At 49.0% G+C, this 143,306-nt stretch overlaps 3 protein-coding genes and 1 long non-coding RNA gene across 14 annotated transcripts in view; 1 reads left to right on the top strand and 3 right to left on the bottom strand.

Annotated features, from left to right (window-relative positions):
• The window catches only part of LOC139240378 (uncharacterized), a 64,548-nt gene extending 47,936 nt beyond the window's left edge, over positions 1-16,612 (bottom strand). The window contains exons 1-3 of the long non-coding RNA XR_011588714.1: positions 16,487-16,612; positions 16,154-16,328; positions 14,988-15,130 (exon numbers count right to left, since the gene is read on the bottom strand). This is a non-coding gene — a long non-coding RNA (uncharacterized lncRNA). The remainder of the gene's footprint in view (positions 1-14,987; positions 15,131-16,153; positions 16,329-16,486) is intronic.
• An 11,079-nt stretch (positions 16,613-27,691) lies between these two features.
• Positions 27,692-48,861, top strand: LOC139240377 (phospholipase A2 inhibitor and Ly6/PLAUR domain-containing protein-like). 8 transcript variants are annotated; one of them, XM_070868855.1, is made up of 13 exons: positions 27,692-27,792; positions 31,466-31,587; positions 32,271-32,384; positions 32,701-32,838; positions 35,844-35,987; positions 36,872-37,027; positions 38,026-38,049; positions 41,472-41,567; positions 44,098-44,160; positions 44,492-44,554; positions 45,239-45,298; positions 45,731-45,793; positions 48,689-48,861. In XM_070868855.1, the coding sequence occupies exons 2-13, from the start codon at positions 31,515-31,517 to the stop codon at positions 48,742-48,744; spliced, it is 1,050 nt and encodes a 349-aa protein (XP_070724956.1). In that variant the 5' UTR covers positions 27,692-27,792; positions 31,466-31,514; the 3' UTR covers positions 48,745-48,861. The 8 variants fall into 8 exon arrangements, with proteins under 8 accessions (XP_070724956.1, XP_070724957.1, XP_070724958.1 ...); XM_070868856.1 differs by having other exon boundaries at positions 27,692-27,806; XM_070868857.1 differs by lacking the exon at positions 38,026-38,049.
• A 20,214-nt stretch (positions 48,862-69,075) lies between these two features.
• Positions 69,076-78,341, bottom strand: LOC139240324 (zinc finger CCCH domain-containing protein 13-like). The gene is made up of 2 exons (XM_070868798.1): positions 78,310-78,341; positions 69,076-70,378 (listed from the first exon to the last, which is right to left on the bottom strand). Exons 1-2 carry the CDS (start codon positions 78,339-78,341, stop codon positions 69,076-69,078), a joined length of 1,335 nt encoding a protein of 444 aa, XP_070724899.1.
• A 621-nt stretch (positions 78,342-78,962) lies between these two features.
• On the bottom strand, positions 78,963-133,014 carry LOC139240376 (phospholipase A2 inhibitor gamma subunit B-like). 4 transcript variants are annotated; one of them, XR_011588712.1, is made up of 12 exons: positions 132,984-133,014; positions 116,512-116,683; positions 115,910-116,031; positions 115,113-115,226; positions 114,598-114,735; positions 101,197-101,340; positions 99,855-100,019; positions 98,619-98,642; positions 92,604-92,699; positions 90,599-90,661; positions 83,451-83,507; positions 78,963-79,138 (listed from the first exon to the last, which is right to left on the bottom strand). XR_011588712.1 is itself a non-coding variant. In XM_070868854.1 (11 exons), exons 3-10 carry the CDS (start codon positions 115,980-115,982, stop codon positions 90,603-90,605), a joined length of 813 nt encoding a protein of 270 aa, XP_070724955.1. In that variant the 5' UTR covers positions 115,983-116,031; positions 116,512-116,683; positions 131,572-132,483; the 3' UTR covers positions 78,963-79,138; positions 90,599-90,602. The 4 variants fall into 4 exon arrangements, 1 of the variants encoding a protein (XP_070724955.1); XR_011588713.1 differs by lacking the exon at positions 132,984-133,014 and adding an exon at positions 131,572-132,485 and having other exon boundaries at positions 83,451-83,510; XR_011588711.1 differs by lacking the exon at positions 132,984-133,014 and adding an exon at positions 131,572-132,483.
• Positions 133,015-143,306: the final 10,292 nt, after the last annotated feature.

Below are 143,306 nucleotides of genomic sequence, written 5' to 3'. Positions count from 1 at the left end.
CACTGTTCAGGGGGAATGTTAAACCGAGGCCCCGTCTCCCTGTTCATGGGGAATGTTAAACCGAGGCCCCATCTCACTGTTGAGGGGAATGTTAAACCGAGGCCCCATCTCCCTGTTCAAGGGAATGTTAAACCGAGGCCCCGTCTCCCTGGTCAGGGGGAATGATAAACCGAGGCCCCGTCTCCCTGTTCAGGGGAATGTTAAACCGAGGCCTGGTCTCCCTGTTCAGGGGGATGTTAAACCGAGGCCCCATCTCCCTGTTCAGGGGAATGTTAAACCGAGGCCCCGTCTCCCTGTTCAGGGGAATGTTAAACCGAGGCCCCATCTCCCTGTTCAGGGGAATGTTAAACCGAGGCCCCGTCTCCCTGGTCAGGGGGAATGTTAAACCGAGGCCCGTCTCCATGTTCAGGGGGATGATAAACCGAGGCCCCGTCTCCCTGTTCAGGGGGATGTTAAACCGAGGCCCCGTCTCCCTGTTCAGGAGAATGTTAAACCGAGGCCCTGTCTCCCTGTTCAGGGGGAATGTTAAACCGAGGCCCCGTCTCCCAGTTCAGGGGGATGTTAAACCGAGGCCCCATCTCCCTGTTCAGGGGGAATGTTAATCCGAGGCCCCGTCTCCCTGTTCAGGGCGAATGTTAAACCGAGGCCCCGTCTCCCTGTTCAGGGAGATGTTAAACCGAGGCCCCGTCTCCCTGTTCAGGGGGAATGTTAAACCGAGGCCCCGTCTCCCTGTTCAGGGAGATGTTAAACCGAGGTCCCGTCTCCCTGTTCAGGGGGATGTTAAACCGAGGCCCCGTCTCCCTGTTCAGGGGGATGTTAAACCGAGGCCACGTCTCCCTGTTCAGGGGAATGTTAAACCGAGGCCCCGTCTCCCTGTTCAGGGGAATGTTAAACCGAGGCCCCGTCTCCCTGTTTAGGGGGATGTTAAACCGAGGCCCCGTCTCCCTGTTCAGGGGGATGTTAAACCGAGGCCCCGTCTCCCTGTTCAGGGGGATGTTAAACCGAGGCCCCGTCTCCCTGTTCAGGGGGATGTTAAACCGAGGCCCCGTCTCCCTGTTCAGGGGAATGTTAAACCGAGGCCCCGTCTCCCTGTTCAGGGGGATGTTAAACCGAGGCCCCGTCTCCCTGTTCAGGGGAATGCTAAACCGAGGCCCCGTCTCCCTGTTCAGTCGGGATGTTAAACCGAGGCCCCGTCTTCCTGTTCAGGGGGAATGTTAAACCGAGGCCCCGTCTCCCTGTTCAGGGGGAATGTTAAACCGAGGACCCGTCTCCCTGTTCAGGGGGAATGTTAAACCGAGGCCCCGTCTCCCTGTTCAGGGGGAATGTTAAACCGAGGCCCCGTCTCCCTGTTCAGGGGGGAATGTTAAACCGAGGCCCCGTCTCCCTGTTCAGGGGGAATGTTAAGCCGAGGCCCCGTCTCCCTGTTCAGGGGGAATGTTAAACCGAGGCCCCGTCTCCCTGTTCAGGGGGAAGGTTAAACCGAGGCCCCGTCTCCCTGTTCAGGGGAATGTTAAACCGAGGCCCCGTCTCCCTGTTCAGGGGGAAGGTTAAACCGAGGCCCCGTCTCCCTGTTCAGGGGAATGTTAAACCGAGGCCCCGTCTCCCTGTTCAGGGGGAAGGTTAAACCGAGGCCCCGTCTCCCTGTTCAGGGGGAATGTTAAACCGAGGCCCCGTCTCCCTGTTCAGGGGGAATGTTAAACCGAGGCCCCGTCTCCCTGTTCAGGGGGAATGTTAAACCGAGGCCCCGTCTCCCTGTTCAGGGGGATGTTAGACGGAGGCCCCGTCTCCCTGTTCAGGGGGATGTTAAACGGAGGCCCCGTCTCCCTGTTCAAGGGGATGTTAAACCGAGGCCCCGTCTCCCTGTTCAGGGGGAATGTTAAACCGAGGCCCCTTCTCCCTGTTCAGGGGAATGTTAAACCGAGGCCCCGTCTCCCTGTTCAGGGGAATGTTAAACCGAGGCCCCGTCTCCCTGTTCAGGGGGATGTTAAACCGAGGCCCCGTCTCCCTGTTCAGGGGAATGTTAAACCGAGGCCCCGTCTCCCTGTTCAGGGGAATGTTAAACCGAGGCCCCTTCTCCGTTGTTCAGGGGAATGTAAAACCGAGGCCCCGTCTCCCTGTTCAGGGGGAATGTTAAACCAAGGCCCCGTCTCCCTGTTCAGGGGAGAATGTTAAACTGAGGCCCGTCTCCCTGTTCAGGGGGAATGTTAAACCGAGGCCCCGTCTCCCTGTTCAGGGGGAATGTTAAACCGAGGCCCCGTCTCCCTGTTCAGGGGGAATGTTAAACCGAGGCCCCATCTCCCTGTTCAGGGGGAATGTTAAACCGAGGCCCCGTCTCCCTGTTCAGGGGGATGTTAAACCGAGGCCCTGTCTCCCTGTTCAGGGGGAATGTTAAACCGAGGCCCCGTCTCCCTGTTCAGGGGGAATGTTAAACCGAGGCCCCGTCTCCCTGTTCAGGGGGAATGTTAAACCGAGGCCCCGTCTCCCTGTTCAGGGGGATGTTAAACCGAGGCCCCGTCTCCCTGTTCAGGGCAATGTTAAACCGAGGCCCCGTCTCCCTGTTCAGGGGAATGTTAAACCGAGGCCCCGTCTCCCTGTTCAGGGGGATGTTAAACCGAGGCCCCGTCTCCCTGTTCAGGGGGATGTTAAACCGAGGCCCCGTCTCCCTGTTCAGGGGGATGTTAAACCGAGGCCCCGTCTCCCTGTAGGGGAATGATAAACAGAGGCCCATTTCAGAGAACACACAGCGCTCACACTCCCGAGTTCAGAGAACAAGCCGCGCTCCTACTCCCGAGTTCAGGGAACACACAGCGCTCACACCTCCGAGTTCAGAGAACTCACAGCTCTCACACTCCCGAGTTCAGAGAACACACAGCGCTCACACTCCCGAGTTCAGAGAACACACAGCGCTCACACTTCCGAGTTCAGAGAACACACAGCTCTCACACTCCCGAGTTCACACAACGCACAACGCTCACACTCCCCAGTTCAGAGAACACACAGTGCTCACACTCCCGAGTTCAGAGAACACTCAGCGCTCAGACTACGAATACAGGGAACACACAGTGCTCACACTCCCGAGTTTAGGGAACACACAGCACTCACACTCCCGAGTTCAGAGAACACACAACGCTCACACTCCCGAGTTCAAGGAACACACAGCGCTCACACTCCCGAGTTCAGAGAACACACAGCGCTCACACTCCCGAGTTCAGAGAACTCACAGCTCTCACACTCCCGAGTTCAGAGAACACACAGCGCTCACACTCCCGAGTTCAGGGAACATACAGCTCTCACACTCCCGAGTTCAGAGAACACATAGCGCTCACACTCCCGAGTTCAGGGAACACACAGCGCTCACACTCCCGAGTTTAGGGAACACACAGCACTCACACTCCCGAGTTCAGAGAACACACAACGCTCACACTCCCGAGTTCAGGGAACACACGGCGCTCACACTCCCGAGTTCAGAGAACACACAGCGCTCACACTCCCGAGTTCAGGGAACACACAGCGCTCACACTCCAGAGTTCAGAGCACTCACAGCGCTCACACTCCCGAGTTCACCCAACGCATGACGCTCACACTTCCCAGTTCAGAGAACACACAGTGCTCATACTGCCAAGTTCAGAGAGCGCACAGCGCTCACACTTCCGAATTCAGGGAACACAGTGCTCACACTCCCGAATTTAGAGAACACACAGCGCTCACACTCCCGAGTTTAGGAACACACAGCGCTCACACACCCAAGTTCAGCGAACACACGCCACTCAAACTAACGAGTTCAGAGAACACACAGCGCTCACACTCCTGAGTCTGGGGAACACACAACGCTCACACTCCCGAGTTCAGAGAACACACAGTGCTCACACTCCCGAGTTCAGAGAACACACAGTGCTCACACTCCCGAGTTCAGAGTACTCACAGCGCTCACACTCCCGAGTTCACCCAACGCATAACGCTCACACTTCCCAGTTCAGAGAACACACAGCGCTCACACTCCCGAGTTCAGGGAACATACAGCTCTCATACTCCCGAGTTCAGAGAACACACAGCGCTCAGAATACGAATACAGGGAACACACAGCGCTCACACTCCCGAGTTTAGGGAACACACAGCACTCACACTCCCGAGTTCAGAGAACACTCAGCGCTCAGAATACGAATACAGGGAACACACAGCGCTCACACTCCCGAGTTTAGGGAACACACAGCACTCACACTCCCGAGTTCAGAGAACACACAACGCTCACACTCCCGAGTTCAGGGAACACACAGCGCTCACACTCCCGAGTTCAGAGAACACACAGCGTTCACACTCCCGAGTTCAGGGAACACACACTCCCGAGTTCAGAGCACTCACAGCGCTCACACTCCCGAGTTCACCCAACGCATAACGCTCACACTTCCCAGTTCAGAGAACACACAGTGCTCACACTCCCGAGTTAAGAGAACGCACAGCGCTCACACTCCCAAGTTCAGGAAACACACAGTGCTCACACTCCCGAGTTCAGAGAACACACAGCGCTCACACTCCCGAATTCAGAAAACACACAGCGCTCACACTCCCAAGTTTAGGGAACACACAGCGCTCACACACCCGAGTTCAGCGAACACACAGCACTCACACTAACGGGTTCAGAGAACACACAGCGCTCACACTCCCGAGTTCAGAGAACACACATTGCTCACGCTCCCGAGTTCAGAGAACACACAGCGCTCACACTGCCGAGTTCAGAGCACTCACAGCGCTCACACTCCCGAGTTCACCCAACGCATAACGCTCACACTTCCCAGTTCAGAGAACACACAGTGCTCACACTCCCGAGTTCAGAAAACTCACAGCTCTCACACTCCCGAGTTCAGAGAACACACAGCGCTCACACTCCCGAGGTCAGAGAACACGCAGCGCTCAGACTCCCGAGTTCAGGGAACACACAGCGCTCACACTCCCGAGTTCAGAGAACACTCAGCGCTCAGACTACGAATACAGGGGACACACAGTGCTCACACTCCCGAGTTCAATGAACACACAGCGCTCACACTCCCGAGTTCAGAGAACACACAGCGCTCACACTCCCGAGTTCAGGGAACACACAGCGCTCACACTGCCTAGTTCAGAGCACTCACAGCGCTCACACTCCCGAGTTCACCCAACACATAACGCTCACACTTCCCAGGTCAGAGAACACACAGTGCTCACACTCCCGAGTTCAGAGAACTCACAGCTCTCACACTCCCGAGTTCAGGGAACATACAGCTCTCACAGTCCCGAGTTCAGAGAACACACAGCGCTCACACTCCCGTGTTCAGGGAACACACAGCGCTCACACTCCCGAGTTTAGGGAATACACAGCACTCACACTCCCGAGTTCAGAGAACACACAGCGCTCACACCCGAGGTCAGGGAACACACAGCGCTCACACTCCCGAGTTCAGAGCACTCACAGCGCTCACACTCCCGAGTTCACCCAACGCATAACGCTCACACTTCCCAGTTCAGAGAACACACAGTGCTTACACTCCCGAGTTCAGAGCACTCACAGCGCTCACACTCCCGAGTTCACCCAACGCATAACGCTCACACTTCCCAGTTCAGAGAACACACAGTGCTTACACTCCCGAGTTCAGAAAATGCACAGCGCTCACACTCCCGAGTTCAGAAAACGCACAGCGCTCACACTCCCGAGTTCAGAGAACACACAGCGCTCACACTCCCAAATTCAGAAAACACACAGCGCTCACACTCCCGAGTTCAGAGAACACACAGCGCTCACACTCCCAAGTTCAGGGAACACACAGTGCTCACACTCCCGAGTTCAGAGAACACACAGCGGTCACACTCCCGAGTTCAGTGCACTCACAGCGCACACACTCCCGAGTTCAGAAAACGCACAGCGCTCACACTCCCGAGTTCAGGAAACACACAGCGCTCACACTCCCGAGTTCAGAGAACACACAGCGCTCACACTCCCGAGTTCAGAGCACTCACAGCGCTCACACTCCCGTGTTCACCCAACGCATAACGCTCACACTTCCCAGTTCAGAGAACACACAGTGCTCACACTCCCGAGTTCAGAGAACTCACAGCTCTCACACTCCCGAGTTCAGGGAACACACAGCGCTCACACTGCCGAGTTCAGAGCACTCACAGCGCTCACACTCCCGAGTTCACCCAACGCATAACGCTCACACTTCCCAGTTCAGAGAACACACAGTGCTCACACTCCCGAGTTCAGAGAACTCACAGCTCTCACACTCCTGAGTTCAGAGAACACACAGCGCTCACAGTCCCGAGTTCAGGGAACATACAGCTCTCACACTCCCGAGTTCAGAGAACACACAGCTCTCACACTCCCGAGTTCAGAGAACACACAGCGCTCACACTCCCGAGTTCAGAGAACACACAGCACTCACACTAACGAGTTAAGAGAACACACAGTGCTCACACTCCCGAGTTCAGAGAACACACAGCGCTCACACTCCCGAGTTCAGAGCACTCACAGCGCTCACACTCCCGAGTTCACCCAACGCATAACGCTCACACTTCCCAGTTCAGAGAACACTCAGTGCTCACACTCCCGAGTTCAGAAAACGCACAGCGCTCACACTCCCGAGTTCAGAGAACACACAGCACTCACATTCCCGAATTCAGAAAACACACAGCGCTCACACACCCGAGTTCAGCGAACACACAGCACTCACACTAACGAGTTCAGAGAACACACAGTGCTCACACTCCCGAGTTCAGAGCACTCACAGCGCTCACACTCCCGAGTTCACCCAACGCATAACGCTCACACTTCCCAGTTCAGAGAACACACAGTGCTCACACTCCCGAGTTCAGAGAACTCACAGCGCTCACACTCCCGAGGTCAGAGAACACGCAGCGCTCAGACTCCCGAGTTCAGGGAACACACAGCTCTCACACTCCCGAGTTCAGAGAACACACAGCGCTCACACTCCCGAGTTCAGAGAACACACAGCGCTCACACTCCCGAGTTCAGGGAACACACAGCTCTCACACTCCCGAGTTCAGAGAACACACAGCGCTCACACTCCCGATTTCAGAGAACACACAGCTCTCACACTCCCGAGTTCAGAGAACACACAGCGCTCACACTCCCGAGGTCAGAGAACACGCAGCGCTCAGACTCCCGAGTTCAGGGAACACACAGCTCTCACACTCCCGAGTTCAGAGAACACACAGCGCTCACACTCCCGAGTTCAGAGAACACACAGCGCTCACACTCCCAAGTTCAGAGAACACACAGCGCTCACACTCCCGAGTTCAGAGAACACACAGCGCTCACACTCCTGAATCTGGGGAACACACAACGCTCACACTCCTGAGTTCAGAGAACACACAGTGCTCACACTCCCGAGTTCAGAGAACACACAGTGCTCACACTCCCGAGATCTCACAACGCACAGCGTTCACACTCTCTTGTTCAGAGAGCACACAGCGCTCACACTCCCGAGTTCACCCAACGCATAACGCTCACACTTCCCAGTTCAGAGAACACACAGCGCTCACACTCCCGAGTTCAGAGAACACACAAGGCTCACACTTCCCAGTTCAGAGAACACACAGCGCTCACACTCCCGAGTTTAGGGAACACACAGCGCTCACACTCCTGAGTTCAGAGAACACACAGCGCTCACACAAACGAGTTCAGAGAGCACACAGTGCTCACACTCCCGAGTTCAGAGAATGTACAGCGCTCACACTCACGAGATCTCACAACACACAGCGCTCACACTCCAGTGTTCAGAGAACACACAGCGCTCACACTCCTGAGTTCAGAGAACACACAGCGCTCACACTCGCGAGGTCAGGAAACACACAGCGCTCACACTCCTGAGTTCAGAGAACACACAGCGCTCACACTACCGAGTTCAGAGAACACACAGCGCTCACACTCCCGAGTTCACCCAACGCATAACGCTCACACTTCCCAGTTCAGTGAACACACAGTGCTCACACTCCCGAGTTCAGAGAATGCACAGTGCTCACACTCCCGAATTCAGGGAACACACAGGGCTCACACTACCGAGTTCAGAGAACACACAGCGCTCACACTCCCGAGTTCACCCAACGCATAACGCTCACACTTCCCAGTTCAGAGAACACACAGCGCTCACACTCCCGAGTTCAGGGAACACACAGCGCTCACACTGCCTAGTTCAGAGCACTCACAGCGCTCACACTCCCGAGTTCACCCAACACATAACGCTCACACTTCCCAGGTCAGAGAACACACAGTGCTCACACTCCCGAGTTCAGAGAACTCACAGCTCTCACACTCCCGAGTTCAGGGAACATACAGCTCTCACAGTCCCGAGTTCAGAGAACACACAGCGCTCACACTCCCGTGTTCAGGGAACACACAGCGCTCACACTCCCGAGTTTAGGGAATACACAGCACTCACACTCCCGAGTTCAGAGAACACACAGCGCTCACACCCGAGGTCAGGGAACACACAGCGCTCACACTCCCGAGTTCAGAGCACTCACAGCGCTCACACTCCCGAGTTCACCCAACGCATAACGCTCACACTTCCCAGTTCAGAGAACACACAGTGCTTACACTCCCGAGTTCAGAGCACTCACAGCGCTCACACTCCCGAGTTCACCCAACGCATAACGCTCACACTTCCCAGTTCAGAGAACACACAGTGCTTACACTCCCGAGTTCAGAAAATGCACAGCGCTCACACTCCCGAGTTCAGAAAACGCACAGCGCTCACACTCCCGAGTTCAGAGAACACACAGCGCTCACACTCCAAAATTCAGAAAACACACAGCGCTCACACTCCCGAGTTCAGAGAACACACAGCGCTCACACTCCCAAGTTCAGGGAACACACAGTGCTCACACTCCCGAGTTCAGAGAACACACAGCGGTCACACTCCCGAGTTCAGTGCACTCACAGCGCACACACTCCCGAGTTCAGAAAACGCACAGCGCTCACACTCCCGAGTTCAGGAAACACACAGCGCTCACACTCCCGAGTTCAGAGAACACACAGCGCTCACACTCCCGAGTTCAGAGCACTCACAGCGCTCACACTCCCGTGTTCACCCAACGCATAACGCTCACACTTCCCAGTTCAGAGAACACACAGTGCTCACACTCCCGAGTTCAGAGAACTCACAGCTCTCACACTCCAGAGTTCAGGGAACACACAGCGCTCACACTGCCGAGTTCAGAGCACTCACAGCGCTCACACTCCCGAGTTCACCCAACGCATAACGCTCACACTTCCCAGTTCAGAGAACACACAGTGCTCACACTCCCGAGTTCAGAGAACTCACAGCTCTCACACTCCTGAGTTCAGAGAACACACAGCGCTCACAGTCCCGAGTTCAGGGAACATACAGCTCTCACACTCCCAAGTTCAGAGAACACACAGCTCTCACACTCCCGAGTTCAGAGAACACACAGCGCTCACACTCCCGAGTTCAGAGAACACACAGCACTCACACTAACGAGTTAAGAGAACACACAGTGCTCACACTCCCGAGTTCAGAGAACACACAGCGCTCACACTCCCGAGTTCAGAGCACTCACAGCGCTCACACTCCCGAGTTCACCCAACGCATAACGCTCACACTTCCCAGTTCAGAGAACACTCAGTGCTCACACTCCCGAGTTCAGAAAACGCACAGCGCTCACACTCCCGAGTTCAGAGAACACACAGCACTCACATTCCCGAATTCAGAAAACACACAGCGCTCACACACCCGAGTTCAGCGAACACACAGCACTCACACTAACGAGTTCAGAGAACACACAGTGCTCACACTCCCGAGTTCAGAGCACTCACAGCGCTCACACTCCCGAGTTCACCCAACGCATAACGCTCACACTTCCCAGTTCAGAGAACTCACAGTGCTCACACTCCCGAGTTCAGAGAACTCACAGCGCTCACACTCCCGAGGTCAGAGAACACGCAGCGCTCAGACTCCCGAGTTCAGGGAACACACAGCTCTCACACTCCCGAGTTCAGAGAACACACAGCGCTCACACTCCCGAGTTCAGAGAACACACAGCGCTCACACTCCCGAGTTCAGGGAACACACAGCTCTCACACTCCCGAGTTCAGAGAACACACAGCGCTCACACTCCCGAGTTCAGAGAACACACAGCTCTCACACTCCCGAGTTCAGAGAACACACAGCGCTCACACTCCCGAGGTCAGAGAACACGCAGCGCTCAGACTCCCGAGTTCAGGGAACACACAGCTCTCACACTCCCGAGTTCAGAGAACACACAGCGCTCACACTCCCGAGTTCAGAGAACACACAGCGCTCACACTCCCGAGTTCAGGGAACACACAGCTCTCACACTCCCGAGTTCAGAGAACACACAGCGCTCACACTCCCAAGTTCAGAGAACACACAGCGCTCACACTCCCGAGTTCAGAGAACACACAGCGCTCACACTCCTGAATCTGGGGAACACACAACGCTCACACTCCTGAGTTCAGAGAACACACAGTGCTCACACTCCCGAGTTCAGAGAACACACAGTGCTCACACTCCCGAGATCTCACAACGCACAGCGTTCACACTCTCTTGTTCAGAGAGCACACAGCGCTCACACTCCCGAGTTCACCCAACGCATAACGCTCACACTTCCCAGTTCAGAGAACACACAGCGCTCACACTCCCGAGTTCAGAGAACACACAAGGCTCACACTTCCCAGTTCAGAGAACACACAGCGCTCACACTCCCGAGTTTAGGGAACACACAGCGCTCACACTCCTGAGTTCAGAGAACACACAGCGCTCACACAAACGAGTTCAGAGAGCACACAGTGCTCACACTCCCGAGTTCAGAGAATGTACAGCGCTCACACTCACGAGATCTCACAACACACAGCGCTCACACTCCAGTGTTCAGAGAACACACAGCGCTCACACTCCTGAGTTCAGAGAACACACAGCGCTCACACTCGCGAGGTCAGGAAACACACAGCGCTCACACTCCTGAGTTCAGAGAACACACAGCGCTCACACTACCGAGTTCAGAGAACACACAGCGCTCACACTCCCGAGTTCACCCAACGCATAACGCTCACACTTCCCAGTTCAGTGAACACACAGTGCTCACACTCCCGAGTTCAGAGAATGCACAGTGCTCACACTCCCGAATTCAGGGAACACACAGGGCTCACACTACCGAGTTCAGAGAACACACAGCGCTCACACTCCCGAGTTCACCCAACGCATAACGCTCACACTTCCCAGTTCAGAGAACACACAGCGCTCACACTCCCGAGTTCAGAGAATGTTCTTTGTCGGCCGGCACAAACATGATCTGCCAAAATGGTCTCCTTCTGCGCTACAGATTTTTTCTGTTTCCAGAATCCTTTTTGTCATTCGACTTTTTGCTCATCTAATAGCAGCCTTCGTTTTCTTTAGTTGTTCTTTGTATTCAACCCTATTTATTTGAGTGTTAAATTTGTTTAATTTATAGAAACATTTCTGTTTAAATCCTATTTACCTTTGTCATCATCATCATCATAGGCAGTCCCTCGAAGCATGAATAACTTGCTTCCACGACAAAAAGGGATGTGTTCACAGGTGTTTCGATGAAGGATCTAATATTCCAGGTCCCGAACTACATCTTGAAGGGTGGATGATGCCTGTGCGGAGATTTTTTTAACGTGCGGTGACCGTTGCATACCAACCACCACATGGGCTTGACAGAGCTCGGACTTGGTCCAGTGGCAAGGGTTAACCAGGACAACTGGAGACCAGCTCTGCTGCACGGACCTACTGCGCACACATATCGCAGTGTGGGCTGGGCCCGTGCTGCCCCTGGGCCCTCGCCTCTTCTGAGCCCCAGTCATACCCAGTCAGCCAGCTTGGCTTTTTTCTTACCACATTTCCTTCCTTTGATTTTGGGTACATGTTTGTTTTCCACATTTTTAAACTTATTCTTAAAAACTTTCCATTTATATTCAACATCGGTTGCATCACCACTGAGGAGGGTTAGCCAATTTACTCATTCCAAATCATCTGCCAGTTTGGAGAAATTTGTTCTTCTGAAATCCGATACGAGATTAGGTTCTCAGTACCTTTAGTTCTATTAGCTAATTGGAACCGTATAATGTTGTGATCTCTGTTGCCCAGATGTTCCCCCACATGGAGGCCTGATACAAGGTCAGGCTCACTACTAAACACCAGATCCAATATATAATTTTCCCGAGTTACTTCATTAACATGTTGAGTCAGGAAACAGTCTTGTCTATTTTCAATAAGTTTTTCAGTTGCATTTCCCACCACAACAGCAGGTAAACCATCATGCCACTGAATGCCAGGAAAATTAAAGTCAGCTTCCAAAAAAAGGTGTCATTTTATATTAAAAGCATCAGTGATCTGTTTCCATAATAACTCATTTTACTCAAGTGTCTGACCCGGGCCCTATAACAATTACTGATAATTAATCCCTGCCCGTGAGCTTGGTCCACTTGAACCCAGATAGCTTCAGCGGTACCCGATGAGGCAATATCAAGTCTCTCTCTAGCTGTTAGATTCTCACTGATAAACATAGCAACCCCACCCCCCCTTTGACCTACTCTATTCTTTCTTTGGGTGAATTTCTGTGACATCACTGTCATTCAGCCATGTATCAGAAATATACAATACGTCTAAATCCTCCAACATGAGAGTAAGCTTGCAGGGAATTTAAAAACTGACTGCAAAAGCTTCTATACATATGAGAAGAGAAAAAGATTAGTGAAGACAAATGTAGGTCCCTTGCAGTCAGAACCAGGTGAATTTATAATGGGGAACAAGGAAATGGCAAACCAATTGAACAAATACTTTGGTTCTGTCTTCACTAAGGAAGACACGAATAACATTCCGGAAAAACTAGGTGACCGAGGATCTAGCAAGAAGGAGGAACTGAGAGAAATCCTTATTAGTCAGGAAATGGTGTTAGGGAAATTGAAGGGACGGAAGGCTGATAAATCCCCAGGGCCCGATAGTCTGCATTCCAGAGTACTTAAGGAAGTGGCCCTAGAAATAGTGGATGCATTGGTGGTCATTTTCCAACATTCCATGGACTCTGGGTCAGTTCCTATGGATTGGAGGGTAGCTAATGTAACCCCACTTTTTAAAAAAGGAGGGAGAGAGAAAACTGAGAATTATAGACCGGTTAGCCTGACAACGGTCGTGGGGTAAATGCTGGAATCAATTATTAAAGATGTAATAGCAGCGCATTTGGAAAGCAGTGACAGGATCGGTCCAAGCCAGCATGGATTTATAAAAGGGAAATCATGCTTGACAAATCTAGAATTTTTGGGGGATGTAACTGGTAGAGTGGATAAGGGAGAACCAGTGGATGAGGTGCATTTGGACTTTCAAAAGGCTTTTGACAATGTCCCACACAAGAGATTAGTGTGCAATATTAAGGCACATGGTATTGGGGGTAATGTATTGACGTGGTTGGCAGACAGGAAGCAAAGAGTGGGAATAAACCGGTTCTTTTTCAGCATGGCAGGTAGTGACTAGTGGGGTATCGCAAGGTTTAGTACTGGGACTTCAGCTATTTACAATATAAATTAATGAGTTAGACAAAGGAATTGAATGTAATATCTCCAAGTTTGCAGATGACACTATGCTGGGTGGCAGTGTGAACTGTGAAGAGGATGCTAAGAGGCTGCATAGTGACTTGGGCAGGTTAGGTGAGTGGGCAAATGCATGCCAGATGCAGTATAATGTGGATAAATGTGAGGTTATCCACGTTGGGGGCAAAAACAGGAAGGCAGATTATTTTCTGAATGGTGATAGATTAGTAAAAGGGGAGGTGCAACGAGACCTGGGTGTCATGGTACATCAGTCATTGAAAGTAGGCATGCAGGTACAGCAGGCAGTAAAGAAAGCAAAAGGCATGTTGGCCTTCATAGCGAGAGGATTTGAGTATAGGAGCAAGGAGGTCTTGCTGCAGTTGTACAGGGCCTTGGTGAGACCGCACCTTGAGTATTGTGTGCAGTTTTAGTCTCCTAATCTGAGGAATGTACGATTCCAAAATTCGTGGAAACCCCCCAGTGTTTGGACTCACTGAAAAGGAAATTCGATTTGGGCCTCTTGAACAGAAAGTTTGGGATCCTAAAATGCATATTGAAGAAATCTACGAGTCTTAACCAAGTTTGGGATTTTAAAAGGCATGTTTGGGCCTGTGGGGACAACGCTGCAGAAAGAGAGGGGTGGGATCAACTTTTACCTTTAGAATTTGGATATTGTAGCTAATCGGTTTGTCTGGGGGAGCTGTTTAACCATAGTCAGGCTCCCAGAAAACATTATCATTTTAACAATCAACCATGGAAGGAACATTATCCACCCCATGCACAGAACCCAAATATTCCAACACCTTTTCGACATGCACAGAAATATCTGGCTCAGCCCAGACTTCCCGAAGCCAAAGCAGTGATATTACAATGGACAAGAGCTGATCAGCTCATAAATAAGGAGTACCGCAATCCAAAAGTCTATCAATGCCAGATTAAAACATTTAATCAAGTTTCAGTTAGCTAGCCCGCCAAAACTTAAACAAAGAAGACCACTTAAAATGAATGGGCAGCAAAACTCAAACAAAAAAAACGTTAGATTTGGCGCGAAGATTAAGCAACCTCTCAGAGTATAACTGAGGGCCTATTGTACCAAAAAAAACCATCACTTCGGAACAACAAGATCAAGATCGAGAGCACACGGCGAGAAAACACAGGAAGAAACATCGCGACATCGGAGAAAAGAACTTCAAAAACCAATCAGTGGAACATCAATACCATCTGACTTGGTAACAGCCATCAACCGGACCACCGCGACCGACGAAACCAACCAGGAAAATCAACCACCAAGAAAACCGGGGTCTACGCAGGTTTTCCACTCTACAATTTGTGTCTCGACTATCCAGCATGTAAAAATTACCGAAAGAACTGAAAACCCTATTGCTAACAAAGGAAATTGGGTACTCACCAGAGATTAATCCCAAATACGTCTCACCGCATCGGCGGACTCACTCCAACTGGCTTCAAAGCAGAGGTCTTCTACCACGTCCGGGGTATGGCAAGGCAAACCGGCTACAACCAAAGAACCCCAAAACCGCAAAACAGCCCTAGCTGTCAAAGGAAGGATCTGGTGAGCATAAATCCCTGGAGCCCTAGAGTTTGACCTAGTTAGAGAGTAAGTGGGAGGTGGGAGGGATTTCTGTTGTGTTTAATACCTGTAATAAAGTATTTCCCATTATTTAGAACCTTCTTGTAAGATTTCACAGTTTTATTGTAGTGTATTTGTGTTATTTGCTTTCTTGAATAAAACCCAAACCTTCTTTGTACAAAACAGTTGTCTGCTGTACTTTATCATACCCTCATTAATAAATCCAAGGTCGCAAACCAGGGAGTGGGAGCGACTCGAAACCGCTCTGGTCAGGAAGGCAAGCTGACAGACCCACCACCCCCTTACAGGAAGGACACTCTTGCTATTGAAGGAGTGCAGCGAAGGTTCACCAGACTGATTCCCGGGATGGCAGGACTGACATATGAAGAAAGACTGGATCGACTATTCTTATATTCACTGGAATTTAGAAGAATGAGAGGGGATCTCTTCGAAGCATATAAAATTTTGACGGAATTGGACAAGTTAGATGCAGGAAGAATGTTCCCGATGTTGGGGAAGTCCAGACCCAGGGGTCACAGTCGAAGGATAAGGGGTAAGCCATATTGGACTGAGATGAGGAGAAACTTTTTCACCCAGAGAATTGTGAACCTGTGGAATTCTCTACCACAGAAAGTTGTTGAGTCCAGTTCGTTGGATAGATTCAAAAGGGAGTTAGATGTGGCCCTTACGTCTAAAGGGATCAATGGGTATGGAGAGAGGCAGAAGTGGGATACTGAAGTTGCATGATCAGTCATGATCATATTGAATGGTGGTGCAGGCTCGAAGGGCTGAATGGCCTACTCCTGCACCTATTTTCTATGTTTCTAACACAGCATCTTATTGCAATTCTAACAATTTGCTTCTAATACTCTAGTTTCTTAAAGTTATTAATTCTTGTTTGCTTCCTACTTGGTTCATCTTCATGCTTAACAGCCCTTTAGCTTCCAGGAAGTTAGGATGGAGGCCGTCCCTCCTAAACAACTTACCTTGTCCGGCAAACGCCTCCCAATTATCGATGAAGTGAAACTTCTTCTTTTTGCAGAGGTCCCGAAGCCAGATGTTGAATCCCACGATTGGGCTATTCCTCTCCATCGATCTGGACATGATGGGAATAGCCCAGACCCTCTGCTGAAGGACATCAATGATGCTTTTGTAGGAATCCTGTAAACCAAATGGTCTTTTATCCATAATATCGTTTGTTCCAATATGAAAGCGTACAGTATCTTTACACTTACCTTTCATCAGTTTATCCACACCAACCTGGAGATCAGCTACCTTGGCCCCTGGAAAACAGAAAACTGCTCTCGACAGAGCCTTACCTGTACACAAGGTGCTGTCTGTGTGCCTGATGATGGAGTCCCCTGTGAGGATTGCCATTGCCTCTTGCTATTCCTTGGATGTTCAACCGATGTTCTCTTGGACTTTGCAGCTTCCCCTTACCTTTTCCAAGATGTTGATATGAGCAATGAGGTTCTGTGTCACTGGTAATGACCTCACTGCCTGTCGTGTTATCCAAAACACAAAGCAGAGCATATCTACTGGAAGTAATAAGAGAATCCAAAGTAGTATGAAATCTGGTGCTATCAATATTTGACAACAAAGACTCACTTTTCGTCTCAGACAGGAAGTCGTCAATTGCTCAATCTTCTCCTTTTGGGGAAATGATCTCATGCTGTAGAGATACATTTACTGCAAGTGAAGGTCCCACAATGCTTCACTTTGACACCATGGCTCTGTAAAGATACCTTAAGGGTGTACATGGTGCACAACTCACGCCTTTCAGCGTCTTTGCACCGCCATTCAATATGATTATGGCTGATCTTCTATCTCAACACCATATTCCTGCTTTTTCCCCAGATTCCTTGATGCCTTTTGTGTCTAGAAATCAATCTATCTCCATCTTAAACATATTCAGTGACTTGGCCTCCAAGGCGTTCAGTGGTAAAGAATTCCACAGGTTCACCACCCTCTGAATGAAGCAATTTCTCCTCATCTCGGCCCTAAATTTCCTACCCCGTATCCTGAGACTGTGACCCCCTTGTTCTGGACTTCCCAGCCCGGGGAAACATCCTCCCCACATCCAGTCTGTCTAACCCAGTCAGAATTTGATATGCTTCAATGAGATCTCCTCTCATTCTTCTAAACTGAATACAGGCCTCTCCTCATACAACAGTCTTGTCATCCCAGGAATCAGTCTGGTGAACCTTCACTGCACTCCCTCTATGGCAAGTATATTCTTTCTCAGGTAAGGAGACCAAAACGACACACAATACTCCAGGTGAGGTCTCACCAAGGCCCTGTATAACTGTAGTAAGACATCCTTGCTTCTGTACTCAAAACCTCTTGCAATGAAGGCCAACATACCATTTGCCTTCCGAACTGCTTGCTGCACCGGCATGTTTGCTTTCAATGACTTGTGTATAATGACACCCAGGTCCCTCTGTGCATCGACACTTCCCAAGCCATCACCATTTAAATAATACTTTGTCCTTATGTTTTTCCTACTAAAGTGGATACACTTACATTTATCCACGTTATACTGCATCTGCAATGTGTTTGCCCACTCACTCAACCTATCTAAATCGCCTTGCAGCGTCTTTGCATCCTCCTCACAACTCACAATCCCACCTAATTTTGCGTCGTCAGCAAATTTGGAAATATTACATTTGGTTCCCTCATCCAAATTATTTATATATTTTGTGAATAGCTGGGGCCCAAGCACTGATCCCTGTGGTACCCCACTAGTCACTGCCAGACACCCCGAAAAAGACCCGTTTATTCCTACTCTCTGTTTCCAGTCAGTTAAATCAATTTTCAATCCATACCAGTACATTATACCCAATCCTATGTGCTTTTATTTTCCACACTAACCTCTTAAGTGGGACTTGGGATCAAAGGCCTTCTGAAAATCCAAATACACAACATCTACTGGTTCTCCCTTATCTATTCTATCAGTTACATCCTCAAAAAACTCTAGTAGGTTTGTCAAACATGATTTTCCTTTCATAAATCCATGTTGACTTTGTCTAATCCCGTTGATATTATCTAAGTGTGCCATTATCACATCCTTTATAATAGACTCTAGCATTTTCCCTACTACTGATGTTAGGCTAACCGGTCTGTAGTTCCCTGTTTTCTCTCTCCCTCCTGTTTTAAATCGTGGGGTTACATTTGCCACCCTTCAATCGGCAGGACATGTTCCATAACCGACAGAATTTTGGAAGATGACAACCAATGCATCTACTATTTCCATGGCTACCTCTTTTCATACTCTGGGATGCAGATCATCAGGCCCTGGGGATTTATCGGCCTTCACTCCCATTAGTTTCTCCAGCACTATTTTCCAAGGAATCCACAACGAAAGCAGAAAAAAAAAGAAAAGCAGCAGAAGAAACAGTGAAAAAAGTAATCTTAACTCCTACAGCCCTAACACCCTCAGTCTCAACACTCAGTAAAAGATGACAACACTATGCTCAAGCCAAAATACGCTGAAATCATGCCAACATTCAGAGAACACACAGTGCTCACACTCCCGAATTCAGAGGATGCACAGGGCTCCCACTCCCAAGTTCAGAGGATACACAGGGCTCCCACTCCCGAGTTCAGAGAACACACAGGGCTCCCACTCCCGAGTTCAGAGAACACACAGCGCTCACACTCCCGAATTCAGAGGATACACTGCGCTCACACTCCCAAGTTCAGAGAACGCACAGTGATAGATCCTTACCATACAGTATAGATGCACATGAGGCCCATGCTTGAGAGAAGGTCAGTCTGTGACCTGTCCTTTATTTCTTAGCACTCAAGTGATGAAGGTGGGTGGAGCTTCCCCTTTTGTACCTGAAGGTCCAGGTTAGGAGTGTCTCCCACCGAGTGGTCATTGTTCTCACAATGTACAACTTAGGTCAGATTATACATGGGTTACAATGCTGGTTGAATACATGACATCACCTCCCCCCCCAAAGTCTTATTGAGATCACAGGTTTACGCTCTCTTGTAGAGCGCCTGAGTTGGGGCTCCGGTTGTTGGGCGCTGGCCTGAGTGTCTGCTGTTTGCGGTGTCTCAGGCCTATCCAGACTGCCCACAGTGATTGGGCTCTCCTCCCTTTGGTTCCGGTGTGCGGTCACCTGTGATGGAGTGAACTCTACATCGTGTTCTTCTTCTGCTTCTTCTATGGGGTTGCTGAACCTCCTTTTTGTTTGATCCACGTGTTTGCGGCAGATTTGTCCATTGGTAAATTTAACTACCAGAATCCTATTTCCCTCTTTGGCAATCACAGTGCCTATGGGCCATTTGGGCCCTGCAGTGTAGTTGAGGACAAAAACAGGATTATTTACATCAATACATCGCGCACTCGCATTCCTGTCATGGTAGTCATATTGTGGCTGGCGCCTACTCTCGACAATTTCTTTCATGGTGGGGTGTAGCGGGTACTGGTCTTGGAGTGACACTCGTTTGATGGTGTCCTTGTAATCACCACATATCCTGACCGACCCATCCGCCTTGAGCACCGGCACGATTGGGCTCTCCCAGTCTCTGAATTCGACTGGCGAGATGATGCCTTCCCTCAGCAGGCGGTCCAATTCGCCTTCTATCTTTTCCCGCATCATGTACGGCAGCTCTGGCCTTGTGGTGTACTTGCCTGGTGTCTGGGTTTATGTGAATCACTACCTTGGCCCCCATGAAAATGCCGATGCCGGGTTGAAATAATGAGTCAAATTTGTCCAGGATCTGTGAGCGTGATACTCGCTCCACAGAGGAAATTGCATTGACATTGCCCCATTTCCAGTTCATGACAGCAAGCCAACTCCTCCCCAGTAGTGCGGGACCGTTCCCTGGGACAATCCAGAGTGGCAACCTGTTCTCCGAATCTTTGTGGGTCACGACTACCGTGGCGCTGCCTAGCACCGGAATGATCTACTTTGTGTAAGTCCGTAGCTGTGCGTCAATCGCCGATAATTTTGGCCTCCTGGCCTTGAACGGCCACAACTTTTCGAACTGTTTGATACCCATCAGGGACTGGCTGGCCCCGTGTCTAGCTCCATTGATACTGGGATGCCATTGAGGAGCACTTTCATCATTATCGGTGGTGTCCTGGTGTACGAACTGTACACGTGCTCCACATGAACTCGCTGAACTTCAGCTTCCAGCGATTTCCCCCAGCGTTCATTTCTGCAATTTCTGCAGGTATTTTGCTTATCTCTACAAACTTCAGCTGAGTGTGTGCCTCCACGCCTCCAACATGAGTTGCTGTTGGAAACAAAAGGTCCCTTGCCAGTCGTTTGTCCCTGGCTGCCCCTTTGACTGTCCTTGAGTGCGCCATTAATAGGTGTTGATGGTCCCATTACTGGCCGCCTTGTCCCTTGCAATGGCGCGAATCGCTGTTCAACTTGCCATTGTCTCTGTCGAGCTCCCCCTCTGGGTTCGACTACATGTTGGGGCATGCCCGACTGCCCTTGTCTGCCTGGAGAACTGTGTGCTGCTTTAACAATGTTGAATCTCTGTCTCAACCATTCCTTAACACAGCACCTCTCGTCTGTTCTGCTAGTGGCCATGCTCGCGTGCATTAAATCCCAGTTTTTCGTCGCCATTGATAGGTCCTTACTCTACAGTATAAATGCACATGAGGCCCATGCTTGAGAGAAGGTCAGTCTGTGACCTGTCCTTTATTCCTTAGCACTCAAGAAATGAAGGTGGGTGGAGCTTCCCCTTTGATACCTGAAGGTCCAGGTTAGGAGTGTCTCCCACCTAGTGGTCATTGTTCTTACAGTGTACAACTTAGGTCAGATTATACATGGGTTACAATGCTGGTGGAATACATGACACACAGCGCTCACACTCCCGAGTTAAGGGAAAACACAGCGCTCACACTCCCGAGTTAAGGGAAAACACAGCGCTCACACTCCCGAGCTCAGAGAACACACACGCTCACACTCCCAAGTTCAGGGAACACACAGCGCTCACACTCTCGAGTTCAGAGAACACACAGCGCTCAGACTCCTGAGTTCAGGGAACACACAGCGCTCACACTCTCGAGTTCAGAGAACACACAGCGCTCAGACTCCTGAGTTCAGGGAACACACAGCGCTCACACTCCCGAGTTCAGGGAACACACAGCGCTCACACTCCCGAGTTCAGGGAACACACAGCGCTCACTCTCCCGAGTTCAGGGAACACACAGCGCTCACACTCCCGAGTTCAGGGAACACACAGGGCTCACACTCCCGAGTTCAGAGAACACACAGCGCTCGCACTCCCGAGTTCAGGGAACACATAGCGCTCACACTCCCGAGTTCAGGGAACACATAGCGCTCACACTCCCGAGTTCAGGGAGCACATAGCGCTCACACTCCCGAGTTCAGAGAACACACAGCGCTCACACTCCCTGTGGTCGCGAGTTCCACAGTCTCACCACTCTGCGGGTAAAGATGTTTCTCTGAATTCTCATTGGATTTATTAGTGACAATCTTATATTTATGGCCCCTCGTTCTGGTCTCGCCCACAAGTGCAAACATCTTCCCTACATCTACTCTATCCAAACTTTTGACAATCTTGAAGATCAGGACACCCCTCAGTCTTCTCTTTTCAAGAGAACGGAACCCCAGCCTGCCCAATCTTTCCTGATAGTTATAACCTCTCAGTTCTGGTATCATTCTAGTAAATCTTTCAAGCGCCTTCTCCCGTGCCTCGATATCCTTTTTATAATATGCAACCGGAACTGCTCACAGTGCTCCAAGTGTGGTCTAACCAAGGTTCTGTACAAGTTTAATATAACTTCTCTGCTTTTCAATTCTATCCCTCTAGAAATGAACCCCAGTACTTTGTTTGCTTTTTTTATGGCCTGATTAACCTGTGTTGCCACTTTTAGTGATGTCTCTATACCCCCAGATCCCTCTGTTCCTCTACCCCATTAAGACACTTATTTCCCAGGGAGTATGTGGCCTCCTTCTCCTTCCTACCAAAATGTATTACCTCGCACTTATCTATATTGGAACCCATTTTAGGTGATATTGCACTAGGCAGGGGCTGAAGAAACTTGCCCATACTGCTCAGTGTACCTTTAAATGTTAACCCCTCAGTCCCCGGAAAGGAGAAGCTCACTCTGCCTTCTCTAAACAAAACACAATACATGAATATTAACAGTATCAGCACTAAATCAAGTCCAATTGGAGTTTATAATTTACCATAACAACCTGCATTTAGATAGCGTCTTTACATAAGAACTTAAGAAATCGGAGCAGGAGTCGGCCACACGAGCCTGCTCCGCCATTCAATAAGATCATGGCTGATCTATGACCTCAACTCCACTTTCCCGCCTGATCTCCATATCCCTTGATTCTCTTTTAGTGTCAAAAAAGTAATAGTAAAACTTCCCAAGATGCTTCACAGGAACATAATCGGACAAAGAAATTGACACCGAGTCACATAAGGCGATTATTAGGTCAGGTGACCAAAACCTTGGTCAAAGTGGTAGGTGTCAAGGAGTGTCTTAAAGGAGGAGAGAGAGAGGTTTAGGCGGGGTAATTCCAGAGCATAGTACCTCTGCAGCTGAAGGCACGGCCGTCAATGGTGGGGTGAAGGAAGTGGGAGATGCACAAGGGGCCAGAATTAGAGGAGTGCAGAGATCTGGGAGGGTTGTAGGGCCGGAGAAGGTTTCAAAACTCTTTTCATTTTATATAAACGGGGTAGGGAGCAGCATTATGAAATTTGCAAATGATACAAAACTTGGCAAAGTAGGAGAGAGTGATGAGGATAGTTATTGGCTTCAGGATGACGTAGACAGGATGGTGAAATGGGCAGAAGCTCGGCAGATGGAGTTCGATGCGGAGAAGAGAGAAGTAATTCACTTTGGGGGGACTAATATGGAAAGACAGTATACTACAAATGGCACCATTTTGAAAAGTGTAAATGAGCAGAGAGACCTTGGGTGTCCATATACTCAATCTTTGAAAGTAACAGGGCAAACTGAGAAGATGATTAAAAAAGCATTTGGGTTACTTGGGTTTATAAATAGAGGAATAGAATATAAAAGCAAAGCGATCACTGGTTAGGCTCAGCTGGAAGAATGTGTCCAATTTTGGGCACCGCACTTCAGGAAAGGTGTAAAGGCCTCAGAAAGCGTACAGAGGAGGTTTACCAGATGTTACCAGGAATGAGGAACTTCAGTTGTGAGGAAAGGTTGGAAAAGTTTGGACAGTTCTCCTTGGAACAGAGAAGGTGACCCAATAGAGGTTTTCAGGATGATGAGAGGGTTTTGAAAGAGTAGATAGAGAAAAACTATTCCCTTTGGTGAGTGGGACAATAACCAGAGGTCATCAATTTAAAATAATGGGCAAAAGATCTCACGGGGGGATGGGGAGAAACTTTTTCACTCGGAGAGTTGTCGGGATTTGGAACGCTCTCACTGAAAAGGTGGTGGAAGCTGAGTCCATAAATAATTTTAAGAGGGAGTTGGACAGCTACTGGAGGATGAGGAAGTTACAGGGTTACAGACAAAAGGCGGAGGTGGGGGCACTAAGCACGATTCTGTTTCAAAGAGCCAGTACAGGCACGACAGGCCGAATGGCCTCCTTCTGTGCTGTGAGTTTTTCTGATTCTAATGTTACTTTTCTCAGATAATTTGGTGCAAAACACCACCATTAAAGGCTGTGCTTCTCGGGAGTATCTGCAAAAACCTGGACCTGCTTCACTCATACAACAGCAACCTAAAGCAAGAATTCTACAAGTGGGTACAACCGTGCGCGAGAGAGCGCCAACAACAGCCCGGCTGTTGAACTTGATCTACCGCTCCTTACACTGCTGTTCATTGCTCTGATACCGTGTCTGTTTTAACCAGGGCTCTGGGGGAATAAAAGTATTCATCTTCCTCTCGGGCCTCCTGGTTTCAGTTCCTCCTGGTTTCAGTTGATTGGAATCCCTCAATGAGATACAAGAACAACTTGTATTTGTATAGCGCCTTTAACGTAGTAAAACGTCCCAAGGTGCTTCTCAGGAGCATTATGAGACAGAAAATTTGACACCGAACCACATAAGGAGAAATTTGGACCAAAAGCTTGATCAGAGAGGTAGGTTTCACATAAGAAATAGGAGCAGGAGTAGGCTATTCAGCCCCTCAAGCCTACTTCACTATTCAATAAGATCATGGCTGATCTGCTCTTGGCCTCAACTCCACATCCATGCCTGCTCCCCATAACCCTGGGCTCCCCTGTAGTTCAAAAATCTGTCTAGCTCCGCCTTGAATATACTTAATGACCCAGCCTCCACAGCTCTCTGGGGTAGACAATTCCAAAGACTCACAACCCTCTTGAGAGAAGAAATTCCTCCTCATTTCCATCTTATACAGGCGACCCCTTATTCTGAAACGATGCCCCTTAGTTCTAGATTCCCCCACGAGGAGAAACATCCTCTCAGCATCTACCCTGTCCAGCCCCCACAGAATCTTATATGTTTCAGTAAGATCACCTCTCACTCTTCTAAACTCCAATGAGTATAGGCCCAACCTGCTCAACCTTTCTTCATAAGACAACCCCTTCATCTCAGGAATCAACCTAGTGAACCTTCTCTGAACTTCCTCCAATGCAAGTATATCCCTACTTAAATACAGTGACCAGAACTGTGCGCAGTACTCCAGGTGTGGTCTCACCACTGTCGTCTACAGTTGTAGCAGGACTTCCCTACTTTTATACTCTATCCCCCTTGCTATAAAGGCAAACATTCCATTTGCTTTCATAATTACTTGCTGTACCTGCATGCTAACTTTTTGTGTCTCATTTACGAGGACACCCAGATCCCTCTGTACTGCAGCATTTTGTAGTCACTCTTCATTTAAATAATATTTTGCTTTTCTATTCTTCCTACCAAAGTGGAATAACCTCACATTTCCCCATATTATACTCCATCTGCCAAATCTTTGCCCACTCACTTAACCTATCTATGTCCCTTTGCAGACTTGTTGCATCTTCCTCACATCTTGCTTTCCCACCTATCTTTGTATGCAGGGGTGAACGGGACATGGTGTGAGTTAGGACACGGGGCAACCGAGCTTTGGATGACCTCAAGTTTACGTAGGGTAGAATGTGGGAGGCTGGCCGGGAGTGTGTTGGAATAGTCCAATCCAGAGGTGACAAAGGCACAGGTGAGGGTTTCAGCAACGGATGAGCTGAGGCAGGGGCAGAGACGGGCGATGTTATGGAGGTGCAAATAGGCGGTCTTAGTGCTGTCGCGGATATGTGGTCGCAAGTCCTTTTCAGGGTCAAATATAACATGAAGTTTGTGAACAGTGTGGCTCAGCCTCAGACAGATGTTAGTGAGAGGGATGGAGTCAGTGGCTAGGGAACGGAGTTTGTGGCGGGGACTGAAATCAATGGCTTCGGTCTTCCCAATATTTAATTGGAGAAAATTTCTGCTCACCCAGAATTGAATGTCGGCCAAGCAGTCTGACAATGTAGAGACCGTGGAGGGGTCAAGAGAGGTGGTGGTGAGGTAGAGCTGGGTGTCGGCAGCGTACATGTCGAAACTGACGCTGTGTATTCGGATGATGTCACCAAGGGGCAGCATGTCGATGATAAATAGGAGGGGGGCAATGATAGATCCTTGGGGGACACCATTAGGTAACGTTAGGAGAGGTAAGATTGCACTGTACAGTCTCTGCGTCCTGTTACAGAATGTATGAATGAAGTTATTGGTTTGTACTTTGCCCAGCTGAGGAATCTTTCTCTTCCCCTTATGCCTTTTACACAGACATTCACTTGTGTTGGTTGTGGCTCAGTGGTAACATTCTCTTGAACCCCCAAATCTCCTCCTCCTCTCCTGAACCCCCCCAACCGTCCTCCCCTCTCCTCAAACCCCAACTCTTCTCCCCCTCTCCTCAACCCCCAAATCTCCTCCCCCTCTCCTCAACCCCAACTCTCCTCATCCCCCAACTCTCCTCCCCCTCTCTTCGTCTCCCTGTTCAGGGGGGGAATATTAAACCAAGGCACGTCTATAAGATAAAATTTACCTGCATGATGAGATAGTGTTTTAATAATGCTTTGTTTACCTGTTATATGATAAAAGTAAGTAAAATTTGTGTAAGCTGAGCTAACCATGGTATAAACGGAGAAGCAAAGCATCATGGTAAATTGAGCCATTATTATGTTAATCATTTTTGTAACTGCTGATAAAGCTTCATTTAGAACTAGAATGGCCAAGGCTAAAATATTAATCAATACGATAAAAGTATGCAGAATGTACCATTTCCTGTCATCATTTTGTAAAGCCAAGCTCAGTAAAGAATTCTGTGTGACATGGTCTGTATAATAGTTCTCAGAGAAGTGATTCCTGCTACAGAGAGGGAGGGGAGATAGAGATAACATAGAAGATCAAAGGCAGTAGGTTTTTGTAAGGCTGGAACAGCAGCAGATTCTCACAGCATTTGAATTGGAGGGAAAGGGTATAAAGTAACAGCTATTGAACTCTGGAGGCAGCGCGAACACAGAGGAAGACTGGAGGAGGACTAGTCAACAGAACATAGCAAGAGATAGCGCCGCGGTCACTCAGTGGGCTATCGTTGAGGTTTCAAGGAACAGACTGTCGACTACCGCCATGTTAAGTATTATTTCTTTGTACTAGAAGTAAACTACTTAATAAAATCTGTTGTACTTATTTACAATATATCTGTACCCAGCATGGTTTGTTGTGGTCACAGACATAAGTCTCTTCTGACAGATCGTGGCTGGCCAGGGAAAGTTAAGCCGCGGCCCCCTTCTCCCTATTCAGACGGGATTTTAAATTGAAGTTCATGTGAGGTGGATAATGTATGAGGATGCCAACATCTTGTATCCTCGCAGCCCTGCCACTGGCCAGGAGTTCAGCCATGCCCCTGCCAAGAATGGCCAGCAACGTCTCCTTCAAAGGGGTGAGGTGGAGCTAGGAATGGGAGGCGTGTCTCGTGTTTGGTACAGATTGTTGGTAGGTGAGTGAGGGTCAGGGTGGAGTCATGCATTAAGCAGTGTGTGAGGCTGATGTTGCAGTTGGTAGGAGACGGCTTTTGAAGATGCATTCACTGATTTTGACCAGTGGCCTGAGGTCATGAAGCTTCTCCGGCACTGGAGCCGTGTCGTGGAGGGCCACACTGCTGGCAGTGACAACCTCGGTGATGTGGTCCCACATCGTTCTTGCTGGAAGGCCTCCTGGCTCCTGTGGGTAGAGGACCTGTCTTGCAGTGCTGATCCCCTGAACAAAGCTGGAATGCTGCGTGCGAGACGCTGGGTGCCACTTCCCTGGCTAGCCGAGCCACTTGTGTTAGTGCTGAAGCATTTTTCCCATTGTTTCTTGGTGCGGAAGGTAATTCAGCTTTAAGAACTGAAGACCACCATTTGGGAATTCACCGCCATTTTTAACATCAATTTTCTTTTTGAAGAAGGCAGTTGAGCCGTAAGGTCTGAAAACTGCCTATTGTTACGTGATTTTCATATTGATCATTTCGGAAGGTGTTGCCCTTTTAAGAGAATGACAATGCATTGCCCTTTTAAGAAAGCCACATGTGCTTTGCAAAATCACAGCCTCGCTCCCGGAGGTTGTTCGAAGCTGCAACGCTGATTCTGGACACCACATTGGGGCCTGCCGTCGAGACCAACGCCAACTGGTCAGTGTTACACCGTGAGTTTAGCGCTAGGGTAAAAGTCATTAAACCCATAAGGTCGGTGGGATGTTAAACCGAGGCCCCGTCTCCCTGTTCAGGGGGAATGTTAAACCGAGGCCCCGTCTCCCTGTTCAGGGGGATGTTAAACTGAGGCCCCGTCTCCCTGTTCAGGGGGATGTTAAACCGAGGCCCCGTCTCCCTGTTCAGGGGGATGTTAATCCGAGGCCCCGTCTCCCTGTTCAGGGGGAATGTTAAACCGAGGCCCCGTCTCCATGTTCAGGGGGATGTTAAACCGAGGCCCCGTCTCCCTGTTCAGGGGGAATGTTAAACCGAGGCCCCGTCTCCCTGTTCAGGGGGATGTTAAACCGAGGCCCCGTCTCCATGTTCAGGGGGATGTTAAACCGAGGCCCCGTCTCCATGTTCAGGGGGATGTTAAACCGAGGCCCCGTCTCCATGTTCAGGGGGATGTTAAACCGAGGCCCCGTCTCCCTGTTCAGGGGGAATGTTAAACCGAGGCCCCGTCTCCCTGTTCAGGGGGAATGTTAAACCGAGGCCACGTCCCCTGTTCAGGGGGGATGTTAAACCGAGGCCCCGTCCCCTGTTCAGGGGGGATGTTAAACCGAGGCCCCGTCCCCTGTTCAGGGGGAATGTTAAACCGAGGCTACGTCTCCCTGTTCAGGGGGGAATGTTAAACCGAGGCCCCGTCTCCCTGTTCAGGGGGAATGTTAAATCGAGGCCCCATCTCCCTGTTCAGGGGGAATGTTAAACCGAGGCCCCGTCTCCCTGTTCAGGGGGATGTTAAACCGAGGCCCCGTCTCCCTGTTCAGGATGATGTTAAACCGAGGCCCCGTCTCCCTGTTCAGGGGAATGTTAAACCGAGGCCCCGTCTCCCTGTTCAGGGGAATGTTAAACCGAGGCCCCGTCTCCATGTTCAGGGGGGATATTAAACCGAGGCCCCATCTCCCTGTTCAGGGGGAATGTTAAACCGAGGCCCCGTCTCCCTGTTCAGGATGATGTTAAACTGAGGGCCCGTCTCCCTGTTCAGGGGAATGTTAAACCGAGGCCCCGTCTCCCTGTTCAGGGGAATGCTAAACCGAGGCCCCATCTCCCTGTTCAGGGGAATGTTAAATCGAGGCCCCGTCTCCCTGTTCAGGACGGATATTAAACCGAGGCCCCATCTCCCTGTTCAGGATGATGTTAAACCGAGGCCCCGTCCCCTGTTCAGGACGGATATTAAATCGAGGCTACGTCTCCCTGTTCAGGATGATGTTAAACCGAGGCCCCGTCTCCCTGTTCAGGGGGATGTTAAACCGAGGCCCCGTCCCCTGTTCAGGACGGATATTAAATCGAGGCTACGTCTCCCTGTTCAGGGGAATGTTAAACCGAGGTCCCGTCTCCCTGTTCAGGGGGATGTTAAACCGAGGCCCCGTCTCCCTGTTCAGGGGGAATGTTAAACCGAGGCCCCGTCTCCCTGTTCAGGGGGAATGTTAAACCGAGGCCCCGTCTCCCTGTTCAGGGGGATGTTAAACCGAGGCCCCGTCTCCCTGTTCAGGATGATGTTAAACCGAGGCCCCATCTCCCTGTTCAGGGGGGATGTTAAACCGAGGTCCCGTCTCCCTGTTCAGGGGGATGTTAAACCGAGGCCCCGTCTCCCTGTTCAGGGGGAATGTTAAACCGAGGCCCCGTCTCCCTGTTCAGGGGGAATGTTAAACCGAGGCCCCGTCTCCCTGTTCAGGGGGATGTTAAACCGAGGCCCCGACCCCTGTTCAGGACGGATATTAAATCGAGGCTACGTCTCCCTGTTCAGGATGATGTTAAACCGAGGCCCCGTCTCCCTGTTCAGGGGAATGTTAAACCGAGGTCCCGTCTCCCTGTTCAGGGGGATGTTAAACCGAGGTCCCGTCTCCCTGTTCAGGGGAATGTTAAACCGAGGTCCCGTCTCCCTGTTCAGGGGGATGTTAAACCGAGGCCCCGTCTCCCTGTTCAGGGGAATGTTAAACCGAGGCCCCGTCTCCCTGTTCAGGGGGAATGTTAAACCGAGGCTACGTCTCCCTGTTCAGGGGGAATGTTAAACCGAGGCCCCGTCTCCCTGTTCAGGGGGAATGTTAAACCGAGGCCCCGTCTCCCTGTTCAGGATGATGTTAAACCGAGGCCCCGTCTCCCTGTTCAGGATGATGTTAAACCGAGGCCCCGTCTCCCTGTTCAGGGGGAATGTTAAACCGAGGCTACGTCTCCCTGTTCAGGATGATGTTAAACCGAGGCCCCGTCTCCCTGTTCAGGATGATGTTAAACCGAGGCCCCGTCTCCCTGTTCAGGGGGAATGTTAAACCGAGGCCCCGTCCCCTGTTCAGGGGGAATGTTAAACCGAGGCCCCATCTCCCTGTTCAGGGGGAATGTTAAACCGAGGCCCCGTCTCCCTGTTCAGGATGATGTTAAACCGAGGCCCCGTCTCCCTGTTCAGGGGAATGTTAAACCGAGGCCCCGTCTCCCTGTTCAGGGGGCAGGTTAAACCGAGGCCCCGTCTCCCTGTTCAGGGGGAATGTTAAACCGAGGCCCCGTCTCCCTGTTCAGGGGGAATGTTAAACCGAGGCCCCGTCTCCCTGTTCAGGGGGAATGTTAAACCGAGTCCCCGTCCCCTGTTCAGGGGAATGTTAAACCGAGGCTACGTCTCCCTGTTCAGGGGGAATGTTAAACCGAGGCTACGTCTCCCTGTTCAGGATGATGTTAAACCGAGGCCCCGTCTCCCTGTTCAGGATGATGTTAAACCGAGGCTACGTCTCCCTGTTCAGGATGATGTTAAACCGAGGCCCCGTCTCCCTGTCCAGGATGATGTTAAACCGAGGCTACGTCTCCCTGTTCAGGATGATGTTAAACCGAGGACCAGTCTCCCTGTTCAGGGGGAATGTTAAACCGAGGCCACGTCTCCCTGTTCAGGGGATGTTAAACCTAGGCCCCATCTCCCTGTTCAGGGGGATGTTAAACCGAGGCCCCGTCTCCCTGTTCAGGGGGATGTTAAACCGAGGCCCCGTCTCCCTGTTCAGGATGATGTTAAACCGAGGCCCCGTCTCCCTGTTCAGGGGGAATGTTAAACCGAGGCTACGTCTCCCTGTTCAGGATGATGTTAAACCGAGGCCCCGTCTCCCTGTTCAGGGGGAATGTTAAACCGAGGCCCCGTCTCCCTGTTCAGGATGATGTTAAACCGAGGCCCCGTCTCCCTGTTCAGGGGAATGTTAAACCGAGGTCCCGTCTCCCTGTTCAGGGGGGAATGTTCAACTGAGGCCCCATTTCCCTGTTCAGGGGGATGTTAAACCGAGGCCCCGTCTCCCTGGTCAGGGGGATGTTAAACCGAGGCCCTGTCTCCCTGTTCAGGGGGAATGTTAAACCGAGGCCCCGTCTCCCTGTTCAGGGGGGATATTAAATCGAGGCCCCGTCTCCCTGTTCAGGATGATGTTAAACCGAGGCCCCGTCTCCCTGTTCAGGATGATATTAAATCGAGGCCCTGTCTCCCTGTTCAGGGGAATCTTAAATCAAGGCCAAATTCAGAGTACACACAGCGCTCACACTCCCGAGTTCAGAGAACACACAGAGCTCACTCTCCCGAGTTCAGGGAATACACAGCGCAAGTGCGATAATTCATAATGTTCCAGGTAACTTTGGGTTGTGTTTGTGTCCACAGGGAAGTGTCTCAGAGCACACAGTGAGAAGTTGCCTCATCGCCGAGGATTATGTCGTGGGGAAAGGAGGAAACGTTCTTCGCAATCTTCACAATCTTCACTTTCCGCATGGTGTTTGCTGAAGGTACGATTATCTGTTGTTCACAAACCTTTTATATCGCCAATCGGGAAAGTTAATTAGACACCGGCTGAACTCCTGTAACATTACACAACATTACAGAAGAGCGGGGGAATTCTCCCCTGAAGTCCTGGGCCAATATTTATGCCTCAAAGGAACATCACTAAAAACAGATTATCCGGTCGTTATCACCTTGTTGTTAGTGGGAGCTTGCTGTGCGCAATATGGCTGCCTCCTACATTTCAACAGTGATCACACTTCAAAAGTAGTCCATTGGCTGTGAGGTGCTTTGGGATATCCTAAGGTGGTGAAAGGCGCTATAGAAATGCAGGTCTTTCTCTCGTGCTTAACACAGAGTTTTACAGCACAGATACAGGCCACTCGGCCTGACTGGCCCCTGGCACTATTTATGCTCCACACGAGCCTCCTCCCGCCCAACTTCACTTCACCCTATCACCATTTCCTTCTATACCTTCCTCCCTCATGTGGCTCGCTGTGCGATTGGCCTCCTGTGTGGTATGAGCCTAGCCCACATGGGAGCAGGGATAGGAGAGTCAGCCCAAAAGTCTTGGGTTCTCCACATGTGGCCCGTGATCCTGGGGCGGGAGGCTGCACCGAGAGGCTTATGTTGCTGACCTCAGCTGAGAATTCTTAACGTGACTCAACGTGGTTCATTGTATTTCTCCCAGCAATGGGACCTCTGACCTGTTTCATTTGTGAATCGACCACCGGCGACTGTTCGCCCGCAGAAGACACCTGCCGATCCGACACCTGCCTCATCCTGACAGCCAGAGAAACTTATGGTAAGTGTTCCTCTTTTTTCTCCAACATTTTCTGTTGTTCTATCTTTCCCTCACTTTTTCTCTTTCTTTCACTCTTTTTGTCTTCCTCTGTCTTGCTCTTTTTCTCTCTATCTTTCTTTCTCTCATTCTTTCTTTCCTTCTCTTTCTTTTGGTCATTCTTTCTCACTATCTGGCATCCTATTGGTCATTCTTTCTTGCTATCTTTCTTTCTTTCTCTCTCCCTTTCTTTCCGTCTCTCTTTTTCTTTCTTCCCTATCTTCCTACTATAATGAGCAGAGTGTGTGAAATCCCAGCTCCGACCTGTGCTTGTTTTCAGACAATACGACCAGACTTCTGGTTAGTAAATCCTGTGGGTCATGCTCTGAGCCCCTATCGTTCAGCAGTGGAGTTGTGTCCATCTCCCAGACCAGCAGATGTTGTACATCTGATCTCTGCAATAGGTACATGACTGCAGGTAAGGTTACAGAGCCTGATAATCCAATTCAAATCCAATTGATTAGTTTGATAACGAGTCTGTCCCATTCAATTATAATGCAACTGAGCAAAATTTACCCTCTTTCTCGAGGATGACTTGCTTCCACATCAAAAAGCCTGACAATGATCCAAACAATCCTCTCGCAACACTATCACATAAAACATGCCCGGGGCAGGTACAGCACGGGGTTAAATACAGAATAAAGCTCCTTCTGCACTGTCCCATCAAACACTCCCAGGGCAGGTACAGCACTGGGTTAGATACAGAGTAAAGCTCCCTCTACACTGTCCCATCAAACACTCCCAGGGCAGGTACCGCACAGATTAGATACAGGGGGAAACCTTCCTTTACACTGTCCAATCAACACCCCAGGGCAGGTGCAACAAAGTTTAGATACAGAGTAAATCTCCCTCCACACTGTCCCATCAAACACTCCCAGGGCAGGGACAGCACAGGTTAGATACAGAGTAAAGCTCTTACTACACTGTCCCATTAAATACTCCCAGGGTAGGTACAACAAGGATTTAATAGAGTAAAGCTCCCTATACACTTTCCCATCAAACACTCCCAGGGCCAGTACAGCACAGGCTAGATGCAGGGGAAAACCTTCCTCTACTCTGCCCCATCAAACACCCCCAGGGCAGGTACGAGGTTGAGATACAGAGTAAAGCTCCATCTACACTGTCCCAACAAATACTCGCAGGATAGAGACAGCACGGGTTAGATACAGAGTAAAGCTCCCACTATGATATTTCCTTTGGTTCGAGAACAAGGGGATGATCAGATAATTGGAGTTGTCAAGACTGAGATCGACAGATTGTTGCTGGGTAAGGTTATCAAGGGATATAGAATTAAATATAGAATTACAGAAATTAACAGCGCAGAAGGAGGCCATTTCGGCCCATCGTGTCCGCGCCGGCCGTCAATGGGCCGCATGGCGCTTGGTCAGCAGTCCTGAAGTTTACATATAAACCTACGAACAATGAACAATGGTGGAAAGGTAAAGAGCACCCAGCCCAACCAGTCCACCGCACACAACTGCAACACCCCTTACACTGAAATATTGTACACTCCACCCCAACCGGAGCCATCAGGCCATCAGGCCGATAAATCCCCAGGGCCTGATGGACTGCATCCCAGAGTACTTAAGGAGGTGGCCTTGGAAATAGCGGATGCATTGACAGTCATTTTCCAACATTCCATAGACTCGGGATCAGTTCCTATGGAGTGGAGGGTAGCCAATGTAACCCCACTTTTTAAAAAAGGAGAGAGAATTATAGACCGGTCAGCCTGACATCGGTAGTGGGTAAAATGATGGAATCAATTATTAAGGACGTCATAGCAGCGCATTTGGAAAGAGGTGACATGATAGGTCCAAGTCAACATGGATATGTGAAAGGGAAATCATGCTTGACAAATCTTCTGGAATTTTTTGAGGATGTTTCCAGTAAAGTGGACAAAGGAGAACCAGTTGATGTGGTGTATTTGGACTTTCAGAAGGCCTTCGACAAGGTCCCACACAAGAGATTAATGTGCAAAGTTAAAGCACATGGGATTGGGGGTAGTGTGCTGACGTGGATTGAGAACTGGTTGGCAGACAGAAAGCAAAGAGTAGGAGTAAATGGGTACTTTTCAGAATGGCAGGCAGTGACTAGTGGGGTACCGCAAGGTTCTGTGCTGGGGCCCCAGCTGTTTACATTGTACATTAATGATTAAGACGAGGGGATTAAATGTAGTATCTCCAAATTTGCGGATGACACTAAGTTGGGTGGCAGTGTGAGCTGCGAGGAGGATGCTATGAGGCTGCAGAGTGACTTGGACAGGTTAGGTGAGTGTGTAAATGCATGGCAGATGAAGTATAATGTGGATAAATGTGAGGTTATCCACTTTGGTGGTAAAAACAGAGAGACAGACTATTATCTGAATGGTGACAGATTAGGAAAAGGGGAGGTGCAACGAGACCTGGGTGTCATGGTACATCAGTCATTGAAGGTTGGCATTCAGGTACAGCAGGCGGTTAAGAAAGCAAATGGCATGTTGGCCTTCATAGCGAGGGGATTTGAGTACAGGGGCAGGGAGGTGTTACTACAGTTGTACAGGGCCTTGGTGAGGCCACACCTGGAGTATTGTGTACAGTTTTGGTCTCCTAACTTGAGGAAGGACATTCTTGCTATTGAGGGAGTGCAGCGAAGGTTCACCAGACTGATTCCCGGGATGGCGGGACTGACATATCAAGAAAGACTGGATTAACTGGGCTTGTATTCACTGGAGTTCAGAAGAATGAGAGGGGATCTCATAGAAACGTTTAAAATTCTGACAGTTTTAGACAGGTTAGATGCAGGAAGAATGTTCCCAATGTTGGGGAAGTCCAGAACCAGGGGTCACAGTCTAAGGATAAGGGGTAAGCCATTTAGGACCAAGATGAGGAGAAACTTCTTCACCCAGAGAGTGGTGAACCTGTGGAATTCTCTACCACAGGAAGTTGTTGAGGCCAATTCACTAAATATATTCAAAAAGGAGTTAGATGTAGTCCTTACTACTAGGGGGATCAAGGGTTATGGCGAGAAAGCAGGAATGGGGTACTGAAGTTGCATGTTCAGCCATGAAGGCATTGAATGGCGGTGCAGGCTCGAAGGGCCGAATGGCCTACTCCTGCACCTATTTTCTATGTTTCTATGTGATCTCCGGGGAGAGACAAAAACCAGGTCAAAACCCAGGCCAATTTGGGGGGAAAAAAATCTGGAGAAATTCATCTCCGACCCATCCAGACGGGTTAAAATGGAATAGATCAGCCGTGAATTAATTGAATGGCGGAACAGGCTCGAGGGGCTGAATGGCCTCCTCCTGTAGCTATGCAGACAATCAAAGGTCATGTTGCAGAATGCAGGCTGGTTTCTAACCAAGACAATGAACTAATTCAAAAATACCCAGCCCGTGTTTCTCCTTAAGGTGAAAAGAATCTCGCTTTCTGTTTTCCATTTCAGAGCCGCCGAACACCACCCAGAATGGAATGGAATGCAGAGGGTGTTTTAACAGCTCGTCCGCTTCCTGTAGTGATAATGAACAAACAGTGAAGTGCGTTGGGTCGGAGACCCGCTGCATAAATTTCACAGGCTATCAGCACTTAGGTACGTTGAATCTTCTGCCATGGTTGTGAGACTTAAGTAATTCCACGCACCTGAGGTGTCAGCTGTGGCAGTGTGTAGCCCCCTTGCCTCTGAGTCAGTCGGTCGTGGGTTTCCATTTTATTCCAGAGACTTGAGCCCCGCAATCCAGGCCAACACAACCAGTGCAATGCTGAGGGAGCGCTGCACTGTCGGAGGGGCGGTGCTGAGGGAGCGGCGCACTGTCGGAGGGGCAGTGCTGAGGGAGCGCCGCACTGTCGGAGGGGCAGTGCTGAGGGAGCGGCGCACTGTCGGAGGGGCAGTGCTGAGGGAGCGCTGCACTGTCGGAGGGGCAGTGCTGAGGGAGCGGCGCACTGTCGGAGGGGCAGTGCTGAGGTAGCGCTGCACTGTCGGAGGAGCAGTGCTGAGGGAGCGCTGCACTATCGGAGGGGCAGTACTGAGGGAGCGCCGCAGTGTCAGAGGGGCAGTGCTGAGGGAGCACTGCACTGTCGGAGGGGCAGTGCTGAGGGAGTCCTGTCTTTCGGGATGAGACATTAAACCGCGGCCCCGTCTGCCCTCTCAGGTGAACATAAAAGATCCCATGGCCAGTATTTGAAGAAGAGCATGGGAGTTCTCCCTGGTGTCCTGCGGCCAATATTTATCCCTCGACCAACATCATTAAAACCAGATTATCTTTAAAATGCACCTTCACCTGTTCCTGTGTTGTAAAATGCATTGTGATTGCAGCAAGTGCGATACACAGGTATATAGACCAGTCGAGCACTGTCATAGTGCTGTCCCGTTAAACCACCCATCGCGTAAAGTGAGCCAATGTCGCAGACACAAACTCACCCGTTCTAACCAACTGTTGCATCAAACCCCTGGATATCTAACCTGTCTGTGTTTAGTGCCGATCGGGCCCACGTTCTTCGCCAGGGGCTGCGCCTCGGAGGATGCATGCCGACACACCTTCGCCTTTCAGCATTTCAGTATCATGGTCATTGAGCTTCCCGAGTGTTGTGCGGGATACCTCTGCAACACCAGGATTGCCGACACACAAATCGGTAAGAGCGGAGCATGACAGTTCAACGCCATAACGTGAGAGAGAGAAAGGGAGTGAGAGATAAAGAAAGAGAGAAAGAAAGAAGCTAATGGAAGAAGGGAAGAAAGAGAGAGAAAGAAAGAAAGAAAGAAAGAAAGAAAGAAAGAAAGAAAGAAAGAAAGAAAGAAAGAACAAAAGGAAGGAAGGAAAGGAAGGAAGGAAAGGGAAAGAAAAAAAGATAGAAAGTAGAGAAAGAAAGAAATGAAGGATGAAAGAAAGAAAGAAAGAAAGAAAGAAAGAAAGAAAGAAAAAGAAAGAAAGAAAGAAAGAAAGAAAGAAAGAAAGAAAGAAAGAAAGAAAGAAAGAAAGAAAGAAAGAAAGAAAGAAAGAAAGAAAGAAAGAAAGAAAGAAAGAAAGAAAGAAAGAAAGAAAGAAAGAAAGATGGAAAGAAAGAAATAGATGAAAGAAATAATGTAGAAATTTAATGTTAAATCAACTGAAACATCAGTTTCCACTGGCAGGAAGGTCGGTAACCAGATCATTGACAATAGAACCAGAGGGGAGAGGAGGAGTATTTTTTTTTTAAACAGTGAGTTGTTGCAATCTGGAATGCAATGCCGGAAAGGGTGGTGGAAGCAGATTCAATGGGATCTTTCAAAAGGTGAATTGGATAAATACTTGAAGGGAAAATTTGTCAGGGCTATGGGGAAAGTGAGGGGTGGGGTGGAAGCAGGGGGGAGGAGAGTGAGACTAACTGAAAAGCTCTTTCAGTTCGTCGGCACAGGTACGATGGGCCGAATGGCCTCCTTCTATGCTGTAGATTTTCTGATTCTAACACGGCCTACAAATTTGCGTGACCTAGGCTTATGATTGGAAAAGTTCTATACCAGATGGTAAATGTACTGGATTGAATCTCAGGAAGATTATTAAGTCAGGAGCGTGGAATGTGTAGTCTTTGGTTTAATGATCTCTTCATTTCTCTTCTCTGCCTCTGGATTTGGTGAATTGGATTGACGCCAGTGACCAGCAAGATCGTTTGCAAGGGTAGGATTCACATCCCATGTTATTCCAGAATAAATACACCAAAAGACCAACGCCTGCAATCTGTGGACCTGTAACAGCTCTCGTCCTGTTCCTATACATGAGGCAAGGGGTTGTATGTCCTCCAGTTCCTATAACAGGTTCGATGGGCTGAACAGACTCCTCCTATTCCTCTCTAACAGGCTTGAGGAGCTAAATGGCCTCCTCCTGTTCCTCTGCAAGAAGCCCTAGAAGCTGAACGGCCTCCTTCTAAAAATGTAAGAATTAGGAGCAGGAGTAGGCCATACTGCCCCTCGAGCCAGCTCCGCTATTTGATAAACTCATGGGACGATCTTCAACCTCGACTCCACCTTCCCACCCAATTCCCACCCTCGATTCCTCATGAGTCCAAAAATCTATCTGTCTCAGCTTTTAATATACTCAATGACTTAAGTCGACTCCGAAATTACAGTCAATTACATCGGTATGAGGGGTGAGCTGGCTAAGGTAAACTGGGAAATTAGATTAAAAGGTATCATGATAGTTAAGCAGTGGCAAACATTTAAAGAAATATTTCAAAATTTTCAGCCAATATATATTCCATTGACAAATAAAAATTCCGCGGGAAAAGTAATCCATCTGTGGCTAACTAAAGAAGTTAAGGATAGTATTAAATTAAACGAAGAGGCTTATAATGGTGCAAAGAATAGTATTAGTAAGCCTGATTGGGAGAGCTTCGGAAACCAGCAAAGGATGACCAAAAAATAGATAAAAAGGGCGAAAATAGAATATGAGAGTAAACTTGCAAGATATATAAAAACAGAGTGTAAAAAGTTCTGCAAGTGTGTAAAAAGGAAGAGAGTAGCAAAAGGAAACATTGGTCCCTTAGAGGCTGAGACAGGAGAAATTATTATGGGGAATAAGGAAATTGCAGAGACTTTAAACAAATATTTTGCATCTATCTTCACAGTAGAAGACACAAAAAGCATACCAAAAATAGTGACGAACCAAGGGATTAATAAGAGTGAGGGACTTAAAGTAATTAATATTAGTAGAGAAACTAATGGGACTAAAAGCGGACAAATCCCAATTGATTGTGATCTTCCAAAATTCCCTAGATTCTAGAATGGTCCCAGTGGATTGGAAGGTAGCAAATATAGTCCCGCTATTCAAGAAAAGAGGGAGAGAGGAAACAGGGAACTGCATGCCAGTTAGCCTGACATCAATAGTCGAGAAAATTCTGGAATCCATTATTAAGGAAGTGGTAACGGGGCACCGAGAAAATCATAATATGATTAGGCAGAATCAAAATGGTTTTATTCAATCCTGAGGGGGGATTGACAGGGGAGATGCTGAGAGGTTGTTTACCCTGGCTGTAGAGTCTAGAACAATGGGGCATAGTCTCAGGAAAAGGTGAAAAGACTGAGATGAGGAGGAAATTCTTCACTCAGGGATGGTGAATCTTTGGAATTCTCGACCCAAAGGCTGCAGATGCTGAATTGTTGAGTATAACAACATTATTAGAATTCTTTGAGGATGTAACTAGCAGGTTAGATAAAGAGAAAGTAGTGGACATAGTATATTTAGATTTCCAAAAGGTATTCAATAAGGTGCCACATAAAAGGCTGTTATGCAAGATAAGGGCTCATGGGATTGGGGGCAATGTATTAGCAGAGATAAAAGATTGGTTAACGGACAGAAAACAGAGAGTAGGGATAAAGGGGTCATTTTCAGATTGGCAGGCTGTTACTAGTGGGGTGCCACAAGGATCAGTGCTTGGGCCTCAACCATTTACAATCAATGTTCTTAACTTAGATGAAGGGACCGAGTGCAATGTATCCACGTTTGCTGATGATACAAAGCTAGGTGGGAAAGTAAGCTGTGAGGAGGACGCAAAGATCCTGCAAAAGGATCTAGACAGGGCAAGAAGCTAGCAGATGGAGTACAATGTGGGGAAATGTGAGGTTATTCACTGTGGTAGAAAAACAGAATATTCTGAAAATGTTGAGGAATTATTAAATATTGGTGTTCAGAGAGATTTAGGTGTCAACATACAAGAAATGCCGTGAATTAGCATGCAGGTACAGCAAGCAATTAGGAAGGCAAATGGCATGTTGGCCTTTATTGCAAGGGGGTTGGAGTACAAGAGTAAGGATGTCTTGCTATAATTGTACAGGGCCTGTGCAGTTTTGGTCTCCCTATATGAGGAAGATACAATAAAGGTTCACTACATTGATCTCTGGGAGGGGGGGGATGTCCTATGAGGACAGATTGAGTAGATTGGGCCTATTCTCCCTGGAGTTTAGAAGAATGAGAGGTGATCTAATTGAAACATATAAGACCCTGAGGGGGGACTGACAGGTCAGATGCTGAGAGGTTATTTCCCCTGGCTGTAGAGTCTAGAACAATGGGGCATAGTCTCAGGAAAAGGGCCATTTAAGACTGAGATGAGGAGGAAGTTCTTCACTTTGGGGGATTGTGAATCTTTGGAATTCTCTACCCAAAGGCTGTAGATGCTGAATCATTGAGTATATTTGGTGAATCAAGAGATATGGAGATCAGACGGGAAAGTGGAATTGAGGTAGATCAGCTGTGAACTTATTGAATGGTAGAGTAGCCTCGAGGAGCTGAATGGCCACTTCCTGTTCCTATGTAACAGGCCCGAGGGGCTGAACAGCCTCCTCCTGTTCCTATAAACAGGCTCAACGGGGCTGAACGGCCTCCTCCTGTTTGTAACAGGCTTGAGGGGCTGAATAGTCTCCTCCTGTTCCTATGTAAGAGGCTCGAGGGGCTGAACAGTCTACTCTTCTACTAGTATAACAGGCTGAACGGCTTCCTCCTGTTCCTATGTAATAGGCCCAACGGGGCTGAACGGCCTCCTCCCGTTTGTAACAGGCTTGAGGGGCTGAATGGTCTCCTTCTGTTCCTATGTAACAGGCTCGAGGGGCTGAACAGTCTACTCTTGTACCAGTGTAACAGGCTCGAGGGGCTGAACGGTCTCCTCCTGTTCCTATGTAAGAGACCCAAGGGGTTGAATGGGCCTCCTCCTGTTCCTGTGTAACAGGCTCGAGGGGCTGAACGGCCTCCTCCTGTTCCTATGTAAGAGACCCAAGGGGTTGAATGGGCCTCCTCCTGTTCCTGTGTAACAGGCTCGAGGGGCTGAACAGCCTCCTCCTGTTCCTGTGTAACAGGCTAGAGGGGCTGAACAGCCTCCTCCTGTTCCTGTGTAACAGGCTCAAGGGGATAAACGGCCTCCTCCTGTTCCTGTGTAACAGGCCCGAGGGGCTGAATGGTCTCCTGTTCCTATGTTCCTGCTTAAAAGGGAATGGATCAGATTGCAGAGAGGACAGTGCGTGGCCTACATTGAGCTCAGCACTGCAGAATGGGGCAGCCCAGCTCTGGTCAGTATTATTGCTTTTTAATCGCCATTCTTATTTCTCCTGCAGAAAACGCTAGATGTATCTTTGGAATAGTAATTGGAGTCCTAGGTGGAGTCCTGATATTGTTGAATATATATTGGTTTTTCTGCCAAAGGAAAAGTGGTCAGTATGACGGACTTCAACTTGCAATCATGAAATTATACAGCTCAGAATGAGGCCACTTGTCCCATCATGCCTGTGCCGGCCCTTTTAAAAGAGTATATCCAATTAGTCCCTCTCCCACCCTCCCCCGCCCCCCGATCTGCAAATTTATCCATTTCAAGAACATATAAAATTACCTGTTCTCCAAGTGTAGTCTGACCAGGACTCCCTATCTCTGTAACCTCCTCCAGCCCCTCCAAGATCTTGACGCTCCTCCAATTCTGGCAATTTGCAAATTCCCCGATTTCCATCCGACCACCACTGGCAGGCCGTGCCTTTAGCTGCCTGCGCACCGAGTTCTGGAATTCCCTCCCGAAACCTCTCCGCCACTCTCTCCTCCTTTAAGAGGCTCCTTCAAACTTACCTCTTCGACCAAGCTTTAGGACACCTGTCCTAATATCTCCTTATGTGGTTCAGTGTCAAATTTCTGTCCTCATCCTGTTCCTATGTAAAAGGCTCGAGAGGCTGAATGAACATAAGAACATAAGAATTAGGAACAGGAGTAGGCCATCTAGCCCCTCGAGCCTGCTCCGCCATTCAACAAGATCATGGCTGATCTGGCCGTGGACTCAGCTCCACTTACCCGCCCGCTCCCCGTAACCCTTAATTCCCTTATTGGTTAAAAATCTATCTATCTGTGACTTGAATACATTCAATGAGCTAGCCTCAACTGCTTCCTTGGGCAGAGAATTCCACAGATTCCCAACCCTCTGGGAGAAGAAATTCCTTCTCAACTCGGTTTTAAATTGGCTCCGCCGTATTTTGAGGCTGTGCCCCCTAGTTCTAGTCTCCCCGACCAGTGGAAACAACCTCTCTGCCTCTATCTTGTCTATCTCTTTCATTATTTTAAATGTTTCTATAAGATCACCCCTCATCCTTCTGAACTCCAACGAGTAAAGACCCAGTCTACTCAATCTATCATCATAAGGTAACCCCCTCATCTCCGGAATCAGCCTAGTGAATCGTCTCTGTACCCCCTCCAAAGCCAGTATATCCTTCCTTAAGTAAGGTGACCAAAACTGCACGCAGTACTCCAGGTGCGGCCTCGCCAATACCATGTACAGTTTCAGCAGGACCTCCCTGCTTTTGTACTCCATCCCTCTCGCAATGAAGGCCAACATTCCATTCGCCTTCCTGATTACCTGCTGCACCTGCAAACTAACTTTTTGGGATTCATGCACAAGGATCTCAAAAGAGTTTCACTCAAAAGAGTTTCATGCACAAGGACATCATCACGCCCGGCAACCAAATTTTAATTTGATTTTACGTTTTAAAGTTTAATTTGTTTTAATTGCCGGTGTTTTTAGTGTCCCCTTCCCTTTTAGAGGGGGCACCGGAAAAATTGTGATTTTAGTGCCCAAAAAAAAACCAAAATAAAGAAAAACACAAAAAAAAAAACTAAAAAAAGGAAAAAAAGGGCCTTGTAAATGTCTGGTGTGTCACCCAGGTCGGGTGGCACAGTTTAATGTTTATGTTTTGCAGGTAGACTCTAAAAGAGTTTCATGCACAAGGAGTGCCAAAAAAAAAAACACACAAAAAAAAAAGGAAAAAAAAGGGCCTTGTAAATGTCTGGTGTGTCACCCAGGTAGGGTGGCACGGTTTAATGTCTTTTGTTTTTACAGATAAACTCCAAAAAGAGTTTCATGCACAAGGACCCCCAGGTCCCTCTGCACCTCAGCATGTTGTAATTTCTCCCCATTCAAATAATATTCCCTTTTACTGTTTTTTTTTCCCAAGGTGGATGACCTCACATTTTCCGACATTGTATTCCATCTGCCAAACCTTAGCCCATTCGCTTAACTGATCTAAATCTCTTTGCAGCCTCTCTGTGTCCTCTACACAACCCGCTTTCCCACTAATCTTTGTGTCATCTGCAAATTTTGTTACACTACACTCTGTCCCCTCTTCCAGGTCATCTATGTATATTGTAAACAGTTGTGGTCCCAGCACCGATCCCTGTGGCACACCACTAACCACCGATTTCCAACCCGAAAAGGACCCATTTATCCCGACTCTCTGCTTTCTGTTAGCCAGCCAATTCTCGATCCATGCTAATACATTTCCTCTGACTCCGCGTACCTTTATCTTCTGCAGTAACCTTTTGTGTGGCACCTTATCGAATGCCTTTTGGAAATCTAAATACACCACATCCATCGGTACACCTCTATCCACCATGCTCGTTATATCCTCAAAGAATTCCAGTAAATTAGTTAAACATGATTTCCCCTTCATGAATCCATGTTGTGTCTGCTTGATTGCACTATTCCTATCTCGATGTCCCGCTATTTCTTCCTTAATGATAGCTTCAAGCATTTTCCCCACTACAGATGTTAAACTCACCGGCCTATTGAGCCCCCTGGGCTCCCCCTGTTCCTACGTAATGTGTTGGATTGAATCCCAGGAAGATTATTAAATTAGGAGCATGCAATGTCTAGTCTTTGGTTTAATGATCTCTTCATTTCTCCTCTCATCCCTGGATTTGCTGAATCAGGAGCCATATCGACAAGCCCAGAGATGCTAGCGACTAGTAGTGGAAGGCTGGCCATTAGCGACGGTAGGAATTCACCTCTCGTGTATTACCCAGAACATATACACCAAACGGCCAACGACTGCAATCTGTGGACCTGTAATAGGCCGCCTCCTGTTTCTAAACAGGCTCAAGGGACTGAATGGGCCTCCTCCTGTTCCTGTGTAACAGGCTCGAGTGGCTGAATGGCCTCCTCCTGTTCCTATGATGCAGGCTCGTGGGGCTGAATAGCCGCCTCCTGTTCCTATGTAATGTGTTGAATCCCAGGAAGATTATTATGTCAGGAACATGGAATGTATAGATTTTGGTTTAACGATCTCTTCATTTCTCCTCCCTTCCCCTGGATTTGGTGAATCAGGAGCCACATCAAAAGACCCAGTGACGCCATCAACTTCTAGCAGATGGCTGCACGAAAGCGATGGTAGGAATTAAAATCTCATGTTATTCCCAGAACAAATACACCAAACGCCCAACGACTACGATCTGTGAACCTGTAAGAGGCCTCCTCCTGTTCCTATATAGAGCAGGTTCGAGGTGCTGAATGCCCTTCTCCTGTTCCTATACAAGCGGCTCGAGGGCTGAACGGGCTTCTCCTTTTTAACAGGAGCGAGGGGCAACATATCCACCTCCTGTTCCGATAACAGGTCCGATGGGCTGAACAGACTCCTCCTGTTCCTATGTAACAGGCTCAAGGGGCCTCCTCCTGTTCCTGTGTAACAGGCTCAAGGGGCTGAATGGGCCTCCTGTTCTTGTGTAACAGGCTCGATGGGCAGTATGTCCTCCTCCTGTTCCAATAACAGGGCTGATGGGCTGAATGGGCCCCATCCTGTTCCTATGTAACAGGCTCGAGGGCTGAACGGGCCTATGTAACAGACTCGATGGGCAGTATGTCCTCCTCCTGTTCCAATAACAGGGCTGATGGGCTGAACGGGCCACCTTCAGTTCCTGTGTAACAGGCTCGAGGGGCTGAATGGGCTCCTCCTGTTGCTATGTAACGTGTTAGATTGAATCCATGGAAGATTATTAAGTCAGGAGATTGACTGTCTAGTCTTTGGTTTAATGATCTCTTCATTTCTCCTCTCTTCCCCTGGATTTGGTGACTCAGGAGCATCGAGGTACCCGGTGACGGCAGAGACTGGTGACAGATGGCTGATCGATAGCGAAGGTAGGAATTCACATCTTGTATTATTCCCCATCCAAATAAACCAAATGCCCAACAAATGTGATCTGTGGACCTGCTACAGGCCTCCTCCTGTTCTTATACAGGATGGACCTCCTGTTCCTATCTAAAGCAGGTTTGAGGTGCTGAATGACCCTTCTCTTACTATACAAGTGGCTCGAGGGGCTGAATGGGCTCCTCCTGATCCATTTTAACAGGGGTGAAGGGCTGTATAACCTCCTACTGTTCCTGTAAAGGTCCGATGGGCTGTATGGCCTCCTGTTCTTCTGTTACAGGCGTGAGGGGCTGAATGGGCCTCCTATGTAATGTGTTGGATTGAATCCCAGGAAGATTATTAAGTCAGGATTGTGGAATGTGTAGTCTTTGGTTTAATGATCTCTTCATTTCTCCTCTCCTCCCCTGGATTTTGTGAATCAGGAATCATATCAATGAGCCGAGAGACGCCAGCGACTAAGACTGGAAGGCTGGCCGATAGCAAGGGTAGGAATTCACCTCTCATGTATTTCCCAGAACAAATATACCAAACGCCCAATGACTAGGATCTGTGGACCTGTAGCAGGCCTCCTCCTGTTTCTACATAACAGGCTCAAGGGGCTGAATGGGCCTCTCCTGTTCCTGTGTAACAGGCTCAAGGGGCTGAATGGCCCTCCTTCTGTTTCTACATAACAGGCTCAAGGGGCTGAATGGGCCTCTCCTGTTCCTGTGTAACAGGCTCAAGGGGCTGAATGGGCCTCTCCTGTTCCTGTGTAACAGGCTCAAGGGGCTGAATGGGCCTCTCCTGTTCCTGTGTAACAGGCTCAAGGGGCTGAATGGGCCTCTCCTGTTCCTGTGTAACAGGCTCAAGGGGCTGAATGGGCCTCTCCTGTTCCTGTGTAACAGGCTCGAGGGGCTTAATGGGCCTCCTCCTGTTCCCATGTAACATGTTGGATTGAATCCCAGGAAGATTATTAAGTCAGGAGCATGCAATGTCTAGTTTTTGGTTTTATCATCTCTTCATTTCTCCTCTCATCCCTGGATTTGCTGAATCAGGAGCCATATCGACAAGCCCAGAGACGCTAGCGACTAGTAGTGGAAGGCTGGCCATTAGCGACGGTAGGAATTCACCTCTGGTGTATTTCCCAGAATATATACACCAAACGGCCAACGACTGCAATCTGCGGACCTGTAATAGGCCGCCTCCTCTTCCTACACAAGCAGCTCGAAGGGGTGAATGGGCCCTTCATGTTCCTTTTTAACATGGACGAGGGGCTGTATGGCCTCCTACTGTTTCTTTAACAGGTCCGATTGGCTGAACAGACTCCTCCTGTTCCTCTGTAACAGGCTTGAGGGTCTGATAGGAACAGGATGGGACCCATTGTACCGGGCATGAGGGGAAAATTGCCACCTACTGTTCCTATGCAACAGGACTGAGAGGCTGAATGGCCATCACCTCTTATTTAGCAGGTTCGAGTGACTGAACGCCTTCCTCCTATTCCTGTGTAACAGGTTTGAGAAGCTGAATGGGCTCCTCCTGTTGCTATGCAATAGGCTCGAGGGCTGAATGGCCTCCTCCTGTTCCTATGATGCAGTCTTGAGGGGCTGAATGGCCTCTTCCTGTTCCTGTGTAACTGGCTCGAGGGGCTGCCAGTGCCCTGCATCTGTTTAAATTTACAAATCATGGAATGGTCACAGCACAGAAGGCGGCCATTCAGCTCATCAAGCCCATGCTAGCTCTCTGAAAGAGCACTTCAACAAGTCCCACTCCCCCACCCTTTCCCCATAGTCCTGCAAAAAAATTTCCTTCAGGTACTTAACAATTCTCTTTTGAAAGCCACGATTTAATCTGCCTCCACCGCCCTTTCAGGCAGCACATTCCAGATCCTAACTGTGTAAACCTAATTTTTCCTCGTGTCACCTCTGGATTGTCTGCCAATCACCTTAAAAGTCCTCTGGTTCTCAACCCTTCCACCAATGGGAACAGTTTTGCTGTATCGACTCTGTCTGAATCCCTCATGATTTTGAACATCTCGATCAAATCTCCTCTGATCCTTCTCTGCACTAAGGAGAACAACCCCAGCTTCTCCAGACCATCCACTAAAGTCCCCTCATCCCTGGAATTATTCTCATAAATCTCCTCTGCAACTTCTCTAAGGCCTTCACATCTTTCTCAAAGTGCGATGCCCAGAATCGGACTCATTACTCCAGTTGGGGCCGAACCTGCGTTTTACTGGTTGGGAGGACATCTGCTGCGCAGTTCGCAATTTCCATCATCATCATAGGCAGTCCCTCGGAATCGAGGAAGACTTGCTTCCTCTCTAAAAGTGAGTCCTTAGGTGGCTGAACAGTCCAATATGAGAACCACAGTCCCTGTCACAGGTGGGACAGATAGTCGTTGAGAGAAAGGGAGGGTGGGACTGGTTTGTTGCACACTCTTTCTGCTGCCTGCGCTTGATTTCTGCACGCTCTCGGTGATGAGACTTGAGGTGCTCAGCGCCCTCCCGGATGCACTTTCTCCACTTAGGGCGGTCTTTGGCCAGGGACTCCCAGGTGTCGGTGGGGATGTTGCACTTTATCAGGGAGGCTTTGAGGGAGTCCTTGTAATGTTTCCTCTGCCCATCTTTGGCTTGCTTACCGTGAAGGAGTTCAGAGTAGAGCGCTTGCTTTGGGAGCCTCGTGTCTGACATGCGAACAATGTGGCCTGCCCAGCGGAGCTGATCAAGTGTGGTCAGTGCTTCAATGCTGGGGATGTTGGCCTGGTCGAGGACACTAACGTTGGTGCGTCTGTCCTCCCAGGGGATTTGTAGGATCTTGGAGACATCGTTGGTGGTATTTCTCCAGCGACTTGAGGTGTCTTCTGTATATGGTCCAAGTCTCTGAGCCGTACAGGAGGGCGGGTATTACTACAGTCCTGCTGACCATGAGCTTGTTGGTGGATATGAGGGCCTGGTCTTTTGATCAGTGGCCGAAGGTTGCGCTGGCGCACTGGAGGCGATGTTGAATCTCGTCGTCAATGTCTGCTCTTGTTGATAAGAGGCTCCTGCGTATGGGAAATGGTCTATGTTGTCTAGGGCCGCGCCTTGGATCTTGATGACTGGGGGAGGGGGCACGGGAGAGTGCTGTACGGCGAGGACAGGCTGGTGGAGGACCTTTGTCTTGCGGATATTTAGCGTAAGGCCTATGCTTTTATACGCCTCAGTAAATACGATGACTATGACTTGGAGTTCAGCCTCTGTATGTGCGCAGACGCAGGTATCGCTCGTAGAGTAGCTGTTGACGGTTTCAGTTAATCGCAGCTTGCACTATTTGTTTTACGAGAACAGCAGGTAAAAGTTTGCTGTTCATTCTGGATCGAAAAGTGGTTCCACTTATTCACGGTTGTTTGCTTTTCATCCTCAGATGTGGTCACCGATGGAAATCATGACAATAGATTGATAACTGTATCTTCATCATAATCGGGTACTTTAGCCGGAAGGAGCAGTCCCAACACCTGAGTAATTTTGTCTGTTCCTGTTATTGGTAATTTTTTCAGTTGTTTTTGGACAGCTGCCGAATAAACATTTCTGACAATACAGAGCCTCTGAAGTGTCGCCTTGTCCAAATCTCCACTGGTGGAAATAAACTTTAGCTTTTAACGCCACGCTTGCTCTCAAGTCCTCCCCAGCCTCGCCTTGTCCACGGCTCCCGGCCTCATCCCCCGCTCCCGAGTCCTGGCCCACCAAGAAGTGAGTTCTCATGAGAAATCGCAAATCGGCATGACACCGCGACAGTTGGCAAATGTTCCACAGACAAAATGCCCCGAGACAAATTTGCAGACTGCACGACTGTAAGTCAAGTTGATTTTTAAAAATCCATTCCTGGGATGTGGGCATTGCTGGTTATTTCGGCATTTACTTCCCATCTCTCACTGACATGGAGATGGTGGTGGTGAATACATGTGTCAGGTGTTCCATCAAAGTTAATCCGAACATCTCGGGGTCATTATCCAACTAGGATATGCTAATACTAGACATTAGTCGGGACAATGGGGGCATCGGATGACACAGACACCTCTGGGACATCCCACGTGAGGTGTTAATAGCAGATTGGCCAGAATATAAGGCAGCAAACGGGATATTTTCCTTTATTAACCGAGGCGTAGAATATAAGAGCAGGGAGGTTATGCTTGAACTGTACAAAACACTAATTTGGCCACAAGTAGATTACTGTATACAGTTCTGGTCACCACATTACAGGAAATATATGATTGCACGAGAGAGTGTACAGGAGGAGAGTTATAAGGATGTTGCCAGGACTGGAAAATTTATAGCAATGAGGAAAGATTGGATAGGCTGGGGTTGTTTTCTTTGGAACAGAGGAGGCTGAGGGGAGACTTGATTGAGGTGTATAAAATTATAATTGGCCTAGATAGAGTGGATAGCCTTAGCAGAGAGGTCAATAACCAGAGGGCATAGATATAAAGTAATTGGTAAACGTTTAGAGGTGGGTTTATTCACCCAGAGGGTGATGGGGGTCTGGAACTCACTGCCTGAAAGGGTGGTAGAGGCAGAAACCCTCCTCACATTTAAAAAGTACTTGGCTATGCACTTGAAGGGTGTAACATAGTGGGCTACCACCGAGGGCTCATTTTTCCCCAGTGATTTGCGCCATTTTTTTGGCGCACGCCGCTTTTCTTGGCCTAAATTAAAAAATCCAAGCTTCCCCAGTCTTTGTGTGCCAGCGTAACTCAGTTAGTTACGATTTTTTTTAGGTTAGTTTTTGTTTGCCTCACGGGGGCGTAATCTGCGACATTCCCTTCCTCATGTGTACCGACATTGTCCGGGAACATGAGAGAGGGAATGGTTCAGTCAGCGGAAACAGTGTTCCCATTTCTCGTGAGAGTGCGGTTACTTCTCCCGACAGCCCCGATGCCTCATCACCCACTCCACTGATGGTGTCCAGGAGTTTTCGGGTAAGGTCAATGCTCTCCACACTCATTGCCATCATCTGAGCCATCATCGCTTAGATCCTGCACCTCAGGAGATCGCTGTCGAGCTCTCCTTCCCCTCTTCACCCTGGGTGTGCCTCGCTACACCCCACTGGGACCCGCAGCCTCGGACGGTGGGGCCCTGGGTGTGCCTCGCTACACCCCACTGGGACCCGCAGCCTTGGACGGTGGGGCCCTGGGTGTGCCTCGCTACACTCCACTGGGACCCGCAGCCTCGGACGGTGGGGCCCTGGGTGTGCCTCGCTACACCCCACTGGGACCCGCAGCCTCGAACGGTGGGGCCCTGGGTGTGCCTCGCTACACTCCACTGGGACTCGCAGCCTCGGACGGTGGGGCCCTGGGTGTGCCTCGCTACACCCCACTGGGACCCGCAGCCTCGGACGGTGGAGCCCTGGGTGTGCCTTGCTGCACCCCACTGGGACCCGCAGCCTCGGACGGTGGGGCCCTGGGTGTGCCTCGCTGCACCCCACTGGGTCCCGCAGCCTCGGACGGTGGGGCCCTGGGTGTGCCTTGCTGCACCCCACTGGGACCCGCAGCCTCGGACAGTGGGGCCCTGGGTGTGCCTCGCTGCACCCCACTGGGACCCGCAGCCTCGGACGGTGGGGTCCTGGGTGTGCCTCGCTACACCCCACTAGAATCCCCAGCCTCGGACAGTGGGGCCCTGGGTGTGCCTCGCTACACCCCACTAGAATCCCCAGCCTCGGACGGTGGGGCCCTGGGTGTCCCTCGCTGCACCCCACTGGGACCCGCAGCCTCGGACGGTGGGGCCCTGGGTGTGCCTCGCTGCACCCCACTAGAATCCCCAGCCTCGAACGGTGGGAAACCATGGAATGTCCCACCAACACTCATTCCACTCAGGAAGGAGCTGGTCATTTCGCATAATCCTAACAATTAAAATAACTCAGATTAAATTCTCTACTTAACATAATGGGCAGCACCTGCACCTCCTCCAGAATGAGTACAACAGTGGGGGATTCATCCATCTCCTCTCCCTCCCCCCATTGGATTAGAAGAATATTAATTATGGTGGCAGGGCAGCAGGAGCCGCTGTGGTCGTGGACACCAAGCGCGCCTAAGTTGGGGCTGGCCCCGCCATCGGCAAAGATAGACTCGCCATGTCAGGGTCCCTTCATGGGCTACACCCACCACAATGTCACAGGCCTAATGGTCTTAATGGCCTCCTTGATTGAGCAGAGGGAGCTCTTAATGAGGCACACCTCTCCCCTGGGGAGGGGCATTTTCTCTGCTCAGCAATTTTAATTGAGGGAAGGAAAGTAAAGAGGTGCCTCTCAGAGAGAGAGAAGGCAAGACAGAGACAGAGACAGAGAGTGAAGCTGTGATGGCAGGATCACCACTCTCAGTGTTGTTGGATTCGAAGATGTTCTCCTCTTCAGGCACGTCCGCATCTGAATAATCTTCTGCATCATCAGGGTTGGCCTCAAGTTCTGCAAAATACAACAGAACAGACAAATGGTTAGCAGCAGAGGAGGGGGCAGGTTGGGTGGCATGAGTAGGCTCACTCAGCGCAAGCAGCAGGCTGATTTGAAGGACATTGCATCAACCCAAGCGTAGCTGATGAACCAAAGCATAGCTAGCCCGCGCAGTACTTAACATTTAGCAAAGCCAGACTGTGGAATTTGCAGGACTTACCCTCTCCCTCGAGTGTGGACCCAACTTGTGCAGTGGAGGTTGCTTTCTTCCAGGCAGGACCTATCAAAGCAGCATCCCTCTCTTCCAAAGGTGTCAGTGGCTACAGATTTGCCGGGCCTCCTCCTGTTCAAAATTCTTTCTCGTTTCTTGTGTGCCACCTTCCTCTGCAAAGATGAAAATATAACTTATGAGAGGGTGTCTTTCAGCTGGTCACATTTACAATTGCAATTACATTGAATAAATGAAAATATTACTTACACTAACTACTTGACCAAGGTCCAGCCACTTCTTTTTGCACTGGCCTCCAGACCTCGGGGTGGTCACCATTGTACAGTAATCTTGTGCAAGTTGGTTCAAGTGTTTCTTCATTTCTTTTGGTGGAACTTTTATGCGACCTCTGCTGGTATCCAGCTCGTGCCACCTGCCCTCAATCACAGTAACTAGTGCCTCCACTTCATCCTGTAAGAAACTCTTGGTCCCGTTGCATATTGCAGCACCCATTTTTTCAATGAGAATTAAAATTCTCACACACAACTGGCTCTTTAAAAATAGCCGAATGCAGACCGGGAGCTGCACTGGGCATACGAGCCCATGCACAGAAGGGGAGCATCGTTTTTTCGGCGCAGACATTAGGCTCCACCGCCCCCAAAGCTACAGCGTGGCACAAATTTCAAAAAATAGAACAGGGAAACTTGCTACTTTTTTTCTTGGAGTAGTGGGGGCCAAGAAAAACGGGGGAAACTCTGGCAATACGCCAAAAAACAGCACCGGGGAAAATTGAGCCCCAAGAGCTGGAAAGTGGGATGAGGCTGGATAGTTATTTTTTGGCTAGCACAGGCAAGCTGGCCTCCTTCTGTGCCATAAATTTCTATGATTCTATCAGAAGCTAACACATTAGCAACTATTAGCAATGTCAGCATTAACTATGTGGGATTGTCCAGGTATCTACCGTTGCTTGTAAATTCAGACAGGGAAGATCAGGTTACATTGATTAGCAATTGATATTTCAAGTTGGCAATTATGTCACGGTTGTGTTAATTTGCAACACCGAAAGATGTGATTGCGCCCCCTTGATGACAAGTTTTGATTGCTGATTGGTCCCCTTGGAGGATAAGACACAACCAGCAGTTTTTCTTTGCAAAGTGTAATTCGAGCCATTCTGATTGCTGACTCCAAACAGAAGAGCTCACTTGGAACAGACAGGGCTCACTTTCATGGGTTAAAACCTTCTCACACCCTCAAAAGAAGTTCCTGCACCCATCCCCCATGTTCCTGACCACCTCCACCTCCCCCAACCCAGATGACTGACATTCTTCCCCTGGCCAAGCTCCTGACCTACTCCCCCCAGCCCAAGCGCCTGGTCCGGGCCCCTCCCCCCAGCCCAAGAGCCTGGTCCGGGCCCCGCCCCCCCCAGCCCAAGCGCCTGGTCCGGGCCCCGCCCCCCCAGCCCAAGCGCCTGGTCCGGGCCCCGCCCCCCCCCAGCCCAAGCGCCTGGTCCGGGCCCCCACCCCCCCAGCCCAAGCGCCTGGTCCGGGCCCAGCCCAAGCACCTGGTCCGGGCCCCGCCCAAGCGCCTGGTCCGGGCCCCGCCACCCCAGCCCAAGCGCCTGGTCCGGGCCCCGCACCCCCAGCCCAAGCGCCTGGTCCGGGCCCCGCCCCCCCAGCCCAAGCGCCTGGTCCGGGCCCAGCCCAAGCGCCTGGTCCGGGCCCCGCCCCCCCAGCCCAAGCGCCTGGTCCGGGCCCAGCCCAAGCGCCTGGTCCGGGCCCCGCCCCCCCCAGCCCAAGCGCCTGGTCCGGGCCCCGCCCCCCCAGCCCAAGCGCCTGGTCCGGGCCCCTCCCCCCAGCCCAAGCGCCTGGTCCGGGCCCCTCCCCCCCTCCCCCCCCCAACCCCGTCATGGATGGGGCAATGTGTGCTGGTCACGGATTGTTAACGGGCTTTTTGGGTATGAAGTGAATAGTGACAGTGTTGTGACTTCTGGATTTCATCCATTCAAATGATATCACTTGCCACATTCATCAAGCTTTCTGAGAAATCAACCAAGTGTAGGGGCGAGAGAGGGAGAACATGGTGCAGGTGTGTAAAGGGGTTAGAAGAACGCGATTCATCTTAACATCTGGATCACGTTCTCAATCTGAACTCCCTCCCCCCCCCCACCCCCCAATCCCTTTTTAGGCCTGGATCATGTTCTTCTGCCATCCCTACTGTGCTCTCCCTGAGGAAGAGAGTGTTCGAAGATCAGACCCTCAAATCTGGCACCAAGCTTATGGTGTTCCAGGGCTGTAGTGATACCTGTCCTGTATGGCTCAGAGACACGGACCATATACAGTAGACACCTCAAATCGCTGTAGAAATACCACCAACGCCGTCTCCTCAAGATCCTGCAAATCCCCTGGGGAGGACAGATGCACCAACCTCAGTGTTCTCGCTCAACATCCAACATCCCCAGCATCGAAGCACTGACCACACTCAACCAGCTCCGTTAGGCGGGCCACATCGTCCACATGCCCGACTCAAGACTTTAATCTACATACAGATTGGGCTAAACAAACTGGTAGCAATAATGTGGAGGAGGATTTCCTGGAGTGTATAAGGGATGATTTTCTAGACCAATATGTCAAGGAACCAACAAGAGAGCTGGCCATCCTAGACTGGGTGTTGTGTAATGAGAGAGGATTAATTAGCAATCTTGTTGTGCGAGGCCCCTTGGGGAAGAGTGGCCATAATATGGTAGAATTCTTCATTAAGATGGAGAGTGACACAGTTAATTCAGAGACTAGAGTCCTGAACGTAAAGAAAGGTAACTTCGACAGTATGAGAAGTGAATTGGCTAGGATAGATTGGCGAATGATACTTAAAGGGTTAACGGTGGCTAGGCAATGGCAGACATTTAAAGATCATGTGGATGAACTTTAACAATTGCACATCCCTGTCTGGCGTAAAAATAAAACGGAAGCTGGCTCAATCGTGGCTTACAAAGGAAATTAGGGATAGTGTTAAATCCAAGGAAGAGGCATAGAAAGTGCCCAATAAAGCAGCAAACCTGAGGACTGGGAGAAATGTTGAATTCAGCAGAGGAGGACAAAGGCTTTAATTATGAGGGGGGAAATAGAATATGAGAGTAAGCTTGCAGGGAACATAAAAACTGACTGCAAAAGATTCTACAGATACGTGGAGAAAAAGATTAGTGATAACAAATGTGGGTCCCTTATAGTCAGAATCAGGCGAATTTATAATGGGGAACAAAGAAATGACAGACCAATTGAACAAATACTTTGGTTATGTCTTCACTAAGAAAGAAAGGGGACCGAGGGTCTAGCGAAAAGGAGGAACTAAAGGAAATCCTTATTAGTCAGCAAATTGTGTTAGAAAAATTGATGGGATTGAAGGCCTATAAATCCCCAGGACCTGACAGTCTGCATCCCAGACTACTTAAGGAAATGGCCCTAGAAATAGTGTATGCATTGGTGGTCATTTTCCAACATTCTTTAGACTCTGGATCAGTTCCTATGGACTGGAGGGTAGCTAATGTAACACCACTTTTTAAAAAAGGAGGGAAGAGAGAAAACAGGGAATTATAGACCGGTTAGCCTGACATCAGTGATGGGGAAAATGTTGGAATCAATTATTAAAGATGAAATAGCAGCGCATTTGGAAAGCAGTGACAGGATTGGTCCAAGTCAGCATGGATTTATGAAAGGGAAATCATGCTTGACAAATCTAGAATTTTTTGAGGATGTAACGAGTAGAGTGGACAAGGGGGAGCCAGTGGATATGGTGTATTTAGACTTTCAAAAGGCTTCTAACAAGGTCCCACACAAAAGAGATTAGTGTGCAAAATTAAACCACATGGTATTGGGGTTAATGTACTGACATGGATAGAGAACTGGTTGGCAGACAGGAAGCAAAGAGTAGGAATAAACAGGTCCTTTTCAGAATGGCAGGCAGTGGCTAGTGGGGTACCGCCAGGTTCAGTGCTGGGACCTCAGCTATTTACAATATACATTAATGATTTAGACGAAGGAAGTGAATGTAATATCTCCAAGTTTGCAGATGACACTAAACTGGGTGGCAGTGTGAGCTGTGGGGAGGATGCTAAGAGGCTGCAGGTGACTTGGACAGGTTAGGTGAATGGGCAAATACATGGAAGATGCAGTATAATGTAGATAAATGTGAGGTTATCCATTTTGGTGGTAAAAACAGGAAGACAGATTATCTGAACGGTGACATTAGTAAAAGGGGGGGTACAAGAAGACCTGGGTGTCATGGTACATCAGTCATTGAAAGTTGGCATACAGGTACAGCAGGCGGTGAAGGCGGCCAATGGCATGTTGGTCTTCAAAGCGAGAGGATTTGGGTATAGGAGCAGGGAGGTCTTACTACAGTTGTACAGGGCCTTGGTGAGGCCACACCTTGAATATTGTGTACAGTTTTGGTCTCCTAATCTGAGGAAGGACATTCTTGTTATTGAGGGAGTGCAGCAAAGGTTCACCAGATTGATTCCCGGGATGGCAGGACTGACATACAAGAAAGACTGGATCGACTAAGCTTATATTCAAAGGAATTTAGAGGAATGAGAGGGAATCTCATAGAAACATTTCAAATTCTGATGGGATTGGACAGGTTAGATGCAGCAAGAATGCTCCCGATGTTGGGGAAGTCCAGAACTAGGGGTCACAGTCTAAGGATACGGGGTAAGCCATTTAGGACCGAGATGAGGAGAAACTTCTTCACTCAGAGAGTTGTGAGCATGTGGAATTCTCGACCACAGAAAGTTGTTGAGGCCAGTTCGTTAAATATATTCAAAAGGGATTTAGATGTGGCCTTTACACCTAAAGGGATCGAAGGGTATGGAGAGAAAGCAAGAATGGGGTACTGAAGTGCATGATCAGCCATGATCATATTGAATGGTGGTGCAGGCTCGAATGACGGAATGACCTACTCCTGCAACTATTTTCTATATTTCAAAGCAAGTGCTCCACTTGGAACTCCTACACGGCAAGCGAGCCCCAGATGGGCAGAGGAAACGTTACAAGGACACCCTCAAAGCCTCCTTGATTAAGTGCAACATCCCTACCACCACCTGGGAATCCCTGGCCTAGGACCGCCCTAAGTGGAGGAAGAGCATCTGGGAGGGTGCTGAGCACCTCGAGTCTCACCGCCGAGAGCATGCAGAAAACAAGCGTAGGCAGCGGAAGCAGCGTGCAGCAAATCAGACTCCCCATCCACCCTTTCCTCCAATGACTATCTTGAACTCAGTCTGTCCCACCTGTGACAGAGACTATAGTTCTTGTTCAGTCACCCGAGAACTCACTTTTAGAGTGGAAGCAAGTCTTCCTCGATTTCGAGGGACTGCCTATGATGATGACTGTGCTCTCCTTGCTCTTTAAACCTCCACCCCACCCGTGTTCCTGGCCTTCGCTCCCCGAGTTCCTGACCTCCGTTCCCCTCTCTCCCCGGTCTCTCTCTGCCCACTCCCCCAGTCTCTCTCTCCCCCACCCACTCTCTATCTATCTATCTCTCTGCCCCAGTCTCTCTTTCTCCCACCCACCCAGTTCAACATTTCCTGATATGCATACCCTCGCATTTCTGGTATCATCCTTGTAAATCTTCTCTGTACTCTCTCTCCGGTACCTCTATAGCTTTTTTATAATATGGTCTTAACAAGTTTCGATATAGGTTTAGCGTAATTGCTCTACTTTTCAATTCTATACCGTTGGAAATAAACTCTCGAGCTTGGTTTGCTTTTTTTATGGCCTTGCTAACCTGCGTCGCAACTTTTAGAGATTTGTGTATTTGCACTCCGAGATCCCCTTGTTCCTCTAGCCCACCTAGACTCTCACCCTCCAAGTAATGTGACCTCCCTATTCTTCCTACCAAAATGTAACACATTTACCTGTGTTGAACTTCATTTACCAATTATATGCCCATTCTGCAAGTTTATTAATGTCCTCCTCAGTATTGACCATCACTCCCAATTTGGTGTCATCTGCCAATTTTGAAATTGTGTTTTTGATTCCAAAGTCTAAATTGTTAATATAAATGGTGAATAATAGTGGTCCCAGCACTGATCCTTGTGGAACACCCACTACCCATCTTCTACCACTGTGAATAGCTACATTTACCCCTACTCTCTGCTTTGAAGCCAGCTAGCTATCCACTCTGTTCATTGTCCCCTGACTCCATTCTCTCACCTTGTTCATCATCACCGAGTCTCATCGCCGAGAACATGCAGAAATCAAGCACAGGCAGCAGAAAGAGCATGCGGCAAATCTGTCCCACCCTCCCTTTCCCTCAACGACTATCTTTTCCACCTGTGACAGGGACTGTGGCTCTCATATTGGACTGTTCAGCCACCCAAGGACTCATTTTAAGAGTGGAAGCAAGTCTTCCTCGATTCTGAGGGACTGCCTATGATGATCATCATCATACAATTATGGGGTACTTTAGCGAAGGCCTTTTGAAAGTCTAGATAAACCACCATTGTCTCTCTGTTACCGCTTCAAAAAATCCAATAAGGTTGGTCAAGCAAGACTTTCCATTTTGAAATCCATGCTGAGTATTCGTTATTATATTTTTGTATTCTAGATGTTCTTCTATTTTCTCCTTCAGTAGGGATTCCATTGTTTTTCCCACCACCAATGTTAAACTGACTGGTCTATAATTCTCTGGACATGTTTTATCCCCCTTCTTAAGTGTAGGTATGACGTTAGCTATCTGCCAGTCCTCTGGCACTACACCTTTTTCGAATGAATTATTAAATATGTGCATTAATGCCTCTGCTATCTCTTCCCTAGCTTCTTTTAAAATGCGTAGATGCAATCCATCTGGACCAGGGGCATTATCCTTTTTGCGTTTGATTAATTTATTTAATATATCCCCTCTTTTTATTTTAAATGCACTTATCTCATTACTAATCTCATCATCCAATGTCATGTCCACTTGTTCTATCTCCCTGGTAAATACTGAAGTAAAATAATTACAGAGACGATTCACTAGGCTGATTCTGGAGATGAGGGGATTACCTTATGACGATAGATTGAGTTGGAGTTTAGAAGGATGAGGGGGTGATCTTATAGAAACATTTAAAATAATGAAAGGGAGAGACAAGATAGAGGCAGAGAGGTTATTTCCACTGGTTGGGGAGACGAGAACGAGGAGGCACAACCTCAAAATACGGGGGAGCCAATTTAAAACCGAGTTGAGATGGAATTTCTTCTCCCAGAGGGTTGTGAATCTGTGGAATTCTCTGCCCAAGGAAGCAGTTGAGGCTAGCTCATTGAATGTATTCAAGTCACAGATAGATAGATTTTTAACCAATAAGGGAATTAAGGGTTACGGGGAGTGGGCGGGTAAGTGGAGCTGAGTCCACGGCCAGATCAGCCATGATCTTGTTGAATGGCGGAGCAGGCTCGAGGGGCTAGATGGCCTACTCCTGTTCCTAATTCTTATGTTCTTATGTAACCCCCTCATCTCTGGAATCAACCTTGTGAACCTTCACCGAACTGCCTCTAAAGCAAGTATATCCTTTCGTAAATATGGAAACCAAAACTGCACGCAGTACTCCAGGTGTGGCCTCACCACTACACTGTATAACTGGAGCAAGACTTCCCTGCTTTTATACTCCATCCCCTTTGCAATAAAGGCCAAGATACCATTGGCCTTCCTGATCACTTGCTGTACCTGCATACTAACCTTTTGTGTTTCATGCACAAGTACCCCCAGGTCCCGCTGTACTGCAGCACTTTGCAATCTTTCTCCATTTAAATAATAACTTGCTCTTTGATTTTTTTTCTGCCAAAGTGCATGACTTCACACTTTCCAACATTATACTCCATCTGCCAAATTTTTGCCCACTCACTTAGCCTGTCTATGTCCTTTTGCAGATTTTTTGTCCTCACACATTGCTTTTCCTCCCATCTTTGTATCGTCCGCAAACTTGGCTGCGTTACACTCGGTCCTTTCCTCCAAGTCGTTAATACAGATTGTAAATAGTTGGGGTCCCAGCATTGATCCCTGCGGCACCCCACTGGTTACCGATTGTCAAGCCGAGAATGAACCATTTATCCTCTCTGTTTTCTGTTCGCTAGCTAATCCTCTATCCATGCTAATATATTACCCCCAACCCCGTGAACTTTTATCTTGTGCAGTAACCGTTTATATGGCACCTTGTCAGGTGTCTGCATATTTCTACCTCCACCCCTCTTGCGCTGTTAGGTAGTCTGTAGACTACACCTATTAGTGTGATTGATCCTTTGTTATCTTTTATCTCTATCAATATGGATTTCATATTTGTCTTGTTGATTGCTGCATCACTATTTTCTACTTCCATTATGTTATCCCAAATAAGTACAGCTACTCCACCTCCCCCTTTTCCTTCGCTATCTTTTCTAAATATGTTATACCCTGCAATGTGTAATTCCCAGTCCTGATTTTTCTGTAGCCATGTCTCAGTAATGTCTGGTTCCTCGCAACACATGATTACCTCTATCCCCACCCCTGTTTCATTACAGACACTGTGTACAGTGCTTACTGGAGGACAGTTTAACTCATTTTTAATAGGATTTCCTCTCATTTTAAGTTGAATCATCTTTTTAGACTCCTGTTCCATAACTCTATTTATTCCCTTGCCATCAATGTCCGCCCTTACTTTATTCATTCCTATGCTCTCTTTTCCTATTTTATTTATATTTAGACTGACTATGTTTCTTGTAGATACCACCCCCGTCTTACTGGTTTAAAGTTTTTGCCACCTCCCTATTTACCCTTTCCGCTAGGACACGGGTCCCATCCCATCAGTACAGCTCCTTCCTGTCCCAGAACTGGTGCCAGCGTTCCATGAAAAGAAACCCCTCTTTCCCACACCAACCCTTTAGCCACGTATTAATTCTCCTGATCGGTCTGCTTCTATGCGAATTTGCACATGGCTCGGGCAATAATCCAGAGATTATTACCCTCGAGGTCCTGCTTTTTAATTTCGAGCTTAACTCCTGATACTCTTTCAGCAGGACCGCCTCCCTGTTCCTAGCTATGCCATTTGTTCCAGCATTAACCACGACAACTGGATTTACCGTCTCCTTTCCCAAATTCCTCTCCAGCCACCGTGATATATCCCTTACCCTGGCAGCGGGTAGGCAACACACCCTTCGGGATTCCCATTCTTGGCTGCAGAGGACACTATATATCCCCCTAATTATAGAGTCCCATATCCCCAGAGATGTCTGCGCTCCTCTAATTCTGCCCTCTTGAGCATCCCCGATTATAAATCATTCAACCATCGGCAGCCGTGCTTCGGCTGCCTGGGCCCTAAGTTCATAAATTCCCTCCCTAAACCGCTCCACCTCGCTCTCCTCCTTTAAGAGTCTCCTTAAAAACCTACCTCTTTGACCAAGCTTTTGGTTACTTGTCCCAGTATCGCCTTACGTGGCTCGGTGTCATGTTTTTTGTCTTATAACACTCCCGTGAAGCGTCTTGGGACAGTTTACTATGTTAAAGGCGCTATATAAATACAAGTCCTCATGTCAAATCCGTTGATGTCCAGCTAAATTCGACTGTGAGAATTATCACCGGTACGCTTTTATCGACACCCACACTTTGGTTGCCCGTGCTTGCAAACATCGCATCACCAGACCTAAGCTGTGAATATGCAGTCTCCAGAGAATAAACTGCAACACCAGCAAAGACATGCCGGTCCAGGCCGATTTGGAACAACTTACCACCAACCCGTCTCAAGTCTAGAGGCCCATTTTGGACCGTCGCCTCAGCCTTGATGATCGACGGCAAAATGGTTGGAAGAGCTGCGACATACGAAATGGATTCCTGACAGAAGACCCCGCAGTACAATCCATGTGGTTGAGCGTGAGGCAGAAAGCTGTAGAGTGCAGAAAGATATCGATGAATTGGCAGAAAAGTGGAAAATGAAATTCAACAAAACTTGTATTTATATAGCACCTTTAACGTAGTGAAATGTCTCAAGGTGCTTCACAGGAGTGTTATGAGATAAAAAATTTGACACCGAGCCACATAAGTAGAAATTAGCCCAGGTGACCAAAAGCTTGGGTCAAAGATGTAGGTTTTAAGGAGATTCTTGAAGGAGGAGAGAGAGGCGGAGAGGTTTAGGCGGGAAGTTCCAGAGCTTGGGGCCCAGGCAACAGAAGGCACGGCCACCGATGGTGGAGCGATTATAATCAGGGATGGTCAGGAGGGCAGAATTAGAGGAGCGCAGCCATCTCGGGGGGTTGTGGGGCTGGAGGAGGTTACAGAGATAGGGAGGGGGCGAGGGCCATGGAGGGATTTGAAAACAAGGATGAGAATTTTAAAATCGAGGCGTTGCCAGAGTGGGAGCCGATGCAGGTCAGCGAGCACAGGGGGTGATGGGTGAGTGGGACTGGGTGCGTGTTAGGACACGGGGCAGTGAGCACAGGGGGTGATGGGTGAGTGGGACTCGGTGCGTGTTAGGACACGGGGCAGTGAGCACAGGGGGTGATGGGTGAGTGGGAGTCGGTGTGAGTTAGGCACGGGGCAGTGAGCACAGGGGGTGATGGGTGAGTGGGACTCGGTGCGTGTTAGGACACGGGGCAGTGAGCACAGGGGGTGATGGGTGAGTGGGACTGGGTGTGAGTTAGGACACGGGGCAGCGAGCACAGGGGGTGATGGGTGAGTGGGACTCGGTGCGTGTTAGGACACGGGGCAGTGAGCACAGGTGGTGATGGGTGAGGGAGACTCAGTGCGAGTTAGGACACCGGGCAGTGAGCACAGGGGGTGATGGGCGAGCGGGACTCGGTGCGAGTTAGGACACGGGACAGTGAGCACAGGGGGTGATGGGTGAGTGGGACTCGGTGCGAGTTAGGACACAGGGCAGTGAGCACAGGGGGTGATGGGTGAGCGGGACTGGGTGTGAGTTAGGACACGGGGCAGTGAGCACAGGGGGTGATGGGTGAGCGGGACTCGGTGCGAGTTAGGACACGGGGCAGTGAGCACAGGGGGTGATGGGTGAGCGGGACTCGGTGCGAGTTAGGACACGGGGCAGTCGAAAATATAGAGAAATGTGAGGTAATGCATTTGGGGAGGGCTAACAAGGCAAGGGAATACACAATAAATGGTCGGACACAGAGGTGTAGAGGAACAGAGGGACCTTGGAGAGCAGGTCCACAGATCCCTGAAGGTAGCAGGCCAGGTGGATCAGGTGGTTAAGAAGGCATATGGAATACTTGTCTTTATTAGCCGAGGCTTGGAATACAAGAGCAGGGAGGTTGTGCTTGAACTGTATAAAACACTGGTTAGTCCACAGCTGGAGTACTGCGTGCAGGTCTGGTCATCACATTACAGGAAAGATGTGATTGCACTGGAGAGGGTACAGAGGAGGTTTACCAGGATGTTGCACTGGAGAGGGTGCAGAGGAGGTTTACCAGGATGTTGCACTGGAGAAGGTACAGAGGAGATTTACCAGGATGTTGCACTGGAGAGGGTACAGAGGAGGTTTACCAGGATGTTGCACTGGAGAGGGTGCAGAGGAGATTTACCAGGATGTTGCACTGGAGAGGGTACAGAGGAGGTTTACCAGGATGTTGCACTGGAGAGGGTACAGAGGAGATTTACCAGGATGTTGCACTGGAGAGGGTACAGAGGAGGTTTACCAGGATGTTGCACTGGAGAGGGTACAGAGGAGGTTTATCAGAATGTTGCACTGGAGAGGGTACAGAGGAGATTTACCAGGATGTTGCACTGGAGAGGTACAGAGGAGGTTTACCAGGATGTTGCACTGGAGAGGGTGCAGAGGAGATTTACCAGGATGTTGCACTGGAGAGGGTACAGAGGAGGTTTACCAGGATGTTGCACTGGAGAGGGTACAGAGGAGGTTTACCAGGATGTTGCACTGGAGAGGGTACAGAGGAGGTTTATCAGGATGTTGCACTGGAGAGGGTACAGAGGAGATTTACCAGGATGTTGCACTGGAGAGGTACAGAGGAGGTTTACCAGGATGTTGCACTGGAGAGGGTACAGAGGAGATTTACCAGGATGTTGCACTGGAGAGGGTACAGAGGAGGTTTACCAGGATGTTGCACTGGAGAGGGTACAGAGGAGATTTACCAGGATGTTGCACTGGAGAGGGTACAGAGGAGATTTACCAGGATGTTGCACTGGAGAGGGTGCAGAGGAGATTTACCAGGATGTTGCACTGGAGAGGGTGCAGAGGAGATTTACCAGGATGTTGCACTGGAGAGGGTACAGAGGAGGTTTACCAGGATGTTGCACTGGAGAGGGTACAGAGGAGGTTTACCAGGATGTTGCACTGGAGAGGGTACAGAGGAGATTTACCAGGATGTTGCACTGGAGAGGGTACAGAGGAGGTTTACCAGGATGTTGCACTGGAGAGGGTACAGAGGAGGTTTACCAGGATGTTGCACTGGAGAGGGTACAGAGGAGGTTTACCAGGATGTTGCACTGGAGAGGGTACAGAGGAGGTTTACCAGGATGTTGCACTGGAGAGGGTACAGAGGAGATTTACCAGGATGTTGCACTGGAGAGGGTACAGAGGATATTTACCAGGATGTTGCACTGGAGAGGGTACAGAGGAGGTTTACCAGGATGTTGCACTGGAGAGGGTGCAGAGGAGATTTACCAGGATGTTGCACTGGAGAAGGTACAGAGGATATTTACCAGGATGTTGCACTGGAGAGGGTACAGAGGAGATTTACCAGGATGTTGCACTGGAGAGGGTACAGAGGAGGTTTACCAGGATGTTGCACTGGAGAGGGTACAGAGGAGATTTACCAGGATGTTGCACTGGAGAGGGTGCAGAGGAGATTTACCAGGATGTTGCACTGGAGAGGGTACAGAGGAGATTTACCAGGATGTTGCACTGGAGAGGGTACAGAGGAGATTTACCAGGATGTTGCACTGGAGAGGGTGCAGAGGAGATTTACCAGGGTGTTGCACTGGAGAGGGTACAGAGGAGATTTACCAGGATGTTGCACTGGAGAGGGTACAGAGGAGATTTACAAGGATGTTGCACTGGAGAGGGTACAGAGGATATTTACCAGGATGTTGCACTGGAGAGGGTACAGAGGAGATTTGCCAGGATGTTGCACTGGAGAGGGTACAGAGGAGATTTACCAGGATGTTGCACTGGAGAGGGTGCAGAGGAGATTTACCAGGATGTTGCACTGGAGAGGGTGCAGAGGAGATTTACCAGGATGTTGCACTGGAGAGGGTGCAGAGGAGATTTACAAGGATGTTGCACTGGAGAGGGTGCAGAGGAGATTTACCAGGATGTTGCACTGGAGAGGGTACAGAGGAGATTTACCAGGATGTTGCACTGGAGAGGGTGCAGAGGAGGTTTACCAGGATGTTGCACTGGAGAGGGTGCAGAGGAGATTTACAAGGATGTTGCACTGGAGAGGGTGCAGAGGAGATTTACCAGGATGTTGCACTGGAGAGGGTACAGAGGATATTTGCCAGGATGTTGCACTGGAGAGGGTACAGAGGATATTTGCCAGGATGTTGCACTGGAGAGGGTACAGAGGAGATTTGCCAGGATGTTGCACTGGAGAGGGTACAGAGGAGATTTACCAGGATGTTGCACTGGAGAGGGTACAGAGGAGATTTACCAGGATGTTGCACTGGAGAGGGTACAGAGGAGATTTGCCAGGATGTTGCACTGGAGAGGGTACAGAGGAGATTTACCAGGATGTTGCACTGGAGAGGGTGCAGAGGAGATTTACCAGGATGTTGCACTGGAGAGGGTACAGAGGATATTTGCCAGGATGTTGCACTGGAGAGGGTACAGAGGAGATTTACCAGGATGTTGCACTGGAGAGGGTACAGAGGAGATTTGCCAGGATGTTGCACTGGAGAGGGTACAGAGGAGATTTACCAGGATGTTGCACTGGAGAGGGTACAGAGGAGATTTGCCAGGATGTTGCCGGGACTGGAGAGTTTCACCGATGAGGAAAGATTGGATAGGCTGGGTCTGTTTACTTTGGAACAGAGGAGGCTGAGGGGAGACCTGATTGAGGTGTATAAAATGATGAGGGGCCTGGATAGAGTGGGTAGGAAGGACCAGTTTCCCCTTGGGCAGAGGGGTCAATAACCAGGGGGCACAGATTGAAAGTAATTGGGGGGAGGTTCAGAGGGGATTGAGCCGCCCTGTCTCCGTCACCAGGATACGCCCAGCTGCTCCGACCTGTCAATCACCGCACGCTGCACCGCCCACCGCAGATCCCCATTGGCTGCCCTTCCAGCGAGGCCCGCATCGATTGGCTGGCGCGGCCGTCAATCACCCGCCTCTTAACACTCGCCATTTAAAATCCGCTCCCCGCCGCCATCCTCGCTTCCTTCGGTCCACCATTTCGCTCCGAAGGCCCAACCTTCACTCTTGGACCACGACGGTAAAAAAAAAGAGCAACGCCTTACCCCACCCATCGGACCCCGTTCTGCTCCTCCAACACACCGTTCTCACGGCGTAAAACCTGACAGCCAATCAGGTGCAAGTCTTTCCCTTTATCCCCGCCTTCTGTGTCCTCCAGCAGCCAATGAGGTTCTGCCTCCAACCACCCCCCCCCCCCCCCTCCTGCCCCGGCGGCCACGCCCCCCGCGCGCCGCGGCCGTTGGGTCTCTCGCGCCCCCCCCGCGCGCCGCGGCCGTTGCTCCCTACAACAACAACAACAACAACTTGCGTGCCTCTGTCTCTCGGCAGCCAATCAGATGAAAGTCTGCGGCCGCCGCGCGCGCGACAACAACAACAACAACAACTTGCGTGCCTCTGTCTCTCGGCAGCCAATCAGATGAAAGTCTGCGGCCGCCGCGCGCGCGACGACAACAACAACAACAACAACAACAAGTCACCTTCCCCCTTGTCTCTGGGCAGCAGCAAAATAAATCAAAGGTCCACCACCCCTGGCCCAAAGCTTCCCAGTGTAACAGGCGTGGATATTTTGGCCGGGCTGCCCGCGAGCTTCCCTCCGCAAGATCCGGCAAATCCCCCGGGAGGACAGACGCACCAACGTTGGCGTCCTCGACCAGGCCCAACATCCCCAGCATCGAAGCACTGACCACACACTCGACCAGCTCCGCTGGGCAGGGCCACATTGTCCGCATGGCCCCCAGACACGAGACTCCCCAAAGCAAGCGCTCTACTCGGAACTCCCACACGGCAAGCGAGCCCCAGGTGGGCAGAGGAAACGTTACAAGGGACCACCCTCAAAGCCTCCCTGATAAAGTGCAACATCCCCACCGACACCTGGGAGTCCCGGGCCCAAAGACCAGTCCGCCCTCAGTGGAGGAAGTGCATCCGGGAGGGCGCTGAGCACCTCGAGTCTCGTCGCCGAGAGCGTGCAGAAACCAAGCGCAGGCAGCGGAAGGAGCGTGCGGCAAACCAGTCCCACCCTCCCCTTCCCTCAACCACTGTCTGTCCCACCTGTGACAGGGACTGTGGTTCTCGTATTGGACTGTTCAGTCACCTAAGGACTCATTTTTAGAGTGGAAGCAAGTCTTCCTCGACTCGGAGGGACTGCCCGTGATGATGGGGCGGTACAGGCTGCTCGACTCCGAGGGACTGCCCGTGATGATGGGGCGGTACAGGCTGCTCGACTCGGAGGGGACTGCCCGTGATGGTGGGGCGGTACAGGCTGCTCGACTCCGAGGGACTGCCCGTGATGATGGGGCGGTACAGGCTGCTCGACTCCGAGGTTTCCGATCGGGAGCCCCGGACGGTCCTGGGGCGGCGGGTGACGGTGTGTGTGGGGCGAGTCCGCTGTTTGCGAGGAAAGGTTTGATCCCTTCGTAGGTTGGAGAACCGTCGAAATCGTGTCCACGCCGGCCGACCCGAGAGCTAGCTGGTCTAATCCCACTTTCCAGCTCTGGGGCCGTCTCCCGGAAGGTTACTGTAATGTACGCACCGACGAGCTTGCTCACAGGTTGGTGGAACTTTGGAGATGCGAGGGCCTTCGTCAGTCACGTGATGCTCACCAGACTCAATAAAACCCCGGCCAGTTGGATTAGTTAAAATAGTTGTAGAGCTGTTGAGTGGGAGGGGCTTCGCCGGTCATGTGATGCTCACCAGACTCAATAAAACCCTGGCCAGTTGGATTAGTTAAAATAGTTGTAGAGCTGTTGAGTGGGAGGGGCTTCGCCGGTCATGTGATGCTCACCAGACTCAATAAAACCCTGGCCAGTTGGGTTAGTTAAAATAGTTGTAGAGCTGTTGTGTGGGAGGGGCTTCACCAGTCACGTGATGCTCACCAGACTCAATAAAACCCCAGCCACCTGGGTTCGGGGGATCCACGATGGGGCAGGTGGTTGTGAGCCTGGTGGATGAACTGGTCATGTGTGCTGTGATTGTTAAACCTTTTGCTAATAAACCAACGAGTTATTAATAGCAATGTGTTGCTATGGATTCTTGGGCAAAGAAGCTATGAAGCAAATACATGACAGTTACAACACTCCAAGTGTACATCCAAGTACTTTTTAAATGCCTCTGCCACCCTTTCAGGCAGTGAGTTCCAGACCCCCACCACCCTCTGGGTGAAAACATTTCCCTTCAAATCCCATCTAAACCTCCCCCCCAATTACTTTAAATCTGTGCCCCCTGGTTGTTGACCCCTCTGCCAAGGGAAACAGGTCCTTCCGACCCACTCTATCTCGCCCGCATAATTTTATACAACTCAATTAAATCTCCCCTCAGCCTCCTCTGTTCCAAAGAAAACAGATCCAGCCTATCCAATCTTTCCTCAGGGCAACTATGGATAAAGAAAATAAAGACTTGCATTTATATAGAACCTTCCATGACCACCGGACGTCCCATAGCACTTTACAGCCAATAAAGTACTTTTGGAGTGTGCTCACTGTTGTAATGTAGGAAATGCGGCAGCCAATTTGCGCACAGCAAGCTCCCACACAGCAATGTGATAATGACCCGGATCATCTGTTTTTTGTGATGTTGATTGAGGGATAAATATTGGCCCCAGGACACCGGGGAGAACTCCCCCACTCTTCCAAATAGTGTCATGGGATCTTTTACATCCACCTGAGAGAGTAGATGGGGCCTCGGTTTAACGTCTCATCCGAAAGACGGCACCTCCGACAGTGCGGGGCTCCCTCAGCGGCTGAAGTGAGAAAAAAAAAATCATCTCTTTTTTTCCCCTCGCATCTTTCAGTCCGCCATTTTGCTGCGAAGCTCCCATCGCCACTCTTGGAGCACACGGCAAAAAGGCAATGCCTTACCCGCGCACTCTGGCCGTTGGTCCCTTCCGCCCTCGTGCTCCGGCCGTTGGTCCCTCGCCTCGCGCTCCGGCCGTTGGTCCCTCGCCTCGCGCTCCGGCCGTTGGTCCCTCGCCTCGCGCTCCGGCCGTTGGTCCCTCGCCTCGCGCTCCGGCCATTGGTCCCTCGCCTCGCGCTCCGGCCGTTGGTCCCTCGCCTCGCGCTCCGGCCGTTGGTCCCTCGCCTCGCGCTCCGGCTGTTGGTCCCTCGCCTCGCGCTCCGGCCGTTGGTCCCTTCCGCCCTCGCGCTCCGGCCGTTGGTCCCTCGCCTCGCGCTCCGGCCGTTGGTCCCTCGCCTCGCGCTCCGGCCGTTGGTCCCTTCCGCCCTCGCGCTCCGGCCGTTGGTCCCTCGCCTCGCGCTCCGGCCGTTGGTCCCTTCCGCCCTCGCGCTCCGGCCGTTGGTCCCTCGCCTCGTGCTCCGGCCGTTGGTCCCTTCCGCCCTCGCGCTCCGGCCGTTGGTCCCTCGCCTCGCGCTCCGGCCGTTGGTCCCTCGCCTCGCGCTCCGGCCGTTGGTCCCTCGCCTCGCGCTCCGGCCGTTGGTCCCTCGCCTCGCGCTCCGGCCGTTGGTCCCTCGCCTCGCGCTCCGGCCGTTGGTCCCTTCCGCCCTCGCGCTCCGGCCGTTGGTCCCTTGCCACGCGCTCCGGCCGTTGGTCCCTTGCCTCGCGCTCCGGCCGTTGGTCCCTCGCCTCGCGCTCCGGCCGTTGGTCCCTCGCCTCGCGCTCCGGCCGTTGGTCCCTCGCCTCGCGCTCCGGCCGTTGGTCCCTTCCGCCCTCGCGCTCCGGCCGTTGGTCCCTTGCCACGTGCTCCGGCCGTTGGTCCCTCGCCTCGCGCTCCGGCCGTTGGTCCCTCGTCTCGCGCTCCGGCCGTTGGCCCCTCGCCTCGCGCTCCGGCCGTTGGTCCCTCGCCACGTGCTCCGGCCGTTGGTCCCTCGCCTCGCGCTCCGGCCGTTGGTCCCTCGCCTCGCGCTCCGGCCGTTGGTCCCTCGCCTCGCGCTCCGGCCGTTGGTCCCTCGCCACGTGCTCCGGCCGTTGGTCCCTCGCCTCGCGCTCCGGCCGTTGGTCCCTCGCCTCGCGCTCCGGCCGTTGGTCCCTCGCCTCGCGCTCCGGCCGTTGGTCCCTCGCCTCGCGCTCCGGCCTTTGGCCCGCCCCATGCGCTCTCAGCAAACCAAGCACTACAACAACAATAATTTGCCTTCCTCTGTCGAACAGCAGCAGCAGCAAAAAGCAAATCGTAGGTTCCTCCCGCTATCCAAGTTGGATATCCTGGCCCAAAGCTTCCCGGAGTAACAAGCGTGGATATCTTGCCGGGCTGCCCGCGAGCTTCCCTCTGAGGGGGGGGGGAGGGGGGGGCAGGCTCTCGGCCATGGGCTCCGAGTCCGATCGGGAGCTCGGCAGTCACACTCGCCGGTCGCACAATGGCGGTTGACGGTGGGCGCGTCCGTTGTTTGCGAGGAAAGGTTTCATCTCTTCATGGTTGTAGAATCATTGAAATTTACAGCACGGGAGGAGGTCGCTCAGCCCATCGTGTCCGTGCCGGCCAACCGAGAGCTAATCCCACTTTCCAGCTCTGGGTCCATCGCCCTGCAGGTTACTTTAATGTACGCACCTATGAACATGCTCACAGGTTGGTGGAGCTGTTGAGTTGGGAGGGGCTTTGCCGGTCACGTGATGCTCCAGGACAGGTGGATCAAGCTTGGCTTCCGTAGGTGTTGAACTTGAATGTGAGTCATGTCAGATGATGCCCAGAGGCAGAGCCAGAATGCGTATTGAAGGAAAGCCTCCAGACATTGACATAACGGCCATTGTGGTAGTTCAACTGCTAGTCAATGTAACCTGATCTTCCCTGTCTGAACAGGAGGTAAGTGGATTATTCCAGATAATTAACGCTGACCTTGCTAATCATTACATAAGAACATAAGAAATAGGAGCAGGAGTAGGCCATATGGCCCCTCGAGCCATTCAATAAGATCATGGCTGATCTGATCTTGGCCTCAACTCCACTTTCCTGCCTGTTCCCCGTTGCTAGTGTGTTAGCTTCGGGACCTGCATAGTTACAGGATCATAGAGATTTGGGTACAGAAGGAGGCCATTCGGCCCATCGTGTCCGCGCCAGCTGACCAAGAGCTATCCAGCCGAGTCCCTCTTTCCAGCTCTTGGCCCATAGCCCTGTAGGTTACAGCACTTCAATTGCATATCGAAGTAATTTTTAAATGTGATAAGAATTTCTGTCTCTACCACACTTTCAGGCACTGAGTTCCAGACCCCCACCACCCTCTGGGTGAAGACATTTCCTCTCAAATCTCCTCTTAAACCTTCTACCAATTACTTTAAATCTATGCCTCCTGGTTATTGACCCCTCTGCTAAGGGAAATAGGTCCTTCATATACACTCTATTTAGGTCCCTCATAATTTTATACACCTCAATCAAGTATCCCCTCAGCCTCCTCTGTTCCAAAGAAAACAACCTCAGCCTATCCAATCTTTCCTCATTGCTAAAAATTGTCCAGTCAAAGCAACCTCCTTGGAAATCTCCTCTGTACCCTCTCTAGTGCAATCACATCTTTCCTGTAATGTGACCAGAACTGCACGCAGTACTCAATTCCTGTACGCAGTACAGTAGCCACCTCAAGCACTGGAGAAGTACCACCAGCACTGCCTCCGCAAGATTCTGCAAATCCACTGGGAGGACAGACGCACCAACATCGGTGTTCTCGCTCAGGCCAACATCCCCAGCATCGAAGCACTGACCACACTCGACCAGCTCCATTGGGTGGGCCACATCATCTGTATTGTGTTCCTAACACAGATGAGGCTGCACACAGGGAGGTTAAAGTAACAGTGACCTCAGTCTTTAATAAGACACTCCAGAGTGAGGAACAGGCCTTAGGGGACCATGTCCATGCTGGGATCCCTTGGGACTTCAGGGAATGAGCTCCCTGGTGGCAGAACATGGGAGTGCATGCTTTACAGATACACAACATCACTCCCCCAGCAAAGTGAAAGTGAAAACTATTTACAAGGTGAGGAGGTCGGGAGCCTTTCTTTCCCTGGTGGATCGCCTCGGTACAAATGTCTGTTCTGGTGTGTTGGCTGTGTCCTCGCTGGGCTGGCGTATTGTTGGCCCTGCAGGGCTACTAGGTGAGCCTGGCCTTGCTGGGCTGTTGGGCGTGATGGGTTATATTTCCTGGTCCGGCGTGGTGTCGTTGATGCTTTGGGTTGTGGGCTCGAAAAATGTGGTGTCTGCTGTGGGTTGTTCAGGGCAGTCTGTGAACCGCAGCCTCGTTTGGTCCAGGTGCTTTCTGCAAATTTGTCCATTGTCTAGTTTGACTACAAGCACCCTATTTCCTTCTTTAGCTATCACCGTGCCCACGATCCACTTGGGACCATGTCCATAGTTTAGCATATACACAGAGTCATTCAGATCAATTTTCTGTGACACAGTGGCGCGACCATCGTTTACATTTTGTTGCTGCCACCTGCTCTCTACCTGATCATGCAGGTTGGGGTGAACCAGCGAGAGTCTGGTTTTAAGTGTCCTTTTCATGAGTAGCTCAGCCGGGGGCACCCCTGTGAGTGAGTGGGGTCTCGTGCAGTAGCTGAGCAGTACTCGAGACAGGCGGGTTTGGAGTGAGCCTTCTGTGACTCGTTTAAGACTCTGTTTGATGGTTTGTACTGCCTGCTCTGCCTGCCCATTGGAGGCTGGTTTAAACGGGGCCGAGGTGACATGTTTGATCCATTGCGGGTCATGAATTCTTTAAATTCATCACGTGAAACATGGTCCGTTGTCACTGACCAGTATGTCAGGCAGGCCGTGGGTGGCAAACATGGCCCTCAGGCTCTCAATGGTGGCGGTGGCGGTGCTTCCCGACATTATTTCACATTCAATCCATTTTGAAAAAGCACCTACCACCACCAGGAACATTTTACCGAGAAACGGGCCGCATAGTCGACATGGATCCTCGACCATGGTCTGGAGGGCCAGGACCACAAACTTAGTGGTGCCTCTCTGGGCCCATTGCTCAACTGAGCACACACGCTGCATTGCCGTACACAGGACTCTAAGTCAGAGTCGATACCGGGCCACCACACGTGGGATCTGGCTATCGCTTTCATCATTACTATACCCGGGTGTGTGCTGTGGAGATCCGAGATGACCGTCTCCCTGCCATTTATGGGTAGCACTACGCGTTTACCCCACAACAGGCAGTTTGCCTGATTGGACAGCTCGTCCTTACGCCGCTGGAACGGCTTGATTAGCTCTTACATTTCAATGGGGATGCTGGCCCAGCTCCCATGCAGTACACAGTTTTTTACTAGGGACAGCAGAGGATCTTGGCTGGTCCAAGTCCTAATCTGGCGGGCCGTGACAGGTGATTTATCATTTTCAAACGCTTCCATGACCATCAACAAGTCTGCGGGCTGCGCCACCATCAACAAGTTTGCAGGCTGCGCCATTTCCACCCCCGTGGTGGGCAATGGTAGTCGACTGAGAGCATCCGCACAGTTCTCGGTGCCTGGCCAGTGGCGGATGGTATAGTTATATGCTGATAGCGCGAGTGCCCACCTTTGTATGCGGGCTGAGGCATTAGTATTTATCCCCTTGTTTTCAGTGAACAGGGATGTGAGGGGCTTGTGATCGGTTTCCAGCTCAAATTTGAGGCCAAACTGATGCATTTTCTTTACCCTGAAGACACGCTAATGCCTCTTTCCCAATCATGCTGTAGGCCCTCTCGGCCTTAGACAAGCTCCTGGAAGCATAGGCGACAGGTTGCAACTTCCCCGCAACATTAGCTTGTTGTAATACACACCCGACTCCGTACGACGATGAGTCACATGCTAGCACAAGTCTTTTACACGGGTTATACAATACAAGCAGCTTGTTGGAGCATAAAATGTTTCTGGCTTTCTCAAAAGCAATTACTTGTTTTTTTTCCCCATACCCAGTTCTCACCTTTGCGCAATAACACATGTAGGGGTTCTAAAAGGGTGCTGAACCCCGGTGGGAAGTTACCAAAATAGTTGAGGAGTCCCAGGAACGACCGCAGCTCTGTGACGTTCTGTGGCCTGGGCGCATTCCTGATAGCCTCTGTCTTGGCGTCTGTGGGCCGAATGTCGTCCGCCGCGATCTTTCTCCCCAAAAACTCCACTTCTGTTGCCATGAAGACGCATTTCGACCTCTTCAGTCGCAGCCCTACGCGATCCAGTCGCTGGAGGATCTTCTCCAGGTTTTGTAGGTGCTCGGCGGTGTCACGACCCGTGACCAATATGTCGTCCTGAAAGACCACCGTGTGTGGTACCGACTTGAGTCGGCTCTCCATGTTTCTCTGGAAGATCGCTGCAGCTGACCGAATTCCAAACGGGCATCTGTTGTCGATGAACAGTCCCTTGTGCGTGTTGATGCAGGTGAGGCCCTTCGAAGACTCCTCGAGCTCCTGCGTCATGTAGGCCGAAGTCAGGTCGAGCTTGGGGAACGTCTTGCCTCTTGCCAGCGTCACAAATAGGTCGTCTGCCTTAGCGGGTATTGGTCCTGTAGCGAGAAACGATTAATAGTTACTTTATAATCGCCGCAAATCCTGACCGTGCCATCACTTTTGAGTACTGGAACAATCGGGCTGGCCCACTCGCTGAATTCCACTGGGGAGATGATGCCCTCGCGTTGCAGCCTGTCCAGCTCGATTTTCACTCTCTCCCTCACCAGGTGAGTACCACTCGCGCCTTGTGGTGAATGGGTCGTGCCTCTGGGACCAAGTGGATTTGCACCTTCGCCCCAGAAAAGTTTCCAATGCCTAGCTCAAAAAGGGAAGGAAATTTGTTAAGAACCTGGGTACATGAGGCCTTATCGACATGTGATAGCACTCGGATGTCATCCCAGTTCCAGCGGATTTTGCCCAGCCAGCTCCTTCCAAGCAGTGTGGGGCCATCGCCCGGGACAATCCAGAGTGGCAGTTCATGCACCGTGCCCTCGTAGGTGACCTTGACCATGGCGCTGCCCAGGACAGTGATAAGCTCTTTGGTGTACGTTCTCAGTTTCGTGTGGATGAGGCTCAGGGCTGGTCTGAGTGCCTTGTTGCACCACAGTCTCTCAAACATCTTTTTACTCATGGTGGATTGGCTAGCGCCAGTGTCCAGTTCCATGGCTATGGGTAAGCCATTCAATTTTATGTTTAGCATTATAGGTGGACATTTCATCGAAAATGTGTGCACCCCGTGTACTTCAGCATCTGCCTCCTCTCTCTCTCAGGCTCGAAATTGCTTTGATCCACCATGGACCGATTTTCCTCTGCCACGTGCTGGTTAGCAGGTTTTGCAGAGCTTGCAGTTCGTTTGCAAGCTCGTTGGAGGTGCCCCATTGTTCCACAGCTCTTGCAAACATACCCTTTGAAGCGGCATGAATAGGCTGAATGGAAGCCTGCACAACACCAACCAGGTGTGAATTGCCTTGCATTCATCCTTTGTTGGGGTCTCTGAGTCATCTGGGTCACCTGAGGCCTGCTGGCAGTTGCAGACTCGTGGGTTCTGCCCTGTACATTTCTGCTCGCAAACACAGTTCCAGTTAATTTATGAACATTGCTAGCACTTGTGTGCTGAGAGATTTGTTTGGTGTTATCACTGGTGGACATAAACGCCTGTGCTATTGCAATGGCCTTACTGAGGGTCGGTGTCTCTACAGTCAAAAGTTTTCATAGGATGGTCTCGTGGCCAATGCCCAGTACAAAAAGGTCTCTGAGCATTTGCTCCAGGCAGCCATCAAACTCACATTGACCTGCAAGTCACCTTAGCTCGGCGACGTAGCTCACCACTTCCTGACCTTCAGATCGCTGGCACGTGTAGAACCGATACCTCGCCATCAGCAAGCTCTCCCTCGGGTTAAGATGCTCCCGAATCAATGTGCACAGCTCCTCATATGACTTATCTGTAGGTTTCATCAGAGCCAGAAGATTCTTCATGAGGCTGTGAGGAGGACCGCTCTCCTTTTTGCAGCGCTTCCTTCTCCGTCCAGCTCGTTGGCTACAAAGTACTGGTCTAGCCGTTCGACATAGGCTTCCCAATCCTCACCCTCCGAGAACTTCTCCAGGATGCCCACCGTTTGCTGCAGCTTTGCGTTGGATTCGTATACTCGTCGCCGGGTATTGTGTTCCTGACACAGATGAGACTGTACACAGGGAGGTTAAAGTAACAGTGACCTCAGTGTTTAATAAGATACTCCAGAGTGAGGAACAGGCCTTAGGGGCTGGCTTATATACAGTGCTCCCAAGGGATGCTGGTATCCCTTGGGACTTCAGGGGTGAGCTCCCTGGTGGCGGAACATGGGAGTGCATGCTTTACAGATACACAACAATCCGCACGCCCGACACAAGACTCCCAAAGCAAGCGCTCTACTCGGAACTCCGACACAGCAAGCGAGTCCCAGGTGGGCAGAGGAAACATTTTAAGGACACTCTCAAAGCCTCCTTGAAAAAGTGTAACATCGCCACTGGCACCTGGGAATCCCTGGCCCAAGACCGTCCAAAGTGGAGGAAGGAGCATGCGGCAAACCAGACTCCCCACCCACCCTTTCCTTCAACCACTCTCTGCCCCACCTGTGACAGGGACTGTAGGTCCCATATAGGACTGTAGAGTCACCTGAGAACTCACTTTTAGAGTGGAAGCAAGTCTCCCTCGATTCCGAGGGACTGCCTATGTTGATGATGACTTTCAAAAGGCTTTTGACAAGGTCCCACACAAGAGATTAGTGTGCAAAATTGAAGCACATGGTATTGGGGGTATTGTATTGACGTGGTTGGCAGACAGGAAGCAAAGAATGGGAATAAACGGGTCCTTTTCAGGATGGCAGGCAGTGATTAGTGGGGTACCGCAAGGTTCAGTGCTTGGACTCCAGCTATTTACAATATACATTAATGATTTAGACGAAGGAATTGAATATAATATCGGCAAGTTTGCAGATGAGACTAAGGTGGGTGGCATTGTGAGCTGTGAGGAGGTTGCTAAGAGGATGCAGGGTGACTTGGACAGGTTAGGTGAATGGGCAAATGCATGGCAGATGCTGTATAATGTACATAAATGTGAGGTTATCCACTTTGGTGGCAAAAACACGAAGGCAGAATATTATCTGAATGGTGGCAGATTAGGAAAAGGGGAGGTGCAACGAGACCAGGGTGTCATGGTACATCAGTCATTGAAAGTTGGAATGCAGGTGCAGCAGGCGGTGAAGAAGGCAAATGGCTTGTTGGCCTTCATAGCTAGGGGATTTGAGTACAGGAGCAGGGAGATCTTACTGCAGTTGTACAGAGCCTTGGTGAGGCCACACCTTGAATATTGTGTACAGTTTTGGTCTCCTAATCTGAGGAAGGACATTCTTGTTGTTGAGGGAGTGCAGCGAAAGTTCACCAGACTGATTCCTGGGATGGCAGGACTGACATATGAAGAAAGACTGGATCGACTAGGCTTATATTCATTGGAATTTGGAAGAATGAGAGGGGATCTCATTAAAACATATAAAATTCTGACGGGATTGGACAGGTTAGATGCAGGAAGAATGTTCCCGATGTTGGGGAAGTCCAGAACCAGGGGTCACAGTCTAAGGATAAGGGGTAAGCTATTTAGGACCGAGATGAGGAGAAACCTCTTCACTCAGAGAGTGGTGAACCTGTGGAATTCTCTACCACAGAAAGTTGTTGAGGCCAGTTCGTTCGATATATTCAAAAGGGAGTTAGATATGGCCCTTACGGCTAAAGGGATTGGGGTTATGGAGAGAAAGCAGGAATGGGGTACTGAAGTGCATGATCAGCCATGATCATATTGAATGATGGTGCAGGCTCGAAGGGCCTAATGGCCGACACCTGCACCTATTTTCTATGTTTCTATGGCGCAGTACTCCAGCTGTGGTCTAACTGGAGTTCTGTACAGTTCAAGCATAACCTCCCTGCTGTTATATTCTACGCCTCGGTTAATAAAGGAAGGTATCCCGTTTGCCTTTCTATGCTTTGGCCAATCTGCTATTAACACCTCACGTGAGATGTCCCCAAGGTGTCTGTGTCATCCAACTAATTGTCCCGACTAATCTCCAATATTAGCATATCCTCGTTGGACAATGACCCCCAGATATTCAGATTAACTCTGATGGGATACCTGCCACATTTATTCACGACCACCATCTCCATGCCAATTCATCATCATAGGCAGTCCCTCGAAACGATTTCACAGGTGTTTCGAACGAAGAACCCGAACTACATCCTGAAGGGTGGAAGATGCCTGTGGGTGGATTTTTTTAACGTGGGGTGACCGTTGCACACCAGCCACCACACGGGCTTGACAGAGCTAGGTCTTGGTCGAGTGGCAAAGATTACCCAAGACGACTGGAGACCTGCTCTGCTGCACGGACCCAGTGCGCACACATATCGCAGTGTGGGCTGGCCCGTGCTGCCCCTGGGTCCCTGACCCCGAACTCATGGCAATTAGGGATGGGCAATAAATGCCGGAATTGCCAGTGATGCCCACATCCCAGGAACGAAATTCAACTTGACTTACAGTCGCGCAGCCTGGAAATTTGGCCCGGGGCATTTTGTCTGTGGAACATTTGCCAACTGTCACGGTGTCATGCCGATTTGCGATTTCTCATGAGAACTCACTTCTTGGTGGGCCAGGACTCGGGAGCGGGGGAATGAGGCCGGGAGCCGTGGACAAGGCGAGGCTGGGGAGGACTGGAGAGCAAGCGTGGTGTTAAAGCTAAAGTTTATTTCCACCAGTGGAGATTTGGACAAGGCGACACTTCAGAGGCTCTGTATTGTAGTCAGAAATGTTTATTCGGCAGCTGTCCAAAAACAACTGAAAAAATTACCAATAACAGGAACAGACAAAATTAATCAGGTGTTGGGACTGCTCCTTCCGGCTAAAGTACCCGATTATGATGAAGATACAGTTATCAATCTATTGTCATGATTTCCATCGGTGACCACATCTGAGGATGAAAAGCAAACAGCCGTGAATGAGTGGAACCACTTTCCGATCCAGAATGAACAGCAAACTTTTACCTGCTGTTCTCGTAAAACAAATCGTGCAAGGTGCGATTAACTGAAACCGTCAACAGCTACTCGACTGGAAATTGCAAACCGCCCAGCAGATGTGCTCCCAACGAGTAAACATAGAAACATAGAAAATAGGTGCAGCAGTCGGCCATTCGGCCCTTCGAGCCTTCACCACCATTCAGTAAGATCATGGCTGATCATTCCCTCAGTACTCCTTTCCTACTTTCTCTCCATACCCCTTGATCCCTTGATCTGTAAGGGCCATATCTAACTCCCTCTTGAATATATCCAATGAACTGGCATCAACAACTCTCTGCGGCAGAGAATTCCACAGGTTAACAACTCTCTGAGTGAAGAAGTTTCTCCTCATCTCAGTCCTAAGTGGCCTGCCCCTTATCCTTAAACTGTGACCCCTGGTTCTGGACTTCCCCAACATCGGGAACATTCTTCCTGCATCTAACCTCTCCAGTCCCGTCAGAATCTTATATGTTTCAACGAGATCCCCTCTCATCCTTCTAAACTCCAGTGTATAGAGGCCCAGTTGATCCAGTCTCTCCTCATGTCAGTCCAGCCATCCCTGGAATCAGTCTGGTGAACCTTCGCTGCACTCCCTCAATAGCAAGAATGTCCTTCCTCAGATCAAATCTGAACACGATATTCCAGGTGGGGCCTCACCAAGGCCCTGTACAACTGCAGTAAGACTTCCCTGCTCCTATATGCAAATCCTCTTGCTATGAAGGCCAACATACCATTTGCCTTCTTCACCGTCTGCTGTACCTGCATGCCAACTTTCAATGACCGATGAACCATGACACCCAGGTCTCGTTGGACCTCCCCTTTTCCTAATCTGCCGCCATTCAGATAATATTCTGCCTTTGTGTTTTTACCCCCAAAGTGGATAACCTCACATTTATCCACATTATACTTCATCTGCCATGTATTTGTCCACTCGCCTAACCTGTCCAAGTCACCCTGCAGCCTCTTAGCGTCCTCCTCACAGCTCACACCGGGGAAGATGGCTCAACCGTGGCTAACAAGGGAAATTAAGGATAGTGTTAAATCCAAGGAAGAGGCATATAAATTAGCCAGAAAAAGCAGCATACCGGAGGACTGGGAGAAATTTAGAATACAGCAGAGGAGGACAAAGGGTTTAATTAAGAGGGGGAAAATAGAGTACGAGAGGAAGCTTGCCGGAAACATAAAAACTGACTGCAAAAGCTTCTATAGATATGTGAAGAGAAAAAGATGAGTGAAGACAAACGTAGGTCCCTTGCAGTCGGATTCGGGTGAATTTATAATGGGGAACAAAGAAATGGCAGACCAATTGAACAAATACTTTGGTTCTGTCTTCACAAAGGAAGACACAAATAACCTTCTGGATGTACTAGGGGACCGAGGGTTCAGTGAGAAGGAGGAACTGAAGGATATCCTTATTAGGCGGAAATTTGTTTTAGGGAAATTGACGGGATTGAAGGCCAATAAATCCCCAGGGCCTGATAGTCTACATCCCAGAGTAATTAAGGAAGTGGCCCTCGAAATAGTGGATGCATTAGTGATAATTTTCCAACAGTCTATTGACTCTGGATCAGTTCATATGGACTGGAGGGTTGCTAATGTAACACCACTTTTTAAAAAAGGGAGGGAGAGAGAAAACGGGTAATTATACCCGTTATAGGGTTAGCCTGACATCAGTAGTGGGGAAAATGTTGGAATCAATCATTAAGGATGAAATAGCAGCGCATTTGGAAAGCAGTGACAGGATCAGTCCAAGTCAGCATGGATTTATGAAGGGGAAATCATGCTTGACAAATCTTCTGGAATTTTTTGAGGATGAAACTAGTAGAGTGGACAAGGGAGAACCAGTGGATGTGGTGTATTTGGACTTTCAAAAGGCTTTTGACAAGATCCGCACAAGAGATTGGTGTGCAAAATTAAAGCACATGGTATTGGGGGTAATGTACTGACGTGGATAGAGAACTGGTTGGCAGACAGAAAGCAGAGAGTCGGGATAAACGGAACTTTTTCAGAATGGCAGGCAGTGACTAGTGGAGTGCTGCAGGGCTCAGTGCTGGGACCCCAGCTCTTTACAATATATATTAAAGATTTAGATGAAGGAATTGAGTGTAATATCTCCAAGTTTGCAGATGACACTAAACTGGGTGACGGTGTGAGCTGTGAGGAGAACGCTAAGAGGCTGCAGGATGACTTGGACAGGTTAGGTGAGTGGGCAAATGCATGGCAGATACAGTATAATGTGGATAAATGTTAGGTTATCCACTTTGGTGGCAAAAACAGGAAGGCAGAATATTATCTGAATGGCGACAGATTAGGAAAAGGGAAGGTGTATCGAGACCTGGGTGTCATGGTACATCAGTCAGTGAACGTTGGCATGCAGGTATAGCAGGCGGTGAAGAAGGCAAATGGCATGTTGGCCTTCAGAGCTAGGGGATTTGAGTATAGGAGCAGGGAGGTCTTACTGCAGTTGTACAGGGCCTTGGTGAGGCCTCACCTGGAATATTGTGTTCAGTTTTGGTCTCCTAATCTGAGGAAGGACGTTCTTGCTATTGAGGGAGTGCAGCGAAGGTTCACCAGAGTGATTCACGGGATGGCAGGACTGACATATGAAGAGAGACTGGATCAACTGGGCCTTATTACTTTGGAGTTTAGAAGGATGAGAGGGGATCTCATAGAAAAATATAAGATTCTGACGGGGCGGGACAGGTTAGATGCGGGTAGAATGTTCCCGATGTTGGGGAAGTCCAGAACCAGGGGACACAGTCTTAGGATAAGGGGTAGGCCATTTAGGACTGAGATGAGGAGAAACTTCTTCACTCAGAGAGTTGTTAACCTGTAGAATTCCCTAGCGCAGAATTGTTGATGCCAGTTCGTTTGATATATTCAAAAGGGAGTTAGATATGGCCCTTACGGCTAAAGGGATCAAGGGGTATGGAGAGAAAGCAGGAAAGGGGTACTGAGGGAATGATCAGCCATGATCATATTGAATGGTGGTGCAGGCTCGAAGGGCCACATGGGCTACTCCTGCACCTATTTTCTATGTTTATCTGTTTCTATGTTTCTTTTAGAGAGCTAGCATGGGCTCGATGGGCCGAATGGCTTCCTTCTGTGCTGTGATCGTTCTATGATTCATAAACTTAACCTGAGATTAGCATCGTGGAGATGTTAATAACTGGTCGGATATATCTAAAACTGCTTTGTAGAGCATTTGCAGATGCAGTAATATCATTTTTGTAAGAACTGTGGCCTCTTATGGATTAAATAAAGTCACTAACGAGGTTTATAAACCAAAAAAGTCCACTGATTTCATGAATTTGAAGAGTTTGTCTGATTGTGTCATGATTTGAGACGATGCGATGAAAAATGATAATGCGGCATTCCTTTAGATATGCTTTTTATTGGTTGCTGTTGTTGTTGTAAAAGTTGTTATTATAATATAAGTTGCAGTAAAAGTAGTCCTAGCAAAATTTGTTGTAAAACTTTCCCAGTGTCGCACTCAAAAGAAATTCATGGCCCATTCAGTACCAAAAAAATTGGAGGGAACATTGCCGCCAGATACTCGAGCCTGTTACATAGGAACAGGAGACCATTCAGCCCCTCAAGCTGCTGATATAGGTACATGGATAGCCCATTCAGCCCCTCGAACCTGCTTTAAATAGGAACAGGAGGAGGCCCATTCAGCCCCTCGTGCCTGTGGTGTAGGAACAGCAGGAGGCCTGTAACAGGGACACTGACCCCAGTCGTTAGGTGTTTGGTGTATTTGGTCTGGGAATAATACGAGATGTGAATTCCTACCCTCGCTATTGATCAGCCTGCTATCGACTATTCAGCCCCTCTGGCCTGTTACATAGGAACTAAAGATGGCCATTCAGCCCCTCGTGCCTGTTACATAGGAACAGGAGGAGGCCATTCAGCCCTTCGTGCCTGTTACATAGGAACAGGAGGAGGCCATTCACCCTTCGTGCCTGTTACATAGGAACAGGAGGAGGCCATTCACCCTTCGTGCCTGTTACATAGGAGCAGGAGGAGGCCATTCACCCTTCATGCCTGTTACATAGGAACAAGAGGAGGCCATTCAGCCCCTCGAACCTGCATTATGTAGGAATAGTTGGAGGTCCCTTCAGCCCCTCGAGCCTCTTGTATAAGAACAGGAGGAGGTCTATAGCAGGTCCAAAATTGCAGTCGTTGGGTGTATTTGTTCTGGGAAATATACGAGATGTGAATTCCTACCGTCGCTATCATCCAGCCATCTGCTATTAATCACTGGTGTCACTGTGTTGCTCAATGCTGCTGATTCACCAAATCCAGGGGACGAGAGGAGAAATGAAGAGATCATTAAACCAAAGACTAGACATTCAATCTCCTGACTTAATAATCTTCCATGGAGTCAAACTAACATGTTACATAGCAACAGGAGGAGGCCAATTAACCCCTCAAGCTTGTTACATAGGAACAAGAGGAGGCCGTTCAGACACTCGAGTCTGTTACATAGGAAGAGAAGGCCATTCAGCCCCTCGAGCCTGTTACACAGGAACTGAAGGTGGCCATTTGCCCCTCTGCCTTAATAATCTTCCTGCGATCTAATCCAACACATTACATAGGAACAGGAGGAGGCCATTCAGCCTCTCTTGCCTGTTGCACAGAAATAGGAGGAGGCCATTAAGCCCCTCGAGGATGTTATGTAGGAATAGGAAAAGCCCATTCAGCCCCTCGACTGGTTACGTAGGAACAGAAGGAACCCATTCAGCCCCTTGAACCTGTTACACAGGAACAGGAGGAGGCCCATTCAGCCCCTTGAACCTGTTACACAGGAACAGGAGGAGGCCCATTCAGCCCCTCGAACCTGTTACACAGGAACAGGAGGAGGCCCATTCAGCCTCTCGAGCCTGTTACACAGGAACAGGAGGAGGCCCATTCAGCTCCTCGAGCCTGTTACCTAGGAACAGGAGAAGGCCATTCAGCCCCTCAAAGCTGTTACGTAGGCAAAGGTGGAACTCATTTAGCCCCTCGGGCCTGTGACAAACTGGAACAGGAGGTGGCCATTCAGCCCCTCGAGCCTGTAACATAGGACCAGGAGGAAGTCGTTCAGTCACTCGGGCCTGTTACATAGGAACAGGAGGAGGCCATGCAGCTCCTTAGTCCTGTTATACAGGAACAGGAGGAGGCCATTCAGCCCCTCCATGCCTGTGACGTAAGAACAGGAGGCCATTCAGCCCTTGGGTCTGTTACATAGGAAAAGGAGGAGACCATTCAGCCCCTTGAAGCTGTTAGTTAGGAACATTAGGAGGCCATTCAGTCGCTCGAGACTTTTACAAAGGAACAGGAGGAGACTATTCAGCCCCACAGTCCTGTTACATAGGATCAGAAGTTGGCCATTTGCCCCGATGCCTGTTACATAGGAACAGGAGGAGCTCATTCATCCCCTCGAGACTCTTGTGTCGGAACATGAGGCCATTCAGCCCCCTGAGCCTGTTACAAAGGAACAGGAGGAGGGCCATTCATCCCCGCAAGCCTGTTGCATAGGAACAGGAGGAGGCTCATTCAGCTCCTTGCGCCTCTTGTATAGGAACAGGAGGAGGCCATTCAGCCCTTCGTGTCTGTTATATAAGAATAGGAGGAGGCCATTCAGTCCCTTGAACCTGCTTTATATACGAATAGGAGGAGCCCATTCAGTCCCTCGAGCCTCTTGTGCAGGAACAGGAGGAGACCATTCAGTCCCTTGAACCTGCTTTATATAGTGTTATGTATTTAACCCTTTGTAACTTGCATTACACCTGACCACCAGAGGGCCCACCTGTTGGAGTCCCAAGGGATCCCAGCATCCCTTGGGAGCACAGTATATAAGCAAGCCACCCACGAGGTACCTGCACTCTGGAACCTTAGTAAAGGACCTAAGGTCACACTTGCTCATTACACACAGTACTCAGTCTCACCATTTATTATGAGTGTAACAATTGGCGACGAGGTAACGAACAACCGTGCGAAAATGCAAAGAACAGTCGGCATCGTGAAGAAGTTCTCAGAAGGGGACAATTGGGAGGCCTTCATGGAGAGACTCGACCAATACTTTGTGGCCAACGAGCTGGAAGGGGACGAGAATGCCACCAAACGAAGGGCGATCCTCCTCACTGTCTGTGGGGCAACAGCCTATGGCCTCATGAAGAATCTCCTGGCCCCGGCAAAACCAACAGAGAAATCCTACGAAGAATTGTGTATGCTGGTCTGGGAGCACCTAAATCCTAAGGAAAGCGTTTTGATGGCGAGATATCGGTTCTACACGTGTCAACAATCAGAGGGCCAGGAAATGGCGAGCTACGTTGCCGAACTTCGCAGGACATTGTTATTTTGAGGGATTCCTAGAACAAATGCTCAGAGACGTTTTGTACGGGCATCGGACGTGAGACAATCCTTTGCAAACTGTTGACTGTAGAAACTCTGAATCTGAGTAAAGCCATAATGATCGCATTTATGTCCACCAGCGACAACATCAAGCAAATTTCACAAAACAAAGAAGTCTCGGCCAGTACTGTGCATAAAGTAACGTTGGTTTTGAGCAGAAATGTACATGGCAGAACGTATACACCGGCAGCTGTGGCCCGACCTCAATTGACCCAGAGTCCGCCATCATCTGTTAATGCGAGGCAGTTAACACCCTGTTGGCGCTGTGGGGGTGATCGGCCCCAACGAAGGAGGCAGAAGTGTACGGGGTACACACCAATAATGTTGAAAGTTGAACTGAACGGCATTCCAGTATCTATGGAGCTGGACACAGGGGCAAGTCAGTCCATGATGAGTAAAAAGGTTTTCGACAGGTTGTGGGGAAAGAAGGCACACAGGCCCAAGCTCAGCCCCATTCACACCAAACTAAAACTTACACCAAGCAACTAATCCCTGTAACTGGCAGTGCAGAAGTCAAAGTCTCCTATGATGGAGCAGTACACGAACTCCCGCTGTGGATTGTGCCAGGGGATGGCCCCACATTGTTTGGCAGAAGCTGGCTGGGGAAAATCCGCTGGAACTGGGACGACATCCGAGGGCTTTCGTCTGTCGACGACGCCTCATACATCCGGGTTCTAAGCAAATTCCCATCGTTATTCGAGCCAGGCATTAGAAGCTTCTCGGGGGCGAAAGTACAGATCCATTTGGTTCCCGGCACGCGACCCATTCACCACAAGGCTCGGGCGGTATTGTACATGATACGTGAAAAAGTGGAAATTGAGCTGGACAGGCTGCAACGTGAAGGCATCATTGCGCCGGTGAAATTCAACGACTGGGCCAGTCCGATTGTCCCAGTACTCAAGGAGGATGGTACGGTTAGACTATAAAGTAACAATTAACCGGTTTTCGCTGCAAGACCAGTACCCGCTACCAAAGGCAGACGACCTATTTGCGATCCTGGCTTAAGGGAAGACGTTCACTAATCTGGACCTGACCTCGGCCGACATGATGCAGGTGCTGGAGGAGTCTTTGAAAGGCCTCACCTGCATCAACACGCACTTAGATCTGTTTATCTACAACCGGTGCACGTTCGGGATTCGGTCGGCTGCGACGATCTTCCAGTGGAACATGGAGAGCCTGCTAAAGTTGGTTCCTTGCACAGGGGTCTTCCAGGATGATATATTGGTTACAGGTTGGGACACCATGGAGCACTTGAAGAATCTGGAGGAGGTTCTTAGGCGGTTGGATCGCGTGGAGCTCAGGTTGAAACGCTCGAAGTGTGTTTTTCTGGCACAGGACGTTGAATTCTTAGGAAGGAGAATCGCAGCAGATGGCATCAGACCCACTGACGCCAAGACGGAGGCCATCAAGAACGCGCCGCGACCACAGAACGTGACGGAGCTGCGATCATTCCTGGGACTCCTTAACTATTTTGCTAATTTCCTACCTGGGTTAAGCACCTTGCTCGAACCCCTGCATGCGCTACTGCGCAAGGGAGACAACTGGGTATGGGGGAATTCACAAGAGGCTGCCTTTAAGAAAGCCAGAAATTTATTGTGTTCTAACAAACTGCTTGTCCTGTATAATCCATGTAAACGATTAGTGTTAGCTTGCAATGCGTCGTCATACGGGGTCGGATGTGTGTTACAACAGACTAATGATTCGGGGATTTTGCAATCTGTTGCGTGTGCAGCCAGGAGTTTGTCCAAGGCCGAATGGGCCTACAGCATGGTTGAAAAAGAGGCTCTGGCGTGCGTTTACGGGGTAAAGAAAATGCATCTGTACTTATTTGGCCTCAAGTTCGAGCTTGAAACTGACCACAAGTCTCTCATATCGCTGTTCTCTGAGAACAAAGGGATTAATACTAATGCCTCTGCCCGCATCCAAAGATGGGCGCTCACGATATCGGCATACAACTATGTAATCCGCCACAGACCGGGCAGAGAACTGCGCAGATGCTCTCAGTCGGCTACCATTGCCCACCACCGGGGTGGAAATGGCACAGCCAGCGGACTTGCTCATGGTCATGGAGGCATTTGAGAACGAGAAGTCCCCTGTTACGGCCTGCCAGATCAGGACCTGGACCAGCCAGGATCCTTTACTGTCCTTGGTAAAAAACTGTGTTCTCCATGGGAGCTGGTCCAGTGTCCCAGTGGAGATGCAGGAAGCGATTAAGCCGTTCCACAGACGCAAAGACGAGTTGTCCCTGCAGGCGGACTGTCTTTTGTGGGGCAATTGCGTGGTCTAGCCCAAGAAAGACAGAGACACATTTATTTGCGAACTGCACAACACCCACCCAGGCATCGTAATGATGAAAGCCATATCTAGATCTCACGTGTGGTGGCTGGCATCGACTCAGATTTAGAGTCATGCGTGCGCCAGTGAACACTGGCTCTCAGCTGAGCAATGTACCCAGAGAGGCATCGCTAAGTTTGTGGTCGTGGTCATCCAAACCGTGGCCGAGGAGCCATGTAGACTATGCGGGCCCATTCCTAGGCAAAATGTTTTTGGTTGTCATGGACGCTTACTCAAAATGGATTGAATGTACAATAATGTCTGTAAGCACATCCACGGCCACCATTGAAAGCCTATGAGGCATGTTTGCAATGCACAGCTTGCCTGATGTCCTAGTCAGCGACAATGGGCCGTGCTTCACCAGTGCTGAATTCCAGGCATTCATGACCCGCAACAGGATCAAACATGTCACATCTGCCCCGTTCAAGCCTGCATCCAATGGCGGTTCAGACCATGAAGCAAAGCTTGAAACGTGTGTCGGAAGGCTCCCTGCAGACCCGGTTATCTCGAGTACTGCTCAGCTACCGCACCAGACCCCACTCACTCACCGGGATTCTTCCAGCTGAGCTACTCATGAAAAGGGTGCTTAAAACAAGGCTCTCTCTTGTCCACCCTGATCTCCATGATCACGTGGAGGGCAAACGGCATCAACAAAGTGTGTACCATGACCGCGCAAATTTGTCTCGCGATATTGAGATCAATTTTTATGCTTAATTATGGACATGGTCCCAAATGGCTCGCTGGCACGGTCACAGCCAAAGAGGGGAGTAAGATGTTTCAGGTCAAACTGACCAATGGACAAACGTACAGAAAACATTTGGACTAAATCAAATTGTGGTTCACCAACAGTTACGAACAACCCGAAGAGGACACCACCAACTTTGACCTTCCAACACACACACAAGTGGCAACTGACATCATAGTTGACCATGAAACCGAACTCATCATCTCCAGCAGCTCGGCAAGGCCGGCTGCCCAACAGCCCAGTGAAGAACTGACCAACCCACCCACACCAGCATTTGTACTGAGACGATCGACAAGGGAGCGCAAAGCCCCAGATCATCTCACCTTGTAAATAAGTGTACTGTTGACTTCACGGGGGAGTGATGTTATGTATTTAACCCTTTGTAACTTGAATTACACCTAAGGGCCCAGCATCCCTTGGGAGCACAGTATATAAGCAGGACACCCACGAGGTACCTGCACTCTGGAGCCTTAATAAAGGAGCTAAGGTCACACTTGCTCATTACACAGTACTCAGTCTCACCATTTATTATGAGTGTAATATATAGGAACAGGAGGAAGCCCATTCAGCCCCTTGAACCTCTTGTACAGATACGTAGAAACATAGAAAATAGATGCAGGAGTAGGCCATTCAGCCCTTCGAGCCTGCACCGCCATTCAATAAGATCATGGCTGATCATTCCTTCAGTACCCCTTTCCTGCTTTCTCTCCATACCCCTTGATCCCTTTAGCCATAAGGGCCATATCTAACTCCCTCTTGAATATATCCAATGAACTGGCCTCAACAACTCTCTGTGGCAGGGAATTCCACAGGTTAACAACTCTCTGAGTGAAGAAGTTTCTCCTAAATGGCCTACCCCTTATCCTAAGACTATGTCCCCTGGTTCTGGACTTCCCCAACATCGGGAACATTCTTCCCGCATCTAACCTGTCCAGTCCCGTCAGAATCTTATACGTTTCTATGAGCTCCCCTCTCATCCTTCTAAACTCCAGTGAATAAAGGCCCAATTGATCCAGTCTCTCCTCATATGACAGACCAGCCATCCCTGGAATCAATCTGGTGAATCTTCGCAGCACTCCCTCAATAGCAAGAACATCCTTCCTCAGACTAGGAGACCAAAACTGAACACAATATTGCAGGTGAGGCCTCACTAAGGCCCTGTACAACTGCAGTAAGACTCCCTGCTCCTATACTCAAATCCCCTAGCTATGAAGGCCAACATACCATTTGCCTTCTTTACCGCCTGCTGTACCTGCGTGCCCACTTTCAGTGACTGATGAACCAGGTCTTGTTGCACCTGCCCTTTTCTTAATCTGCCGCCATTCAGATAATATTCTGCCTTCGTGTTTTTGCCCCCAAAATGGATAACCTCACATTTATCCACATTATACTGCATCTGCCATGCATTTGCCCACTCACCTAACCTGTCCAAGTCACCCTGCAGCCTCTTAGCGTCCTCCTCACAGCTCACACCGCCACCCAGTTTAGTGTCATCCGCAAGTTTAGAGATAATACACGCTATTCCTTCATCTAAATCATTAATGTATATTGTAAAGAGCTGGGGTCCCAGCACTGAGCCCTGCGGCACTCCACTAGTCACTGCCTGCCATTCTGAAAAGGACCCGTTTATCCCGACTCCCTGCTTCCTGTCTGCCAACCAGTTCTCTATCCACGCCAGTACATTACCCCCAATACCATGCGCTTTGATTTTGCACACCAGGAACAGTCGGAGGCCATTGAGACCCTCAAAACTGCTTTATATAGGAACAGGAGGAGGCCCATTCAGCCCCTCGAGCCTCTTGTATTCAAACAGGAGAATGTATGTAATAGGGGCACAGATCCCAGTTGTTGGGCATTTGCTGTATTTGTTCTGGGAATAACATGAGATGTGAATTCCTACCGTCTTAATCGACCAGCTTTCTGACACTGGTCTCTGGTGTCACTGAGTTGCTCCTTGTGGTTCCTGATTCACCAAATCCAGGGGAAGAGAGGAGAAATGAAGAGATCATTAAACCAAAGACTACACATTCCACGCTCCTGACTTAATAATCTTCAATGGATTCAATCCAACACATTGCATAGCCCATTCAGCCCCTCGGGCATGTTATACAGGAACAGGAGGACAAATATTTGACACTGAGCCACATAAAACAATATTAAGATAACAACAATAACAATTTGCATTTATATAGTGCCTTTAACGTAGTGAAATGTGCCAAGGCACTTCACAGGAGTATTATGAGATAATAAATTTGATACCGAGCTGCATAAGTAGAAATTAGCGCAGGTGACCAAAAGTTTGGTCAAAGAGGCATGTTTTAAGGGGTGTCTTGATGGAGGAAAGAGAAATAGAGGCAGAGAGGTTTAGGCAGGGAGTTCCAGAGCTTGTGTCCTCGGCAACAGAAGGCATAGCCATCAATGGTTGAGCAATTATAATCAGGGGTACCAAAGAGGGCAAAATTAGAGTAGCGCGGAGATCTCGGGTGAGGTGTGAGGGGCTGCAGGAGATTACAGAGTTAGGGAAGGGCGAGGCCATGGAGGGATTTGAACACAAGGATCAGAATTTTGAAATTGAAGCATTGCTTAACCGGATGCCATTGTAGGTTAGCGACCACAGGGGTGATGGGTGAGCGGGGCTTGGTGCAAGTTAGGACACGGGCAGTGAGCACAGGGGGTGATGGGTGAGCGGGACTCGGTGCGAGTTAGGACACGGGCAGTGAGCACAGGGGGTGATGGGTGAGCGGGACTCGGTGCGAGTTAGGACACGGGCAGTGAGCACAGGGGGTGATGGGTGAGCGGGACTGGGTGTGAGTTAGGACACGGGGCAGTGAGCACAGTGGGTGATGGGTGAGCGGGACTCGGTGCGAGTTAGGACACGGGCAGTGAGCACAGGGGGTGATGGGTGAGCGGGACTCGGTGCGAGTTAGGACACGGGCAGTGAGCACAGTGGGTGATGGGTGAGCGGGACTCGGTGCGAGTTAGGACACGGGGCAGTGAGCACAGGGGGTGATGGGTGAGCGGGACTCGGTGCGAGTTAGGACACGGGCAGTGAGCACAGGGGGTGATGGGTGAGCGGGGCTTGGTGCAAGTTAGGACATGGGCAGCCGAGTTTTGGATCGCCTCTAGTTTACATTGGGTAGAATGTGGGAGGCCGGCCAGGAGTGCATTGGAATGGTCAAGTCTGGAGGTAACAAAGGCGTGGATGAGGGCTTCAACAGTGGATTAGCTGAGGCAAGGACGGAGATAAGGGATGTCACGGAGATGGAAATAGGCGGTCTTAGTAATGCTGCGCATATGTGGCCGAAAGCTCATTTCAAGGTCAAATGTGACATCAAGTTGCAAACCGTCTGGTTCAGCCTCAGACAGAAGTTGGGGCGAGGGATGGCGTGAGTGGTCTAGGGAACAGAGTTTGTGGCAGGAACCAAAAACAATGGCTTCGGTCTTCCCAATATTCAACTGGAGAAAATTTCTGCTCATCCAGAACTGGTGACCGAAAGCTTGGTCAAAGAGGTAGGTTTAAAGGAGTGTCTTAAAGGAGGAGAGGCGGGGAGGTTTAGGGAGGGAGTTCCAGAGCTCGGTGCCCAGGCAGCTGAAGGCACGGCCACCATATGTGGAGCGATGGAAATCGGGGAATGTGCAAGAGGACAGAATTGGAGGAGCGCAGAAATCTCGGAGGGTTGTGGGGCTGGAGAAGGTTACAGAGATAGGGAGTCCTGGTCCAACTGCACTTGGAGAACAGGAAATTGGATATATTCTTGAAATGGATAAATTTGCAGATCGGCGTGGTAAGTGGGACTAATTGGATATATTCTTTCAAAAGGGCCGGCACAGGCATGATGGGGCAAGTGGCCTCCTTCTGTGCTGTATGATTCTATGATTCCAAGTTGAATGTCTGTCATACTGACCTCTCTGCCTCCGACAGAAATACCAATATAACCACAACAATATCAGGACTCCAGCTACAGCTCCAAATATTGCTCCCAAGACACATCCAAGACTTGCTGCAGGAGGAATAAGAACAGAGATTAAAAAGCAATAATACTGACCAGAGTTGAGCTGCCCATTCCACAATGCTGAGCACAGGTCAGAGGTCAGTGTAGGCTACGCATTGTCCTCTCTGCAGCCAGACCCACCCCCTATTAAACAGGAACATAGGAATAGGAGGAGGCCATTCAGCCCCTCAGGCCTATTTCATAATAACAAGAGGAGCCCATACAGCCCCTTGAGCATGTTACACAGGAACAGGAGGAGGCCCATTCAGCCCCTCGAGCCTGTTACACGGGAACAGGAGGAGGCCCATTCAGCCCCTCGAGCCTGTTACACAGGAACAGGAGGAGGCCCATTCAGCTCCTCGAGCCTGCTCCACAGGAACAGGAGGAGGCCCATTCAGCCCCTCAAGCCTGTTACACAGGAACAGGAGGAGGCCATTCAGGCCCTTGGGCCAGTTACATTGGAGCAGGAGGAGGCCCATTCAGCCGCACGAGCCTGTTACATTGGAATAAGAGGAGACCGTACAGCCTCTCGAGTTTGTTTCACAGGAACAGGAGGAGGCCCATTCAGCCGCTCGAGCTTGTTACACAGGAACAGGAGGAGGCCCATTCAGCTCCACGAGCCTGTTACACAGGAACAGGAGGAGGCCCATTCAGCCCCTCGAGCCTGTTACACAGGATCAGGAGGAGGCCCATTCAGCCCCTCGAGCCTGCTACACAGGAACAGGAGGAGGCCCATTCAGCCCCTCGAGCTTGTTACACAGGAACAGGAGGAGGCCCATTCAGCCCCTTGATCCTGTTACACAGGAACAGGAGGAGGCCATTCAGGCCCTTGGGCCTGTTACACAGGAACAGGAGGAGGCCCATTCAGCCCCTCGAGCCTGTTACACAGGAACTGGAGGAGGCCCATTCAGCCCCTTGGGCCTGTTACACAGGAACAGGAGGAGGCCATTCAGGCCCTTGGGCCAGTTACATTGGAGCAGGAGGAGGCCCATTCAGCCGCACGAGCCTGTTACATTGGAACAAGTGGAGACCGTACAGCCTCTCGAGCCTGTTACACAGGAACAGGAGGAGGCCCATTCAGCCCCTCGAGCTTGTTACACAGGAACAGGAGGAGGCCCATTCAGCCCCTCTAGCCTGTTACACAGGAACAGGAGGAGGCCCATTCAGCCCCTCAAGCCTGTTACACAGGAACAGGAGGAGGCCCATTCAGCCCCTCGAGCCTATTACACAGGAACAGGAGGAGGCCCATTCAGGCCCTTGGGCCAGTTACATTGGAGCAGGAGGAGGCCCATTCAGCCGCACGAGCCTGTTACATTGGAACAAGAGGAGACCGTACAGCCTCTCGAGCCTGTTACACAGGAACAGGAAGAGGCCCATTCAGCCCCTCGGGCCTGTTACACAGGAATAGGAGGAGGCCCATTCAGCCCCTCGAGCCTGTTACACAGGAACAGGAGGAGGCCCATTCAGCCGCTCGTGCCTGTTACACAGGTACAGGAGGAACGCCATTCAGCCCCTCGAGCCTGTTACACAGGGACAGGAGGAGGCCCATTTAGCCCCTCGAGGCTGTTACACAGGAACAGGAGGAGGCCCATTCAGCTCCCTCGAGCCTGTTACACAGGAACAGGAGGAGGCCGTACAGACCCTCGAGCCTGTTACACAGGAACAGGAGGAGGCCCATTCAGCCCCTCGAGCCTGTTACCATAGTTACAGAGGAGGCCATTCAGAGCCTCGAACCTGTTACACAGGAACAGGAGGAGGCCCATTCAGCCCCTCGAGCCTGTTACCATAGTTACAGGAGGAGGCCATTCAGAGCCTCGAGCCTGTTACACAGGAACAGGAGGAGGCCCATTCAGTGCCTCAAGCCTGTTACACAGGAACAGAGGGAGCCCCATTCAGTACCTCGAGCCTGTTACACAGGAACAGGAGGCGGCCATTCAGCCCCTCGAGCTGTTACACAGGAACAGGAGGCGGCCCATTCAGCCCCTCGAGCCTGTTACACAATACAATCAGATCCTGTCTAATCTTCTACCTCTACCCCACTTTTCCACCCGATCTCCATATCCCTTGATGCCCCAAGTGTCCAAAAATCTATCAGTCTCAGTCTTGAATATAAACAACAAATCAGCATCCAAAGCCTTGTGGGGCAGTGAATTCCAAAGATTCACCACCCTGAGTAAAGAAATACCCCCCTCATCTCAGTCTTATTCTGAAACTGCGAGCTCGACTTCTAGACTCTCCAGCCAGGAGAAACAAAACTCTCAGCATCTATCCTGTCAATCCCCCTCAGGGTCTTACATGTTTCAATGCAATCACCTCTCATTCTTCTAAACTCCAGGGAGAATAGGCCCAATCTACCCAATCTGTCCTCATAGGACAACCCTCCCATCCCAGAGATCAATGTAGTGAACCTTTATTGCACCTTCCTCAGATAAGGAGACCAAAACTGTGCGCAGTACAGGTGCAGCGTTGAGAATCCAGAGCTCTCGGAACTGAGGCCGTTCCGGATTCTGGGCTTTTCCGGACTTTTGATCGTCTTTCTAACGTCACAAAATCCGGAAACATCCGAGCCCAGGTTCAGATATTTCCGGATTTTGGAATGTGAGAAAGGCTGACCGACCCCGTCGCGGAGGAGGTGTCCAGGCGTGCCGGTGAGGAGGCCCCGAGGTAAGGGCAGTGGGTGAAGAGCGGTGGTGTGGCAAGGCAAGCGGGGCTGAGGCGAGAGGGTCGGGTCAGGGCGAGCAGGGTGAGGCGAGAGGGATGTGGTGAGCGGGGTCGGGGCGAGCGGGGTGAGGCGAGTGGGATGAGGCGAGTGGGTCGGGCGGGGCGAGCGGGGCGGGGCGAGCGGGGTGAGGCGAGTGGGATGTGGTGAGCGGGGGTGGGGCGAGCGGGGTGAGGCGAGTGGGATGTGGTGAGCGGGGGCGGGGCGAGCGGGGTGAGGCGAGTGGGATGTGGTGAGCGGGGGCGGGGCGAGCGGGGCTGAGGCGAGCTGGTCGGACGGGCGAGACGAGTGGGTTGGGGCAAGTGGGCCAGGACGAGACCGGTGAGGCGAGTGGGCGCGGGGCGAGCGAGCGCGGGGCGAGCGGGGTGGGGTGAGCGGGCGCTGGGTGACTGGGTCGGGGTGAGGCGGGTGAGGCGAGTGGGATGAGGCGAGCGGGGGGGGGGGCGGGGTGAGCGGATCGTGGCATGCGGGGGTGAGTTGAGCGGGACGGGGCAAGTGGGAGTGAGGTGAGCGGGGTGAAGCGAGTGGGGACGGGGCGAGCGGGTTGGGGCGAGTGGAGTTAAGCGACTGGAGGCTGGGTGAGTGGGTCGGGGCGAGGCGGGCTCGAGGTCAGGCAGCGGAGGGTCAGGATTCTGGAACATTTTACAGATTCCAGACGATCCTGCCACCGATTTCAGAACTCCACATTCTCGACGTTGCATCTGTACTCCAGGTGTGGTCTCACCAAAGCCCTGCACAATTGTAGCAAGACTTCCTTACTCTTGTACTCCAAGCCCTTGTAATAAAGGCCAACATGCCATTTGCCTTCTGCATTGCTTGCTGTACTTGCATGCTAATTCTCTGCGTTTCCTGTACTCGGACACCTAAATCTCTCTGAACACCAACATTTAATAGTTTCTCACCATTTTAAAAATATTGTTTCTCAATTTTTCTCCCCAGTGACTAACCTCGCATTTCCCCAAGTTATATTTCATCTGCCGCCTTCTTGCCCACATACTTAACCTGTTTACGTCCCTTTGCAGGCTGTTTGCCTCCTCCTCACAGCTTACTGTCCCACCAACTTTGTATCGTCAGCAAACTTGGATACATTGCACAGTCCCTTCATCTAAGTCATTAACATAGATTGTAAATAGCTGAGGCCCCAGCACTGATCCTTGCAGCACCCCACTAGTTCCAGACTGCTAATCTGAAAATGACCCCTTTATCGCTGCTCTTTGTTTTGTCCGTTAACCGATCTTCTATCCATTTTACTATATTACCGCCAACCCCATGAGCCTTCATCTTGCATATAACAACCTTTTATATGGCATCTCATCGAATTCCTTTTGGAAATCCAAATATACTGCATCCACTAGTTCTCCTTTATCTAACCTGCTCGTTAGATCCTCAAAAAACTCTAATAATTTTGTTGAACCTGATTTCCCTTGCATAAAACCATGTTGACTCTGCCTAATCATATTATGATTTTCTAAGTGGCCTGTTATTTATCACTTCTTTAAGAAAGAATTCCAGAATTTTCTCGACTATTGATGTCAGGCTAACTGGCCTGTAGTTCCCTGTTTTCTCGCTCTCTTTATTGAATAACAGGGTCATATCTGCTACTTTCCAATCCGCTGGGACCGTTCTAGAATCTAGAGAATTTTGGAAGATCACACATGATGCATCCACGATCTCTGTAGCCACCTCTTTTAGAACCATAGGGTGCAGTCATCAGGTCCAGGGGATTTGTCTGCTTTTAGTCCCTTAGTTTCTCTATTAATTACTTTAAGTTCCTCACTCTTATTAGCCCCTTGGTTCCCCACAATTTTGGTATGCTTTTTGTGTCTTCTACTGTGAAGATAGATGCAAAATATTTGTTTAAAGTCTCTGCAATTTCCTTATTCCCCATAATAATTTCTCCTGTCTCAGCCTCTAAGGGACCAATGTTTCCTTTTGCTACTCTCTTCCTTGTTACACACTTGCAGAACTTCTTACACTCTGTTTTTATATCTCTTGTAAGTTTACTCTCATAGTCTATTTTCTCTCTTTTTTTCTCTCAATGTTTTGGTCATCCTTTGCTGGTTTCTGAAGCTCTCCCAATCCTCAGGCTTACGACCACTATTCTTTGCACCATTATAAGCCTCTTTGTTTAATCTAATACAATTCTTAACTTCTTTAATTAGCCACAGATGGATTACTTTTCCCATGGCGTTTTTATTTGTCAATGGAATGTACATTGATTGAGAATTTTGGAATATTTGTTGGAATATTTGCCTTTGCTTATCTACCGTGATACCTTTTAATCAAATTTCCCAGTCTACCTTAGCCAACTCGCCTCTCAACCTATGTAATTGTCTTTATTTAAGACTGTAATTTCGGAATAGGCTTGAGTGGTTGATTCTATTAAAGGCTGAGACAAATAGATTTTTGGACTCATGGGGAACCGAGAGATATGGGGTTCGGGCGGGAAGGTGGAGTTGAGGTAGAAGATCATCCCATGAGCTTATCGAATGGCGGAGCAGGCTCGAAGGGCCGTATGGCCTATTCCTGCTCCTAATTCTTCTGCTCTTATGAACAGAAGGAGGCCTCTTGAAAAGGAACAGGGGGCTCAATCAGCTCCTCGAGCTGCTTGTATAGGAACAGGAGAAGGCCCAATCAGCCCCTCTAGCCTGTTATACAGGAACAGGAGGAGGCCCATTCAGCCCCTCAAGCCTGTTACACAGGAACAGGAGGAGGCCCATTCAGCCCCTTGAGTCTGTTACTATAGGAACAGGAGGAGGCCCATTCAGCCCCTCGGGCCTGTTACACAGGAACAGGAGGAGGCCCATTTAGCCCCTCGAGTCTGTTACACAGGAACAGGAGGAGCCCATTCAACCCCTCGGGCCTGTTACACAGGAACAGGAGGAGCCCATTCAGCCCCCGAGCCTGTTACACAGGAACAGGAGGAGGCCCATTCAGCCCCTTGAGCCTGTTACTGTAGGAACAGGAGGAGGCCCATTCAGTCCCTTGAACCTGTTACACAGGAACAGGAGGAGGCCCATTCAGCCCCTCGAGCCTGTTACACAGTAACAGGAGGAGGCCATTCAGCCCCTCGAGCCTGTTACACAGGAACAGGAGGAGGCCCATTCAGCCGCTCAGGCCGGTTATATAAGAACAGGACGAGGCCTGTAACAGGGACACAGATCGCAGTTGTGTATTTATTCTGGACTAACACGAGATATGAATCCTACCCATGCAATCCATTGTGCTGGTCTCTGTCGTCAATCCAATTCACCAAATCCAGGGAAAGAGAGGAGAAATGAAGAGATTATTAAATCAAAGACGACACATATCACGCTCCTGACTTAATAACCTTCCTGAGATTCAATCCAACACATTTACCATCTGGTATAGAACTTTTCCAATCACAGGCAAATCTGTAGGCCGTGTTAGAATCAGAAAACTTACAGCACAGAATGAGACCCATTGTGCCTGTGCCAGCTCTCTGAAAGAGCTATTCAATTAGTCTCAACCCCCTCCCCCGGCGTCCCTCGCTGTCGCCCTGCTCCTTCCCCATGGCCCTGACAAATTTTCCCTTCAAGTATTTATCCAATTCCCCTTTTGAAAGTTCCCATTAAATCAGCTTCCACCACCCTTTCAGCCAGCGCAATCCAGATCACAACAATTCGATGTGCTAAAAAAAACTCCACCGAAGTTTTAGTTAATTTAACATCAGATTTCTACACTACAGGTTGAACCTCTCTGGTTCGGGACTCTCTGGTCCGGAAACATCCGTGGTTCAGCATTAGTTTGAAGGAAAAAACCCCACAATTTTAAGACTCATATGATTTTTCTCCCAAATTGCTCGCAGCAGTGTCCAGGCTAAAACCTATTTGCTAACCGAGAGTTTCCGATATTGCGCAGAATAAGTTAAAGATGCAGTCGGATGCTTTTGGTCATAACTCTAGAGGTTGAATCGGTTGGACAGGTGATTCTGGAGGAATTCTGCCAGTTGTACTGCAACCGTTTGGCCAGTAGGTTACTCCGTCCATATATACAGCGGAAACTGGCGAGAGGAGAGGAGAGCGGAAGACGGAGGGCTTGAGCTGGGGGATCTGCGCTCAGCGACCACCGTCTCTCCCTTCTCAGCGAACGAGGACATTGTGCAAATAGTCTGGGCTGGAGCCACTAGTTTTTTCAGCTTGATCCCACCTCGCATTTTTCCTTTTTAAAAAAAAATATCCTGGTGGTTACTCAGCACGAACCCTGAGGTTGAGAATCCCTGAGCCAGATAATGGGTACTAGGAGCTGCTATTAACTCCCATAATGAACTCTACAAACTCACCAGAAAATTCTCTGGTTCAGCACCGGTCATGTCCTGAGGGTGCTGGACCACAGAGGTCCAACCTGTACTTTCTTTCCTTATTTATTTCTTTCCTCTCTTTCTTTCTCTATCTCTTTGTCCGCGCTGGATGTCTCTCCATTACCTGGCTCGGATGTGGCGTTGCTCCTGGTTTCCCTGTTGCAGAGGTTTCCCTCACAACACTTGGGAAGCTCAAAGACCTGAATGCGGAAAAACTTGAAGTCGAATGTGCTTTGGCACATCCTCACCGAGGCGCAGCCCCTGGCGAAGAACAAGCCCATGTTCGGCACTAGACACAGACGGGAAACAGGTTAGATATCCAGGGGTGTGATAAAACAGTCCTCGCTGGTTAGAACGGGCGGGTTTGTGACCACGACATTGGCCCACTTTACGGGATGGGCGGTTTAACGGGACAGCACTGTGACAGTGCTCGACTGGTCTACATACCTGTGTATCGCACTTGCTGCAATCACAGCGCATTTTACAACACAGGAACAGATGAAAGGTGCATTTTAAAGATAATCTGGTTTTAATGATGTTGTTCGAGGGATAAATATTGGCCGCAGGTCACTGGGGAGAACACCCCTGCTCCTCTTCGAAATAGTGCCATGGGATCTTTTACATCCATCTGAGAGGGCACACCTCGGTTTAACGTCTCATCCGAAAGATGAGACCTCCGACAGTGTGGCGCCCCCTCAGTACTGCCCCTCCGACAGTGTGGCGCTCCCTCAGTACTGTCCCTCCGACAGTGCGGCGCCCCCTCAGTACTGCCCCTCCGACAGTGCGGCGCTCCCTCAGTACTGCCCCTCCGACAGTGCGGCGCCCCCTCAGTACTGCCCCTCCGACAGTGTGGCGCCCCCTCAGTACTGCCCCTCCGACAGCGCGGCGCTCCCTCAGTACTGCCCCTCCGACAGTGTGGCGCCCCCTCAGTACTGCCCCTCCGACAGTGCGGCGCTCCCTCAGTACTGCCCCTCCGACAGTGCGGCGCTCCCTCAGTACTGCCCCTCCGACAGTGCAGCACTTCCTCAGTACTGCCCCTCTGACAGTGCAGCACTCCCTCAGTATTGCTCCTCCGACAGTGCAGCGCTCCCTCAGTACTGCCCCTCCGACAGTGCAGCGCTCCCTCAGTACTGCCCCTCCGACAGTGCAATGCTCCCTCAGTACTGCCCCTCCGACAGTGCAATGCTCCCTCAGTACTGCCCCTCTGACAGTGCAGCGCTCCCTCAGTACTGCCCCTCTGACAGTGCAGCGCTCCCTCAGTACTGCTCCTCCGACAGTGCAATGCTCCCTCAGTTCTGGCACTGGGTGTGTCGGCCTGGATTACGGGTCTCAAATCTCTGGAGTAAGACTGGAACCCACGATCTGCTGACTTGGAGGCAAGGGGGCTGCACACTGTGCCACAGCTGACACCCTCAGGTGCATGAAATCACTCAAGTCTCACAAACATGGCAGAAGATTCAACGTACACGCAGCCTGTTTGCCTGTGAAATTTATGCAGCGGGTCTCCGACCCAACGCACTTCACTGTTTGTTCATTATCACTGCAGGAAGTGGACGAGCTGTTAAAACACCCTCTGCATTCCATTCCATTCTGGGTGGTGTTCGGCGGCTCTGAAATGGAAAACAGAAAGCGAGATTCTTTTCACCTTATGGAGAAACACGGGCTGGGTATTTTTGAATTGGTTCATTGTCTTGGTTAGAAACCAGCCCTGCATTCTGCCACATGACCTTTGATTGTCTGCATAGCTACAGGAGGAGGCCATTCAGCCCCTCGAGCCTGTTCCGCCATTCAGTTAAATCATGGCTGATCTATTCCATGTTAACCCGCCTGAGCTCCATATCCCTTGGTATCTTTACCCAACAACAATCTTATCGATTTCAGTCTTGCTAGCTCCACTTATCTGAGCGTCCCCTTGTTCTTGAACCAAAGGAAATACTGTAGAGGGAGCTTTACTCTGTATCGAACCCCCTGCTGTACCTGCTCTGGGAATGTATGATAGGACAGTGTAGAGGGAGCTTTACTCTGTATCTAACCCTGTGTTGTCCCTGCCCTGGGAGTGTTTGATAGGACAGTGTAGAGGGAGCTTTACTCTGTATCTAACCCCGTGCTGTCCCTGCCCAGGGAGTGTTTGATAGGACAGTGTAGAGGGACATTTATTCTGTATCTCACCTGTGCTGTGCCTGTTCTGGGAATGTATGATAGGACAGTGTAGAGGGAGCATTGCTCTGTGTCATGTATTTCACCATCTTGCAATGACTATAAGTATGTAACTGTAACTCATGCACACTGTACCTGTACCCTTGTAATGCACACCCTGACCACAGGGAGTGAGCTCCTCACCTGGGCTTCCAGGTATAAAAGGGGAGGTCCCACCCAGGATCAACACTCTTCAGTCCTGGAAATAAAATGAAGGTCACAGAGTGACCGTGTCTGATATATCCATGCCTCGTGTGAATTTGTAACAAGGTGCAGAGACACTACATCTGGCGACGAGGATCGGGAATCACCGAACCACGAGGATGGCCACCGGTGGCACAGAGGAACGCTACTGTGTGGGTGAGGACCGGGACGACTTTGTGGAAAGACTCCGGCAGAGCTTTGTCACAAAGGACTGGCTGGAAGAGGCAGCGGCTGGTAAGCGGAGGGTGCATCTACTGACCGGTTGTGGTCCAGACGTATGCGCTGATGAAAGACCTGCTCGCACCCCAAAAGCCAGCGGACAAGTCCTTCGAAGAGCTCAGCCAGCTGATCAGTGAGCATCTCAAGCCGGCAAGTAGCGTACACATGGCCCGGCACCGGTTCTACTCTCACCGGCGTCGGGAGGGTCAAAACATCTCGGACTTCGTGGCGAAACTGCAATTTTTGGCCAGTCTCTGTAAGTTCTCCGATGCCTGCAGGGGGGAGATGTTAAGGGACTTTTTCATCGAGGGCATTAATCATGCCGGCATTTTCAGGAAGCTCATAAAGACTAAGGATTTGACTTTAGAAGGGGTGGCGTTGATAGTTCAGACCTTTCTGGCGGGGGAAGAGGAGACCAAGCTAATCTACGCACACAGCCCTGGTTTTAAAGTTACGTTGAACCAGGGAATCAATGTTATATAAATGACACGGAACTCCACAGGCAGGCAAGGGCAATTCGACACCGTCCAGGCAGGTAGGCAAGGGCAATTCGACACCAGATGGCGGAAGTTATAGCAGATGCATTTGTTATAATCTACCAAAATTCTCTGGACTCTGGGGAGGTACCAGCGGATTGGAAAGCAGCTAATGTAACGCCTCTGTTTAAAAAAGGGGGCAGACAAAAGGCAGGTAACTATAGGCCGGTTAGTTTAACATCTGTAATGGGGAAAATGCTTGAAGCTATCATTAAGGAAGAAATAGCGGGACATCTGGATAGGAATGGTGCAATCAAGCAGACGCAACATGGATTCATGAAGGGGAAATCATGTTTAACTAATTTACTGGAATTCTTTGAGGATATAATGAGCATGGTGGATAGAGGTGTACCGATGGATGTGGTGTATTTGGATTTCCAAAAGGCATTCGATAAGGTGCCACACAAAAGGTTACTGCAGAAGATAAAAGTACACGGAGTCAGAGGAGATGTATTAGCATGGATCGAGAATTGGCTGGCTAACAGAAAGCAGAGAGTCGGGATAAATGGGTCCTTTTCGGGTTGGAAATCGGTGGTTAATGGTGTGCCACAGGGATCGGTGCTGGGACCACAACTGTTTACAATATACATAGATGACCTGGAAGAGGGGACAGAGTGTAGTGTAACAAAATTTGCAGATGACACAAAGATTAGTGGGAAAGCGGGTTGTGTAGAGGACACAGAGAGGCTGCAAAGAGATTTGGATAGGTTAAGCGAATGGGCGAAGGTTTGGCAGATGGAATACAATGTCGGAAAATGTGAGGTCACCAATCTTGGGAAAAAAAACAGTAAAAGGGAATATTATTTGAATGGGGAGAAATTACAACATGCTGCAGTGCAGAGGGACCTGGGGGTCCTTGTGCATGAATCCCAAAAAGTTAGTTTGCAGGTGCAGCAGTTAATCAGGAAGACGAATGGAATGTTGGCCTTCATTGCGAGAGGGATGGAGTACAAAAGCAGGGAGGTCCTGCTGCAACTGTATAGGGTATTGGTGAGGCTGCATCTGGAGAACTGCGTGCAGTTTTGGTCACCTTACTTAAGGAAGGATATACTGGTTTTGGAGGAGGTACAGAGACGATTCACTTGGCTGATTCCGGAGATGAGGGGGTTACCTTATGATGATAGATTGAGTAGACTGGGTCTTTACTCGTTGGAGTTCAGAAGGATGAGGGGTGATCTTATAGAAGCATTTAAAATAATGAAAGGGATAGACAAGATAGAGGCAGAGAGGTTGTTTCCACTGACTGGGGAGACTAGAACTAGGGGGCACAGCCTCAAAATACGGGGGAGCCAATTTAAAACTGAGTTGAGAAGGAATTTCTTCTCCCAGAGGGTTGTGAATCTGTGGAATTCTCTGCCCAGGGAAGCAGTTGAGGCTAGCTCATTGAACGTATTCAAATCACAGATAGATAGATTTTTAACCAATAAGGGAATTAAGGGTTATGGGGAGCGGGCGGGTAAGTGGAGCTGAGTCCACGGCCAGATCAGCCATGATCTTGTTAAGGGGCGGAGCAGGCTCGAGGGGCTAGATAGCTGACTCCTGTTCCTAATTCTTATGTTCTTATAACTTTTGAACTATTTTGGGAACTTCCTGCCGAACTTAAGCACATTGTTGGAGCTGTTACACGTGCTCCTCCGTAAATGTTGGGAATGATCTTGGGGGGATTGTCAAGAACGGGCTTTCAATAAGGCGAGGAACCTGCTGTGTTCCAACAAACTGTTGACTTTGTATGACCCTTGTAAAAAACTGGTTTTAACATGCGATGCGTCATCTTACGGGGATGGCTGTGTTTTGCAGCAGGGTAACATAGAAACATAGAAAATAGGTGCAGAAGTAGGCCATTCGGCCCTTCTAGCCTGCACCGCCATTCAATGAGTTCATGGCTGAACATGCAACTTCAGTACCCCATTCCTGCTTTCTCTCCATACCCCTTGATCCCCCGAGTAGTAAGGACTACATCGAACTCTTTTTTGAATATATTTAGTGAATTGGCCTCAACAACTTTCTGTCGTAGAGAATTCCACAGGTTCACCACTCTCTGGGTGAAGAAGTTCCTCCTCATCTCGGTCCTAAATGGCTTACCCCTTATCCTTAGACTGTGACCTCTGGTTCTGGACTTCCCCAACATTGGGTACATTCTTCCTGCATCTAACCTGTCTAAACCCATCAGAATTTTAAACGTTTCTATGAGGTCCCCTCTCATTCTTCTGAACTCCAGTGAATACAAGCCCAGTTGATCCAGTCTTTCTTGATAGGTCAGTCCCGCCATCCCGGGAATCAGTCTGGTGAACCTTCGCTGCACTCCCTCAATAGCAAGAATGTCCTTCCTCAGGTTAGGAGACCAAAACTGTACACAATACTCCAGGTGTGGCCTCACCAAGGCCCTGTACAACTGTAGCAACACCTCCCTGCCCCTGTACTCAAATCCCCTCGCTATGAAGGCCAACATGCCATTTGCTTTCTTAACCGCCTGCTGTACCTGCATGCCAACCTTCAATGACTGATGTACCATGACACCCAGGTCTCGTTGCACCTCCCCTTTTCCTAATCTGTCACCATTCAGATAATAGTCTGTCTCTCTGTTTTTACCACCAAAGTGGATAACCTCACATTTATCCACATTATACTTCATCTGCCATGCATTTGCCCACTCACCTAACCTATCCAAGTCGCTCTGCAGCCTCATAGCATCCTCCTCGCAGCTCACACTGCCACCCAACTTAGTGTCATCCGCAAATTTGGAGATACTACATTTAATCCCCTCGTCTAAATCATTAATGTACAGTGTAAACAGCTGGGGCCCCAGCACAGAACCTTGTGGTACCCCACTAGTCACTGCCTGCCATTCTGAAAAGTACCCATTTACTCCTACTCTTTGCTTCCTGTCTGACAACCAGTTCTCAATCCACGTCAGCACACTACCCCCAATCCCATGTGCTTTAACTTTGCACATTAATCTCTTGTGTGGGACCTTGTCGAAAGCCTTCTGAAAGTCCAAATATACCACATTAACTGGTTCTCCCTTGTCCACTCTGCTGGAAACATCCTCAAAAAATTCTAGAAGATTTGTCAAGCATGATTTCCATTTCACAAATCCAAGCTGACTTGGACCTATCATGTCACCTCTTTCCAAATGCGCTACTATGACATCCTTAATAATTGATTCCATCATTTTACCCACTACCGATGTCAGGCTTACCGGTCTATAATTCCCTGTTTTCTCTCTCCCTCCTTTTTTAAAAAGTGAGGTTACATTGGCTACCCTCCACTCGATAGGAACTGATCCAGAGTCAATGGAATGTTGGAAAATGACTGTCAATGCATCCGCTATTTCCAAGGCCACCTCCTTAAGTACTCTGGGATGCAGTCCATCAGGCCCTGGGGATTTATCGGCCTTCAATCCCATTAATTTCCCCAACACAATTTCCCGACTGATAAGGATTTCCCTCAGTTCCTCCTCCTTACGAGACCCTCTGACCCCTCTTATATCCGGAAGGTTGTTAGTGTCCTCCTTAGTGAATACCGAACCAAAGTACTTGTTCAATTGGTCCGCCATTTCTTTGTTCCCCGTTATGACTTCCCCTGATTCTGACTGCTGGGGACCTACGTTTGTCTTTACTAACCTTTTTCTCTTTATATATCTATAGAAACTTTTGCAATCCATCTTAATGTTCCCTGCAAGCTTCTTCTCATACTCCATTTTCCCTGCCCTAATCAAACCCTTTGTCCTCCTCTGCTGAGTTCTAAATTTCTCCCAGTCTCCGGGTTCACTGCTATTTCTGGCCAATTTGTATGCCACTTCCTTGGCTTTAATACTATCCCTGATTTCCCTTGATAGCCACGGTTGATCTACCTTCCCTTTTTTATTTTTACGACAGACAGGAATGTACAATTGTTGTAGTTCATCCATGTGGTCTCTAAATGTCTGCCATTGCCCATCCACAGTCAACCCCTTAAGTATAATTCGCCAATCAATCCTAGCTAATTCACGCCTCATACCTTCAAAGTTACCCTTCTTTAAGTTCTGGACCATGGTCTCTGAATTAACTGTTTCATTCTCCATCCTAATGTAGAATTCCACCATATTATGGTCACTCTTCCCCAAGGGGCCTCGCACAACGAGATTGCTAATTAATCCTCTCTCATTACACAACACCCAGTCTAAGATGGCCTCCCCGCTAGTTGGTCCCTCGACATATTGGTCTAGAAAACCATCCCTTATGCACTCCAGGAAATCCTCCTCCACCGTATTGCTTCAAGTTTGGTTAGTCCAATCTATGTGCATATTAAAGTCACCCATTATAACTGCTGCACCCTTATTGCATGCACCCCTAATTTCCTGTTTGATGCCCTCCCCAACATTACTACTACTGTTTGGAGGTCTGTACACAACTCCCACTAACGTTTTTTGCCCTTTGGTGTTCTGCAGTTCTACCCATATAGATTCCACATCATCCAAGCTAATGTCTTTCCTAACTATTGCATTAATCTGCTCTTTAACCAGCAATGCTACCCCACCTCCTTTTCCTTTTATTCTATCCTTCCTGAATGTTGAATACCCCTGGATGTTGAGTTCCCAGCCCTGATCATCCTGGAGCCACGTCTCTGTAATCCCAATCACATCATATTTGTTAACATCTATTTGCACAGTTAATTCATCCACTTTATTGCGGATACTCCTTGCATTAAGACACAAAGCCTTCAGGCTTGTTTTATTAACACCCTTTTTCCTTTTAAAATTTTGCTGTAACGATAACGGCCGACTCCAACCGGTGGCTTACGCCTCCAGGTCGTTCTCCCAGGCAGAGCGTGGATACGGCATGGTCGAGAAGGAGGCACTCGCGTGTGTTTACGGTTTGAAAAAGATGCACCAGTACCTTTTCGGTCGACGGTTCGAGCTAGAGATGGACCACAAGCTGTTAACATCCCAGTTTTCCGACAGCAAGGCTGTCAACGCTACTGCGTCAGCTCGCATACAGCGATGGGCCTTCACGCTGGCTGCGTATGACTACACCGGCACCGGCCAGGCACCGAAAATTGCGCTGATGCGCTCAGCAGGCTCCCACTGGCCACCATCGAGGGAGCGTCGGAGCAAAGCGCCGAGATGGTCATGGCCGTTGAGGCTTTTGACACCGCGGGCTCCCCCATCAAAGCCCGACAGATCAAACTCTGGACCAACAGGGACCCCCTCCTATGCATGATAATGAAATGTGTCCTGACTGGGGACTGGGTGCCCGCACACAGGGCGTGCCCCGAGGAGGTCAGGCCGTTTCAGAGACGGATGGATCAACTCTCCGTCCAAGCCGACTGCCTACTATGGGGCAGCCGGGTAGTCATGCCCCAGAAAGGAAGGGAAGCATTCATCAGAGAACTCCACAGCGAGCACCCAGGCATCGTGTTAATGAAGGCCATTGCCTGGTCACATGTATGGTGGCCGCGGATTGACTCAGACCTGGAACACTAGGTTCGCAGGTGCACAATATGTGCCCAGCTGGGCAACGCCCCCAGGGAGGCCCCACTCAGCCCGTGGCCCTGGCCCACCAGGCCATGGTTACGTATTCATGTGGACTATGCGGGCCCGTTCATGGGGAAAATGATCAGTGTCGATGCATACTCGAAGTGGATCGAGTGCATCATATTGAACTCGTGCACGACATCCATCACTGTGGAGAGTCTGTGTACGGTTTTCGCGATCGACGGCTTGCTGGACATCCTGGTCAGCGATAATGGCCCGTGTTTTACCAGCCATGAATTCCAGGAGTTTATGTCGGGCAATGGGATCAAGCACGTCCGGACAGCGCCGTTCAAGCCGGCCTCCAATGGCCAGGCAGAACGGGCGATCCAAGTCATAAAGCAGGGCTTGCTACGCATCCAAGGACCCTCCCTTCAGTACCGCCTATCGCGCCTCCTGCTGGCCTACAGGTCCCACCCGCACTTGCTCACGGGAGTCCTACCAGCGGAACCCCTCATGAAACGCACGCTCAAGACGCGGCTGTCCCTCATTCACCCAGCTCTGGCAGACATTGTTGAGGGCAAGCGCCAGTCCCAAACCGAGCTCCGTGATCGAGGCTCAAGGGGGAGGTGTATAGAAATAGATTCCTAACCATGCTTTGGGACCCAAATGGCTTGAGGGCACCGTAATTGGCAAAGAAGGAAACAGGATCATGGCGGTCAGAATAAACAATGGGCAGATATGCCGCAAACACTTGGACCAAGTAAAGACAAGGTTCAGTGCAGACACGGAGGAACCAGAAGAAGAGCATGATGAGATAGCACCCACACCACTGCCAGCGTACGAGCAACAAAGACAGCCCTCAGCATGCACAGTCCCTGCGGCCAGCACGGAAAGGCCGGAATCACCTCAAGTGACAGAGATGCGTGCTGAGGCTCAGCCACCAGAGCCACAACTGCGGCGACCGACCACCCGATAGACTTAACCTCTGAAACTAAAAGATCTAAGGGGGGGAGGTGATGTCAGTATTTCACCATCTTGCAATGACTATAAGTATGTAACTGTAACTCATGCATACTGTACCTGTACCCTTGTAATGCACACCCTGACCACAGAGAGTGAGCTCCTCACCTGGGCTTCCAGGTATAAAAGGGGAGGTCCCACCCAGGATCAACACTCTTCAGGAAATAAAGTGAAGGTCACAGAGTGATATATCCATGCCTCGTGTGAATTTGTAACAAGGTGCAGAGACACTACACTCTGTATCTAACACATGCTGTACCTGCTCTGGGGCTATGTGATGTGACAGTGTAAGAACTTAAGAACATGAGAAATAGGAACAGGAGTAGACCATTCGGCCCCTCGAGCCTGCTCCGCTATTCAATAAGATCATGGGTGATCTGATCATGGACTCAGCTCCACTTCTCTGCCCGCTCCCCATAACCCTTCACTCCTTTATCGTTCATAAATCGCCATCTTAAATATATTCAATGACCCAGCCTCCACAGCTCTCTGAGGCAGCGAATTCCACAGATTTACAACCCTCTGAGAAAAGAAATTTCTCCTCATCTCAGTTTTAAATGGGCGTCCCCTTAATCTAAGACTATGTCCCCTGGTTTTAGTTTCCCCTGTGTGGAAATATCCTCGCTGCATCCACCTTGCTGAGCCCACTCATTATCTTCTAAGTTTCAATAAGATCACCTCTCATTCTTCTGAACTCCAATGTATATAGGCCCAACCTACTCAATCTTTCCTCATAAGTCAAACCCCTCATCTCCGGAATCAACCTGATGAACCTTCTCTGATCAGCTTCCAATGCAAATATATCCTTCCTTAAATACGGAAACCAAAACTGCACGCAGTACTCCAGGTGTGGCCTCACCAATACCCTGTACAGTTGTAGCAGGACTTCTCTGCTTTTATACTCTATCCCCCTTGCAATAAAGGCCAACATTCCATTTGCCTTCCTGATCACTTGCTGTACCTGCATGCTAACTTTTTGTGTTTCATGCACAAGTACCCCCAGGTCCCTCTGTGTTGCAGCACTTTGCAACTTTCTCCATTTAAATTATAATTTGATTTTCTATTCTTTCTGTCAAAGTGGATAACCTCACATTTTCCCACATTATACTCCATCTGCCAAATTTTTTCCCACTCACTTCACTTGTCTATACCCCTCTTCAGTTTTTTGTGTCCTCCTCACAATCTGCTTTCCCACCTATCTTTGTATCTTCAGCAAACTTGGCTACATTACTCTCGGTCTCTTCATCCAAGTCATTAATATAGACTGTAAATAGTTGAGGACCCAGCACCGATCCCTGCGGCACCCCACTAGTCACTGTTTGCCAACCGGAAAATGACCCATTTATCCCGACTTTCTGTTTTCTGTTAGTTAGCTAATCCTCTATCCATGCGAATATATTACCAACTCCGTGAGCTTTTATCTTGTGCAGTAACCTCTTATGTGGCACTTTATCGAATGCCTCTGGAAATACAAATACACCACATCCACTGACTCTCCCTTATCCACCCTGCTCGTTACATCCTCAAAGAACTCCAACAAATTTGTCAAACATGATTTCCCTTTCATAAAAACATGCTGACTCTGCTTGATTGAATTATGCTTTTCCAAATATCTCGCTACTGCTTCCTTAATATTGGACTCCAGCATTTTCCCACTTAAGGAAGTAGCCATAGAAATAGTGGATGCATTGGTGATCATTTTCCAACAGTCTATCGACTCTGGATCAGTTCCTATGGACTGGAGGGTAGCTAATATAACACCACTTTTTTAAAAAGGAGGGAGAGAGAAAATGGGTAATTATAGACCGGTCAGCCTGACATCAGTAGTGGGGAAAATGTTGGAATCAATTATTAAAGATGAAATAGCAGCGCATTTGGAAAGCAGTGATAAGATTGGTCCAAGTCAACATCGATTTATGAAAGGGGAATCATGCTTGACAAATCTTCTGGAATTTTTTGAGGATGTAACTAATAGAGTGGACAAGGGAGAACCAGTACATGTGGTGAATTTGGACTTTCGAAAGGCTTTTGACAAGGTTCCACACAAGAGATTGGTGTGCAAAATCAAAGCACATTGGGGGTAATGTACTGACATGGATAGAGAACTGGTTGGCAGACAGGAAGCAGAGTCGGGATAAACAGATCTGTTTCAGAATGGCAGGTAGTGACTAGTGGAGTGCCACAGGGCTCAGTGCTGGGACCCCAGCTCTTTACAATATATATTAATGATTTAGATGAAGGAATTGAGTGTAATATACATAGATGACCTGGAAGAGGGGACAGAGTGTAGTGTAACAAAATTTGCAGATGACACAAAGATTAGTGGGAAAGCGGGTTGTGTTGAGGACACAGAGAGGCTGCAAAGAGATTTAGATAGGTTAAGCGAATGGGCTAAGGTTTGGCAGATGGAATACAATGTCGGAAAGTGTGAGGTCATCCACCTTGGTAAAAAAAACAGTAAAAGGGAATATTATTTGAATGGGGAGAAATTACAACATGCTGCAGTGCAGAGGGACCTGGGGGTCCTTGTGCATGAATCCCAAAAAGTTAGTTTGCACGTGCAGCAGGTAATCAGGAAGGCGAATGGAATGTTGGCCTTCATTGCGAGAGGGATGGAGTACAAAAGCAGGGAGGTCCTGCTGCAACTAGGTATTGGTGAGGCCGCACCTGGAGTACTGCGTGCAGTTTTGGTCACCTTACTTAAGGAAGGATATACTAGCTTTGGAGGGGGTACAGAAACGATTCACTAGGCTGATTCCAGAGATGAGGGGGTTACCTTATGATGATAGGTTGAGTAGACTGGGTCTTTACTCGTTGGAGTTCAGAAGGATGAGGGGTGATCTTACAGAAACATTTAAAATAATGAAAGGGATAGACAAGATAGAGGCAGAGAGGTTGTTTCCACTGGTCGGGGAGACTAGAACTAGGGGGCACAGCCTCAAAATACGGGGGAGCCAATTTAAAACCGAGTTGAGAAGGGATTTCTTCTCCCAGAGGGTTATGAATCTGTGGAATTCTCTGCCCAGGGAAGCAGTTGAGGCTAGCTCATTGAATATATTCAAATCACAGATCGATAGATTTTTAACCAATAAGGGAATTAAGGGTTACGGGGAGCAGGCGGGTAAGTGGAGCAGAGTCCACGGCCAGATCAGCCATGATCTTGTTGAATGGCGGAGCAGGCTCGAGGGGCTAGATGGCCTACTCCTGTTCCTAATTCTTATGTTCTTATAAGTTTGCAGATGACACTAAACTGGGTGGCAGTGTGAGCTGTGAGGAGGATGCTAAGAGGCTGCAGGGTGACTTGGACAGGTTAGGTGAGTGGGCAAATGCAAGGCAGATGCAGTATAATGTGGATAAATGTAAGGTTATCCACTTTGGGGGCAAAATCATGAAGGCAGAATATTATCTGAATGGCGGTAGATTAGGAAAAGGGGAGGTGCAACGAGACCTGGGTGTCATGGTTCATCGGTCATTGAAAGTTGGCATGCAGGTACAGCAGGCGGTGAAGAAGGTAAATGGTATGTTGGCCTTCATAGCGAGGGGATTTGAGTATAGGAGCAGGGAGGTCTTACTGCAGTTGTACAGGGCCTTGGTGAGGCCTCACCTGGAATATTGTGTTCAGTTTTGGTCTCCTCATCTGAGGAAGGACGTTCTTGCTATTGAGGGAGTGCAGCAAAGGTTCACCAGACTGACTTCAGGGATGGCTGGACTGACATATGAGGAGAGACAGGATCAACTGGGCCTTTATTCACTGGTGTTTAGAAGGATGAGAGGGGATCTCATAGAAACGTATAAGATTCTGACGGGATTGGACAGGTTAGATGTGGGTAGAATGTTCCTGATGTTGGGGAAGTCCAGAACCAGGGGACATAGTCTTAGGATAAGGGGTAAGCCATTTAGGACTGAGATGAGGAGAAACTTCTTCACTCAGAGAGTTGTTAACCTGTGGAATTCCCTACTGCAGAGAGTTGTTGATGCCAGTTCATTGGATATATTCAAGAGGGAGTTAGATATGGCCCTTACGGCTAAAGGGATCAAAGGGTAAGGAGAGAAAGCAGGAAAGGGGTACTGAGGGAATGATCAGCCATGATCTTATCGAATGGTGGTGCAGGCTCGAAGGACCGAATGGCCTACTCCTGCACCTATTTTCTATGTTTCTATGACAGATGTTAGGCTAACTGGTCTAGTTTCCTGCCTTTAGTCTGCCTCATTTTTTAAATTGGGGCATTACATTTGTGGTTTTCCAATCGAGGAAACGTTACTCGGTATCTAACCCAGGGTATAGTTGGCCTAGGAATGTTTGATGGAACAGTGTTGAGTGAGCTTTACTCTGTATCTAACCTTGTTATAGCTGCCTTGAGAGTGTTTAATGGAACAGTGTAGAGGGAGCTTTACTCTGTATCTAACCCCGTGCTGTACCTGCCCTGGGAGTGTTTAATGGGACAGTGGAGAGTGAGCTTTACTCTGTATCTAACCCCGTGCTGTACCTGCCCTTGGAGTATTTGATGGGACAGTGTAGAGGGAGGTTTACTCTGTATCTAACCCCCTGTACCTGCCCTGGGAGTGTTTGATGGGACAGTGTAGAGTGAGCTTTACTCTGTATCTAACCCCGTGCTGTACCTGCCCTGGGAGTGTTTGATGGGACAGTGTAGAGGGAGCTTTACTCTGTATCTAACCCCGTGCTGTACCTGCCCTGGGAGTGTTTGATGGGACAGTGTAGAGGGAGCTTTACTCTGTATCTAACCCCCTGTACCTGCCCTGGGAGTGTTTGATGGGACAGTGTAGAGGGAGCTTTACTCTGTATCTAACCCCGTGCTGTACCTGTCCTGGGAGTGTTTGATGGGACAGTGTAGAGGGAGCTTTACTCTATATCTAACCCCCTGTACCTGCCCTGGGAGTGTTTGATGGGACAGTGTAGAGTGAGCTTTACTCTGTATCTAACCCCGTGCTGTACCTGCCCTGGGAGTGTTTGATGGGACAGTGTAGAGGGAGCTTTACTCTGTATCTAACCCCGTGCTGTACCTGCCCCGGGCGTGTTTTATGTGATAGTGTTGCGAGAGCATTGTTTGGGTCATTGTCAGGCTTTTTGATGTGGAAGCAAATTATCCTCGATACGAGGGACTGCCTAAGAGTAAGAGAATCAATTTTGCTCAGTTGCATTATAATTGAATGGGACAGACTCGTTATCAAACTAATCAATCGGATTTGAATTGGATTATCAGGCTCTGTAACCTTACCTGCAGTCATGTACTTATTGCAGAGATCAGATGTACAACATCTGCTGGTCTGGGAGATGGACACAACTCCACTGCTGAACGATAGGGGCTCAGAGCACGACCCACAGGATTTACTAACCAGAAGTCTGGTCGTATTGTCTGAAAACAAGCACAGGTCGGAGCTGGGATTTCACACACTCTGCTCATTATAGTAGGAAGATAGGGAAGAAAGAAAAAGAGAGACGGAAAGAAAGGGAGAGAGAAAGAAAGATAGGTAGAGCGAAAGAAAGAGACGAAAAAGAGAAAGATAGAGATAGAAAGAGAGAAAGAAAGAGAAAAAATAGAAAGAACGAAAGATAGAAGAAAGACAAAAAGAGTGAAAGAAAGAAAAAGAGAGAGAAGCAAAGGGAGAAAGATAGAAATATAGAGTGAAAGAAAGAGAACAAGATTGCGAATGAAAGACAGAAAGATAGCAAGAAACAAAGAAAGAGAGAAAGCACAACAGAAAATGTTGGAGAAAAAAGAGGAACACTTACCATAAGTTTCTCTGGCTGTCAGGCTGAGGCAGGTGTCGGATCGGCAGGTGTCTTCTGCGGGCGAACAGTCGCCGGTGGTCGATTCACAAATGAAACAGGTCAGAGGTCCCATTGCTGGGAGAAATACAATGAACCACGTTGAGTCACGTTAAGAATTCTCAGCTGAGGTCAGCAACATAAGCCTCTCGGTGCAGCCTCCCGCCCCAGGATCACGGGCCACATGTGGAGAACCCAAGACTTTTGGGCTGACTCTCCTATCCCTGCTCCCATGTGGGCTAGGCTCATACCACACAGGAGGCCAATCGCACAGCGAGCCACATGAGGGAGGAAGGTATAGAAGGAAATGGTGATAGGGTGAAGTGAAGTTGGGCGGGAGGAGGCTCGTGTGGAGCATAAATAGTGCCAGGGGCCAGTCAGGCCGAGTGGCCTGTATCTGTGCTGTAAAACTCTGTGTTAAGCACGAGAGAAAGACCTGCATTTCTATAGCGCCTTTCACCACCTCAGGATATCCCAAAGCGCCTCACAGCCAATGGACTACTTTTGAAGTGTGGTCACTGTTGAAATGTAGGAGGCAGCCATATTGCGCATAGCAAGCTCCCACTAACAACAAGGTGATAACGACCGGATAATCTGTTTTTAGTGATGTTCCTTTGAGGCATAAATATTGGCCCAGGACTTCAGGGGAGAATGCCCCCGCTCTTCTGTAATGTTGTGTAATGTTACAGGAGATCAGCCGGTGTCTAATTAACTTTCCCGATTGGCGATATAAAAGGTTTGTGAACAACAGATAATCGTACCTTCAGCAAACACCATGCAGAAAGTGAAGATTGTGAAGATTGCGAAGAACGTTTCCTCCTTTCCCCACGACATAATCCTCGGCGATGAGGCAACTTCTCACTGTGTGCTCTGAGACACTTCCCTGTGGACACAAACACCACCCAAAGTTACCTGGAACATCATGAATCATCGCACTTCCGCTGTGCGTTCCCTGAACTCGGGAGTGTGAGCGCTGTGTGTTCCCGGAACTCGAGAGTGTGAGCGCTGTGTGTTCTCTGAACTCGGGAGTGTGAGCGCTGTGTGTTCTCTGAACTCGGGAGTGTGAGCGCTGTGCGTTCTCTGAACTCGGGAGTGTGAGCACAGTGTGTTCTCTGAACTCGGGAGTGTGAGCACTGCGTGTTCTCTGAACTCGGGAGTGTGAGCGCTGTGTGTTCTCTGAACTCGGGAATGTGAGCGCTGTGTGTTCTCTGAACTCGGGAGTGTGAGCGCTGTGTGTTCTCTGAACCTTGCTCAGGAGACCGGGCCTTGGTTTAACACCCCCCTGAACAGGGAGACAAGGCCTCGGTTTAACATCCCACCGACCTAACGAGGATAATGACTTTCAGCCCAGCGCTAAACTCACAGTGTAATGCTGTCAAAGTGATGTTGGTCTCGGCGGCGAACCCCAATTTGGTGTCCAGAATCGGCGCTGGAGCTTCAAACAACCTTCGGAAGCTCGGCTGTGATTTCGCAAAGCACATGTGGCTTTCTTAAAAGGGCAATGCATTGTCGTTTTCTTAAAAGGGCTACGCCCTCTGAAATGATCAAAATAAAAATCACGTAAAAATAGGCAGATTTCAGCCCTGACGGCTCAACTGTCTTCTTCTTCAAAAAAATTTATGTTTAAAAGAATTCCCGACTGGCTTTCTTAAAGCTTCCGCACCTAGAAAAAATGGGAAAATGCTTCAGCACTATCACAAGTGGCTCAGCAAGCCAGGGAAGGGGCACTCAGGGTCTCGCACTCAGCACTCCAGCTTTGTGCAGGGGATCAGCACTGCAAGACTGGCCCTCTACCCACAGGAGCCAGGAGGCCCTCCAGAAAGGAGGATGTGGGACCACTCCATTGCGTGGAGCATGGCAGATCAACGCCATGACATGAGAGAGAAAGAGAGAGAGAGAGAGAGAGAGGCAGAAGAAAGCTAAAGGAAGGAAGATAGAAAGAAAGAATAAAATAAGAATTTATGTCCCTGATACGGGCCTCCTCCAGTTCCTCTAACAGGCTTGAGGGACTCTACGGCCTACAACAATTCCTCCAACAGGTTTGAAGGGCTGAACAGCCTCCTCTTGTTTCTATATACATTAATGATTTAGACGAAGGAATTGAATGGAATATCTCCAAGTTTGCAGATGACACTAAGCTGGGTGGCAGTGCGAGCTTCGAGGAGGATACTAAGAGGCTGCAGAGTGACTTGGACAGGTTAGGTGAATGGGCAAATGCATGGCAGATGCAGTATAATGTAGATAAATGTGAGGTTATCCACTTTGGTGGCAAAAACAGGAAGACAGATTATTATCTGAATGATGACAGATTCGTAAAAGGGGAGGTGCAACGAGACTTGGGTGATATGGTACATCAGTCATTGAAGGTAGGCATGCAGGTACAGCAGGCAGTAAAGAAAGCAAATGGCATGTTGGCCTTCATAGCGAGGGGATTTGAGTATAGGAGCAGGGAGGTCTTGCTGCAGTTGTACAGGGCCTTGGTGAGACCACACCTTGAGTATTGTGTGCAGTTTTGGTCTCCTAATCTGAGGAAGGACGTGCTTGCTATTGAGGGAGTGCAGCGAAGGTTCACCAGACTGATTCCCAGGATGGCAGGACTGACATATGAAGAAAGACTGGATCGACTAGGCTTATACTCACTGGAAATTAGAAGAATGAGAGGAGATCTCATAGAAATATATAAAATTCTGACAGGATTGGACAGGTTAGATGCAGGAAGAATGTTCCCGATGTTGGGGAAGTCCAGAACCAGGGGTCACAGTCTAAGGATAAGAGGTAAGCCATTTAGGACCGAGATGAGGAGAAACTTTTTCACCCAGAGAATTGTGAACCTGTGGAATTCTCTACCACAGAAAGCTGTTGAGTCCAGTTCGTTGGATATATTCAAAAGGGAGTTAGATGTGGCCCTTATGGCTAAAGGGATCAAGGGGTATGGAGAGAAAGCAGGAATGGGGTACTGAAGTTGCATGATCAGCCATGATCATATTGAATGGCGGTGCAGGCTCGAAGGGCCGAATGGCCTGCTCCTGCACCTATTTTCTATGTTTCTATGTTTCTATATTTCTATGCAATAGCATTGAGGGGCTAAATGGCCTCCTTTTAGAACATAAGAAATAGGAGCAGGAGTAGGCCATTCGGCCCCTCAAGCCTACTCCGCCATTTAATAAGATCATGGCGGATTTTCTACCTCAACTCCTCTTCCCTTCACTATCCCCATATCCCTTCATTTCCTTAATATCCAGAAATCTATCGATCTCTGTTTTGAATATACTCAACGGCTTAGCCTCCATAGCCCTCTGGGATAGAGAATTCCAAAGATTCACCACCCTATTAACGAAGAACAGAGAATAGAGAGTCATGATAAATGGTTCATTCTCTGGTTGGCAAGTAGTAAGTAGTGGGGTGCCGCAGGGATCAGTGCTGGGACCCCAACTATTTACAATCTACATTAACGACTTGAAAGAAGGGACTGAGTGTAACGTAGCCAAGTTTGCTGACGATACAAAGATGGGAGGAAAAGCAATGTGTGAGGAGGACACAAAGGAATCTTGGCCTTTATTGCAAAGGGGATGGAGTATCAAAGCAGGGAATTCTTGCTCCAGCTATATAAGGTATCGGTGAGGCCACATCTGGAGTACTGCGTGCAGTTTTGGTTTCCATATTTACGAAAGGATATACTTGCTTTAGAGGCAGTTCAGAGAAGGTTCACTCGGTTGATTCCAGGGATGAGGGGGTTGACTTATGAGGAAAGGTTGAGTAGGTTGGGCCTCTACTCATTGGAATTCAGAAGAATGAGAGGTGATCTTATCGAAACGAATAAGATTATGGGGGGGGGGGCTTGAGAAGGTGGATGCAGAGAGGATGTTTCCACTGATGGGGGAGACTAGAACTAGGGGGCATGATCTTAGAATAAGGGGCCGCCCATTTAAAACTGAGATGAGGAGAAATTTCTTCTCTCAGAGGGTTGTAAATCTGTGGAATTTGCTGCCTCAGTGAGCTGTGGAAGCTGAGACACTGAATAAATTTAAGACAGAAATAGACAGTTCCTTAAATGATAAGGGAATAAGGGGTTACGGGGAACGGGCGGGGAGGTGGAGCTGAGTCCATGATCAGATCAGCCATGATCTTATTGAATGGTGGAGCAGGCTCGAGGGGCCGTATGGCCTATTCCTGTTCCTATTTCCAATGGGCTAGAGTTTCCCTAACCTGTTTTTCTTGCGTCCTCGTCCGTGGTGCACCGGTTTTGTCTGCCTCCAAGCGCGTCAAAAAAAAAGACGTCACTATTTTGGCCGCTCCCCAGCCCCTCTCCGGTCGTGGCCCAATGGATTGGGGGCGGAGCCAGGTCCCGGTGCTGAAAACAGTGCCGGGACCTCTGCACATGCGCACTAGAGTCTGCGCGCATGTGCAGTTGCTCCTGGCTGGGCGAATCTGTGAGTATGCACTCTAGGCTGTGTGGGAAGGGCCCGAAGCAAGCCGTTCCTAGCCCTGGCCGAATGGGCTCCCTCATCGGCAGCCCACTGCGTTCCCTAAGGTAGGACTTCTATTTTTTATTTGTTACTTACGGATTGATTTTGGTGCTTTAGGTGCAGGGTTCCTTCTATTTTTTTATTTTATATATATTGATTGTTTATTACTTTGGTCTTGGTGCTTTAGGTGCAGGGGTTCTTCTATTTTATTTGTTAATTAATTGCTTATTACTTTTTGTGCTTTGTTTGGTGCTTGGTGGTACTTCAAATGTAGTTACTTGCGCCGATTCCTTAACTCCAGGTAAGGTTTTTCTGTGCGGACAGAGGTGGCAACATATTCTGGCCTAAGTTAGTTTGGAGCAACTATTTGCTGGCCAAATGCCTAAAACAGGGGTAAGTGAGAAAAAAAACTGAACTAAAAAAAAACCTAACTAACTCACTTACACTGGCGCATATTAAATGGCCAGAATTGCAACTAAAAAGATAGTACAGGAAAATCAAGTTGCTCCAAAAAAAAAGGAGCAACTCCTGGGGAAACTTGGGCCCATGTTCCTATGTTCCTAAGAAAGTGTTCCCTATCTCAGTTCTAAATGGCCGACTCCTTACACTGAGACTCCCCAGCTTGGGGAAACATCCTCCCTGCATCTGCCCTGTCAAGCCCTGTAAGTATCCTGTCTGTTTCAATGAGAACACCTCTCATTAATCTAAACTCTCGAGAATATCGGCCTAGCCTACTAAATCTCTCCTCATAGTACAAGCTATGAGTACAAGCTATTCCAGTCCCAGGAATCAGGCTGATGAACCTTCGTTGCACTCTCTCTATGGCAAGTATATTCTTCCTTAGGTAAAGAGACCAAAACTGTACACAATACTCCAGGTGCGGTCTCACCTATATAATTGCAGTAAGACATCTTTACTCTTACACTCAAATCCACTTGTAATAAAGGCCAACATACCATTTGCTTTCATAATTGCTTGCTGTATCTGCACGTTAACTTTCAGCGATTTGTGTACAAGGCCACCGAGGCACCTCTGAATGCCAACATTTCCCAATGTCTCACTGTTTAAAAATACTCAGCTTTTCTATTTTTCCTACCAAAGTGAATAACTTCACATTTCTCCACATTATATTCCATTTGCCATGTTCTTGCCCACTCATTTAGCCTGTCTATACCCCTGAACACTCAAGCAAAATACTGCGAATGCTGGAAATCTCAGCAGGACAGGCAGCATCTGTGAAGAGAAAAACAGACTTAACGTTTCAGGTCGATGACCCATCGTCAGAATTCTTTTTTTAGTGACCAGCTGCCATTGGAGAGAAAGAGAAAAAAGACATAAGCTCGAGGGGGAAAGGGAGCCAAAGATGGATAGAGGTTATGCTCTGAAATTGTTGAACTCGATGTTGATTCCAGAAGGCTGTAAAGTGACGAAACGAAAGATGAGATGCTGTACCTCGAGATTGCATTTAGCTTCATTGGAACAGTGCAGGAGTCTGAGGACAGAGATTTCAGAATGGGAGTGGAGTGGAGAATTAAAGTGACAGGTGACCGGAAGCTCAGGGTCACACTTAGGGACTGAACTGAGGCGTTCAGCAAAGCGGTCACCCAATCTGCGCTTGGTCTCCCCAATGTAGAGGAGAGCACATTGTGAGCAGAGAATACAGTATACTAAATTGAAAGAAGTACAAGTAAATTGCTGTTTCACCTGCAAGGAGTATTTGGGGCCCTGGATAGTGGGAAGGGAGGAGGTAAAAGGGCAGGTATTGCATTTCCTGCGCTCGTAGGGGAAGGTGCCGTTGGAAGGAGAAGCCTCTTTGCATACTCACAAGTTACATTCCCACCCAGCTTTGTATCATCAGCAAACTTGGATATATTACATTTGGTCTTGTCATACAAATCATTGATATAGATTGTGAGTAGCTGGGACCCAAGCACGATCCTTGCGGTTCCCCATTCGTTACAGCTTGCCAACGTGAAAATGACCCATTTATTCCTGTTTTCTGTCCGTTAACCAATTCTCAATCCATGCTAGTATATTACCCCTAATCTCATGAGCCCTAATTTTGTTTAATAATCTCTTGAGTGGCACCTTATCGAATGCCTTCTGAAAATTCAAATACATAAGGTTCCCCCTTATCTATTCTGCTAAAAACAACTTCAAAAACTCGACATATTTGTCAAACTTGATTTCCCTTTCATAAATCCCTGTTGATTCTGCCCAATCCTATTATTATTTTTTAAGTGCCCTGTTACCATGTCCTTAGTAATACTCCTCGTGTCAGGCTAACTAGTCTGTAGTTCTCTGTTTTCTCTCTCCCTCCTTTCATAAATAGTGGGGTTACATTTGTTACCTTCTAATTCGCGGGAACCGTTCTAGAATCTATGGCATTTTGGAAGACGACAACCAATGCATCTACTATCTCTACAGCCACCTCTTTGAAAACCCTAGGATGTAGACCATCAGGTCCAAGGGATTTATCGGTTTTCAGTCCCATTATTTCTCCAGTACTTTTTTTTACTAATACTAATTTCTTTCAGTTCCTCATTCTTGCGAGACCCCTGATTCTCCTCTATTTCCGGGAGGTTTTTTGCGTCTTCTTCCCTGAAGCCAGACACAAAGGGGGCAAAATTGCCCCATTTTTGCACCCCGTTAGCACCTCCTGCTATTCTTATGTAACAGGCCCAAGGGGCAGAACGGCCTCCTCTTGTTTCTATGTAACAAGATCGAGGGACTGAATGGGCTCCTCCTTTTCCTATATAACAGGCCCGATGGGCTAAATATCCTGCTCCTGTTCTTCTTGCAGACTTGAGGGGCTGAAAGCCCTCCTCCAGTTCCTCAAAAAGGCTCAAGGGGCTGAACATAAAAAATAGGAGCAGGCGAAGACCATTTGGCCCCTCGAGCCTGTACCGCCATTTAATAAGATCATGGCCGATCCGATCATGGACTCAGCTCCACTTCCAGCCCACTCCCCATAACCCTTTACTCTCTTGTCACTTAAAAACCTGTCTATCTCCACCTTAAATATATTCAGTGATCCAGCCTTTACAGCTCTCTGGGGCAGAGAAATCCACAGATTTACAACTCTCAGAGAGAAGAAACTATACCTCATCTCAGTTTTAAATGGGCGGCCCCTTATTCTGAGACTATGCCTCTAGTTTTAGTTTCCCCTATGAGAGGAAATATCCACTTTGCATTCACCTTGTTGAACCCTCTTATTATCTTATATGTTTCAATAAGAACACCTCTCATTCTTCTGTACTCCAATGAATATAGGCCCAACCTACTCAACCTATCTTCATAAGTCAACCCCTTCATCTCCAGAATCAACCGAGTGAACCTTCTCTGAACAGCCTCCAATGCAAGTATATCCTTCCTTAAATACGGAGACCAAAACTGTATGCAGTACTCCAGGTGTGGCCTCACCAATACCCTGTACAGTTGTAGCAGGACTTCTCTGCTTTTATACTCTATCCCCCTTGCAATAAAGGCCAACATTCCATTTGTCTTCCTGATTACTTGCTGTACCTGCATACTAACTTTTTGTGCTACATGCACAAGGACCCCCAGGTCTCTCTGCACTGCAGCACTTTGCCATTTTTCTCCATTTAAATAATATTTTGCTTTTCTATTATTTCTACCAAAGTGGATAACTTCACATTTTCCCACATTATACTCCATCTGCCAAGTTTTTGCCCACTCATAGACTCATGGTAATATCCCTTTGCAGATTGTTTGTGTCCTCCTCACAATTTGCTTTCCCACCCATCTTTGTATCATAAGAACATAAGAATTAGGAACAGGAGTAGGCTATCTGGCCCCTCGAGCCTGCTCCTCCATTCAAAAAGATCATGGCTGATCTGGCCGTGGACTCAGCTCCACTTACCCGCCCGCTCCCCGTAACCCTTAATTCCCTTATTGGTTAAAAATCTATCTATCTGTGATTTGAATACATTCAATGAGCTAGCCTCAACTGCTTCCTTGGGCAGAGAATTCCACAGATTCACAACCCTCTGGGAGAAGAAATTCCTTCTCAACTCGGTTTTAAATTGGCTCCCCCGTATTTTGAGGCTGTGCCCCCTAGTTCTAGTCTCCCTGACCAGTGGAAACAACCTCTCTGCCTCTATCTTGTCTATCCCTTTCATTATTTTAAATGTTTCTATAAGATCACCCCTCATCCTTCTGAACTCCAACGAGTAAAGACCCAGTCTACTCAATCTATCATCATAAGGTAACCCCCTCATCTCCGGAATCAGCCTAGTGAATCGTCTCTGTACCCCCTCCAAGGCTAGCATATCTTCCTTAATGTAAGGTGACCAAGACTGCACGCAGTACTCCAGGTGCAGCCTCGCCAATACCCTATACAGTTGCAGCAGGACCTCCCTGCTTTTGTACTCCATCCCTCTCGCAATGAAGGCCAACATTCCATTCGCCTTCCTGATTACCTGCTGCACCTGCAAACTTTTTGGGATTCATGCACAAGGACCCCCAGGTCCCTCTGCACCGCAGCATGTTGTAATTTCTCCCCATTCAAATAATATTCCCTTTTACTGTTTTTTTTTCCAAGGTGGATGACCTCACATTTTCCGACATTGTATTCCATCTGCCAAACCTTAGCCCATTCGCTTAACCTATCTAAATCTCTTTGCAGCCTCTCTGTGTCCTCTACACAATCCACTTTCCCACTAATCTTTGTGTCATCTGCAAATTTTGTTGCACTACACTCTGTCCCCTCTTCCAGGTCATCTATGTATATTGTAAACAGTTGTGGTCCCAGCACTGATCCCTGTGGCACACCACTAACCACCGATTTCCAACCCGAAAAGGACCCATTTATCCCGACTCTCTGCTTTCTGTTCGCCAGACAATTCTCTATCCATGCTAATACATTTCCTCTGACTCCGCGTACCTTTGTCTTCTGCAGTAACCTTTTGTGTGGCACCTTATCGAATGCCTTTTGGAAATCTAAATACACCACATCCATCAGTACACCTCTATCCACCATGCTCGTTATATCCTCAAAGAATTCCAGTAAATTAGTTAAACATGATTTCCCCTTCATGAATCCATGTTTTATTACACAATTCCTGTCTAGATGTCCCGCTATTTCTTCCTTAATGATAGCTTGAAGCATTTTCCCCACTACAGATGTTAAACTAACCAGCCTATAGTTACCTGCCTTTTGTCTGCCCCCTTTTTTAAACAGAGGCGTTACATTAGCTGCTTTCCAATCCGCTGGTACCTCCCCAGAGTCCAGAGAATTTTGGTAGATTATAACGAATGCATCTGCTATAACTTCCACCATCTCTTTTAATACCCTGGGATGCATTTCATCAGGACCAGGGGACTTGTCTACCTTGAGTCCCATTAGCCTGTCCAGCACTACCTCCCTAGTGATAGTGATTGTCTCAAGGTCCTCCCTTCCCACTTTCCCATGACCAGCAATTTTTGGCATGGTTTTTGTGTCTTCCACTGTGAAGACCGAAGCAAAATAATTGTTTAAGGTCTCAGCCATTTCCACATTTCAAATTATTAAATCCCCCTTCTCATCTTCTAAGGGACCAACATTTACTTTAGTCACTCTCTTCCGTTTTATATATCGGTAAAAGCTTTTAGTATCTGTTTTTATGTTTTGCGCAAGTTTATTTTCATAATCGATCTTTCCTTTCTTTATTGCTTTCTTAGTCATTCTTTGCTGTCGTTTAAAATTTTCCCAATCTTCTAGTTTCCCACTAACCTTGGCCACCTTATACGCATTGATTTTTAATTTGATACTCTCCTTTATTTCCTTGGTTATCCACGGCTGGTTATCCCTTCTCTTACTGCCCTTCTTTTTCACTGGAATATATTTATGTTGAGCACTATGAAAGAGCTCCTTAAAAGTCCTCCACTGTTCCTCAATTGTGCCACCGTTTAGTCTGTGTTCCCAGTCTACTTTAACTAACTCTGCCCTCATCCCACTGTAGTCCCCTTTGTTTAAGCATATACGCTCGCTTGAGACACTACTTCATCACTATTACAAATTCAACCATACTGTGATCACTCATTCCGAGAGGATCTTTTACTAGGAGATCGTTTATTATTCCTGTCTCATTACACAGGACCAGATCTAAGATAGCTTGCTCCCTTGTAAGTGCTGTAACATACTGTTCTAAGAAACAATCCCGTATGCATTCTATGAATTCCTCCTCCAGGCTACCCTTGTGATTTGATTTGACAATCGATATGTTGGTTAAAATCCCCCACGATTACTGCCGTTCCTTTTTCACATGCCTCTATTATTCCCTTGATTATTGTCCGCACCACCGTGAAGTTATTATTTGGGGGCCTATAAACTACGCCCACCAGTGACTTTTTCCCCTTACTATCTCTAATCTCCACCCACAATGATTCAACATTTAGCTCATTAGAGCCAATATCATCTCTCACAACTGCCCTGATATCATCCTTTATTAACAGAGCTACCCCACCTCCTTTCCCTTCTTGTCTATCCTTCCGAATTGTCAGATACCCCTGTATGTTTAATTCCCAGTCTTGGCCACCCTGCAACCATGTTTCTGTAATGGCCACCAAATCATACCCATTTGTAATGATTTATGCCGTCAACTCATTTACTTTATTTCGAATGCTGCGTGCGTTTAGGTAGAGTGTTTTAATACTAGTTTTTAAACCATGATTTTTAGTTTTGACCCCTCCTGCAGCCCCTTTATATTCATACATATTGTCCCTTCCTATCACCTTGTGGTTTACACTTACTCTAGTGCTACTCTGCTCTGTTGCCTCCTGCCTTTTACATTCTTTCTTGGGGTCCTGTTCATCTGCGCTCTCACCCGCTCTAACTAGCTCAGAGCCCTCTCCTGGGTTCCGAATACTCCTCGCATTGAGGCACCGAGCTTTCAGGCTTGCCTTTTTATTACACTTTGACCCTTTAGAATTTTGCTGTACATTGGCCCTTTTTGTTTTTTGCCTTGGGTTTCTCTGCCCTCCTCTTTTACTCATCTCCTTTCTGTCTTTTGTTTCTGTCTCCATTTTGTTTCTCTCTGTCTCCCTGCATTGGTTCCCATCCCCCTGCCATATTAGTTTAACTGCTCCCCAACAGCACTAGCAAACACTCCTCCTAGGACATTGGTTCCAGTCCTGCCCAGGTGCAGACCGTCCGGTTTGTACTGGTCCCACCTCCCCCAGAACCGGTTCCAATGCCCCAGGAATTTGAATCCCTCCCTGCTGCACCACTGCTCAAGCCACGTATTCATCTGCGCTATCCTGCGATTCCTACTCTGAGTAGCACGTGGCACTGGTAGCAATCCTGAGATTACTACTTTTGAGATCCTACTTTTTAATTTAGCTCCTAGCTCCTTAAATTCGTCTCGTAGGACCTCATTCCTTTTTTTACCTATGTCGTTGGTACCAATGTGCACCACGACAACTGGCTGTTCTCCCTCCCTTTTCAGAATGTCCTGCACCCGCTCCGAGACATCCTTGATCCTTGCACCAGGGAGGCAACATTCCATCCTGGAGTCTCGGTTGTGGCCGCAGAAACGCCTATATATTCCCCTTACAATTGAATCCCCTATCACTATCGCTCTCCCACTCTTTTTCCTGCCCTCCTGTGCAACAGAGCCAGCCATGGTGCCATGAACTTGGCTGCTGCTGCCCTCCCCTGATGAGTCATCCTCCTCAACAGTACTCAACGCAGTGTATCTGTTTTGCATGGGGATGACCGCAGGGGACCCCTGCACTACTTTCCTTGCACTGCTCTTCCTGCTGGTCTTCCATTCCCGAGCTGGCTGTGGATCCTTCACCTGCGGTAAGACCAACTCGCTACACGTGCTACTCACGTCATTCTCAGCATCGTGGATGCTCCAGAGTGAATCCACCCTCAGCTCCAAGTCCGCAAGGCGGTCCGTCAGGAGCTGGAGGTGGATACACTTCATGCACACATAGACGTCGGGGACACCGGAAGTGTCCCTGAGTTCCCACATGGTACAGGAGGAGCATATCACGTGACCGAGCTCTCCTGCCATGATTTAACCCTTAGATACGCTTAATTTGGCGACAACAATGTTAACAGGTTACTTACTGATATAAAAAAGAAAACTTGGCTACATTACACTCAGTCCCTTCATCCAAGTCATTAATCTAGATTGTAAATAATTGAGGACCCAGCACCGATCCCCACTAGTCACTGTTTGCCTACCGGCAAATGACCCATTTATCCTGACTCTCTGTTTTCTGCTAGTTGGCCAATCCTCTATCTATGGTAATATATTGCCCCCAACCCCATGAGCTTTTATCTTGTGCAGTAACCTTTTATGTGGCACCTTATCGAATGCCTTCTGGAAATCCAAGTACATTCACTGGTTCCCCCTCATCCACACTGCTCATTGCATCCTCAAAGAACTCCAACAAATTTGTCAAACATGTCTTCCCTTTCATAAAACTATGTTGACTCTGCTTGATTGAATCAAAAAAACATAGAAACAAAGAAAATAGGTACAGGACTAGGCCATTTGGCCCTTCGAGCCTGCACCACCATTCAATAAGATCATGGCTGATCATTGACCTTAGTACACCTTTCCTGCTTTCTCTTCATACCCCTTGATTCCTTTAGCCGTAAGGGCCATATCTAACTCCCTCTTGAAAAATCCAATGAACTGGCATCAACAACTCTCTGCGGTAGGGACTTCCAACGGTTAACAACTCACTGAGTGAAGAAATTTCTCCTCATCTCAGTCCTAAATGGCTTACCCCTTATCCTTAGACTTTGTCCCCTGGTTTTGGACTTCCCCAACATCAGGAACATTCTTCCTGCATCTAACCTGTCCAGTCCTGTCAGAATTTTATAAGTTTCTATGAGATCCCCTCTCATCCTTCTAAACTCCAGTGAATACAGGTCTAGTTAATCCAGTCTCTCCTCATATGTCAGTCCTGCCATCCCTGGAATTAGTCTCCTGAACCTTCGCTGCATTCCCTCAATAGCAAGAACATTCTTCCTCAGATTAGGAGACCAAAACTGAACACAATATTCCAAGTGAAGCCTCAGCAAGGCCCTGTACAACTGCAGTAAGGGGAATAGATAGACGATTCTGCAGCCACAATCGAGACTCCAAGATGGTATGTGCCTCCCTGATGCAAGGGTCAAGGATGTCTCGGAGCGGGTGATGGACATTCCGATAAGGGCAGGTGAACAGCCAGTTGTCACGGTGCATATAGGTACCAACGATATAGGTATAAAACGGGGTGAGGTCCTCTGAGCTGAATTTATGGAGCTACGAGCTAAATTAAAAAGTAGGACCTCAAAAGTAGTAATCTCAGGATTGCTACCAGTGCCACGTGCTAGTCAGAGTAGGAATCGCAGGATAGCTCAGATGAATACGTGGCTTGAGGAGTGGTGCACACGGGAGGGATTCAAATTCCTGGGACATTGGAACTGGTTCTGGGGGAGGTGGGACCAATACAAACCGGACGGTCTGCACCTGGGCAGGACCGGAATCAATGTCCTAGGGGGAGTGTTTGCTAGTGCTGTTGGGGAGGAGTTAAATTAATATGGCAGGGGATGGGAACCTATGCAGGGAGACAGGAGGAAGTAGAATGGGGGCAGAAGCAAAAGATAGAAAGAAGAAAAGTAAAACTGGAGGGCAGAGAAACCTAAGGCTAAAAGCAAAAAGGGCCACATTACACCAAAATTCTAAAGGAGCAAAGTGTGTTAGAAAGACAAGCTTGAAGGCTCTGTACCTCAATGCGAGGAGTATTCGGAATAAGGTGGACGAATTAACTGCGCAGATAGCAGTTAACGGTTATGCTGTAATTGGCATCACGGAGACATGGCTCCAGGGTGACCAAGGCTGGGGACTCAACATCCAGGGGTATTCAACATTTAGGAAGGATAGACAGAAAGGAAAAGGAGGCGGGGTGGCATTGCTGTTTAAAGAGGTAATTAATGCAACAGTAAGAAAGGACATTAGCTTGGATGATGTGGAATCAGTATGGGTGGAGTTACAGAATACCAAGGGGCAGAAAACGCTAGTGGGAGTTGTGTACAGACCATCAAACAGTGGTAGTAAGGTTGGGGACAGCATCAAACAAGAAATTAGGGATATGTGCAATAAATGTACAGCAGTTATCATGGGTGACTTTAGTCTACATATTTATTGGGCTAACCAAACTGGTAGCAATGCGGTGGAGGAGGATTTCCTGGAGTGTATTAGGGATGGTTTTCGAGACAAATATGTCGAGGAACCAACAGGGAGCTGGCCATCCTAGACTGGGTGATGTGTAATGAGAAAGGACTAATTAGCAATCTTGTTGGGCGGGGCCCCTTGGGGAAGAGTGACCATAACATGGTAGAATTCTTTATTAAGATGGACAGTGACACAATTAATTCAGAAACTTGGGTCCTGAACTTAAGGAAAGGTAACTTCGATGGTTTGATGCATGAATTGGCTAGAATAGACTGGCAGAGGATACTTAAAGGGTTGACGGTGGATAGGCAATGGCAAACACTTAAAGATCACATGGATGAACTTCAGCAATTGTACATTCCTGTCTGGAGTAAAAATAAAACGGGGAAGATGGCTCAACCGTGGCTAACAAGGGAAATTAAGGATAGTGTTAAAGCCAAGGAAGAGGCATATAAATTGGCCAGAAAAAGCAACAAACCCGAGGACTGGGAGAGATTTAGAATTTAGCAGATGTCCTGCTACTGCTTTCTTAATAATGGACTCCAGCATTTTCCCAACGGCAAATGTTAGGCTAACTGATTTATAGTTTCCTGCTTTCTATCTATATCCTTTTTTAAATAGGGGTGTTACATTTGCGGTTTTCCAATCCGCTGGACCTCCCCAGAATCGAAGGAATTTTGGTACATTATAACAAATGCATCCACTATCTCTGCAGCCACTTCTTTTAAGATGCTAGGATGCAAGCCATCAGGTCCAGGGGACTTGTCCGCCTTTAGTCCCATTTTTTTACTGTTCCTCTAAAGGGATTGAGGAGATGAATAGCCTCTTCTTGTTCCTATGCAACAGGTTGGAGGGGCTGAATGGTCTCCTATTCCTCTAACAGGCTTGAGGGGCTGAATGGCCTCCTCTTTCTATGTAACAGGTTTGAGTGGTTGAATGGGCCCCCAGCTGTGTAACAAGCTCGAGGGGCTGTGAGAATAGAATGGCTTCAGAAGAACGAGATAGGGGTTCACAAGAATAGGATGAAGAGAAGGGGTTCAAGAGGGGAGGAGAGGATGTTCAGTAGAGGGGGGAGAAAGGGTTCAGGAGAGGTGGATAAGGCTTTCAGGAGAAGGGGAGTAATGTTTCACAAGAGGGGAAGGAGAGATAGAGGGTCAGAAGAGAGGAGAGGAAGAGAGTTGGGGTTGAGGAGAGAGGAGGAGAGCTATGGTGTCAGAAGAGGGGAGGAGAGTTGGGGTGTTCAGGAGGGGAGGAGAAGGGTTGTGGGGTTGAGGGGCGGGGAGGAGAGTTGGGGGGGGTCAGGAGAGGGAAGGGAGAGTTGGGGTTGAGGAGAGAGGAGGAGGGTTATGGTGTCAGAAGAGGGGAGGAGAGTTGGGGTGTTCAGGAGGGGAGGAGAAGGGTTGTGGGGTTGAGGGGAGGGGAGGAGAGTTGGGGGGTCAGGAGAGGGAAGGGAGAGTTGGGGTTGAGGAGAGGGGAGGAGAATTAGGGGGTCAGGAGAGGAGGAGGAGCGTTGAGTGTTGAGGAGAGTTGGGTGTTGAGAGAGGGAGTAGAGTTGGAGGTTAAGGAAAGGGGAGGCGAATTGGAGGTTGAGGAGCGGAGAGAAGAGCGGGGAGGTGAGTTGGGGCGGTCAGGAGAGGAGGAGCTGTGAGCGTTACAAACTGAGTCATGGCTAACAAAAGTGAATGTCGATGTAAAAGGCAAGAGAGGAAGAGAAAGAAAGCTGGCCAAAGTACTCGTCAAAATCTTCATTCACGCAGAGACTGTACAGTGCAATCTTACCTCTCGCATCGTTACCTAATGGTGTCCCCCAAGGATCTATCCTTGGTCCCCTCCTATTTCTCATCTCCATGCTGCCCCTTGGCGACATCATCTGTATACGCAGTGAGAGTTTCCACATGTACGCTGCTGACACCCAGCTCTACCTCACCACCACCTCTCTCGATCCCTCCACGGTCTCTAAATTGTCAGACTGCTTATCCGACATCCAGTACTGGGTAAGCAGAAATTTTCTCCAATTAAATATCCCCACCATAAACTCCATTCACTAGCCACTGACTCCATCCCTCTCCCTAACATCTGTTTGAGGCTGAACCACATTGTTCGCAACCTTGGTGTTATATTTGATCTTGAAATGTGCTTCTGATCATCTATTCACGACATAACTAAGACCGCCTATTTCCACCTCCGTTACATCGCCCCTCTCTGTCCTTTGCCTCAGCTCATCACTGCTGAAACCCTCATCCATGCCTTTGTTACTTCCAGACTTGACTATTTTAATGCACTCCTGGCCGGCCTCCCACATTCTACCCTACCTAAACTTGAGGTCATCCAAAACTTGGCTGCCCATGTCCTAACTCGTAACAAATCCTGTTCACGCATCACTCCTGTGCTCACTGACCTACATTGGCTGCCAGTTAAGCAACGCCTCAATTTCAAAATTCTCATCCTTGTTTATAAATCCCTCAAAGGCCTCGCCCCTCCCTATCTCTGTAACATCCTCCAGTACCACAACCCTCCGAGATATCTGCGTTCCTCGAATTCCATCCTCTTGAGCATCGCTGATTTTAATCACTCCACAATTGGTGGCCGTGCCTTCTGCTACCCTAAACTCTAGAATTCCCTCCCTAAACCTCTCTGCCTATCTTTCCTCCTTTAAGACACTCCTTAAAGCCTAGCTCTTTGACCACCTGTCCCAGTATCTCCATATGTGGCACGGTGTCAAATTCTTTGTCTTATAATGCACCTGTGAAGCGCCTGGGGATATTTTATTACGTTAAAGGCACTATATAAATACAAGTTGCTTTTCTTGTATCTCATCGAGGGATTCCAATCAACTGAAACCAGGAGGCGCAAGAGTGAGATCAATTTTTTAATTCCCCCAGAGCACTGGTTAAAACAGGCACGGTATCAGAGCAATTAACGGCAGTGTATTGGGGGTGGATTGTGTTGAACAGCTGGGCTGTCGCTGGTTAGTGCCAGTGTCAGCGGCTGTCGCAGTCTGTGCTGGGCTGACCTCTGACCTCTGTTGCCCACGGTTGCACCCACTGTCTTTGCAACAGTAGCTTTGGATACAACTGAAGCACATCTGGGTTTTTGCAGACACTGTCAGAAGCACAGCATTTAATGGTGGCGTTATGCACTGAGTTATCAGAAAAAAGTAACATTAGAATCAGAGAATCAGAAAAACTCACAGCACAGCAGGAGGCCATTTGGCCAGTCATCATCCCCTGCCTGGTGCAATAGCATCTAAACTAGGTTCCAAAATAGAGAAGTGCGAGGTAATACATTTTTGTGGGAAGGAGAAAGAGGCCACACATTCCCTGGGAAATGTGTCTAAATGGGGTAGAGGAACGGAGGGCCCTGGGGGTACAGTTACACACGTTACTGAAAGTAGCAACACAGGTTAATCAGACCATTAAAAAACAAACAAAGCACTGGGGTTCATTTCTAGAGGGACTGAATTGAAAAGCAGAAAACGTATGTTAAACTTGCATAGAAAATTGGTAAGACCACATACGTTGGTTAAACAACATTTGGGGCTAGATTTTCCATTATTTTTGCATGCATAACGCCCACTTAACATCCATTTTACCGCTGAAATGAGGTATAATGCCCAGATATTGCCAATTTGATATAATTGGGATTACGGAGACAGGGCTCCAGGGTGATCAAGGCTGGGAACTCAACGTCCAGGGATATTCAACATTCAAGAAGGATAGACAGAAAGGAAAAGGAGGTGGGATAGCGTTGCTGGTTAAAGAGGAAATTAACGCAATAGTAAGGAGGGACATTAGCTTGGATGATGTGGAATCTATATGGGAAGAGCTGTGGAATACCAAAGGGCAGAAAACATAGTGGGAGTTGCTCACAGACAACCAAACAGTAGTAGTGAGGTTGGGGAGAGCATCAAACAAGAAATTAGGGATGTGTGCAATAAAGGTACAGCAGTTATCATGGGCGACTTTAATCTACATATAGACTGGGCTAACCAAACTGGCAGCAATACGGAGGAGGAGGATTTCCTGGAGTGTATTAGGGCTGGATTTCTAGACCAATATGTCCAGGAACCAACTAGAGAGCTGGCCATCCTAGACTGGGTGATGAGAAAGGACTAATTTGCAATCTTGTTGTGCGAGGCCCCTTGGGAAAGAGTGACCATAATATGATAGAATTCTTTTTTAAGATGGAGAGTGACACAGTTAATTCAGAGACTAGGGTCCTGAACTTAAGGAAAGGTAACTTCGATGGTATGAGACGTGAATTGGCTAGATTGGACTGGCGAATGATACTTCAAGGGTTGATGGTGGATAGGCAATGGCAGCCATTTAAAGATCACATGGATGAACTTCAACAATTGTACATCCCTGTCTGGAGTAAAAATCAAATGGGGAAGGTGGCTCAACTGTGGCTAACAAGGGAAATTAGGGATACTGTTAAATCCAAGGACGAGGTATATAAATTGGCCAGAAAAAGCAGCAAACCTGAGGACTGGGAGAAATTTAGAATTCAGTAGAGGAGGACAAAGGGTTTAATTAGGAGGGGAAAAATAGAATATGAGAGGAAGCTTGCTGGGAACATAAAAACTGACTCCAAAAGTTTCTGTAGATATGTGAAGAGAAAAAGATTAGTGAAGACAAATGTCGGTGCCTTGCAGTCAGAATCAGGTGAATTTATAATGGGGAACAAAGAAATGGCAGACCAATTGAACAAGTACTTTGGTTCTGTCTTCACGAGGGAGACACAAATAACCTTCCGGAAATACTGGGGGACCGAGGGTCTAGCGAGAAGGAGGAACTGAAGGAAATCCTTATTAGTCAGGAAATTGTGTTAGAGAAATTGATGGGATTGAAGGCTGATAAATCCCCAGGGCCTGATAGTCTGAATCCCAGAGTACTAAAGGAAGTGGGCCTAGAAATAGTGGATGCATTGGTGGTCATTTTCCAACATTCTATCAGCTCTGGATCAGTTCCTATGGACTGGAGGGTAGCTAATGTAACACCACTTTTTAAAAAAGGAGGGAGAGAGAAAACGGGGAATTATAGACTGGTTAGCCTGACATCAGTAGTGGGGAAAATGTTGGAATCAATTACTAATGATGAAATAGCAGCGCATTTGGAAAGCAATGACAAGATCGGTCCAAGTCAGCATGGATTTATGAAAGGGAAATCATACTTGACAAATCTTCTGGAATTTTTTGAGGATGTAACTAGTAGAGTGGACAACGGAGAACCAGTGGATGTGGTGTATTTGGACTTTCAAAAGGCTTTTGAAAGGTCCCACACAAGAGATTGGTGTGCAAAATTAAAGTACGTGGTATTGGGGGTAATGTACTGACGTGGATAGAGAACTGGTTGGCAGACAGGAAGCAGAGAGTCGGGATAAATGGGTCCTTTTCAGAATGGCAGGTAGTGACTAGTGGAGTGCCGCAGGGCTCAGTGCTGGGACCCCAGCTATTTACAATATACATTAATGATTTAGATGAAGGAATTTAGTGTAATATCTCCAAATTTGTAGATGACACTAAACTGGGTGGCGGTGTGAGCTGTGAGGAGGATGCTAAGAGGCTGCAGGGTGACTTGGACAGTTTAGGTGAGTGAGCAATTGCCTGGCAGATGCAGTATAATGTGGATAAATGTGAGGTTATCCACTTTTGTGGCAAAAACAAGAACGCAGAATATTATCTGAATGGCGACAGATTAGGAAAAGGAGTGGTGCATCGAGACCCGGGTGTCATAGTACATCAGTCATTGAACGTTGGCATGCAGGTACAGCAGGCAGTGAAGAAGGCAAATGGCCTTCAGAGCTAGGGGATTTGAGTATAGGAGCAGGGAGGTCTTACTGCAGTTGTACAGGGCCTTGGTGAGGCCTCACCTGGAATATTGTGTTCAGTTTTGGTCTCCTAATCTGAGGAGGGACGTTCTTGCTATTGAGGGAGTGCAGCGCAGGTTCACCAGACTGATTCCAGGGATGGCTGGACTGACATATGAGGAGAAACTGGATCGACTGGGCCTGTATTCACTGGAGTTTAGAAGAATGAGAGGGGATCTCATCGAAACGTTTAAAATTCTGACGGGATTGGACAGGTTAGATGCAGGAAGAATGTTCCCGATGTTGGGGAAGTCCAGAACCAGGAGTCCTAGTCTAAGGATAAGGGCTAAGCCATTTAGGACCGAGATGATGAGAAACTTCTTCACTCAGAGAGTTGTTAACCTATGGAATTCTCTACTGCAGAAAGTTGTTGAGGCCAGTTCATTAGATATATTCAAGAGGGAGTTAGATATGGCCCTTACAGCTAAGGGGATCAAGGGGTATGGAGAGAAAGCAGGAAAGGGTACTGAGGTGAATGATCAGCCATGATCTTATTGAATGATGGTGCAGGCTTGAAGGGCCAAATGGCCTACTCCTGCACCTATTTTCTATGTTTCTACTTAGCCACAAAATGGAAACTGATGCCCATTTTTCAGAGACTTATTGCCGAGCGTTACTTTCGGCATGTACGTAAGGCCAGGACAAAATAATACCGGCCGCCCACTTTTTTGAGGTGGAATCATCAAAATGGGCGAAACTAACGGCCATAATATCGCCCAGCGTTACCTTCGGCACATAATTAATGCCGAGATTCAATAATACCAAGTGTTATGTATGTGAACCTAACCTATGTGTCAGACTTGCCATTAGGGGGCACACCTGTGGGAGACCTATGGGTGACCTGTGTACCCTGGAGCAAGCAGGTATACCATGCTGCTGCCTCACTTTGGAGTTATATTAAAGAGACCAAGGTCACAATGGTTCGAGCTTTCAACAGTCTCGTGGGGTTATTCTGAACTTAACAACTGGCGACGAGTTACAGATCACGAACTTTCATGTGGAAATGGCTGCCGTTGGTATTCTTGAGAGATTTGTTGAGGGTGCTGATTGGGAAGCCTTCGTTGAGTGTCTCGACCAGTACTTCGTGACAAACAAGCTGGGCACGGCTGAGACAGAGAACAAGTGCAGGGCGATTCTCCTCACCGCATGAGACCTCCTCAAAAATCTACTGGTCCCAGTCAAACCAACGGACAAGACTTACACAGACCTGTGTGCGCTGGCTCGAGAACACCTCCAGCCAAAGCCGAACATCAAAGGAGAATACCTTTTACACGCACCATCGCTCCGAGGGCCAGAACGTGGTGAGTTTCGTTGCCGACCTAAGATGCCTTGCAGGATAGTGCAAATTTGCAGGATCTTTGGGGGAAATGTTGCGAGATTTTTTCGTGCTCGTAATAGGCCACAAGGCCATCCTCCGCAAACCACTGTCAGCCGAATCCTTAGATCTGAGCTCAGGCCTTCATATCCACGTGCGACAACACGAAACAGATATCTTCACAGAATCGAAGCTCACCGGCAAATATGGTGCATAAAATAATGCCTTCAGCAGGCAGAACTGAAATGAAACTTCTTCACTCAGAGAGTTGTTAACCTGTGGAATTCTCTACCGCAGAGAGTTGTTGATGCCAGTTTATTGGGTATATTCAAGAGGGAGTTAGACATGGCCCTTGTGGCTAAAGGGATCAAGAGGTATGGAGAGAAAGCAGGAAAGGGGTACTGAGGTGAATGATCAGCCATGATCTTATTGAATGGTGGTGCAGGCTCGAAGGGCCGAATGACCTACTCCTGCACCTATTTTCTATGTTTCTATGAATGCAGGCTTTGAGTAGAACATTCCTGGTAAAAGTGAAACACCTCACATCCAGTTATCGTCACTCATGACTCTTACAAATCAAATTATATAAATATATAAGTACATGTAAATAAATGTAATACTTACTCTTGCGGATCCCACAAGGTTGTTCCATCGCTTGCGGCATTGGTTGCCCTCATGTACCTCGTTGGTCGCTGACGAGACCCCTCTGCTATCTCGGCCCATATCTTCTGGTCGGCCTTTGGGGTGGGCTTCTCACGCCCTCCCTTTGTCAAATCACCCCAGCATAACTCGGCCTCCTGCAGAAGAGAGGCATTTGCCTCGTCCGAGAACCTCCTCACTCTTTTGTGTCCTCCAATGTGCTCTTCTCCCAGCTCACTGCTCTCGCCAGCATCAGTCTCCACAGCGTGCTGTGTCGCCTCCTCCTCTCCCTCCATTATAGGCACCAAATTCGGGCAAATATCTGTCTGGTAACAACTAATTTTTTTTTTCCAATTTGCTGTAAAGCTCAAAACTCTCCCTCATTCCTCCCAAAGCAGCCACACCACACCCACACATGCCTTCACTCCCTCAGCTCCCTCTCGCTCTGTCTCCTCTTATGTGCATGTCATGATGACCCTTGACCTCCTGAATCGCGGGAATCGAGCGTTGCCATGCCATTGCTAAGAACGGTGACACTTTACGGCAGAAGGTCAGAAAGATTTAACGCTAACACCCATTTCATATCGCTCGTGGCAACGCCCAATTTCACAAATGGAGACTAGGTGCTTTGAGAATAGGCGACAAGCTGGCGATCTGAAAACCATTTTTACTGCCCACGCCGGAAATAACGCCCATTTGTGGCCGATCTGCACAAAAGTGTAAAATCTAGCCCTTGGAGTATTGTGAACATTTCTGGTCTCTACATTATAAAAAGGATATCGAGGCACTGGAACAGGTGCAAAAAGGATTTGTTTGAATGATATCAGAACTGCGATTATACCTATCAGGAAAGATTGAACAGACAGGGGCTCTTTTCTCTAGAAAATAGAAAGCCAAGGGGTAACCTGATAGAGATCTTCAAGATTATGAAAGGGTTCGATAGGGTAGACGTAGAGAAGATATTTTCATTTGAGGGCGAGACCAGAACTAGGGGCCATAACTAGAGAGTGGTTACAATGGAGAACTCGCTATAACAGGGAATAGTTGAGGCGAAGAGCATAGATGCATTTAAGGGGAAGCTGGATAAACACATGCGAGAGAAGGGAATAGAAGGAAATGTTGATGGGGTGAGATGAAGAAGGGTGGGAGGAGGCTTGGGTGGAGCTTAAACACCGGCATGGACCTGTTTCTGTGCTGTAAATACTTATGCACATAAGTCTCAACCCTCCTGTGAGTGTTCTTGTACCATACTTGCGGTTGTTTAGTTGTTGCAGAGGTCAGATTAGCAGCACCTATCAGCCGTAAAGGACAGAGTCCCAGTGCAGTTTCCTGTGATGTCATAGAAACATAGAAACATAGAAAATAGGTGCAGGAGTAGGCCATTCGGCCCTTCGAGCCTGCACCACCATTCAATAAGATCATGGCTGATCATTCCCTCAGTACCTCTTTCCTGCTTTCTCTCCATACCCCTTGATCCCCTTAGTCGTAAGGGCCTTATCTAACTCCCTCTTGAATATATCTAATGAACTGGCATCAACAACTCTCTGTGGCAGGGAATTCCACAGGTGAACAACTCTCTGAGTGAAGAAGTTTCTTCTCATCTCAGTCCTAAATGGCCTACCCCTTACTCTAAGACTGTGTCCCCTGGTTCTGGACTTCCCCAACATCGGGAACATTCTACCCACATCTAACCTGTCCAGTCCCGTCAGAATCGTATATGTTTCTATGAGATCGCCTCTCATCCTTCTAAACTCCAATGTATAAAGGCCCAGTTGATCCAGCCTCTCCTCATATGTCAGTCCCGCCATCCCGGGAATCAGTCTGGTGAACCTTCACTGCACTCCCTCAATAGCAAGAACGTCCTTCCTCAGATTAGGAGACCTAAACTGAACACAATATTCCAGGTGAGGCCTCACTAAGGCCCTGTACAACTGCAGTAAGACCTCCCTGCTCCTATACTCAAATCCCCTAGCTATGAAGGACAACATACTATTTGCCTTCTTCACCATCTGCTGTACCTGCATGCCAACTTTCAATGACTGATGAACCATGACACCCAGGTCTCGTTGCACCTCCCCCTTTCCTAATCTGCCGCCATTCAGATAATATTCTGCCTTCGTGTTTTTGCCCCCAAAGTGGATAATCTCACATTTATCCACATTATACTGCATCTGCCATGCATTTGCCCACTCACCTAACCTGTCCAAGTCACCCTGCAGCCTCCTAGCGTCCCCCTCACAGCTCACACCGCCACCCAGTTTAGTGTCATCTGCAAACTTGGAGCTATTACACTCAATTCCTTCATCCAAAACATTAATGCATATTGTAAGAGCTGGGGTACCAGCATTGAGCCCTGCAGCACTCCACTAGTCACTGCCTGCCATTCTGAAAAGGACCCGTTTATCCCGACTCTCTGCTTCCTGTCTGCCAACCAGTTCTCTATCCACGTCAGTATATTACCCCCAATACCAATGCTTTGATCTTGCACACGAAGAACCCATGAAGATATCTGCTGCAGACCCAGGTTTGTATCACCCTATAACAAAAATGTGTTCTCCTCTCTATAACTATGATAATCTTGATGAACATGCTTTATACTTTTTTTTTAAAATTGAGCAATGTCAGACCCTTACTGTCTAGGTTCCTTTATAATTAATAGGCACGGGTGTCGTATCACACTTTGATTTTTATTCCCGTTTATTTTTAAATTTCTGATTCGAATCTGCTCCCCCCAACCATCTCGGTCAGGAGTGTGAGCGCTGTGTGTTCCCTAACTCGGGAGTGTGAGCGCTGTGTGTTCTCTGAACTCAGGAGTGTGAGCGCTGTGTGTTCTCTGAACTCAGGAGTGTGAGCGCTGTGTGTTCCCTGAACTTGGGAGTGTGAGCGCTGTGTGTTCTCTGAACTCGGGAGTGTGAGCGCTGTGTGTTCTCTGAACTCGGGAGTGTGAGCGCTGTGTGTTCTCTGAACTTGGGAGTGTGAGCGCTGTGTGTTCTCTGAACTTGGGAGTGTGAGCGCTGTGTGTTCCCTGAACTCGGCAGTGTGAGCCCTGTGTGTTCTCTGAACTTGGGAGTGTGAGCGCTGTGTGTTCTCTGAACACGGGAGTGTGAGCCCTGTGTGTTCTCTGAACTCGGGAGTGTGAGCCCTGTGTGTTCTCTGAACTTGGGAGTGTGAGCCCTGTGTGTTCTCTGAACTCGGGAGTGTGAGCGCTGTGTGTTCTCTGAACTCAGGAGTGTGAGCCCTGTGTGTTCTCTGAACACGGGAGTGTGAGCGCTGTGTGTTCTCTGAACACGGGAGTGTGAGCCCTGTGTGTTCTCTGAACTTGGGAGTGTGAGCCCTGTGTGTTCTCTGAACTCGGGAGTGTGAGCGCTGTGTGTTCTCTGAACTCAGGAGTGTGAGCCCTGTGTGTTCCCTGAACTGGGGAGTGTGAGCGCTGTGTGTTCTCTAAACTTGGGAGTGTGAGCGCTGTGTGTTCTCTGAACTTGGTGGTGGGTTTAACACCTCTCCTACATTGCGAAACAGAGACGGTGTTTAACATTCTCTCTCGAACAGGGAGACAGGGCCTCCCCCTCTCCTGTCCCCCAAATCTTCTTCCCTTCTCCTCAACTCCTTCTCTGATGTGTGTGTCGCTCTTTCTGTACCTGGGTGTGTTCTCTCTCTCTCTCTTTATCTTTGCGTCACCCTTTCTGTATCTGTGTGTCTCCCTCTTTCTGCCTCTGTGTGTCTCCCTCTTTCTGCCTCTGTGTGTCTTTCACTTTCTGTCTCTGTATCTCATAGAATCACAGAAATTTACAGCACAGAAGGAGGCCATTTCGGCCCATCGTGTCCGTGCCGGCCGACCAAGAGCTATCCAACCTAATTCCACCTTCCAGCTCTTGGTCTGTAACCCTGTAGGTTACCGCACTTCAAGTGCACATCCAGGTACTGTTTAAATGTGGTGAGGGTTTCTGCCTCTACCACCCTTTCAGGCAGTGAGTTCCAGACCCCCACCACCCTCTGGGTGAAGAAATTGCCCCTCAAATCCCCTCTAATCCTCCCCCCAATTACTTTCAATCTGTGCCCTTGTTGACCCCTCTGCCAAGGGAAACAGGTCCTTCCTATCTACTCTATCCAGGCCCTTCATCATTTTATACACCTCAATCAGGTCTCCCCTCAGCCTCCTCTGTTCCAAAGAAAACAGCCCCAGCCTATCCAATCTTTCTTTGACACAGCGCTCTTTCACTTTCTGTATCTGTGTTGTTCTCTCTCTCTATCTGTGTCTCTCTACTTTCTGTATCTGTGTTGTTCTCTCTCTGTATCTGTCTCTCTCTCTCTCTCTCTTTCTGTATCTGTTTTTTACTCACTCTCTTTCTTAAGCCAGTTCATTATCAGAGTCACCTTTATGCGTGACTTACACTGAACAGTAAAGCGGTTTGTCAGGAAGATACGCTGCTCTCCTTTCATCTGATGCAAACTTTCATGTTACCAGAAGACCTCTGAGCCTGTGCCGAGGTGCTGGTCCAAACCCCGTAGAGAGACCGTCGGCTGTGAGGGGGGTATGTTCGGTGAAGGGGAACGGACAGAGAGAGAGTGAGTGGGAAACCGTGTGCTCCCCTCAACACAAACTCGATCAAGTTGTCAGTTTTAGCCTGAGGTGATGAATGAAGTCTCTCAGATTTCCAGGAACTGACCCAGCAAGGGTCATGGTAAAAACAGCCGTGCAGAGAGGGTTCACACCATCAGGAAGCAAGGTTCCCCGAAGCAAGCGCACACTTTGAACTGTGTTGTGTGCTCCTGTTCTCCAGTCTTGATATGTGTAATCTCATCACAGCTCCTCACCTCGCCCAGCTTTCTGTGGGAGAATGAAATGCGTCCCATTTAATGTCCCCGCCCGATTACTGGCCTGGGAGCTTGGATCATATCATAATCCCTCTAAAGTGAAGGACTATCAAAGGATGAGGTATTAAACCAAGGCCCCGTCTGCTCTCTCAAGTGGATGTAAAAGATCCCAAGGCCACTATTTCTAAGACGAGTAGGCATAGTTCTCCCTGGCGTCCTGGGGCCAATATTTATCCCTCAATCAACATAACAAAAACAGATGATCTGGTCACTATCACATTGCTGTTTGTGAAACATGCTGTGCGTAAACTGGCTGCCGCGTTTCCTACATCCAACAGTAACTTTGCTTCGAAAAGTACTTCATTGGCTGTAAAACACTTTGGGACATCCTGAAGTTGTGAAAGACACTGTAGAATTGCAAGTCTTCCTTTTATTCAATAAAAGATTGTTCATCTGGCATGAAAACAGGCAGGGTCACAGCAGATTAGTAGACACTAAACCACAAGAGGCATGAGCTTTAAATGATTAAAGCTGTGTCAATAAACTGAAAGCAAACACTTGTGGCCCGAATCGCCGAGGTTACAATCCGAAAGTCATTCATTCAGCAACAAGTGACAGGTGTCGTCTCATATCCTCAGCAAGAAATCGACTGTCCCCTCACAGTCAGATCTTGCTGGAGAGCTGCCAGCAGGCAGAGAGAAACTGTCCTGCTGTTGACAGTCAGGGTCACCACCAGGGGGAGCAGGAACCTCAGTCAGGGTCACCACCAGGGGGAGCAGGGGCACCAGTCAGGGTCACCACCAGGGGGAGCAGGGGCATCAGTCAGGGTCACCACCAGGGGGAGCAGGGGCATCAGTCGGGGTCACCACCAGGGGGA

The sequence above is a fragment of the Pristiophorus japonicus genome, chromosome 31 (assembly GCF_044704955.1).
Source record: "Pristiophorus japonicus isolate sPriJap1 chromosome 31, sPriJap1.hap1, whole genome shotgun sequence".
Taxonomy (NCBI): Eukaryota; Metazoa; Chordata; class Chondrichthyes; family Pristiophoridae; genus Pristiophorus; species Pristiophorus japonicus.
This window is presented reverse-complemented; position numbering and strand designations above follow the sequence as displayed.

Coding starts and splice junctions, on each gene's coding strand:
- LOC139240377 (XM_070868855.1), top strand. CDS start 31,515: ATGTCGTGGGGAAAGGAGGAAACGTTCTTCGCAATCTTCACAATCTTC. Junction 32,385..32,700: donor GACAGCCAGAGAAACTTATG/GTAAGTGTTCCT, acceptor GCTTGTTTTCAG/ACAATACGACCAGACTTCTG. Junction 44,555..45,238: donor ATGGCTGCACGAAAGCGATG/GTAGGAATTAAA, acceptor TTGGTGACTCAG/GAGCATCGAGGTACCCGGTG.
- LOC139240324 (XM_070868798.1), bottom strand. CDS start 78,341: ATGGAGATGGTGGTCGTGAATAAATGTGGCAG. Junction 70,379..78,309: donor GTCGTGAATAAATGTGGCAG/GTATCCCATCAG, acceptor GCTGTTCGACAG/AGGAAGGCAAATTATTGTTG.
- LOC139240376 (XM_070868854.1), bottom strand. CDS start 115,982: ATGTCGTGGGGAAAGGAGGAAACGTTCTTCGCAATCTTCACAATCTTC. Junction 101,341..114,597: donor CAATAAGTACATGACTGCAG/GTAAGGTTACAG, acceptor TTTCCATTTCAG/AGCCGCCGAACACCACCCAG. Junction 90,662..92,603: donor TTTCTGTCGGAGGCAGAGAG/GTCAGTATGACA, acceptor TTGGTGAATCAG/GAACCACAAGGAGCAACTCA.